The sequence below is a fragment of the Lissotriton vulgaris genome, chromosome 3_1 (genome assembly GCF_964263255.1).
Source record: "Lissotriton vulgaris chromosome 3_1, aLisVul1.2, whole genome shotgun sequence".
In the NCBI taxonomy this organism is placed as follows: Eukaryota; Metazoa; Chordata; class Amphibia; order Caudata; family Salamandridae; genus Lissotriton; species Lissotriton vulgaris.
Window position 1 is genome coordinate 1,309,294,883 of NC_141689.1, and position 144,179 is coordinate 1,309,439,061.

Sequence of the window (144,179 nt, forward strand, 5' to 3'; positions counted from 1 at the left end):
TCACCCGCCCCCTCCCCCTAACAGCAACCCCCCCGAACTCCCAAAACCCCCCCGTGTCTGCGCCTATAATGGATTACTAGGTAACGTAAATTCCGGTGTGTGCGAGGAGGAATGTAACATTCGCTAAGAGTGTGTGCCCGGTGTACTAGTGGGTTCATCCATGTCAGTGTCTGTTTGTTCGCCCTCCTCCTCCCCAGTACCATCTCGGAGTGCCTGCACTAGTGTCTCCCACGCTGTCGCCCTTTCTAATGCCTTCTCCTCTGCAGCCCGTCTAGCTAGTTGATATCGCAAGGTGCTTTCGCTCGCCGCCCACTTTAGGCATTCATTGTACCATCGCTTGTACATGGGCCATCTCTTGGATTTCCTATTCCTAGTGATTTCCCTCTTTGCTAATATCAGCCCCATTTCTATAAACTTACTGGTCGTCTTATTTTTGGGCGTGTGAGGAAACCAGTGCAGCACTCCTACCGCTTTGGTGTATTGCAACTCCCTGTCTGTAGCATTGTTCAGTGCCTCTCCGATCTCTCGACAGTAATCCCTCAGTTGGGGGCAATCCCATAACATGTGACCCAGGTCCGCCTCCATTGTGTTGCATCTAGGGCAAGCCGCCTGTTCTACTCCAAAGTATTTCTTCAGTTTCCCTGGGGTGAGGTATGCCCTATGGAGAATATAAAAGTGTATCAGTTGAAATCTGGCGTTTCTCGTGCTCTTCCTCGCCCTCCGCAGCAACTGTCCCCAGGTGGTGTCGGGGATCTCCATCTAGAGGTCCAGCTCCCATTTAGCTTTCAGGGCAGTGAGTGGCTGCAGGGCTTCCCGTAGCTTTCGGGAATACAGGCAGGTCACCACCTTAAAAGTTCCTGCTGCCATCATCGTATATTGGCAGGCCATAGAAGTGGCAGGTTCCTGTAGCCCCTCACCCCAATGCTTCTGCATGGCTCCGATTACAGCAGCGTGCATCAGATAATCCCCCCAGGGTAAATCGAACCGTTCTTGCAGAGTCCGGAACGGGAGCAATACCCCGTCCTCGTAGAGGTCACCTAACATCTGTAGCCCAGCATCCTCCCAGCCCTGCAGTCTCGACCAATCCCCACCGCGAGGTAGCGCCGTAATCATTCCCAGCGGGATCTCCAGTGCATACATTCGCCGAATTCCCGCTCTACGACGCCCACGGTTCCAGCAAAGTCTAAACGTCTGCTCCTCTACAGACAAGTCTCTGACGAGAAGTCTTTGGTGAAGGGTAATGTACGCGAGCACATGGCGTGGGGTACCCTCGTCTCTGCCCTGCTCTGGACCCCGGTATACCCTCCCTATCTCCTGAGTAAGGGATTGCAACTGTGCCGCCAAATAATAGCACTCAAAGTCAGGCACTACCATACCTCCCTCGTCCTTGGGCCGCAAGAAGGTGTCCAGCGCTATCCGTCGCCTGCCTGTGCCCCATAGAAATGCTATCACTAGTGATCTTAATGGACGGAAGATGGAACTCGGTATCCATACCGGTAACGTACGGAAGTAGTATAGCAGCCGTGGAAGCGCTATCATCTTCAGCAAGGAGACACGGCCCGTCATCGAGAGCGGTAGAGTGGCCCAAAAGTCCATGCTCCCCTTCAATGCATTAATGCAACGGATAACATTTCCATCCAACATATCCGCTGCCGTGTGATACACATAGACACCTAAATAATGTAGGCAGTTAGGCTAACATCTGAGCTCCTGGGTGTTGAGAGGTCGCGACTCGCGACTCCCCCTGTCGCAACGGGAATAAGCAGGATTTGGCCCAGTTAACCTTTAGACCCGATAATCTCCCGAAAATTCCGAGGAGTCGCTTCGCTCCCTCCAATTCCTCATTCGCGTTAGCTAAAAACAGCAGAAGGTCATCCGCGTATAGCGAGATGACCTGTGTTCTGGCTCTATAAACCAGTCCCTTATAGTAGCGCCCTGATCTGGCTTCAGCCGCAAATGGTTCCATCGCCAACGCGAACAGTAGGGGGGACAACGAACATCCCTGTCTGGTTCCGCGGCGCACCTGATACTGACTCAAGATAAGAGAGCCCACTCGGACTCTCGCCGTGGCCACCGTGTACAACACTTTGGTCCAGCTGATATAGCCATCTCCCAGCCCAAAATGCCGCATCACTCTATAGAGATAGTCCCATTCCAGGCTGTCGAACGCTTTCTCAATATCTATAGAGAACACCAGGGGCGCCGACGCCTCCGACAACTGGTCGCCGAGCAGTCGAGTCAGCCTACGAATGTTGTTCGTAGTATTCCGTGTGGGAATAAAACCCAATTGGTCTTTATGGATCAGGCCCGTCATATGGGCCAGCAACCTATTAGCTAATGTTTTACTCAGAATCTTGTAATCCGTTGTCAACATGGACAGTGGACGATACGAAGAGAGGTCACTGCTCACCCTACCAGGTTTCAACAGAGGGATCATAAGAGCCTCACACATAGATTGAGGTAGTCTCCCTCTCGACTTTGCTTCATTATAGACCAAGTGCAACTGCGGGGCTAGGGACTCCAGATATTTACTATAGAACTCTATTGGCAGACTGTCTAGTCCCGGGGTTTTATTCCGAGCCATCTGTTTCACCGCTCTCCCTATTTCCCCTATCGTGATGTTGCAGCCCAGTTCCTCTGCCTCAGCTTGTTCTAACTCTGGTAGCAGTAGCCCCCCAAGAAAGTCGTCAAGCTCAGCCTCTCCGCCTACCGGCCCGCTCTCATACAATCCTTCGTAGTACGTCCTAAACCTATCCAGGATCTCAGCTTGGGTGTGACAAATCACGCCCCCTTCCACCCCGACAGACAAGATTGGACAACTGCGCCTAGTCCGGTTGGCAAGCCAGGCCAGCATTGTCCCCGCCTTATCGCCTTCCGCATGCGCCTTAGTCAGATAAACCTTGTGATCAAAGCTCCGCAGTTGCTCCAATTCCACTGCCACTGCTTCCTTGGCTCTACCAACCCCGTCCTGAAGCTCGGGATGATTCGGGCGCTCATGTTCTAATTTCCGCAGCCTCCGTTCAGCACGTTCAAGAACATCTAATAGCGTCTTACGGGCGCCCGCAGTGGCCCCAATGCAGTGTCCTCGGACCACTACCTTAAAGGCATCCCACTACGTTGCCCTGGTGGACGCGGTGCCACTGTTCTCCTCAAAGTAACGAGTCAATCGCTTGCCCAGAGCCTCCCTAAATAATAAATCATCCAGGGTATCCGGTCATAGTCGCCAGGTTGGAACGCACGAGACATCAATCATTCAATTCAGGGATAACAATAGGGGGTTGTGGTCAGACAATGTTCGAGCCAGGTACTCCGCACTTCCCACTGCTGGGAGTATAAGGGAAGAGCACAAGAACACATCTAACTGGACATGTAGGTTGTGTATACTAGAATGAAATGAGTAATCCCTCGTAGTGGGGTGTAACGTTCTCCAAGCATCTCCCAGATCCCAACTCTCCTGCCATTCCAATCTACGCTTTGCTAGTCTATACACTGGTGATGTATGCAATGGTGGGTGAGACCTATCCAATGAGATGTCTGCTACTGAATTAAAATCCCCTCCCATGAGTATTGGGCCCGTCAAAAAGCTCGCCAACTTGCCTGAGAGCTTCGTCAGAAAGGCGGGTAAATCTAAGTTAGGAGCATACACGCTACACAATGACACAACCCGGCCCCTGAGCCTCCCTTCCACGGCTACGAATCTGCCCTCCGGATCTATCATCTGTTTGGTTACCTGAAAGGGAACCCCAGCTCGGATCCATATCATGGCGCCCCTTGCAAAGGCCAAATACGCTGTATTTAATAGCTGTCCCCTCCATCTTCTCTGTAGCGCCACGCCCTCCTGCTTTGTGAGGTGTGTTTCCTGGAGCAATGCTATGTGTACCCCTCTACGGATTAAGTAAGCATGTATATTGTGTCTACTCACCATGGTATGCAGGCCCCGCACGTTCCAGGTCACACATTTTAAAGCTCCCGTATTAGCCATTGCCCCCTGCATTCCCGAACCCAACAACAACAGTTTTCATCCATGCGCATATACTGACAAAATTCTGACCCCCCTCCCTCTCCCAACAACTAATCCCCAAACCCCACCAACCCCAACTTGAGTCTCCCAAACTACTCTCAGTTCCCATCCCCCCAGTGTGGTTAATTGGCGATGGCCGGGTTAGCGCTTAGCTTTGCTACACGTTATTCCCCTTAACTTGGCCATATTAGAAAACGCCATTTTGTATGTTACGGCGGCCATTTTAGGGAATGAGCGGCCTCGTGGTCAGCATGCCCTTTAGTCCGTTGTCCGTACCACTGACCACTCGAGTTTGCCCAGCAACAAGCTATTTTTAGTAACGGTCAAGCCTGTACATGCGCAGTCCCAACTGACCAGTCACCCCTCAGGAATGTTCCGCCAAACTGACCAACGGAGTTGTAACCCCTCCCATGAGTTGGCTGTGTTCCAAAAATGACCATATATGTACATAAAGCTCTGTAACCTTGTACCGCCTACCTTTTTATTACCTGTAAATTGTATAAAAGAACGAATCACACCAACGTTCGGTGTGATACTTCTTGCATTGCCGAAGGGTGCTGTAGGAATGTACCACCACCCCATGGGGTCTTAATAAACTTGTTCTTTGTACTTTTCAGTTTCCGTGCCAACAGTTCTTTTGGTGTAAGTGGGTTATCTATGGAGCATGTAGGCCTTGGGAACCCGATACCACAAATTGGCGACCACGAAGGGACTCATCGGCGACTCGGATGCCCAAAGGAGAGGTCGTGACGAAGGATTGGAAACTCGCCATGGACGCGTACGCTGCCACTGAGTGACCCGAGTCTTGGCACCCACGGTGTTTTCTTCCTTTCCTTCTGATCTGACCTTCCAGGTGGCGCCGGTCTCCGACTGAGTTCTTGATCGTCTGCGTTGCTGGATAAGTGCCGTTTGGCTGATTCGATTAAAGACCTTGGCAGTTGGAATCTGGACCTTTTGAGATTTGGGTAAGATTTGTGATTGGTAAGGTAGTCTACGGACGCTTACCGAAGTTCTGTGACTGTGACTTTGATTTGAGTTAGCTAACATTTTGACTTTGTGAACTTTGAACCTATATGTGTAGTGCACTTCACATAGGCAGGCATGTAGAGATGTTTCTCTAATCTTGTTTTCTACTTTGAGCGGCACATTTGTGTGAAGTACTGTAAGTGCCATTTTATATGGTATCGCGCTTTCGTGATACTTTTTGAACATGCCTGTTTTAAGCACACTCCATAGGGATGTGCTGTCTTGGAAATGGTACCACAATTAGGTTAGCGGAATCACAGCCGGCTCCCCCAGAAGGAACTCCAAACCGTGAAATGTACATAAAATTTGGCCTTCCCCCTATAATGTACAGTAAATTATGGCATAAATATACCAGAACCGATCCCGAATTGCAATGGCCACTACATGGGTCGTTTGATTTACGAAAGGTTCAGTTTGTGGAGCAATGTTTGTTTCAGCGCAGGTCTAGACAGAATATGTTTGATTGTGTACGAATGTGGGAGAAAGCGGTGCGTGAACGTATGAAACGTGAAGTTGCCTTGGCGGACAAAGAGCAGCGCAAGGCTGCTCGAGATAAGGCTTTACAGCTTGAGGAAAAGGAGGCGCAGGAAAAGAAAGAGAGGGAGGAACGGGAACGTAAATTGCAAACGACCGTTCAATTTCCTATTCGACGACCGCTTTATCCTGTCCTTAATAATGAAATTGATGATTTTTCGTTATTAGATCGATCGCCGCCTCCGTACATTCCACCTACGGCTCCGACTCAAGATTCCGACGATGAAGGGCAAGACAAAAAGGATACGTCGAGTGTCAGGTTATCTGCTCAGAGAGGAGCGGAGTTGCGTAGTTACGCTAGGAAGTTAAATTTGAATCAAGTATCTGTGTCAGATGTTATAGTTGAAAGGTGTAAATGGACAGATCGAGAATCGTTGTGTTTTTGAATACTTTCGCAACTGAAGTTGTTGCTCGATTTCGTAAATATTCAGATACTCCAGAACCTAAAGCTGTGTCGGTTTATTGTGAGAACTTGGATAAAGGTTTATTTGTCCTTTCAGATGTGGATGACCTTTTCAAACAACTGATCCAGCTACGGGATGAGACGTCCAGATTGCGGGAAGAAGGGAAACAGGATAAGGTGTCCGTGCCGGGGTCAACAGAGCACATTAAGGAGTGTTCTCTCCGGGGTTCAGATAAGAATTTTAAAGTGCATGTTATGTCGATGCGTGAAGCTGCACCTTTGTATGTTCCACCTAAAGGGGATGGTACGGATGAGGATAAAACATCGAAGGATGCGAAGGGGTATTTTATATATAATTGGGTGTATACGCCTTGGAATAGAGCGGATGTTATGGCGTTGAAAAATTCCTTACCCGATCTTCGTAAAAACCCAGCAGCATTCTATGAAGGGGTGGAGGGGGCCATTTCCTCCTGTGTTATGACTCTTGTCGATATAGATCTGTTTTTTGGGTTAATTCTTCCGCCTGATATGTGGAGATTCATTCGTAAAAATAATGATGAAACAATACTTGGGGGAACATGGAAAGAAATAAACCAAGCTGATTTAGACAGGGAACCTGCATGTAAGCCATGTGAGTTGATTCTAGGCCTCCCGGCGGCTATATTGACTAAACTAAAAACGCTCGTTCCTTCTAAAAAGATCGATTGGACCATGCTAGCTTTGTGCAAACAAAAGTTAGATGAAACGGTCTCAGATTTCTTTACACGCTTTGAAGAGGCGTTTCACGATTACAGTGGTCAATCGTTAACCGATGATACGGGTAGGAATTTGTTTGTAGATAAGTATGTGGCTAATCTCCTACCGGAGATTGCAAAACGATTAAAGTCGAGTGAAAGTTCCTGGGCCACGGCGACCCCTGCGTCTTTGTTAACCATGGCTCAGTATTATGAGCGGCAGGAATTGGAGGCTAAAGAAAGTGTTGATAAGAAAGCGAAGGAATTGAAAACGAAGGTGATGTTGGCACAGGTTCGCGGAACGCAATCTAGAGGGAATGATAGAGGCAGGCGAGGTGGGAGTAATGCGTCGTATGGTCGTACGGATATAGCGGAGGATCAATGTGCCTATTGTAAGGAGTTTGGGCATTGGGCTGAAGATTGTCCGGTACTTCGTGAACAACGTAGTCAGCGGGGTCGAGGAGGTGGAAGGTCGAGGAACAGTTATTCGGGGGTGAGAGGTGGTGGAGGCGATCGTGGAAGGGTTGAAGAGAGGGGCCGTGGCCAGGATGAACGTAATACTTTTGATCGACGGAACCAGTATCAGATTTCGGAGGGTGAAAATGTGGAGCATCAGGATTATGTGCATGCATAGGATTGCGTAGGATGGGGTACGGAATCAGTTGAAGTGCCAGTAGATCAGAGAGGTCCATATGTATCAGCGGGCATTTTGGGTTCTACTGATCAGTTTTTAGTCGACACAGGAGCTACTCGTAGCGCTTTGTCTAAAAACTTGGTTCCGAGGGCTCCCCTGTCTGGCGAAATGATAACACGTGTAGGGTTTGATGGCACACCCTCTCCTAGCCCATTATCAAAACCTCTTGCACTTTGTCTTGATAAATTTTTCAGTTTTGGCCAATTTTTGTTGTCGCCCCATACACCAGATAACATCTTGGGCATTGATTTGCTTAAATATTTTCGAGCAACGATACGTTGCGCTCCCGAGGGAGTGCGGGTTATTTTGAATGACAATTATCCCGAGTCGGACAGGTTTTGCACTATACAAGAAACTGCAGCATTAGCCTCTCTCCCGCACACGTTATGGGCGACCTCAGACACGGATGTGGGACAGATGCTTATTCCACCTATTCGAATCACTGTAAAGGAGGGAGTACTTTTGCCACGCGTACCACAGTATAAGATTTCCAGGGAAGGCGAAATTGCTCTGACGCGTATAGTGCAAGATTTGATCATTGCAGGAGTAGTGGAGGAGGTTCCTTACAATGTTTGCAACAGCCCTATTCTTCCGATCCTTAAGAAAGATACTGACGACAAGGTCTATCGATTTATTATTGATTTGAGAGAAATTAACAAAATTGTCATCCCCCAATACCCGGTGGTGTCTGACATCACGACATTGCTCACATTGGTTCCCCCAACAGCAAAGACCTTTAGTGTCATTGATCTTAAAAATGCGTTCTTTTCTATCCCCATCCACCCTGATAGCAGATATTTGTTTGGCTTCACGTTAAATAATAAATCGTATAGATTTTGTCGTGTTCCTCAAGGTTACACTGAGAGTCCTAATATCTACAGCTAGGCTTTAAAAAGACAGCTTGATTCCTTTGAATTGCAATCTGGAGTTGCCCTTATCCAGTATGTCGATGACCTTTTGTTAGCTGCAGACTCTTATGCACAATGTGAGGAGAGTACGCTTGCTTTGCTTTCCTTTTTGGCTCAGAATAACCACAAAGTTTCGAAGAAAAAGCTTCAATACTGTAGACCCAAGGTGACTTACCTCGGTCATCTTTTGTCTAAGGAGGGGCGTGCATTAACATCAGATCGAATTCAGGCGATTTTAGACACACCAATCCCCCGCACTCAGAGAGATGTACGTGCCTTTATAGGTTTAACGTCCTTTTGTAGACAGTGGATCATGGGGTTTTCGCACATTATAAAACCTTTGTTAGCGTTACTGTCCAAAACTACACCAATGCCCCTTGAATGGACAGATGAATGTCAAAATGCCTTTGACCAATTGAGACAAGCCCTTTGTTCTGCACCCGTGTTAGGTACACCAGACTATACAAAGATCTTTACATTGTACGTGCACGAGAAAGATGGGTGCGCGTTATCAGTGTTAGTGCAAGCACACGGGGACAAACAAAGGCCATGTGCATACTTTTCAGGGGTTCTTGACCCTGTAGCATGAGGGTTACCAGGGTGTTTTCGAGCAGTTGCAGCAACAGCGGTAGCTATACGGCAGAGTGAGGGAATAGTTTTATCGCACAAATTGTTGGTGTTAGTTCCTCACGCAGAGGATGCCCTGTTGAATCAAACGAAAACACAGTACCTCACGAGCGCACGTTTGACAGGATATGAACTCACACTTCTGGCGCCACATATCACACTGAAAAGGTGCGCTACCCTGAACCCTGCCACTTTATTGCCCTCTCCGGTCGAGGAGGGTCAGGAAGAAAAACATCATGATTGTGTTTTCCTGACCGAGGAACAGACAAAGGGTTGTGTCGACTTACAGGACATGCCACTTCCAGATGTGGATGGGGAACTGTGGGTTGATGGATCATGTTTGAGGCTGCCAGATGGTACGACTTCCACAGCATATGCGATCACGACACTTAAGACAGTGGTAGAAACAGCTAGAATACCACAGAAATCGGCTCAAGCAGCAGAGCTGATAGCCTTGACAAGAGCCTGCGAACTGAGTGCTGGCCTATGTGTGAACATATACACAGACAGCCGGTACGCCTTCGGAGTAGCGCATGATTTCGGGCTACTCTGGAGAGAACGTGGGTTTTTGACTTCTCATGGAGTACACATTATGCATGGAGAACTAGTGCGTGATCTCCTAAACGCGTTGCTTTGTCCAAAGAAAGTAGCGATAATTAAATGCAGTGCCCATAAAAAGATCACTGATAAAGTGGGTCAAGGAAATGCTTTTGCAGACAGCATAGCAAGACAAACAGCTATGTCCCGAACTGACTCTCCCATGTATGTAACAAAATCACAGGCTGAGCGATGGTATGATGCTAGAGCGGATATACTAGATATCCAAAAATCCGCGACCGAATCAGAACTTGCGGCATGGGCAGCAGAAGGAATACTAGATGATGAGGGTTGTTGGAGAAGTAAGGATATGGAGAGATGGAAATTGCCTGCAGCTTACTTGCAGGTGATGGTTCAGATGACACACGGATTAGCGCATGTGGGAGCTCTTGCAATTACTCGATTGTTAACACGAGTTTGGGAGCATCCCAAGATTGCTAATACTGCTAAGAGAGTAGTGCAGACCTGTCTGATATGTTTACAGCACAATCCTGCAAAGGGGACCCATACTCCGAAAGGAGGGTTCGTTCCACCTTCTGCACCATTCGAGGTACTCCAAATGGATTATATCCAGCTTGAGCGCTGCAATAACCTTAAGTATGTCTTAGTGGTGGTGTGTGCCTTTAGCAAATGGGTTGAGGCCTTCCCCACGAAGGATAATACAGCTTTGACAACAGCTAAGGTGTTGCTCAAGGAGTATTTCCCTCGATTTGGAGTTTGCAAATTTTTGTGGGGCGATAATGGGCCTCATTTCATGGGAAAATTGTGGAATATGTACTGAAGGGGTTGGAGATCCAGCAGAAGTTTCATGCTGTGTTCCACCTTCAGTCAGCAGGTCTTGTCGAGTGGTACAATGCTACGTTGAAGTTGAAACTGGCTAAGATTGTGGCGTCCACGTCATTGAAGTGGCCGGATGCCTTACCGCTAGCATTGCTCTCTCTTAGATCAGTGCCCCACTCTCGAACAGGCCTCACACCATATGAAGTGGTGTTTGGAAGGCCTATGAACATATGGGGAGTGCCTAAGCCGCGATTGATACATGATGTGCCTTGCATAATGATGAACGATTATTTGGCACGATTAACAAATGATTTGCTTTCTATTCATCAACAGGTTCGAGAAGCGCTCCCTGACAATTCCACTGGAGAGGCTCACAACCTTCGTCCTGGTGACTTTGTGATGGTGAAGTCGTTCGAGAGGGCGAATAGCTTGGAACCGAGGTGGCGTGGCCCCGAGCAAGTCCTCCTGGCAACTCGAACAGCTGTGCGAGTGACCAACAGAAAGCGGTGGGTGCACTCAACTCACTGCCGTCGTGTCTCTCCGGATCTGGTGAATCCTACTGTGCTAACCGACTACAAGGAGATTCTGGAAAAAGAAAAGAGCCCAGCTGTGACGTCGGCCGAAGTTGAGGGAGCCTTCCCGGACCACGATGTTTCTGGACGACAGCGCTACGATCTGCGGCCAAGATAGGAAGAAGATTTTTGTTTTTTCGAGACTGGTTGGTTACCGCTCTGGGGTTTGTGAAACGGAAGCCGGGAATCTCAAGGGGGGGGATCAGTTCTACCAAGAGTAGCGACACCCGTCTTGACCCCGGAGAAGAAAACAACGGCTACCTCGGAGCTCAGCACCGTATTTTTCTTTTTTAGGTATACATTTGAGACATTGTGAACTCTTTGAACTATGGCGTCCACTGCATCACGAGACAAAAGAATACTTGGTGCCATTTTGTTCGTCTTGACAATTGTGGTGATAGCAGTGATAGCCTGGGTAGTAGAACTCGTGGTGCCTGTACGTGAACATTTGCTGCCGACTACCCCGTCTCCATCTGAACATTTTCACTTCACTTTGCCCTACCACGAAGAACGGCACCGACAGACTTACTTGAACAATAGCTTCATTCAGATTCTGCATCATACTCATAACATGACAAACACTTCCAATTGTTGGGTGTGTGGAATGCTGCCTGGTCATCAGAAGAAAGGAGGCACCCCGCTCATCCCACTCCCATTTTCGCATAATGGTTCCTGCAATGCTTGGTACACTCTTCTATTCACTTTGCGATGGCCAACGAAAGGGGGGGTGCTTTTCCGTTTGAACAAGATTTGTTACCATGACCGGGATGGGTATCCACGAGCTGAGGGTACTCGATTTGAATGGGAAGAGTACCGCCCCGATAATATGTCTGCACCCCGTGTTTACAGTAATCAAAGGAATATTAATGTGTCCAGTTCACATGTTATTAATGTTATTGCTACTAAGGCTGATCTGTGCATACGTAATAAAGGTACAATCCCGGTTGGAAAAAGTGAATGCAACACTACACTTACATTTGACAGTCCGAATGGCATATCGTTTGTGGCATCCCGTAATACCTACTTTATTTGCGGAACTAAAGGTTATCATCAGCTCCCTTTAGGATGGTTAGGCACATGCTATGTATCTTTTGTATTGCCCCCTGTATTCATTGCCCCTCCAATGTACCATAATGATTATGTGCTTTACCATGATTTTGTACTAAATCGTGTTAAACGAACTGTGGTTCTGGATGACATCGACCAGACCGATACTGCCTTACAACAATATGTGGACTTTAATCTGGGACTGTTTTCCTTTGTGGGGGCTGCTTTGAATAGTCGGAAAATACGACGACTGACTCGTGTTGTTGAGGCTGTAGCCAATGATACTGCTATTGCATTAGGGAATATAACAGAAGAACTCCAGATTTCTAGAATTGTTATGCTTCAGAACCGCATGGTTCTAGATGTGGTTCTAGCTGACCGTGGGGGGGCATGTAGAATCATCGGAAGTAGCTGCTGTGTGTACGTGCCCGATAATTCGCCTTCTGTTTATGATGCCATCTCAAAGTTGCACAAAATAGCTGCTGAAATACACCCGGACAATGGAACTTGGACTCTTTCAGGGTGGTTCTGGTCAATGCTTACTGCTTGGGGTTGGAGGCTACTAACGATTTTATGTGTCATTGTTGGGATACTGTTCTTTGTATGTTTATGTATACAATGTGGTCCTGCCTTATGTTCCATGTGCTTATCAGCTTGCATTCCATCCAGACGCACTCTTGCTCGAAATGAAATGATGCTTCATAAAGAAGTTGCCCAAATAATGCTAATAGATATCGAAGACGAATATCCCGACTATGTCCACTATGAGGTAGCTTCAGCTAAACGCTAAAAGGGTCGTCTGTCGTAATTTGACGATGGCCGGGTTAGCGCTTAGCTTTGCTACACGTTATTCCCCTTAACTTGGCCATATTAGAAAACGCCATTTTGTATGTTACGGCGGCCATTTTAGGGAATGAGCGGCCTCGTGGTCAGCATGCCCTTTAGTTCGTTGTCCGTACCACTGACCACTTGAGTTTGCCCAGCAACAAGCTATTTTTAGTAACGGTCAAGCCTGTACATGCGCAGTCCCAACTGACCAGTCACCCCTCAGGAATGTTCCGCCAAACTGACCAACGGAGTTGTAACCCCTCCCATGAGTTGGCTGTGTTCCAAAAATGACCATATATGTACATAAAGCTCTGTAACCTTGTACCGCCTACCTTTTTATTACCTGTAAATTGTATAAAAGAATGAATCACACCAACGTTCGGTGTGATACTTCTTGCATTGCCGTAGGGTGCTGTAGGAATGTACCACCACCCCATGGGGTCTTAATAAACTTGTTCTTTGTACTTTTCAGTTTCCGTGCCAACAGTTCTTTTGGTGTAAGTGGGTTATCTACGGAGCATGTAGGCCTTGGGAACCCGATACCACACCAGGACAGGCCCTATCTCAGCCAGAGTAGTTCAGATCCAAACTGTAGCAACTGGGTGAACCCCCCCTCAGATATGCACACTATAATTCGCAGTCTCCACTGCGATGACCTTAAGGGCCAGTAGGGCGCGGTCTGATTCCGGGGGTGCTCGTTATGCTAGGATAGCCCCGCGTGTCCGCCCCTCAATCCCCCCATGATCACTCACGAGTCTCCATGTTTCTGCCTAACAACACACTGCATCTACGGGCATGGCCCCCTGTTTCCAGTCCACCACTCCATTCTCCAAGTTTCTTTCCTCAGGCTTCAACGATCTCTCCTGACGTTTGTGGCATCACAATTGGACCTCTGCCGCTACCAAGTTCCGAAAGGTCCGTTTCTGACCCCATAGCCTGTTCCTCGGAGTCTGAGCTCTTACCGGACTGGCTTTGTACCGTCCCTGATAAATCCACCACCGCTTGAAGAGCGGCCCTCCGTTCCTCCTCCGTCTGTGACATTCTTGGCTTCCCAGTCCTGTGTCGGCGTTTCCGAAGACGCTGCAATTTTCTGGTCGGCTGTTTCCGTTGTGCTTCCTCCGCCCTGAATCTGGCCCCATCCGTCCCGGCCTTATAAGTGTCCCACCATGCCCAAGCGTCCGCCGATGTGGTAAAGAAGAGAGTTTTATCATCCACCACTATTCTGAGTTTGGCTGGAAAAAGGAGGAAGTATTTAATGCCCTCCACACGCAGCTCTCGTTTATTCGAGAGGAAGCTGGCTCAGAGCTTCTGTGTCTCGAACGTATAATCCGGGAACAGGGTAACCTTGTTGTTGCCAACCTGGAAGGGGCCTACCTCCCTAGCTCTCTGCAGTAACCAGTCCCGGTCCTTGTAATGTAAAAGTTTGATCACCACAGGGCAAGGGGGTAGGCCAGGGGCCGGCGGCCGGGCCGGGACTCTGTGAGCTCGTTCCAGTGAAAAGAAGGGGGAGAGCCCCTCCGGTGCCACTTCAGTACGGAGCCATTGATTAAGATAGCCCACCATATCATCGCCCTCTGTTTTTTCCGTAAGGCCCACCAGGCGGACGTTGTTGCGCCTACTTTGGTTTTCAGCGTCCTCCGCTCGCGTCTCCAGCACCTTTATTCGGTCCAGAGCATCTTCCATCCGGCCTTCCATAGATTTGTGCGCCGAGGCTAGTTCCTGTAGGGTTATCTCCGTGCTCTTGACCCGATCTTTAAGTTTATCATGCTCGGCTTTCAGGAGCCCCAGGCCTGTCGCCACCTGGGCAATGTCCTGCTGCAGGGCGTCCTTCGTGGCTGAGATAGCATCTAGAATGCGGTCTTGCATACGTTGGAAGTCGGTGTGGCCTTGATCTGCTCCGTCCATCATTTCAGAGCCAGCTGCTCTGTCCCCCTTTCCCTTTGTCTTCCCCATCTTGGTTTGGTCGAGTCAAGGACAAGATAGATAACAACTATTGGCGCAAACAGCCATAGACCTCGACAGCCTGATCGTTCAAAATGTTCGGCCTGCTTCCAATCCCCGGTCAAACTTTCTGTATTTCAGGACCGGTTGTTCCGGATAGTTTCCCAGGGCGGCGTAGACTGTAAGTCCAGGTTGATCTTGGGGCACAGAGCTCTGCGAAGGCCCTCTTATGGGGTGAGTCAGCTCCCTCTAGTCGAAGCAGTGGCGATGGGGCCTCCGTCACCCCGACTTGTACACAAAGGCAACAGCTTTCGGTTCATGGGGCTGCCGCCATTTTAGGTCCGCTCTGAAGAAATTTCCCCACTCCACCGTCGTCATTTCACCAGGACGGGAAGGAGGATTGCTTGAGCTACCTCTCAGAACCGAGGCCGATCCTCCGCTCCAGCGAGCGCCACTGTTATAAGATCTTTGGAGGTGCAGATCAGCAGGCCTCCTTTGTTCGCTACATCACCGACTCAGGTCTTGGGCTGCCATCTTAGATCGAGGCTTTTCGTTCCGCCGGTACTTCCCAATTTCAATTTTCCCGGTGGTTACCGGCAGGTGACTGCGAACACAGGGTGCCGGTGCCTCCGTGACACCTTCAGCCAGTAGACTTTTGATTTCCGTCATCCGCTGCCTACCTCCTCGGCATCCAAGCCACGCCCCCTAAAGTCAACTTCCTCTTGACCTTGATCCTCCTCCTCTTGGGCATGAGTTGCAGCCGACATTGCTGCCTGGAGGATCAGGGGATTCTCCCCTCGGATTGCCCGTCGGCCAGCACTGGTTGTCGGTTTGTCAGCCTTTCCCTCAGCATCATCTGAAACACAGAGGTTACAACTGTATTGGTGATTGACCAGGTATTACATGTGCAGCAACACCAGGGTTGTATTTACTGCACTTTGCATAAGCAGATGAGGATCATGTGATCAGGTTAGGGTACCACCACAAAGGGCCGCTCACACCATAGCACTGAGGTGTTACTCGGAGATTTACATGATACTAGCACACTCACCAGCTCCAGCCACAACTCTCTGTCCCTTTGCATTACCTCCTGGTGTATCCTGCTGCACCTGTCTCATCATAGTTGTTGTAGACATAGCAGTAGAGGGTAGAAACAACATTCTCAACGATCTGCCTCACCAAATGACAGACATGCATATATGTCACTCCTGGTCTGTATTTCACTTTGTAATCAACAACTGTTGATTCCATGTAGAAGGGGATCTTGATCTCTGTCAAAGCTTTGTAATCTAAGCTGTTGACACTCCTCATGCCCGATTTACCTGAGGGACAGGTGCGTGACGGTTTCACAGCTGCAGCCGGGATGTCATGCATCCCCTGGGATGGTGTCCGCTGCAGTGGTCTCGTCCTGTCAGCACCTGTGATGAGAAATACATGTCCATATTTTAGTACAACAGATTGTAGCTATGAGATCAAATTACATTCTCATTAGCCATTTGTGGATAATCAAGGACGATGTGCAGCATGTGTAGCTCATTGACTTAATATGTGGGCACCTGCCCACAAGCAGCATTTGCAAGCTTACAGCCATGCAGCACTGACATCAATAAGATAACATATCAACTGACGAACTTGTATGAGAAGGTTACTGATTTCACCCTTACCATTGTGACTTTTTTCATGGGTGTAATGTTGTCTGTTGACAAGTCAGAAAGGAGTTCATGTGTGAGATGTGCAGTTGTCAGGGGCCTGATGTTGCTCATTTGTGCTTTCCTACCCATGAGGTCACACAGCTCATGTTTGTATGAGACAACACAGATTACTAATGTCCATCCTTTGAGTGTTCTCTGTTCTTATGTTCAATTTCCAACATCATGGTACTACTTACATGACAACAGATAGTGTCTTGTGCAGCAGACCTCCAAACCTTATATTTCATATACTCACCTATACATGTGAATAATGTAGAAGGGAGGCAAGCAGAAGACAACACTTGGTTTAGATCACACATTGCAGATAAGGTGAGAAGCTTTGAATCTTCCCACCTCCACTGGATTATCCTGTTGCTCTTCAGCCAAATCATTTTGTAGGTGTAACTGCATGAAGATTCACCTTAGCAGCCCCTACACCCATCTTGTCGTGTTCTAATCTAGGACCCCTATCAATATTGTGACCTTATGCCCCAATACGGCTATAATCCATCCATACCCCTATAATGGCATAAACGATCAGAGCCATATTTCAGAAACTCGTCTCTGGCATAAACGATCAGAGCCATATTTCAGAACCTCGCCTCTGCAGCTCATTACGGTAGATGACACAGCAGAAGCCACTATCTTAGATTCCTAGATTACACACCAAGTTCTTTCAACAGATAAAACCCCCAGCAACCTGGGAAAGGCCCGCTTGCTATGTTTTGATTAGTAATAGAACTCTAATGAGCACTGTAAGAACGACCAGTTCCGAGTGATATCTTTATTGACGTCTTATGTCCAAAAACTTACTTCAAACAAGGCACCTTTCAGGTATAAATATTACCAACGTTGCCTTAAGCAAATGCGATGGTGTGGTGAATACAGGAGCAGAACAGCTGTCCCTTGCAGAGCCCAGCAGATGCGAGAAGCCCACGGACGCTGCCCCTCCTCAACCTTGACGCGCTGAGAAAGACGCTGTCTTTTCTCCTGCCGAGAAATTCCAGCTCCGGCGTTTCCAGCCTACCCTTGCAGGTGACTGGAATATCGAGTCCTGAAAGGAGATACCAGCCCTCCAACATTCTATTCCAGAGGTATGGTGTTGACTAAACCCTTAGAGAGAATTCTTGAAGCAAACCCTTGGCAAAACCAACTTAACTAAATTGCTACTTACTTACTTCCTCCCAAGTATTAGGCTTAGGTCAGGTACACTGGGGTAGGCGTAGTTAGAAGCACCAGTTGAGTATGTTAGTCAAATGTATATATGAATGTATATATTTTATTCATTTTAACCATTGTATGGCTAAGAAACCATATCAATGCTTTTACAGTATTATTTCGCAATCCTCCTTTTACTGTACGCACTTTTTATCATAACAAGTCTTGCAATTGTGGCAATTCATTTCTCTTGCATGAGAAGAAAGACTGTTCAATAAATAATACCTTTTATTGAAAACGCCGGTCTCTCTATTCTCTGCATCTTGGTGAAAGTAATCTGCACAACTGACTGAGTGAAATAGCTGTCTATTGTTTCATACAACTCTAGAGATTGACTCTTATTCTAAGGAACAAAGTTGTCATGTTTATGCGGTAGTTGGAAAACTGAATCCTTTCTTGTCTGTGCCAGGGAAGCTGATCACTTCCTATTCAGTCAAGAAAGGTTCCAGTGACCTCTGAGCTAGTTGGTACAAACCCAATTAAGTCTAACATAGTCAGTAGAGACCTGGAAGACCGCACTTCTACGTCTACACTGCTGTTTATGTTATTCCAATGCGCAGGGCCTATAGGGAAAATAGGAACTACACTACATGGCGCCCAATATTTGGTAAGGCGATAAAACTAACGCAAGACGTTAGAGTAACTCAGTCGTGCTTTTTCACACAGACCCTTTCTACCGTAAATACTCCAATAGATGTCTGGAGTGGGTGAAAGGTTAAAATCCGCCCGAGCTTAGTAGGAAGAGATTCCTATGTAAAGCTCTGGTTTATTCAATGTTGAAGGATACAGTGTTCCAAAATATTGTGCACCTAATCTTTGTTTCCTTGAAACCTGATCTGCAACAAAAGACCTTCCTGACAGTAAAATGCCAGGAGAAGGCGGGAACAACGGAACCACTGATTCTGCAGTAAATGCGACTCAACAGGATTCCGATGGAACATGGATTTACCCACCGGGTGCGATAATCATCCCGGTCAACATAAGAAAAACTATAACGCTAAAACTTATAGAAAATGGACTGACCACACAAGGTGGCACAGTCGTCTTGGTGATAGAGGCACATGAATATCGGCAGACAGAGGTATTCTATTCATGGATAAAATTTCCAGCGGCAAACGCTGCAACAAACGAGTTCCACTATTACAAAATAGGGGAGACACCGGATGAGCACGCTCCTTTCGAGGAGATTGAAATCCTATTAAAATTCCAAGAGCATCTGCTCTGGTTTAAAGGTGCCCTAAAACATAATGATCATATTACCAGGCTCGGTCCACTAGGTAGACCAGGAGCAACGTGGCCGGTTCTAGCCAGCTACACACCACATCCGGACATTGCAAAAATGTCAAAAGAAGAACTTTTAGCACAGCTAAAAACATTAATACATAGACAATTAGTCCAATATGTAATGCGGACTGCAACAGTCCAAACAGCTGTTAATACCCCACAGCTGACCCCTCATCAGGGGAACACAAATAAAATTACACCACAGAACATACAATCATGTCTTGGTAAAACACCCATAAAACTGGTACAAATTCCTTTCTGGTTAGCACAGAAAATTACTCAAATAGAGGCAGTATTTCCGAATACTACCCCTATTGAGAAACACAGAATCCTGACCATCTGCCTTCCAATGGGGGTCGCACCACACGTGGAGGACTGTGACACTTGGGGTACAGTCTTTGCTTCCATTTACACAAAAACATATGGTGTTCCGTCAATGGCGGTAACACCAGATGTGCTAAAACAGATTCAGAATGAATACGGTCCAGAACCTGCTTTAACTCTTGGTATGAAATTACTGAAAGACTTCAAGCAGGTCTCGGCTATATTACTACCCAATATAAAAGGAGAAGCAGCATTTGTGCCGATCCGCCAGAAATTAAAGGAAACAGATATAACAGATCAACCAATTAGGCTTGCCAGAATTATAGAAAAATGTTATGAAGAATTAGGCAGAGACAGCTTGGGTGGGAAACCAGTGAAACGCCAACTACTCGAAAATCCTGAAAAATTATTTATTAAAAATAATTCAAACACTCCTAAAAAGAGCTGGGATGGAAATAAACAATCCACTCCCAAGGAAAAGGTTTTCCAGTCCAGAGGAAGGTCTCCTCGACAGAGGGAAAGAACTCCGACTCAAGAACACCAGTCTCCCCAGAGGGAGCCCTCTGAGAAAAGATATAACCTTAGAAATAGGGATAACTTGAAGAAGCCTGATAGATATCAAAGTATTGATACACGTCCCTCTCGATATTTTTTGCAGAAATTGGAAAGAAGAGGACGGTCAGACCCAGGAGAGCACACCAAGTCCAAAGACAAGGTACCTGCTCAAAGTAAAAAATCACAATTTCCAAAGAAGAAGGTAGCCAGTATTAGAGTAATCGAACATGTCAAGAATACTGAGGACACAGTTGAAAAACGGGGAGTGGGCACAGACAATGCTAGACAGTGCAGCAGAAATCACCATAGCTCACAAGATCCTGATGAGTCATCTGGAGACAGTGGACACGAATGAATACATTCAAGTAGAAACTGCCGACACCAGAGTTAGCGAACCTCATAAGATATACGAAATAACATTGCGTATAGAGGGAGATAAAACTAGGAAAATAAGGGGTCTATTCTGGGATAAACTCTCAAAAGGCTATGACATCCTGTTAGCTGAAAAAGATTGGCCCCCGGAGTTTGTCAGGGAGTGCCCTCATGGCGAAGAAATGATTATGCCTGCCTTCTCGAATCACATTCCGATTCACACTAAATATATATATGCAAGGAAATGGGCAGTAGCCCAGGCACCAGCATTATATAAAAATCATGTAGGATGGGATGAGGACTCTCCTCCTCACAAAATCCAGTTAAAAAGTCAACCCACTGCACAAAGGCAGTATCCAATTAAGCAAGAAGCTAAAAAACAAGTCAGGGAGATTTTAGATCAACTTGAATACCAGGGGGTGATTGAAACATGCACCTCTCAAATGAACAATCCTTTGTTTCCTGTCTCCAAACCGGACTATTCATATCGTCTAGTCTTGGACTACAGACACCTTAACTCATATTGCAAAACATTTGCAGTACAAAATTTGCATAGTGCTGCACTAATGAATAACATAGTTCGTAAAAAAAAGTAAAACGACATTAGACATATCTAATGGTTTCTTTTGTCAAAATATTGCACCAGAAAGCAGATACTTGACCGCTTTCTCGGTAATGGGGTCTCAGAAAAATTTCTGTAGGCTCCCACAGGGATTCAAGAACAGCCCAGGACTATTCTCAGCCAGAGTAACAGAGTTACTACAAATGTATGATGATGAGGCATTATCTTATGTAGATGATATCTATCTCACAGACGACTTGGAGACTCACTTGAAAAGGGTGAACACCATAATACTTGGGTTCGCAGCAGAGGGTTACAAATTCAACTTTAAAAAGTCTCGAATTGCCCATCTGACAGTATTATTTTTAGGATACGAATTATCAAGTGAAGGAAAAAGCCTAGCGGACAACTTCTTAGAGAAGTGCGCTGTACTACAAGCACCTAAAACTCTGAAGAACTTACAATCGATTCTAGGTTTCCTGAATTTCGGAAGAACTTACATTCTAAATAATGTGGAGAGGGTTAAACCTCTCTAAAATTAATTAAACCTGATTTTAAACCAATCAACTGGACTCAAAAACACACAGAAATTTTGAGATCATTGCAAACAGACATGTTAGCAAAAACAAAACTAGAAACACGTGACAATACACGCACCCTTGTAATCCAAATCATCCCAGGAAGATGCGGATTCACGTACCTGACCTCTAATGAGGGAGAAACGGTACCAATAGCTTACAAATCTCACTTGTACACACAAGAAGAAAAAACATTCAGTCTCACAGAAAATACTGTGAAAGTAGTACAAACTGCAATAGCAAATGAACGAGAACTAGCACACGGCAAAAGGATCAATGTCCTCACAGCGGAATCCGCCTTCAAGGCGCTATTCAGCCTAGTAAACCTGCCTACAGTGTCACTGGATCCAAAATGGATACAGTGGGAAAATTCTCTTGCGGCGGAAGACGTGAAATACTATTTCGCCCCGCACATGAAAAAACTGAATGATTTGACTTATGAACAAGAATATCCTCTGCCAATCGAAATTCTTCCTCTACAACAATACTCCTGTATAATCTACACAGACAGATTTGTGCAACATTACAACGTAGAAAACAAATCCTACGATGCAGCCTGTGCGATTGTTAAAGGTCGCTGGCTGTGCGGTAAATTCAGACCGAAAATAACAAAAACTGAATCAGTGAGAAACTGTTCGGCTCAGCGAGCTGAAATCAGATCTCTAAAGATGGCGCTTGAAAATGCAGAACGTGAATTCCCGACCCTAATCGTGTGCGATTCGCATTTTTGCGTCAACTCTTACAATAAAAAGTTGCAGAGCTGGATTCAAAATGATTACAAAGATGACACAGGTGCCACAATCAAGCATAAAATGCTTTGGAAACAGGTAGTTCTTTTACAGAAGTAACTACAAAAGACTCACGTGATACACACTCTGAGTCATCAACGTGATGGCGTTCACGTTGCAGGGAATTCATTGGCTAATACAGCCACAGCGGAAGCACCTAAACCGGCTTCTGTAGCCACAAAAAAGCGTTCAGAAAAATACATAGACGGGGAAACCATGCTGGCAGTGAAAACGTCCTTAAAAGGCGACTGTGCAGCACTACCCGTGAACTATCCACTCAATTATGCATACGTAATTGATGCAAACTCCGTTCCTTTTGCTCGAATCCCTGGAGTGGGGGATAGGGTAATTCCAAACACGAACCGGAGAAAGTTATTAATAGCAGACGCACACATGGGTGAAGGTCCAAGGCACATACAGATGAAGGAATCTCTGACTGAATTACAATCAGTTTACTGGTGGCCGGGGATGAGCGTGCAACATCAAATATATGTAAAGAACTGTCCCAACTGCGACAGAGATCGCAGTAATGAACCGGTCCAGCCTGTTGCCCAGTTACCGTTTAAAGACAGAGTAATGCTGTCTATATGCAAACCAGCATCCATATTAATTGTTTAAGACTACATTCACTTAGAAAATGTGGCCCCGGCGCTCGGCTGACGCCAAAACTGTAATAAAAGATCTGCGAGTCTTTATCGGCACATACGCAATTGCCATGTTCCATTCTGACCAGGGTCCCGCTTTCAGCTCTCGAGCTTACAAGGAGGCCATGGCCAGTATGGGTGTTGGGTTGCGATACTCTTGTCCATCACACCCTGAGGGGGAACAGTGTAGTGGAAAGAAAAAACCGAGACATAAAGCAATCTATAACAGCGAAGGTATTAGGTTCGGGTGATGGGTGGGTCAAACATTTAATAAGTGTCCAACTTAGTCTAAATAATTTGCCAAGAAATTCTCTAAAAGGTTTCAGCCCGTATGAACTATTGTTCGGAACTAGAATGCATGTTCAGGACCTCGATAGTCTGGCTTCAGTGGTAAAAGATAAGAATAAAGACTTTGACATCAAAGATCGTTTGGCTGTTTTACAGGACTTGAATAAAACAAGAAAATCCTTAAGCAACATAAAGTTAAAGCAACGGCCAACTACCACTGAAGACACACAACCTGTCCCAGCAAGACCTGTCTGGATTCCAAAGATTGGGGATCTAGTCATAGAGAAAATAGCGGTGAAGAAGGAATTTGGGCCTTTTACAGAAAAGCAGTACCTGTCTTGGCAATGAAACGGAACAAGATCAGTAGTACTACCGCCTCTTGCTGGTAAAAAGGAGAACCGAGTTGTATCAATCAACCTGGTAAAACCACAAGCATGTGGCCTATAATCAACAGTAGGCCAAGTGGACTCCCAAGAAACAACAGAATACCCAAATTTGCAACAACCCAAGAGGTTCAAACTGAAAGACTAATCACATTTGATAAACCTGCAGTGCACAGAGAGGGACTATGCAATAATGCCATGGAACTCGTGCCTCTTGAGACAGATAGAAACAGTTCGTCATGAAACACCAGTCTACAATGATGTGGCATCAGAATGTGCTACCGAAAGACAAATTGATAAAACAATTCCAACAATTGACAGAACTGCCTCTGGCTACTTCATCAACTTCGATACCTTTTCTGAAGATCAAAACGACCCTGAAGTGACGCCAGAAACAAAGACTTTTAAAGAAAAAGCAACAGAACTCTTTCATCAACTCAAGGAAACTTACCTTATTTCTCCATGGTTAGAGTTTTGATTTGGGCTAGGTGTATTTTTCATCCTGCTTTGGCTCATCGTGATACTTTGTTTGGGAAAATTCATTGAAGGGAAATATAGTTCAATGGACACAGCAAGTCAGAACATCAGCTTAGTTCTAAAACCACAAAAATCATCTCACGTGAAGAAAAGAGGACTATCATCAGTAAATGTCACAGCCATTCCAATACCCGGCGGGGTAGTATGGGACAAGGCTGACTATGAAGTATATGGCCCAGTCGAAATCCTGAAATATCCTCACCAGTTCAAGGTTTCGTTAAGTGACTTTGTAAAACCAAGTACATTCTCTGATGATTGGGATTTTGAAAGTATAAATAATATGATGTCTGATTTAGTGTTGTCAGCAAGATTTACAGATCATGATTATTTACAAGGTTTGTCTAATTATGAACAGATGTACTGCTTCTCACATTACGGAGATCATTACTTACATAAATCTGCACAACCCAGAAATGTTTTAAAGTATAACCAATGGGAACAATGTGCTACTCCACCTAAAAGTAGTTTGAAAACATTCTATGAGAGATTCTAATACTTCTCAGGGTTTAACACCAGTGATGCAGAAACGTTTTATTATAAACTGTTGGATAAAACAGGGACGAAAACAATGCTGACAAATACTAAATTGATATATTCAGAAGCATTTTATGAAAAAATGATGACATTTGGTTTTGATTTTTTGGAAAAGCAACATTGAAACAAACACCATCTGGGGTACAAAAGATTGGCAGGTAAAAGGCCTAGAAGCATTATTTCGAGCCTGCATGATCCCAGAACAAATAATGTTCTTAAATGACACAATTCACCAAACAACCTGTTTTGGCCTAGCTAAGATTAAAGACCTTAACAAACCGTCTATTCCAAAGCCAATACCTGATAATGTAACCACAGATATTGAAATAGACGAATCTCAAATTTTACATCTAAACAAAACACATCCTGATTGGAAAAAGTGGTTAGTCTGGCCTACTGACACGAATAACTGTCAAGATAGATTCCTGAACAAAACACAGGGGTTAAAACTGACGAGACCAGACCCTAGATACTCCCAGAGACAACATCCAGGGATAGTAAAAACATACAGTGTAGGGAAACTCTGCCTCGAATGGCTAGAATCATCCACACTGGCAGAAATTAATCAACACTTATCTTTACTTAAAGACGGTGCTGACTTGCGTGATTTCATTCTGGGACCACGCAAACAGCGTCAAAAATGTTTGATAGCGGAAAGTGTACATGCGGCTTACAACGAGGCATGGAAAGTAATGCAAATTGAAACAGCTGAAAAAATACGAGAAATTGATCGTATTAATTTGGAAAAATCACTTTCTGTTGTGGACAATGGGTTAATGACTGTGTCCTTCAGAATATATTCACTGGACAGTATTGTATCATCTGCCATCGATATAATAGACAAAGACTGGCTAATGTTACAACATGGCCAGTCGCAATTGTGTTCTATTGTACAGCTAGGCTGGAGGCTCCAAAATCTTCGTTCATGCTATGTGCCATGGCGTTTAATCAACACAACGTCATTGTTTTCCATCTTTAACCTTACTAATAAACAAATGAGCTTGGCACAGAAAGGAGCAGACTATACAATCCTGAGCATCGAAAAACTTGAGAGATTACCATTGACAATGTCAGAAAGACCTGTCATTGAATGGATAATACACGGGATTATCACAATTCCGATAACAACTTTCCGATTTAAAATTTGCCTTGAATATATACCGACTGGCCAGTATGAACGATTGGGTAAAGGGTACATTAAGCCAGCATGGAAATTGCCATATACACACACATATTATAGTGACAACAACAAAAATGTATTTCTTAGTGGGGAAAATTGCAAACATTCACTAAGCGGTATACTTTTGTGCCAGGGTATTAATGTACACGGGGCCTGTAAAGGAACTTCAAACATCCTTTCATGCCACCAACATGTCACACCTGCAACGCAGATAGAGCCTTTCTTTAAGCAACTCTCTAACGGGAGTTGCATTCTAATAACGGATCACAGCTGTTGTGGCCTGCTGCCAGGGAAAGCATATCTCGTAAGCGTAACTTCCATGGTCACTTGCTGTATGCAAGCATTGTTTCCAAACGGCCCTGGAGATTCCGAGACTCCCATTTGGCCTCGTTTGAATATCTCTTCTATACGAATTGATACTTTAAGCAGAATGAAGTCTGTGCTTTTACAGACAACAGTGCCCATCACGTCATCAAAAGAGACGTATGATTTCCAAGTTGCAAGGACAGCTTCAGACATACATGACCTTTTATCAACAAATTGCCCCGTGCATTTCACAGAAATGCTTAGCCAAATTCTAAATATGTCAGATGCTGTAGGTATCTCAGGCGTATTTAAGACGATTTTTTCGGGACTGTTGACACCATTCAAAGAAATCCTAGGAATTATTCCTAATTTTGTACATTCAGTCTTTGGCGGCATACCCCTGATTTTGGGACTTGTAGCAGGCATTTTATTTTTGACCCTCCTGCTCCGATATGGCAAGCCAAAACACAGACATGACTCCGGCAAGGATGGAAGAAACGATCCTAGCAATACGCTACCGGGACCGCATAACTAGAGTCCTTATATTGGCCAGGCTGAGAGTTCTGAACATGACCTGGTTTCTTTCATTCAGACCTATATGGCAGACCTGCATCTTACCTGTGCTTCGATATATGCTATGCGGAGAAGAATGCGTGTTGGACACCTGTCTTGCACTTCCATCAGCAGTATCAATGGATATCAATGCTTTGCTAAGTCCTGTAACGGCTCATGCATTGTGTTGTCCCCAGAGGCTACCAATCCTGATGACGGCATTTGTTGAGACTCCAGTGCTACGACTAGGTGGCGACAGTGGAGCGAGAAATAAAAGCAACATCACCCAGGTACGACCTTCTGTGAGCATTGCTAATCCTGACATTGATGAAAGCAATCATTCACACACCTGCCAGGTTACAGCATTATCGAACTTGGTCGAACTGTCATCTGATTTTGTAGACCAATTCTTTGAGAGCCTGTCTGATATGATGTTCTCCCCTGGACAGAAACAATGAATTTTGGAATTACATTCCGGCGCACAGCCTTCCCATGAACTCTGAATTCGGCCTTCAGTTTTGATCAACAAAAACTACTGAAAAGCATTGGAACTCTATTTCCCCGTTCACCATGAATTTTTTTTTTTTTTTTAATTGAACACTTTAAAAAAATATTTACCTTTTTTTCTGGCACGAATACCTTTGCTTAAAGTAGAACTATTCATAAAGAACAGAACTTCTATTTTTAGTACATCTAGAGACAAAATAACTTTCACTCAGCCTCTAGCACATTTTACAGCAAATGCATTTTATGTGATGAAATAATTTTGCCCTTCTTTTCTGTATAAAGAGATATTTCATGTGTAATTCTTTTTTCGCAAAATCGTTCAACTGATTACAGATGCTATAATTTTTGAATGATTTCTATGCTTAAAGACGTACAGTACCTATATTTTCATGTATTTCAAATACACCATTTCAAATGCAATATGTATTTTGGGGTGGGTAATGTTACATGCGCATCTTATTGCTTTAGTTTTTAGTAATTTGATGGACATAAATTTGTGGAGTGGGTGTCGTGTTCTAATCTAGGACCCCGATCAATATTGTGACCTTATGCCCCAATACGGCAATAATCCATCCATACCTCCATAATGGCATAAACGATCGGAGCCATATTTCAGAAACTCGTCTCTGGCATAAACGATCAGAGCCATATTTCAGAACCTCGCCTCTGCAGCTCATTACAGTAGATGACACAGCAGAAGCCACTATCTTAGATTCCTAGATTACACACCGAGTTCTTTCAACAGATAAAACCCCCAGCAACCTGGGAAAGCCCCGCTTGCTATGTTTTGATTAGTAATAGAACTCTAATGAGCACTGTAAGAACGACCAGTTCCGAGTGACATCTTTATTGACGTCTTATGTCCAAAAACTTACGTCAAACAAGGCACCTTTCAGGTATAAATATTACCAACATTGCCTTAAGCAAATGCGATGGTGTGGTGAATACAGGAGCAGAACAGCTGTCCCTTGCAGAGCCCAGCAGATGCGAAAATGCCCACGGACGCTGCCCCTAATTCTCCTTGACGCGCTGAGAAAGACGCTGTCTTTTCTCCTGACGAGAAAATCCAGTTCCGGCGTTTCCAGCCTACCCTTGCGGGTGACTGGAATATCGAGTCCTGAAAGGAGATACCAGCCCTCCAACATTCTATTCCAGAGGTATGGTGTTGACTAAACCCTTAGAGAGAATTCTTGAAGCAAACCCTTGGCAAAACCAACTTAACTAAATTGCTACTTACTTGCTCCCTCCGAAGTATTAGGCTTAGGTCAGGTACACTGGGGTAGGCGTAGTTAGAAGCACCAGTTGAGTACGTTAGTCAAATGCATATATGAATGTATATATTTTATTCATGAGCAAAGTTGTCATGTTTATGCGGTTGTTGGAAAACTGAATCCCTTCTTGTCTGTGCCAGGGAAGCAGATCACTTCCTATTCAGTCAAGAAAGTTTCCAGTGACCTCTGAGCTAGTTGGTACAAACCCAATTAAGTCTAACATAGTCAGTAGAGACCTGGAAGACCGCACTTCTACGTCTACACTGCTGTTTATGTTATTCCAATGCGCAGGGCCTATAAGGAAAATAGGAACTACACTACAATCTCACAGGTACACAACTGGCACCAGTGTGTGCCTCAGCCATACCAATTTCATATTGATTTGACCATGTTAATTTTGCTAGGGATTTAGCATATCATTGAATTGCAAGCCTGTTGTGTTGTGGACGTTTCTTATGACACATTGTTCTATTGTATGTTCATTGTGCACACACTTGGCATACATTTAGTGTCAGCATCTCATTTGCCACCAGGGTCTGATCGGCCATGTGTTCAAATGCCCTATGTGAACATATTGTGATGCAGGATAACAGTGTTGTACAACACATACGGTGGAGGTGAAAAGCTTGACTTACCGTGGCCCAGCACCGGAGCAGTATGTGGTCCCTGGACAGATGTCAAGTCCAACCTAGTAGCAGAAGTCAGTGGGCGTCTTGGTTCTGGGAGGACCGCATTGTACCTACAATGATAAGTTTGTTTAGCAACTTTATATTCCTGCTGCCACATGTGATGCATTCAATTTCTGGCACAGGACGGGCACAAGCAGTCATGGTCACCACCGTTGCAGAAGTGTGTCATACATTATGTAATGAGTGATCCCACATATAACTTAGATTGGGCCCACTACCTTGATGCTACCCATATCACAATGACACGCCTATGAATCCAGAGTTAAAGTCCACTATCGTGTTTTGTTGATGTCGGGAAATTATCCATCCAATGTACGCAGTACATGATCAGCTGTATGGACTGTGCTGAATAAAGTATTTGTGAAAAATTAGAAGTTGGACAGTGTATGCATTGTCAATACTACAGAGACTGGTAACTCACTGTTTGGTCTTCATTTTTGTATCAGTGCAAATGCTATTTCTTGATTAGGTCTACAAACACTATTACAATATGGTATGTACACCCTTTTGACTTGTTGTGGCCCTCGATTACAGGATTGCTTAACCCGTTCTGGGTCTGTTGGTGTAATACATGTTGTGTACCACATTTACAAACATATGATGAGCCAAGACATTTTATAATTTGTCTTTCGCTGTTCACAAATGTCATATGTTAAAGGTGAATGTCCATTGACAACTCCAATTGTAATTAACCCTGGGCGTAGTTCGCGGAGTCGGACTCCGCGGAGCTACGCGAAGACGTAGTTGCACTCCGCGAACTACGCGTAGCTCCGCAAGCATGCGGAGTTGCTTGCTGGGCCCGTTCGCGCGCCGTTTTTCGTCTTCGGGAGCGCGGTGCGCGTGTTCGGGGCGTTGCCTGCATGCTCGGGATGGCTAGCGCGCTAAATTACCACAGAGGTTTGTCCCGCCTGCTTGCGTTCCCTTATTTCCTGTTCCGGGTCACAATTAACGTGGTCGCGTTGTGCAAGACATGTTCGGGAACTCATCTTCTCGTTCGCACTACAAAAGTGCGTGATCGCGCTAAATATCGCGCGAACCTACCCATGCGGTCGCGATGGGCGCAGCCATCTTGTGGATCACACACTCTGGCTATGGTTTTGGGCCTACTTTTGCATCCTGTTAAAATCTCTTTAATCCTTGTCTTTTTACCCACTTTTTCTAACTTTCTTTAGTTATTACCTATTTCTCTCTGTGCCTAGGTTTATATTTTTCATTTTATTTCTACTTTTACAACTTTTCTATTGCTTTTTACTTCCTTCTTGTTCTTTTACCTTGCTTCTTCTTTCCCCTACCTTTTTGTCTTGAACTTTTAGTTTTCTTCTACCCTCCACCCAGAACCATGGTCAAGGGCGCCAGCAGCAGCGGCGGCTCAAAGGGCAAGGCGCCAGTGCCCCAAAAAACTAGGCTGCCTTGCGGCAGAATGCGCCCCCAAGGGGTGAGGCCCCGCCAACTTTTTGGGGAGGAGGAGGTGGCTGCCCTTGTTTTTTTTATCCAGCGCTACCTCCCCTTGATGTTGGCAGCAGGTGGCAGGCCCGGCTCCGGCTACCAGCATATTGAGGAGCGTCTCCGGCGGTGGGTGAAGGTGCGCCGGGCAGTCTTCCGCTGCTCCGGTATCCGGCGTACCCACCACCAGCTGACCCACCGTTGGGCAGACATTTTGGACCGGGAGCAGGACCTGTTGGACCTGCTTGGCGTCGAGGTCGTGGGTCTTGGTGAGTGGCTACCCAAAAAAAAAGTGTGTGTAATATATCTCTATAGTAGTATAAGTATTGTTGTTGTATCTTTGTAAATCTTGGCTGAATAAGTAACGCAATGACTGGTGCTCCTAGTTACATTTCCGATGTATTCCGTTATTATATCTACTGTAATTGTATGACACTGGTCTATGCTGCGCTTCTTCATCTTCACTGACTCTTGCGTGTTCAATTTGGCGCTAGCTTTTGCTGTTTATTGGTGTGAGATTTTCTTTATTGTAGAGAACTGAAGTTAGTTAATGCTATTAATAGAGTCTTGTCCTTCCTTTGTCCGTCAGTGAAATAGCCGTTGATGGATAATTGTACGTGTTTGCAATGCATATTGTATCTTTTTTTCACGGCCTTCTCTTCTGCATGAATAATACTCCTCTGGCAATGAATGCAAAAGTTACTTTGTTCTTCTTACCTCAGCCAGGGCCGGATTTAGGCATGTTCAAGCTGTGCAACTGCACAGGGCCACCAAACGCCAGGGGCCACCCCACCAATATATATCCTTAATTTAATAATCCTCAGAGGATGGATACATATTTGCGTGGCGGCCCCTGGCAGGGATTTGGTGCCTCCGGCTCTGTTCCACTTCCAAACACCCTGACTCCCCCCTCTTCACTGGCCTCCGTGCTCCGCCCCGACCTCCTCTTCCGGGCCCCCCACCTACGCTCCCTGGCCAGGAGTCCAGGACCACCATGAGCCTATAGCTGCCCCTGCCTCAGCCCTCCATAGAACTGATGTAGTTTGTTTATTGAGTGGGTAGGGCAGCAGTAGCATTCAGTCAGTAGCAAAACAAAATATGATGCCATGAACGTACAATTTCGTGTTAGTTAGTATGCACAAAGTTAAGCTTGTCTCCTCCTTGCGATCTATGTATTTTGCTGGCAAAAAATGAAAAAGAAATGGCTACTTACATTCTTGAATCTGTGGTGTTGTTCAGGTCTTACTGCCTCTGTGTTACTTAGTAATCTGCAATCAGAATGTTTATGGAACATTTGATTTGTTTTCACCAAGTACACTAGTCAGTGAATCATGCAAGGCAGTAGTCATTTGGTAGACCAATGTTTGTTTCTTTTAATGTTGTAGCAGTGGTTTTTGAAATGCTTGCTGTCTATGTTTCACAGCACTCAATGTTTTCTCTTTCTTTATTATTTCTTACATGAACCACAGAACCCAGGGGCAAGCAGAAGGCTGGGACCGAGTCGGCGGGTGAACGTGATTGTGAACCACAGGCACAGAGCTCCTCTACTGAGGATCCTGCTGCTGTCCCTAGTAAGTCCAACAGTGTTTTCTTTTGGAACAATGATATTTCCCTAACTTTCTAACGGAGCTTTTTTTCCAACCGATTAATGACATTTCACCTAACTGTTTAGTTAAGGTATCAATCTTTTCAAAAAATCTGTGATCGAATAGCGGAAGGCACAGGGTCCACTCCTGTCTTATGCTTTTTCCTCTATAATGTCTCTTCTTTGGCAATTGACACCAACCAAGTATGCATGCAGATAATGGTCTACTATTTTGTAAGCGTTAGTAAGAATACCACTACTACTCTTGCGGGTATTCTTCTATGCAGTGACATACATAACTATGTATGCACCCCAAAATTGGATGTTGTTGTTGATAGGCAGGTTGGACCTTACTTACTTACAGTCTTACACCTCAGTCACAGAACTCAGAGGAACCCACAATTCAATGAACGACAACCTATATGGGCTCAGTCATTGGTCAATTATTCAATTACCCCTTTCCTGAACCCCAATATGAAGATGCCAAATGCTTTTTTTATTACACAATCCATAACCTAAGTAACCCCCTTTTTCTCACTCTCTCGTGTAAGTCTACAAGACAACAGACACTGAAAATATACTCCCGAGTCAATGTGGTACTTCAAAACCTTTATTTTGTTAGAAGTAACTAAGTAAGTAACATCAATGTTTTTAAGTTGTTCTGTCAAATACGTCAAGGGCAGGGCCACCAGAAGAAATCCAGAGTTAAAAAAGGCTCAATAAAAAGTATCCTACATTTGTACAGCTACCAGTGCACGATAGGGAAATGTGGGAAATGTCCGAGACCCCTCACCATTGAACGTATACTGGTTGCATATGCCTCTTGTTGGTAAGCTCTGCAAATCTTTGCTTCGTAGAAGTAAATCTTCTCATCTGCCGAAAGATAATGACAAAAGTGGTGCACGTTAGACAGTATGAAAACATTACATACATTTATTCAACTTTTTAGCTGTCATGCAAAAAAGAAGGTGTAACCTGAGGCTGTAAGGAAACTGGACTCCACAATCCACATTCAAAAAGTAAATACGGGCCTCTATTTTCCAAACTCTTCAGGTGTATGCTTTGAACTATCATGTGGCCTCAAAGGCGTCTCCTCGTACTGCGCAACAAGCTGTGAGGTAGCATGCGCAAAACTGTAGACATGTCATTGATGTACAAAGTAAACTGGTTAGGTTACATGGTTCAGTCTAACTTTCCAAGGACTAGAGTACCAGTATAGAATAGATGAGATGAGCTTGGGTACCATACCATACCAAATAAATGCTGATATGTGTAGTGTGTTACTTACTCTGCTGTACTAGGCAATGTGGACTACTAGTGATTACGTTGTACTTAACTGTTTTGCAGAACTCCGTTCTTGGTGAACAAGTACAATGGGGGCTGTGCATCCATCTAAAAAGGTGTACTTAATTACTTATTTTTATTTTTGCAGAACCGGTACCATCCACCAGTGCCGACGGGGGCAGCGGCGCTGCAACGCCGTCAGCAGAGGCGATCCCGGAGGGGAATGGAGGACCACCACAGGCACCTACAGCAGCACCGGCAGCAGCGGGGGAGGAGACAACAACGGTGGGCGATGGTAAGTTACATTCAATAGTGATCCGCATTACTTGGTGGGTGGGGAAAACTTCCTCACTGTACTCTGATATTTATAGTGAACTTGAAGTTCTACTGGACAATATATGACGCCACTGTTCTCATTACCAAGCTTAGCAAAAGCATTACCACCGGCCAGAATTGATAAAATTAGTTATACATGCCTCTTCTATGTGACTACAACTCAGCTGTGAAAGGTTGGTGGCAGACTAAAAAAGTCTTATCCACAACATTACATGACCGCGATGGATTAACATGAGATTGATTTTAACTAAAGTATGATGAAAGTTGCAAGGAAAAAGCTCTAATCATATAATATAGAAGGATACTTTGGAATCAGCAATGCAGGTGTTTGAGAGCAGTTGGATGCGTGGGTTGTTGTGGAAGCATAGAAAGTGGAAAACACAGCTGCCTGCGTGGGTGGGAGACACATCCAATATTGGTGGTTAGTGGATAGTGGATACTAGTGTTGGCAGCGGTGTTTTGGTTAAACACAAAGGCAAGGGAAGGAGGGGACCACTGGATGCATTCTGGGTCGTTGCTGGCGAAACACAAACCACCTAACGTTTGTTGGCGATATAAAGAATGATAGTCTCTAGAGTAGACATTTATTAGTACTAGCTGGCCACTGTTAATTTAATGTTAGTTTGAGACTGTCACTTTTCCCGGAAGCACAGAGTATATGATATAAAAGAACGAGATATGAAAAAGACAGGTGTTCGTATGTGACCGTTCAAGTACACCCATACTATGTTACTAGGGCAGGCATAATGCCGTGCCAAAAAGGCAGACAAATGAAGTATATAAGGCGTAGAATAGAATGTTCAAGATAGATAAAACAACATTTTAGGTACTCAACTTGCTTGCTATTGCTACTGTACTGTGCCGCCCACTATGTGTTGGATCCATTTTGCGTTCTTTATTTGCTGGGATTTTTGATTACAACAATTCTGTCTCTTTCTTTATAGTTACTCCTTCTAAACCAACCAGGAAGGAGCTGGCAGTCCGGGCCCGTCAGCGGAAACTGCAGGCCATCGTTGAGGCCTACCGCCGGCTGGTGGCTCAGGCCGAGGAGGAGGAGGAGGAGGCGGCGGCAGCAGCTGCTGCCTCTTCCAATGCCCCGGCCCCCAAGCCTGCAGGAGTACGTCGGCGTGCTCAGGCAGCCGCCCGCCGCCAGATTTTCCCTGCATCGTCCACCCCCCCACAACAACATGGCTGCCAATGTAGGTGCCGCCAGTTCCAGCGAAAAATTCTCCTCCGGGTAGCCAGGCTGGAGGCTCAAAGCAGTCAGACTAAAAAACAGATAGAGGAGCGTGTCAAGATCCTGGTGGATCAACACTTAAAAGCCCGCCGGCTATGAGATGGACCCTGTTTGCCCCTTTTTCAATCCTTTTGTTGGTGGGTGGGAATTGGGTGTTGGGTTTTTACTTTTTTTTTACATGACATTGAGCGTGGGAATTTGGTTGGGGTTAGGGGAGGCGGGTAGGGGGACAGCTTGGTGTAGGATTTATATATATTTTATTTTTGTATCATCTTTAGTTATATATATATTACATTATGTTAAAATAAACGAGACAAAGTTATTGTAAAAAGAAAACATTTGAAGTTCATTTGCGTTTCTTGTGGGGTTGGAGGGGGGAGTGTTTCACCAAATAATGTACGTTGTGCAACCTCGCAAGGTTTAATTTGGCCATGCAGGTCGGCGGACAGTGCTTTTTAATAATAAAATATATTGCCCACATCTTTAACATGCAAACAGATAGATGCAGTAAACCCTCACCGAGTTATATTGGTAGTATTAGAAGAACGACCAGTCTGTCTTGCGTTATACCTCACTGCAAACTTATCTTACCTGTGATTGCTGATGAGATGATGATGATTTATCATGAAGTGTGGCACTGCAAGGGCTGCATTTGATTTCCAAGACAATGGCGAAGAATCTGTGGTTCAGAATCAGAACTTCTGTGATAGTAGACAGACCCTGCCAGTAGCGACAAAAAGAAAGAGACAGTCATTCGCGTGACAGACAATGTGGGGGTAGTATAAGTAAGTACAGTACATTGCATGGGTGACCCAATATTGCAACTGCTAAACTGAAACAAAACAATGGTTTTGGGGACTGGAAACGAAGTGCAAGAGAAGATAAGAAGTTCAACGTTACTTGTAGTACTCACGTCAACGTCAAACTTTTCTAAATCATAAATGCTTTACACTTTAAACCCAAAAAATAAATTACGCCAATTCATTAGATGCATTCGTTGTTTGATGTTAAATGGTAAATTATTTGGCGTTATACACAGAGCTTGAGTTGGGAAGCCGCAGAAGATCCTGGCCATGCCTTGTTGACATTTCACTATTGTTGCTTTGACCACATCTGCCCCAGCAAGCGCGTGATCAAATTGTTGGTGTATATTTAATGTAAGAAACATCACACCTCAATGTAACCACGCAGCCCGGGGGAAGAGGGTTAGGGATTGTTTAATGGATGGGTACAGGGGTTTTGGGAAAGGTTTGAGAAAGAAAAACAGTACGCATGGAGATTGGAGACAACAAAAGCAAAACAATGAAGACGATGATTTATGATGTTGATCAGCTAGCTAATGATTGTAAGCAATGGACGTAAGAAAAGGACACGCTGAATATGATTCTTGGTTTCCCGCAATCCAATTGCTTGATGATGAGGATCTGTGGTAAGGATGAGAGTTGATGCTCATACTATAAAGCAGTGGGTGAACCGTGAAAGATGTCCAGCCTGAAAAAGAAAAGGCAAATACAAAAGAATGTGAATGACCTAAACAAATTGTAATACAGTGAAGATAAAAAAACAATACAAAACAAGAGGAGTAGTCGTATGAGAGGACTTTCAGACTGAGGCGGCTTGGATACAATTTGTATAAGTCTACTAGTTGCATATCATTTTTAATGTAGAAGTACAAAAAAAGACAGGAGCAAGCACACAACAACAGGCCCACGACGACACAGGTTTGGCCGTTATATACAAACTGCATTTCCCTAAAAATTTCAGACCCACAGAAAGGTGAATGAAATTGAAAAAGCAACCTAGCATTTACAAAATTAATCAACAAAATCAATGCGTCATTCTCAGTCATCAATCATACCACTATTGTACTCTACCACAGCACTGTGCACAAACATGTAGTAGCCTGGGTCTACTGTGCTGTGACTCTTATTTGTATTTTATTTATTACCTTGTATTCCACTCCAAGAAACATCGTGCATCAATCAGCTCAGATCCAACCGCCGGACAGCAAAGATAAATTAAGTCCTGACTGCATCTGTAGTAGTAGGAACACAAGTGCGTAAATAATTTCTATTATTAGTAAATAACATGGAAGAATTGGCTATCACGTGAGTCTGAACTGAAGTTACTAATATACTTCAACTCCATGCACATTAGCTCAGAGTCAGCCAAAAAATACATCCCATGCAATGCATGGCATTCATTTTTATACCTGTTTTGCTCTTCTTCTCTTTCACTGTCAGAAGATTGATCACAGATGCTGCCGAGCCTTTGTAATGCGAGTCATCATCACAACAAGTTGACTTCAGTTGTGGATGCCTGCTCAAGTTTCTTTTGACACAGAAGAGTCGTCTCTGAATGCCTGCAGACAGAGGTGGTAGCCTTAACAGTAAGACTCAGCAAGGCAGTTATTATGAGTTGCAGATTTCAAATGAAATAGAGGATGGCTGTAGTCATGTACGGTTCACTTATTATGGAGGGACTGTTAGAGGCTACATTATTGTTATTGTACTATACTCCATCTACAACATCAAATGTATGGCTGCCAAGATGGAATTGTATTGACTTGAGTGGGAGTCAAGAAGATGCAGCAAGACTCTGAGGAGTGCAGTCAACATGGAACATAAATGCACAGGCGTGCAACTCCAGGAGGTAACTAAAAAAGATACAGCGAAAATAAAATGCACAGGTGTGCAACTCCAGTAGGTACATTAAAAGAATGAGTGGTGGGGATGGATTTGGTTGAGCTTTTTATTTTAAGATTAGCAGTTATGCACCAGAAAGTCATTTTTAATAAGAAAATAAATAACACAAATAAAAGAAGGGAAAAAGTCACAATTTAACAGCCTATTGGTCAGGGAAGAGGTGCTCGTCCTCAAACTCTGCGGGTCCGGACAGCAGTAGGTCATGTAACCCAGCAGTGATAAATTCTTCGGGCTCGCTTTCTTCATCCTGCTCTGATTCACGTACAGTATAGTCTGGTGGTATGAAGTGTTGATTCATTTTTATCATTGTCAGCCTCTCGACGCTTTTGGGGGAGAGACTGGTCCTTTTCGATGTCACAATGGCACCAGCAGCACTGAAAACCCGCTCAGAGGCGACACTGGCTACAGGACAAGCCAAATACTTTATCGCCAGCCTGCTCAGCACTGGCCACTGTCTCCTTCTTTCATACCAATAGACCAATGGGCTTTGCTCCATGAACACCTCTGTTGTGTCATCCAGATAGGCCTGAACCATCCGCTCAGTGTTCAATGGTGCTCGGCTTTGCTGCTCCTCTTTCCCCTTTGCAACAGCAACGGACTTACCCATTCCCTTCTGTAGAAAAAAAGCAGTTATGCTTTTGGTTGTGTCTGCTGAATCAGATCGTGCAGGTGCTGCTTTTGGTACTGTTGGTGCCTGCTGGGAAGCGGACGCACCGCTCTCATGCTGTGATGAACTTGCCAGAGTTGCCTCAGGAGGATGGCCTGGAGTACTTTGACTGTCCTGGGCTGGCACTGTCAGGCCTTTAAGTAACAGCCGTTCAGTTTCGAAATCATTAGCTTCCACAGCTATGGAACTTTTGTAATTGGCAACATCCCCATCTGAAAAAGGAATGACTGCGCTACTGCTGACAAACAATTTGTACCGTGGATCCAAGATTGTTGCAGTTATGTAATTTGGATCTGACACAATCATTTTAAGCCTTGCATTTACAGATAAGCGGTTGCGTAAGGCCTTGGCCAAGGTACATGCATCAACTTTTTCTTCGTCACCTTCGTATGCTTCACAGACCTCCTTCAGCTGTTGCTCGAGCATGTACAACAATGGGATGGCTTGGCCCATAGTACAGTCCTCCCTGCTAACTGCACGTGTGAACACCTCAAAAGGTTGTAGCATCTCTGTCAAGCATTTAATGATGTCCCACTGCCACATCTCAACGGTCAGGCTTTTAAGATTAACAGTAGGATCCACTAATCTTCTTGACATTACATAAGCATTCAGTGGTATGTACTGCTCAAAGAGACGCTCAAGCATGAAATAAGTCGAGTTCCAACGTGTTGGGACCTCCTGGATCAGTGCTTTGACTGGCAAATTATGCTCCCGCTGAATGACGCGTAGCAGCTTCCGCGCTTTGAAAGAATGGTTAAAATGCGTGCATATTCTTCTGCAGATGGTCAGTATGTTGCTGACTTGTTGTTCATGTTTCAGAAAGTCTTGCACGACTAAGTTAATGCAGTGTGCCAAACAGGGTACCCTGAAATACTGTCCATCTTTCATTGCCCTCACTACATTACTGCCATTGTCGGTGGCAACAAAACCAATCTTAAGGCCTCTTGGTTTCAGCCATTCAAAGACCTTGCTGTTAAAGTCAGACAAAATGTTGTCAGCAGTATGAGTTTTCTCCATACCAAACATGGCTACAGTTGCATGTTTGCGAGTGTCATTGAAAATCCCAGCAACATCAAGAAGGCCTGATGTTAACTTGTCTTTCACACCTGCAAAAGAGATCCAGTGTGCGGTGATGCACATGTAATCTGCTGTGGCTTCGCGACTGCTCCACATGTCGGTTGTCAGGTGGATACAATGGACAACACTCTGTTGTAAGGCTTTCCCAATCAATCCCAGCACGTCGTGGTGTAGTGCTGGAATAGCAACTCTTGCAAAATAGTAGCGACTGGGAACGTCCCATTTTGGGGCGAGTGTTGCCACTAATTGCCGAAATCCCACTGCCTCAACAAATGAAAATGGGAGAAGGTCCAGTGCCAACATTTTTGCAAGTTTCGCATTGTACAAACGTGCTGTTGGGTGGTTCCGCTCGTACTTTCCCTCCTGCCTAAACATGCCAGTAATGGTAAGCTGCTTGGTAATTCTGTCTGTTCTGTTAGACGGACCACCTTTCAACGCAGACTTTTCACTCCTTGCCCTTGGTGTCTCCGGCTGACTCTGGTGCCACTGAGAAGTTGCTGATGCTGAGGATTTGGACTGCACCACTCCAGTGCTGGCGACAGGGCTCATTGGTGTACCACTCCCAGATAGAAGGTCATCGTCTCCCTCTTCTTCCATGAGTGGACCTTGTAGTACTGTATCCTCCCCACCAACACCAGTGCTTACATCTTTTTGTAAGCTTGCAAGGTGGTTCTCCCATACAATTGTGTGTGTTTTTTTCATATGGGTCGTTGGGCCTCCAGTACCATAGTTTGTACCAATCTTACCACGACTAACGTGGGTGTGACAAATGGAGCATATAGCAATGTTCTCCTGATGTGGGTGAACCGTAAAAAAATCCCAGACTGGGGAGCTAAACTTTTGTCTCCTGCCATAGGAAGAGGAGGACCCACTTCCAATCCCGGATGAACTGGAGCCTTTTGGTTGCATTTCCCTATGTGACAGTTCAGTACTAGTACTGCCACTACCTCCTTCTGTTGAGGTGGCGCTTGCGCTGGATGTCGCACGCTGCCGGGCCTTCGCTGATGCAAAAATGGGAGCTGGTGTTACTTTGGGCGCTGAGTGTGTAGGAGTTACACGTGCTACCTGCTCATCACTAATCGCAGCCCTTCTAGATAGGGTGAAAATGCTGGTCTCTACATCCTCTGCACCAGGAATAACGCTTGTGATGATGACATTGTCAGTGTCAGACCCGTCTTTATCACCATCAGTATCCTGTTCACCTACATCGAACTTCGGAAGTTCAAGCCTTGACGGATCCTTCCTTTTTCCCAGCCTGGTCTTTTGATGCCTCTCCTTTGAATGCTCAGTTCTTCGTCGTGGATGATAATCCTTATCAAGGTCATCTGAAGGGATGCTATGCGAAGAACTCGATGCACTGCCACTAACCCTCCTTTCCTTTCGTAAATTTAAAGACAGTAGATCACCTCCAGAAGTGGCTTCCTCTTCTTCTTGCTCGGAATGAGGCTCTACTTCCTGAACTGCCCCGACATCACGAGGAAAAACTTCCACTATTGCGTGTGGAGACGGTGGTTGTTGTTCTTGAGGAAGTACTATAGCGTGCTGTGGTTCTTCAACAACTACTACTGTGGGATTTGGTTGTTGTTGTTGAACAACTATTGCGGGCGGTGGTTGTGGTTTTTCAACAACTATTGCGGGAAGTGGTTGTTGAACATCTACTGCTGGCGGCGGTTGGTCAGCACTTTCAGCTTGCATAGATTGTGTGCTACTTTGAGACAGCGATAAGTTAAGTTCAGGCTCAGTATCACTGCTTTGTAACACTAGGTCGGCTACCTCTTCGACCCTCATGTGCTTGGCCCTGGGTTGGTGGCTTGCCCCCGCTAATGCCGATGTGCTGGCTCCAGCTTGCACCATGGACACCGCTGCTGCAGGCGTACGTTTTGGGGGCCCAAAAAAGGTTTGGGGGTCCATACCAGCCTTAAGTGACACTTCCTTTTTCTGTACCTTCTTCTCAGCAACTTTCTTGGTGGTGGAGGACCTGGTAACTGCTCTCTTAGGACCCATCTTCTTCTGATGTCAGCAGCACACAGCAGCACTCAGTAGCACAAATTGCAGAGATGTGTGGTCAGATGAGTCACACCCCACACGTGGCGTACAATTGAAGGACGTCCGTCTGGCAGTTGAACGGGCGATGGATGAAAACAGCCAGCACCTCCTCAGTCTTTTTCTGTGCACCTACAAGCAAAGAAGACAGAAAACGTCAGTCAAACAAGCAGTAAGCCAACAACACATGAACAATTGAAAGACACACAGGGCAATGTATAAAACACAAAAAAGAAGACTAATAGTACGAGCACCACAGCTCCCAGCTAGAAATAACCAATAATAAAGTCAAGCAGGCCTATCATATACCAACATGGACAGAAAAAGGAGGTTGCCTGCTACACATGAGTCATGACAGGTTAATGCAAGGAAAATCAAAATACACCATGGCTAAGAGTTTGTAAAACTTCACGGCAAAAACACATACAAGTCATAAAATTATTCCACACACAAAAAAGTTACCTACCCCCCTGCCCAGACAACCAACTTGGAAATGCAATGGCATACACACATGCCGTAATGATGGTAATTAAATAGACCAAATAGAAACAGCTACATAAAGCAGCCCCGCTCACTAGTAACTAACTACCACCTCTGGGAGTCTGTCCTACTATCAGATCAGACCAAAAGCAGGGAGGCCAATGATAAATGCACAAAGGAAGTACCTACAAAATGGCCGCCACCACATGGCCTGTCCAGGAAGACAAAGCTACAACCAAAGAAGTAAATAACACAAAAAATGAGGACTTTTTGGTAGCACAGGGGACACATTAAACATTTTCGAGGAACTTTTATGCAACTCGGGACATATTGTTCGCGAGAATGCAAAATCGGCGTGTTCGGCAACGCGAATCGAGTAAAAAGTCGTTATCGCGTTCCCGAGCCAGTACATTGAGCGCGCGAAAAAGACAAAAAAGGTAAGGTCGCGTTCCCACACGGCGCGACGTTACCAAAACTACCCGAGCTGTATTCCTAGGGTTACCTAATGGCAGGGAGTGCCATAATAGCTACACACAAGCAAACCAAAAAACTAAAAGTACCACCATTACAAAAAAATGTGAAGCAATCCAAAGCCATACACGGTGTAATTAAAGTTACACCACAAAAATAGTTGATTAACTTGAATGCACCTATGGCTTTGAGTGGTAGTACCTACAAAAGCCTTGGATGGCTATGGCAAAAGAAGAGGACCAGGGAAGGACACAGAAAATGGCCGCCTCCATAGGGCCAGGAGGACAGGGACACCCAAAGACAACATGGAAAGGGGATGCACCCAAAATGGCCTCCACCACATGGCAAAATCAGTCACAAAGGAAGCATACACAAAATGGCCGCCACCACATAGCCTGCCCACCAACAACAACATAGCAGAATCATCACAAAGGAAGTACACACAAAATGGCCCTCACCACTACATGAAAAGAAAGAGAGGACAGACAATAAATGCCTATGCCAAAGGGACAATGCTTTGCTTCACAAAATGAACACACCAGACACCACCCCCCAAATTGGTCACCCCAACCATAAACAAGAAATCATTACATAGAGGACAGAAAGGAACTGGGAGTGGCCCATGCTCCAGGAAGACAAAACTACAACCAAAGAAGTAAATAACACAAAAAATGAGGACTTTTTGGTAGCACAGGGGACACATTAAACATTTTCGAGGAACTTTTATGCAACTCGGGACATATTGTTCGCGAGAATGCAAAATCGGCGTGTTCGGCAACGCGAATCGAGTAAAAAGTCGTTATCGCGTTCCCGAGCCAGTACATTGAGCGCGCGAAAAAGACAAAAAAGGTAAGGTCGCGTTCCCACACGGCGCGACGTTACCAAAACTACCCGAGCTGTATTCCTAGGGTTACCTAATGGCAGGGAGTGCCATAATAGCTACACACAAGCAACCAAAAAACTAAAAGTACCACCATTACAAAAAAATGTGAAGCAATCCAAAGCCATACACGGTGTAATTAAAGTTACACCACAAAAATAGTTGATTAACTTGAATGCACCTATGGCTTTGAGTGGTAGTACCTACAAAAGCCTTGGATGGCTATGGCAAAAGAAGAGGACCAGGGAAGGACACAGAAAATGGCCGCCTCCATAGGGCCAGGAGGACAGGGACACCCAAAGACAACATGGAAAGGGGATGCACCCAAAATGGCCTCCACCACATGGCAAAATCAGTCACAAAGGAAGCATACACAAAATGGCCGCCACCACATAGCCTGCCCACCAACAACAACATAGCAGAATCATCACAAAGGAAGTACACACAAAATGGCCCTCACCACTACATGAAAAGAAAGAGAGGACAGACAATAAATGCCTATGCCAAAGGGACAATGCTTTGCTTCACAAAATGAACACACCAGACACCACCCCCCAAATTGGTCACCCCAACCATAAACAAGAAATCATTACATAGAGGACAGAAAGGAACTGGGAGTGGCCCATGCTCCAGGAAGACAAAACTACAACCAAAGAAGTAAATAACACAAAAAATGAGGACTTTTTGGTAGCACAGGGGACACATTAAACATTTTCGAGGAACTTTTATGCAACTCGGGACATATTGTTCGCGAGAATGCAAAATCGGCGTGTTCGGCAACGCGAATCGAGTAAAAAGTCGTTATCGCGTTCCCGAGCCAGTACATTGAGCGCGCGAAAAAGACAAAAAAGGTAAGGTCGCGTTCCCACACGGCGCGACGTTACCAAAACTACCCGAGCTGTATTCCTAGGGTTACCTAATGGCAGAAATTGACAGACACCCGAAACCTGACATACCCCACACATAAACATAAGATTTTCTAAATCAATCCAGTCCATCCATGATTTCCTAATTAGAGGTACACCAGAAAAACAGTTGATTACCTTTCATGACCCTATGACTAGTACCTCTGGCCTACTGGAAGAGTAGGCCACAAGTTTGGAGGCCTATGGCAAGACCAAAGTGGCTGGGAAACATAAAATGGCCGCCAACAACACATGGCCAGGCCAACCACAGAAAGTTATTACAATGAACTCAAACATGCCTACACACTAACTACATGGAGTACTAGGGTCAGCTATTGGCTTAAAAAAATAAAAAAACTTTTTCATTACACAAACAGAAATTCCACAGCAGACATTGCTATTGCATAATGATGACCATAATCCAATGCCAGCCATGATGTTTGTTTATAAAAATTTAAACACAGAATTATGATTTTACCCATGGGTACCTCTCTATGTAGCCTGGATGAAATTTAAAAAGAAATACAAGTTGGGACCTCATAAAAGTAGGCACCCATCAATAATTTAAATCAAGGAATGAATAATGTAGTTAAAACATTTTAAATCAAACAAACACAAGTCTACAACATCATACTCACTCATACATTACTGAACTTACTTGAAAAAGAGAATTCAAAATCCAAAAGTCCTCAGTAAGATTCAAAAAAAGCAGTAATGCAGCCAACACACACAGAAAGTGATCCTGCCAGCTCAAAATCCAAATGAAAGTGACCACCTCATGGACAAAGCACTGGGAGGAGCCTGGTGGACAGGAACAGGAAGTTGTAAACTCCAGAGCCCTTCCTCCTTAATATTCAAAAATACAGTAGAAACAGAAAGAGGACTCCTTCCCCCCAAAAAATACATCCAAAGGTACAACTTTGAGGGGTTTCTCACTTGTTTGCTAACCAAAATGGTAATTTATTATTATGGTTTAACTTTTAACATGCTCGCGAGTTATTCTGTGCAAGATTGCAGGTTCTGCGTGTTCGGCAACTCGATCTTACCAACAAACATACTCGCGCGTCCTTATGGCTTTATCGCGCTTCCAATGACGTTATCGCGTTCGCACAGCTGCACGGAAGGGTTTACAAACATGGTGGCCGACGCGACCGGGAAAAAGCGAACGCAGAACCAAGGTAAGCCATTGCCGCGCACGCGATAATGTTATTTAGCGCGCGACAATGTTATTTAGCGCGCGACAACTACGCTCCGCACCGGATAGCGGAGTTATCGGCAGCTACGCGAACTTCGCGGAACGCGGAGTTGCCAAAACTCCGCAAACTCCGCAAACGGAGCGTAGTGCTTCGCCCAGGGTTAATTGTAATGCAGCAAATGTAGCATAAATGGTTGACTTACATAGCTGGGCACTATTTGTCCCTCTGTCGTCTTCTGAGGATGTATGCATTTTGACCATCTCCTGTCCACTTTGACTTACCAGTTAGAGTGGTTGACATGCCTTCCTCGGTACGTTGCCGATTCCTCATATGCGATGCTGTGACCTCTGCTACTGCAGTTGTCTGTGCTCCGGCTGGATGTGTCAATGGGTGAGAAGAGAGAAGAGTAGACAAATGGTAAATGTGCTTGTGTAACATTTCGGGGATTTGCCCAGATCTTCTGTGTGATAACAGTATTGCGCGGAACTGCCGCAGATGGGGCAGGTAGGAGCAGTGGTGTGTTGGGGATGTAATGGCGTGGCAGAGTGGAAATTGACAACAGGATATGTGTTGGACATATTCACATCAGAGGATACTCTCACCATCTGCTTTGTGATTTAGGCTGGCACAGGGTGATGTACTTTTTTGAGATTATATGGCAGGTTTACAACCCCCTAGAAAATGAATTTACACTGTTGTTGCATCACTTCTGTGACACAATGGTGGTGTACAACAGACAACATATTTAGGATTACTCGCAATGTGACGCTACTATGGTGAATCGTCATGTTGTGAGGCCCTGCGCAACGTCAGCTTGGAGGTAGGCAGGGTGTGCACTCCTTTGGGATATGCCGCATCCAAGTGAGTCAGTGTAATCTAGATGATTTCACAATATCACTTATCAGAGACCGCTGCGACGCAACCTTACGCCTGCTTGAAGCAGACGTAAGGAGTGGCGCAGCACGTTAGGTATGGGCAGTGCATGGACATTGTTGGAGTTGCAACGCTCTTGCGACACAACTTCATCAAAGCCCCCCTAGACACCATCAGATTCAACACACATCTGTCTATCCCTGCACCACAGTGCACCACCATATGTACACGACACATCCGTGTTTGCGCAAGGGTTGAATTCCATGTCACATTGGTACTGGCGCTTCCCTGCTAATGTTTGTCTTTACCCAATTTATTTTGATTAACTTAATTTTAAATTTCCATTTGTCATTGCACATTTTCAGTCAATATGTACGTTATTGAATTAGCTGGGTTGTGTATGTATGGCATCAGTACTATGCACATGTTTTTAATAGGTGGGGGGTATTAGCCTTTTCTGATGCAAAGGATTCTGGGACTTGTGGTGCTACGTAGTGGGTGACACATGAGTCTCTGACATGAGTCTCTGACTAACCATATATTTATATACACTTTTTATATCACTTTGACAGTGTAACACAGACAATCTCTTCAAGCACTTTTTCTTTTCATTCCACTTACCTGGTACCACGTGTGAATCCCGAAAGTAGTAAGTGCATTCTGTAAATCCCGAAAGTAGTAAGTTCATTCTGTGAATCCCAAAAGTAGTAAGTGCATTCTGTGAATACCAACTAGTAGTAAGTGCATTCTGTGAATACCAAATAGTAGTAAGTTTAGGATTTAGTCTTAAGTTCATTCTGTGAATCGGGCCCAATATCCCAACAGGTTTCAATTCAAAGACAGTTATGTATGTATGCAAAAAGCATTACAGAAAGAAGACAAAAGGAGACCCAATTGGATTTGGTTTGGGGTGTTATTCGGAATATAACTGTTAAAGGAGGGTCTGGGGGACTATATTTACCGACCTGTCAAGCTCATACCCCTCATGAACTGTACTACAACAACAAGAAGTTGACCTGTATATATTGCTTTGCACCAAGTGCCTTCGGGTTGTCACATGATTTCTCATATACAGTGCTGCTTTAACTGTATACCCTGATGAATGTCTGTTCGAAATATATGGTGAATAACACCCCAACTACAACAACAAGAAAACTTGGAGGTCTAGAAAGTTGAGAAAAAGAAGTGGCCACAAGGAAAAATCACACACCACTATCACGACTAACGGTGAAGGACCATCAGTTGTAAAGAAGTCCTATCAGCCCACCCATATGGCGGAACATCGTCATCTAGGACGTTATCAGCAGGTTCTTATATGGCCAAGCCCATAGGTCATTGCTTGGTGCCAGTAGATCCTGATCTGAAAGAAGATGTGTCCTCACTGAGAGTGGTAATGATAGGGTGCAGTGCTTTAAACAAATAAGTGAGTGATTAAAATGACGGTCAGGGTAGAAAAATATGTTTATTAGTATCTCCCTGGATGTCAGATAAAAGAAGTGTGATGACAGTGTAAAAATATCACTGTACAGTAAGCATCTACGATCTAGGCCAACATGTTTCTGCCGTATGGTATTAGTTTACCGGCATTCTTCAGGGCTAGGCTGGAATATCAGCTACTGTAACATCCACTATTATTAGTGTGAAAACAAAATCAAATGAAATTGTATACCACAGACATGCAAAACCCTGACAATAGACATAAGGACCGACAGACAGTGGTGATTAAATAACCACACCAACTGCAATTCAGACAAGTTGATCTATGTGAGCACATGCCCGTGCAAGCTGATGTACATCGGACATACTACCAGGAAGATCAAGCTCCGTATAAGTGAGCACAAAAGCACCATCCGGTGCAATAAACAATTCACTCGCTTAACCAATCACTTTTTGGAGCTCAACCATAAAGCAGATGAAATTAAATGGGTAGTGTTGGAACAACCGTTTATTCCCCCACACGTAACTGATGTCTCACGTTTTTTGTTCATCAGGGAACAGCGTTGGATTTTTAAACTTAGGACGGATGTCCAGGGGCTGAATGATAATATACCTTGGGTGTCTCTCTGAAAGTTGATAAATTCAGTTACAGCACCAGATACAGTTCATCCACTTTTTGTCAATCGTAGATGTGTGCTATACCACTTGACACGCACATTCTCTCATACCCTGGTAAACTGATCACGTCACTTTAAGACGCATTCTACATTTTGTAAGAACAAGGTCTTGCGTCCTATGAATACACACATCTTTGAGGACCAGACAAATAGTATTGAAATCAACATATGATAGGTTTTCCTGTTGATTTCATTCTATAGTTTTTTATAATTAATTTGTAGTTATTTTATATGCACATAAGCTATGTTATTCCACCATGGCAATAAGTTAGTGGCAAGATCAAACTTTATCTTCCAGCATATGAGCAGATCTTTAACACAATATACGATTATATATGCCAACTTATCTCCATGACAACACTATTCTACCAACATATATGTTAGAATACATATCCCTCAAAATCTAGTAAAACAGGGCTCATTTCCATCATATTCGTCACACACCTAGCCGTGTCAGCAGCACAAACATCGTATTTTACGAATCAGAGCATGCGCTAAGCTGAGACCTCGGTTCTCGGCCCAACGCAGCGTCTGCTCCGCGCGCATGCCCAGAATTGAACTGGCCTGTGCCGCATGAGGATTGGATGTCCCGTAGCTAACTCCATACTCCGCCTTGCAGGATTTAGTATACTGCGCATGCACGAGGCAAAGACAGCGGCCTTGCGTCATGCGCGCTAAATCGAACAAAATGAGCCGCACCTCCAATCTGCAGGTGTTGTGAATTTACGAGCATCATTCCCAATTAGCGGGCATATAAAAACGTGCTTCCTCCTGTCCGTCGGTACCTGCCCTTTGGTTCAGGCACACTCCTGGGGGCACCGACGGACAGGTAAGGACATGAGGACACCAGGGACCTGTGTGTTGTTTTAGACTCTTGAATCGCCCTAGTTTCTTCTGGCAGCTCCACCCAGGCTAGTTTTCATGACCTATGGTTCAGCTTGGGAGGCTTCTAAGTTGACATTTGATTTTAACAATTAAATCATTTTCTGCCGTCTATATTTAGACTCTAGAGATGTTTTTCATATATTCTCTAATTCTAATTTTCTGAACCCTTAAACTTAAACATGACATGAATTAGGAATATGATTTTACAACATTATCCCTCGTTGAATGCAGTCCTCTGAGTGCAGCATATCGCTTGTTTGGGACCTTTGGGCTATATCTGAACAACCAAGTTTTTTTAGTTTTTCTTTATATCTAACAAATACATATTGAGATAGTGACAGCTATCATGTTCTGAAATTGTCCTTCTCCATATGTCCAATAGAGCGGGGTCTCTTTATCCGAGCCGTTGCCAGGTGAAGTGAGGCTTGCTTCCCACACAAAGCTGGGTAAGTGTATGTCTGATTTATCACTTTTTTGTACACAGATTATCTGGATGTGACTTTATACTATGCACAGGTTTTCACTTGGCCGAAAACTGTGGCATTCAGAATTGTACTGAGGCCGCGCCCTACTGACGGAAGGTGCGGCTGTTACCCGTACGTGCCGACGGGCAGGTGTGGTGAGTGTGAGGTGGGCGGAGACTGGCTGAGGCCGTGCAGCTGGGCTGCTGTGAGCTGTGCGGTCAGGGAGCCGGGAGCCGGGAGCCGGGAGCCGATTGAGGTCCGGATCGGGGGCTCCAGCAGAGCGGCGGTGGTGTGCCGGTAAGTCGGCTAATTGCGTGTGGGAGGGAGTAAGGGTGTGGAGAGGCGCCCCGCCACTGTTAGCTGTGGTAGGGCTGGGCTGGATAACCGGCAGTAGGAGCTGCTAACAAACGCGATACAAGCCCTCCCCCTCTGCCCTGAACCGCACGCACGTCGCATAGAGCCACTGCTGCCTGCTGCTGAGAGATCCCCAACCCTGTACATCCTGTACAGCCACCCAGGTACCTCCCAGGTCTCTCTTGTGTTGCTCCTGATTTACTCCAGAAGGCCGCCCAGCGAGCAAGCTTCCCCTGCGGCGCCCTGTGTCGGTTTTCCCGCGCAACCTCGCCTACTGGCCTGGCTGTCGGCCGTGTGAGGTATCTGGCCGCCCTTTTCAGCTCTGGGGCTGCTCCCCACGCCGTCCTTCCTCCCCCGAGCCTGCCCAGTGACAGCCAGCCAAGCTGCGAGCCCAGCAAGCTCAGGACACTAACAAGCTGAGTCGGTCTGACACACACCAACTTTCCATCTGCGTTCAGACTCCGAGCCCAGTCTTGAGCCCAGTCTTGAGGTGTGCGGCTTGGCGGGCGGCCGTGGGTTAGGCGGAAGGGGCTGGTTAGGGAGCAAAGGGCGTGGGGGTGCCACATCCAAAGGTACCTTAAGCGCAGACAAAGCACCTGAGCGCGCCCAGTGAAGGGCCACAGTGCCACTTAAATAGCTACCCATCATCTAGCTGGGCAGCCACCGAAGATCAGATCAATCAAAACGGAAGATAGTGGAGAACAGATGCGGAGAACATAAAGGAACAAAAAGGAAGGGAGCAAAAAGGAAAGGAATACTGCACTACCAAGTATAGCGGACCCAGACGGAGAGATCTGTACCGGTTGAACTGGCAGTACCCTCAGACTGAACACATTGACCAGACCCGCCAGAGCTCCAAGGCTATTAAATCCCTTCCAACTCCTCAACAGCAGAGCCATTGCATAGCTATCGGAGACTTAAGGCTATAGCAACCCCCTTTTTTGGACTATTTTGGACTACTTTTAGGCTCTTATCAGCCTTGGTAGCTTACCCTACCTCCATTTAATTGAGGCAATGAGATCGGGGAAGGTAAGAAGGACCACAGCGGCACCCAAACGGAGGATTACAAAACAACCAGCACCCAAAGAGAAACCCCATCCGGGTAACCATTCAACCCTCCTGGGTCCCGAGGAAATAGTGACAGCGGTAAAAGCTTCTCCAACCAGCTGCTGCCACTCAAGTCAGAAAGGCAAGAGTTCGGACACGCCAAAAAACCATGAAGCACTCAAACCTGTTGTCCTACTTTAAGAAAACACCACCCACGTTGGATACGCATCCACAGTTCCAGCCCCAGGACGCAGCAAGGCTTGATGCTCCGGACCAACCGGCCGAAATAAGCGTGCCTCCTCCACAACTGTTATCCCCATTACAGTGGTCAATGAAATCCAAAAAGTCTGTCCAACCCCCGGGAGTGTATATCTTTGGATCAACTTTCAACGATTCTATCTCGGCTTGGCCAGGGGATGTAAGCCCTAAACAAAACCCCGCAGTCATTTTTCAACCACAGTTGCAATTAGGACAGCAACTTTTATCCGATGGAACAGACAAGCAAGGAGTATGCCCGCTCCAGTCCTCCCCGGTGGACCTGCAACCTAACCCAAGTTCCTTTTCAGATCACAAACCGAGATCAGAGTCCCCTGCACTTACCTCTCAACAAGAGCACGCCCCGTCAAATGAACCTAATATGGTCCCCCACTGCCAATCAACTCTTGCACAAATTCATGTGCAAAATCCCCATGTGCGCAATATCACTCTCCAAACGTCCCATTCACCCCAAGTCATAAACGCATTAAATCAGCTCCCGGTCACGCTAAGTCCCCAGCGCATAGACAACGTCGTGTCAAGTCCTCAGCACTCTGTATTCTCACCACCAGCAGCAAAAATATCATCCCCTCGAGAAACAGCCAAGAAAACCGATCCGAACAACCAGCTCTTAGCGGATCTGTCATTCTTTTTCAAAAACACCCAAAACTCCCCCAATCATACGCCAAATATTAACTCTAACAAAGAAGACCTAACAGTAACCGGAGTCTGGCCACAACTCCTCCTAACGTTTCAACAAACAGTTAACGCACTAAATTATCATTCGGACAAACTGGACGTGCAGGTCGACCTTTTGAATACTCTAGCCCTGTTCACGGCAGGGATAGATAACAAACTCGACAAATTGAACAACTTAATATTAGGAGCACAAGCCTCGACCAAGCTCGTACAGTCTGTCTGCTGTTGCTCCCCAATCATTGACTCACTTTCTTCGCTTCCAGACTTTCTATCCAGTGTCATAAAGGAAGTTAAGTCGCTGAAGGGGGGTAACTCATCCACAAATTCTGGTCTGCAACAGCAAAGACCATCGGTAACGGACCAAGCCTTTACTAACCCATGGTCCATTACTAATAAAGGCTTTAAGCCAAGTGGTGGCACAGAACCAAGCACAAACCAGCTAAATGATCAGCCAAAAAGCGGACACCTCCAACCAGCAACAACGGGTTCTGACCGAACTGAAGTGACGAGTGAAAACGCCGGGGCTTCCACCGGACACACAACCTGCTTGGATAACCCTGTGACCAGGTTAATGGCCAGCCCAGTGGCCTTGGTACCCTCCAAATCAGAAGCGTTGTCAGCCCCCCCCGCCACCATGCAGCAAGAGAGAGCGCAAACGACAGCGCAAACATAGAAACAAAACAAGAGCCAAAGCAAATGCCGCACACCAGGACTTCTTTCCCCTCTTTGCGAAGGCAATTGATAAGAAAGCCATAAGTGAGACGGATGTCCCACCAACTTTAACAAGTCCCAGTGCCCCCAAATTAAAAGGGGATTCACCAGCAAGCGCCACCCAGCCATCCTTGGGGGGTATCCAAGATCTTACCGAACCAGCTACGGGAGCAGCAACCGAAGAATCAAGCATAGCTGTGGAAAATCTAATGACCAAAACTGTTGAGCCAAGCCCAATAGGGCCCACAGTTACTTTAACAAAATCTAACCCAATGTCGGTCACAACCCCTCCACGCTTGGACACTGTAAAAACAAGAATGAATTTCACAAAAACAATTTACATCCAAAAAACAACTGTGCACAAAACCAGTCATCCTTCATTGAAGGTTCCTAATTGTCCAATGCAACAGGTGCAGAAAACAGACGCAGGCCTGTCTACTAATAAAATCAACAAGTCGGCCCCAAGCATACCCAAAGAAGAGAATAAAAATGATTCCTCACTCTTTCACATCCTACTGGCACCAGAATATAAATCAAGGGGTCGACAAGATATCCTCAACAGATCTAACATAATAAAACTCGTGGAAGGCATCCCAGGGTTCGCAGGCCTGGCATCGGAGGACATAGAATCTATCGAATTTCTCCCACCAAGAGGCACTCAACCGTCCGAGGTAACGCTAGTGTCACTCAAGTCGGCCAGCTGGGCAGGAGTCTTTTTGAACCACAAGACCACCCTTCGGGACTGGGGCATCAGAGTGTATCCATATTCCACTCCAGGTTACCCCACCTCCCTACTAATCCAGCCGACACCTACTCGAAATGCTGGTACTACCAGACCAGCGCCCTATCTCAGACCGTATTCGATCTTAAAAAACGCGGCAGGATCCGAGGAACTATATAATATTCCCCCAACGGTGGTCTCCAACGTCAACACAAGTCTAGGCTGGGAATGGCTTCCAGCAACCTTGTCAACCAAAAGCTCAGATTGACCCTCTGAAGTAGAGCTTTCTGCCGATAACTACAAACTCCAAGCAATGCCAATTCCACCAGTAGTTCCATCTACAACCGCTCCAATTCCAAAAGCTGATCCAATTTTTCTTATATGTTCTTGGAACATTAGCGGCCTCCATCAGAAAATTACGCACCCTGACACTTTTTCTTTCCTATGCGAACATGCCGTAATAGCCCTACAGGAAACCTGGGCTACAGAAGGATTTCCTGTCATTGGCTATATTGAATTATGGAAACCCGCACTCAGGAACAGCCGCTACGGCCATGCCAAAGGTGGCCTTTCAATATACATATCAAATAACCTAAAAGGCCCAATCTCACGATTAAGTATCAAGGAAGACTGGCTACTCGGGGTTAAAATTAACTTGTGGCGAAAACAGCGCCCACTTCTTCTTTTTAATGTATATATCAACCCCAATACACGTACAAAAAAAGATCACCTGGCACGCCTAACGGAAATAATGAGCGACATATCTGCGGAACACCCCGACTCAGACTGCATTGTCACGGGGGATTTTAACACCAACTTATTCCAGGGGGACTTAGCAGACACCGACGGGCCCTTCTTATTCCCCATTACTGAGGCCTTGACACAAATCAAACCAACCAATCAAGCCTATTGCGGTCTGGGTGAGATCTGTGTGATGAAACTCTACAGCGCCGGCTACCTGGTAATGAATGGCAGGTCTTCGGGGGATATCCCCCCAAATTGGTCCTGGTCTAACGGTAGCAAACACTCTTATCTGGATTACACCATCTGTAACGCGGACCTGCTTCATTGTCTGACCAGCTTCTGTATCCTTCCACGTTCTGAAAGTGACCACAGACCCCAGGTCATATCCCTTAACACAAACACAGTGAAGCATAAACCCGCACCCTCAGCGTGTCTGGGAACATATACGGAAAATCTTAAGCGCCTTAAGTGGAGCGATGATATCAGCCCAATTATCCTACAGGTATGCATGGAACGTATAAAAGGTGGAAACGATCAAGATATCTCCCCTATCGTAATATGGACAACGCTGTGCTCCCATCTGACCAACTGTTTTCCAGTAATACAGCAGGCCCGAAGGACAACTCAGCCTCACAATTTCAAACTTTCATTACAGTCAAAGTTACTTAAGAAAGCCAGGAATAAGGCCCTGCGGTCACTTGCAAAAAATCCTGGGAACAGCGAATGTTTAAATCTCTATCAAGCTGCCCAAAAGTCATTTAGGTTGGCGACCTTCAAAGACAAACAGAACCACGAAAATCAATTTTGGTGCAAACTGGTGTGGGAGAGTAAGAGCAAAAACCCAAGAAAGTTCTGGGCCCTAATAAACCACACCAATCCGAGCACCACCAGCTTTGGATCAGCAAATATCCAAGAGTCTGAATGGGCATCATTCCTCACAGACCATTTCAGTTAACCAGAACATCTAGGACCCATAGGATGTGGTCCGTTGAGAGAGACCGTGATCGGGGCCAGCACCCAGCGGAACACACCCATTGAGCCATCGAGCTCACTCAATATGGATCTTCAGGTGTCCCAAGACAGAGTAGCGACGGCTGTGACTAAAGCAAGATCAGATGGAGCACCGGGCCCAAATGGCCTGCCACAGAACCTTTTCAAATCTGATGTAGCTTTTTGGTCAGGAACTCTAACAAACCTTTTCAACTACGCCCTGAGAACCGCAACCATCCCAGACTCATGGCGGGGTGCAATAATACATCCAATTTATAAATCAGGATCTCGCGCTACCCCTAACAACTACAGACTCATAGCTCTTTTGGACATTGAGGCTAAGCACTATGCAGGCCTCCTCTTGGAGGACCTGAAGCATTGGGCAACGGAACACAACCGGATTCCGATGAATCAAACGGGGTTCGTTGCCAACTCAGGGACTATGACCAATCTCCTAACAGTGTCAACCATCGTCGACAAAGCACTCTTAACATCCAGGACAGTGCTATGCTGCTTTGTCGATTTCAAAGCAGCATTTGATAGGGTTCCTAGGGCGGCTCTATGGGAAAAGCTAAGGAAGTGGGGGATCCCTGACAAACTACTGGAGGCCATGATTCAACTTCACTCTCGTACCTGGGTACGAGTGAAGTTAGGGTCCGGCACGCATCTCTCCCGGAAAATTATGACAACGAGAGGTGTAAAACAGGGATGCGTGCTGGCCCCCCTTCTCTTTAATCTGTTTATAGCAGATCTGTCACAGACCCTGGATGAAACTAATAGTCATCCTCCAAAGGTGGGCGGCACGGCACTCAGTAATCTGTTATATGCCGATGACCTAGTTCTTTTCAGCCTTACCAAGGTCGGGCTGCAAAGGCTCCTTGACACACTGCTTCGCTACACAATAGCGAATCAACTAGAAGTCAATCTAAAGAAAACCCAAGTAGTCCCCTTTGGGAAGAAACGACATGTCTGCGGTGGGTGGACTTTCAACAACATAAGCCTTGCGATTGGTCAATCGTATAAATATCTTGGTGTCCACCTGGATTCAAGGGGCAACCTTTTAAAACAGCGCCATGAGATTGCAGTTAAAGCCACGACTCTTGCAGTATCTTTAACCAAGCTTTCGAAAAACCTCTCAGGTCCAACCCTTTCGCCCCTCCTGGAAGTCCTGAGAGCGAAAATCGGCCCCACCCTATCATACGGGATAGAGTCATTCAAGGGTAAATTGAACACGGCCCTAAACCAACATACCACCAAAATCTATAAAAAGGTCCTCCAGTTGCCAACTTCTGCATCTGCTGCACAGATAAGACTGGAGATGGGGCTACCAAACTATGAGGTTTTCAATATTGGTGCATACCTAAACTTGTGTCACAAGCTGAGGCAGGCTAACCCAGGCTCACTAGAATCTCTAGTCTGGCTGGAAATCTCCCAGAAAAATCCAGGTGGAACGTTTGGTCGCCTTTTTAAGGACTACATTCAACAAATGTCAGCAGGTGACCTATGGGCTCTTAACCCCAGTCAGACAGCGTTTAAAATCGCCATCAAAAAATGTGTAAGAATGAGATCACTCATCACAGACAAAGCACTCTTCTCAAAACGCAGCCATTCTTGGGCCCTTGTAAATTCTTACAGTCGGCTACTCCCCGCCGCTTACTTTTCCTGCACATATCCACTGTATCTAAAACGCACCCTTATAGCCATTAGAATGGGTGATTGGCGTTTTCTGCAAGATTTGCCTCCTTGGAGACGGACAGTGGAAGATCTAACCTGCAGAGGGTGCGGTAAAACAGCCGAAACATTGCTACACGTGGTTTGCCTATGCCCAGCCTTTAACCTCCAACTCAGGTGCAAACTAAAAGCCGAATGGAATAGGTTGGGCGCCCGAACCTGCAGGCAAGCCATCATTGTGGCTCTGAACCCTGAAAACACTGACTTGAATATCAGACTTACAAAGTTCATCCAGCATGCATATCGTAATTTTAACTTAAAGAGGTCCTGCTAAATCCTCCCTCTTATTTCCTTTTTCCTTTTTATTACTTAATGATCCTTACGATACATCCCAAATTTCTAGGGGGATGAAACGAAAAGAATATGAGTAGTACCCCTAGGAGAATTGGGTCGTTTTTTAGTTGGTTGATATCCAATTCAGTGAGAGTAAAGAAAATGGGGTGAAGTTCCCTGTATATTAGATTTTAACTTTTGTATTATTTTTTCTTCTGGTTTTTATCCTTTATAAAAAAAAAAAAAAAAAAAAAAAAAGTTTTTTTATGGACCCAGGAGGCTGAGGATGCGGAAGACCCCTATTTTTATCATGCCTGGCTAATTGACTGTCTTGTTGTTTTTATTTTTAATAAGTTGTATACAACGTGAACTATGTAATCCTCTTTTAAAGATATCTGTGTTATATCTAAATAAAGAATTTCTATCTCTCACTTGGCCGTTATAAAATTAACTGGCCTACTGAGTAAATGAATGCCACAATTTTTGTTCACACATCTGTTTAAAAAAATTTTTTTGTTCCATTGTTGTTACAAAATTGTTCCTTTTTCTTGATGTTTGCAGGAAAGGATTGCTCGTTACATGGTTATTAACGAGGATACGGTAGGGTGGTTCATGTGGCCACACAATTCTACTTGCTTCAACCATGTTATACAATTTCATTTGATTATGTTTTCACACTAATAATAGTGGATGTTGCAGTAGCTGATATTCCAGCCTGGCCCTGAAGAATGCCGGTAAACTAATACCATATTGCAGAAACATGTTGGCCTAGATCGTAGATGCTTACTGTACAGTGATATTTTATACACTGTCATCACACTTCTTTTATCTGACGTCCGGGGAGATACTAATAAACATATTTTTCTACCCTGACCGTCATTTTAATCACTCACCTATTTGTTTAAAGCACTGCACCCTATCAGTACCACTCTCAGTGAGGACACATCTTCTTTCAGATCAGGATCTACTGGCACCAAGCAATGACCTATGGGCTTGGCCATATAAGAACCTGCTGATAACATCCTAGATGAAGATGTTCCGCCATATGGGTGGGCTGATAGGACTTCTTTACAACTGATGGTCCTTCACCGTTAGTCGTGATAGTGGTGTGTGATTTTTCCTTGTGGCCACTTCTTTTTCTCAACTTTCTAGACCTCCAAGTTTTCTTGTTGTTGTAGTTGGGGTGTTATTCACCATATATTTCGAACAGACATTCATCAGGGTATACAGTTAAAGCAGCACTGTATATGAGAAATCATGTGACAACCCGAAGGCACTTGGTGCAAAGCAATATATACAGGTGAATATAGGTGGCGACGCAAGTGCTTTTTGCACACGTACATAACTGTCTTTGAATTGAAACCTGTTGGGATATTGTCTTTTTTTTCTCTACATTGCACCCAATCCCGACGTGGTCTATGGGTCCCACTCCTGTTATGTTTCACTAGAACCAGTATCTTGTCACTGCTCTCTATTGCACTCTCAGAAAAACATAATGTCTATTGAAAGGTGGTATAAACCATGTGATTTAAATCATCCGAGTGATTCAGCCAATTGATAATGGCAAGTTGCTACGTAAGGAATGCGTATGAACAAACCTACAAAAATGCGTATAGTGTAAAATTGGGCGGACTTGGATAGGAAGACATAAGGCTTATTGGAAGGCCAAATATAAACAATAAAGAGTCACTTATGTATAAACATTTAATTTTGACAGACAGCCGGGACGGTGCCCCATAATATTTGCAGAAAAGGTATACTGCAGGCAGGAAAATGTAATGTAAAAAAATAGTGCTCATAGATTGTAAATAAAGCATAACGAGTAACAACACATGTAAAAGAGCCAGTTCTCATGGGAGGTAACACTAGAAGAGAGGGAAGTACTAAGGAGGGACTAATAAGCCTATTACCAAACCAAAAGCCAAAATCTACAAAGGACAGTGACAGCACCCAATTAAAAGATTGGTGGAGAGTGAGCGGAGCTTAAAGTCCATACCTGAATACAGCATGGATCGAAGAGACTGCGCAAGCGCTGCCTAGGTGAGACCCAAAAATGGTCAGTTCACCCCTACTGATCACTACATTATATGATGCCACTTCTGCGTTCATGCTGCTTAACATCTCGTGAAGGCAGTAGTCTTCTACCACTATGAGGGTAGCACTTTGGGCACTACTACTGGTGCAAAAAGACCGCAGTCTGTGAGACAGGTATTTTCATAGCACACACACCTGATTTGTGTTTGCCTAATGCAGAGCTTTCCAAACTGTGTGTCCCGACACAGTACTGTGTCGCCTGCAAATGGTGGGTGTGTCGCGGGATGACACCAGTATTAAGGGCACATAGCACATAACTGCTGCTAATTGAGAGGCATTCCTTTGAAAAAGTGTCTAGGAGTGTGTCGCAGCAGCGCGGACTCTGAAACACTCTGCTCCATGGGGGCTTGGCGATTCACAACAAAGCCTCATTAACAAGTAAATGGTCTTTTAAAGACCTGCAGAAGTACTCGGGTGCAGCTGTGTGTGTGCCCGGGAAGCTGGGGTGAGGTGACAGAGGGTGACAGGCAGAGGGTGACAGGCAGAGGGAGGGAGATAGAGGGAGAGGGAGACAGAGAGAGGGAGAGAGAGAGGGAGACAAAGGGATGGGGACAAAGGGATGGCGGTAGAGGGACAGAGGCAGAGGGACGGAGGCAGAGGGAAGGAGACAGAGGGAAGGAGTCAGAGGGAGACAGAGAGGGAGAGAGAGGGAGACAGGCAGAGGGAGGGAGACATACAGAGGGAGACAGACAGAGGGAGACAGACAGAGGGAGGGAGACTGAGAGAGAGAGAAACCGTGGGAGACAGAGAGAGAGGGAAACAGAGGGAGACAGAGGGACGGAGTCTGGGGTAGACAGAGTGAGGGAGAGGAAGACAGATAGAGGGAGAAGGAGGGAGACAGTCTGGTGGAGACAGAGGGAAGGAGAGGGAGAGAGACAGAGGGAGACAGAGAGGGAGCAAGAGGGAGGGAGACAGACAGAGGGAGAAAGAGAGAGAGGGAGAAATGGAAGAGGGAGGGATACAGAGGAACAGAGACAGAGGGAGGGAGACAGAGGGAGGGAAACAGAGGGAGACAGAGAGCGGGAGACAGAGGGGGACAGACAAAGGGAGACAGACAGAGGGAGGGAGACAAACAGAGGGAGGAGGGTGACAGAGGGAGGGAGACAGAGGGAGTGAAATAGACAGAGAGAGACAGAGGGAGGTAGACATACAGAGGGAGACAGACAGAGACAGACAGAGGGAGACAGAGGGCGAGAGAGGGAGGGAGACAAATGGAGAGAGATGGAGGGAGACAGTGAGAGGGAGATAGACAGAGTGAGTGAGAACCCCCGAACTCCCCATAGGTGGTTCGGGCTTGCTCCCTAGCTACACTGCCTTACTGTGTCCCAAAATGATTCATCTCCAAAACGTGTGTCACCAACATGAAAAGTTTGGAAAGCTGTGGCCTAAGGCAACACAAATCAGCATGTGACAAGACATTTCCAGGAGCTTGGAAACTTTAGTTTCTTGTAACAATGTTGTGTCTGGTTTGTGGGTTCACATCCAACTCAAAAACTATTAGTAAAAACAAAATAAGTTAATTCCGAGGATTAGTCTCCAGAGACATTACCAACATAAGGGTAATACTCATACCAGTCTGTGAAATACTCCCATGCTAACACTACAAGAACAGTGTGCGAAGGGGAGCAGGAGAGAACATACCTTAATCTACTGCAACCCAAACCTAGCTCAATTCTTCCATTTACAATGTCTGTATGCTGAGTTGTGAGCAAACAACAGTGTACAAGTTCAGGCCTTGAGATTCTCAGGAGCTGCAGCAACACCCCTGATCAACTTCTTGAAAGAACACTAACCAGTCGAAGGTGGTTGTGATGAAAATAAGCTTGTGTACATGTCCTGGAGGTGAATGTCTAATACAGACAAGACCGCAGTGTACCTGTGTCCTTGAATAAGCATCATATGGCATCAGGGATGCAACTACATAATACATCTCTACCGAAAACGTGAAGATATGGTTCAGATAATTAATGGTTCAAAATTTCACATCCATTGACAACCTATTCAGGGGTGGTGACACAAGTAAGAACATTTTTAGCAATATTCTCCATCTGAAAGATTTTTACTGAGATCCATCAGACGACCCAGACACCCAGCCACAGCTCGGGAAAGAACCTTCACAATGCAGTCATCACATCGCACTACATTTACAACGCAGTCATTACATCACAACATCCTTTACAACGCATGTCACTAGAACGCAGCCATTACATTGCACGTCACTACAACGCATGTCACTACAACGCATGTTACTACAACGCAGGCATTACATCGCATGTCATTACAACGCATACCATTACAACGCATACTATTACAACGCATTGTACCACTACACTATCCAACACTTACCCTACTGTTGTACCCCCTGGAATTGGAACAGTAATGTTTACCCCTACACTATCCAAGCAGCTTTGAAATGTCTATTGCCCAATTATTGTACTGTCTTCAATTGCATCTCCTTTAGGCTCAAATGTCCCTGAGACACCAATATCCTTCCACTGCAGTCTGACCAACTAGTCAGAGATAGGGAGTATGGTATAATATGTTATGTTATGTTATGTAAAAGCACTTATAGAGCGCACATACACCCAACGGTTTCTTGGCACTAATCAGCAAATAAGGAGCAAAAACGATAAAGGATAGAGGGGCAGCGGGGAGGAAAAAGTAATGAAAACCAAAGGGGACCCTAGTTATAACCCTTACGGAACAGGTGAGTCTTCAGGAGGGACTTGAATTGAATATAGGAGGAAGTGAGCCTAAATTCCAGCGGGAGCGCATTCCAAAAAGAGGGGGCGAGAAATGAAAATCGGAGCCCGACATGTTTCTTACGTTTGAAGGTGGGAGTTTTAAGCAAATCCAGATAGGAAGATCGAAGATTGCGTGAGGGATTATAATGACACAGGGAAGAGAAAATAAACGGGGGCCAAGACCAGCCAGGGCCTTAAAGATAATGCATCCCTGTTTAAATTTGTAGCGTCCAGCCACAGGAAGCCAATGTAAAGACTTTAGCAAGGGGTGAACGTGTTGGTGCCTGGGCTGATGGAAGATTAGTCGTGCGGCCTGGTTCTGAACCAGCTGTAATCGGTTCAGCTAATAGGCAGGAATGCCCACATACAGCGAGTTGTCATAGTCAATTCTAGACATGACCAAAGCCAGAAGAACCAAAGTGAGGGCCTCAGTGGTGAAAAAATGAGAGATCTTCCGGATTTGTCATAAATAAAAAAAACTAGAAGACACCACGGTGGAAATCTGGGGTTTCATAGATAGATCATTGTCAGTCAGTCAAATTAACTTTATTCGATTTGATAAAATCATAAAAAGTACATTAAAACAGTACTATTTACAATTAAAAAGGAATTAAACAGTTTCTTTGTAAACAAGTTAATTTGGCATAATGTATGCATTAAAATATTTAAAAACAGGTTATATACATCAGTTTTCCAAGTTCATACTCCTTCTGGCCTCTGGTTGCTGCCACAAGGAAATTGGCCATGGCGAAAGTAATACAAATATTACCTAATGATTTTAAATATAGCATGGCTGGTCTCACCTGGGAGAAGCCAGCTTCTCTTTAGACTGGTAGCAGGTATTTTTTCCTTTGTGCAGAGAAGAAATCACAAAACATAACAAAGTGTAAAGTGTCCTGAACTGAAAAATTGTCACAAGAGCAAGGGGGTGCTAACTCAGGTTTCATCCAGGTACTAAAATTGCCCAAATAAAAATGAATAAGGTTAAATCTAAATCTTGTTAACAAAAATCTATGAAAGGGATTTGTGACAAAACATAAATAAGGCTCAATTGCGAGTGACTGAAGTGACAAATAATGCATTCGAACAGACGGCTTTGATAATTCTAATTCCACTCGCAACAGGCATGCCCTAGACATAAACTGTTTTTTTGTGGTGATCACATCCTGCTTTGTAATACCCGAGGGGGAGGTGAATAAGTCTGGGCGTCCAAGGTCATTAAAAGATTTGTACAAGTACGCCAGCCATGGTATCATGTGACTGTATTCCAAGCTCATCACATCCCTCATGATCATATGATTTACCGTTAATTCGGGATTTAGCCAAGTCTTAAGCCAATATGTTAGTGGTGCCAGTCTCAGTTTATCCTGAATATGATCCAAGCCAAGTTCCGTGTGAATAGAAAAGACCGGGGAGGATTGGGGGAGGGACAGGACGGAACGTAAAAATCTGTTCTCAGCTACCTGGATTTTATCTAGGCGCACATAACCCCATATAGAAGCGCAACACAAAGCCACGGGGAGGGATTTACTATTATAAACCTGGATAATGGCCTTCATAGGTCTATGACCCAACCTTTTAGCGAAACCTAGGATGGCCATGGATGTTCTTGTGACCGCTAGGCTTTTGGCACGTGTCTGTGGGCCCCAGGCACCCCTACTATCAAAAAGAACTCCCAGATAAGGGAACACAGGGACTCCTGAGACTACCTCCCCTTTGCAAAAAAAGGTTTTTGTTCTTCTCTTAACCCTTTTCCCTTGTGCATCGACGACCAAGGTTTGCGATTTAGAGGCATTAACCCTCAGATCAAGCCAGTCCATGAAAGTCCCAAATGCATCTAGCAATAGATCATTGAATATGGTCACTCCAAGGCTTTTGGCAGAGTTGGCAGGGCAAGGGGGGGAGCCCAGGTCAGAGGGCCAGAAGTTGGAATTCCACGGATTGGAGAGGCCCCTGATAAGAACCAGCTCGGTCTTGTCGGCGTTAAGTTTTAAGTGATTAGCCCCCATCCAATCACTAATGTATCGCAAAGTGGACTGGAATGTGCCAAGTGATTGGTCCGAGGAGTCAATGTTAAAAATTAGCTGAATGTCATCTGCATAATTAAAGGCAGTGACATTACTTCCTCGTAAGGACCGGATCAAGGGAGTGAGGTAAAGATTAAAAAGAAGAGGGGAAAGGGAAGAGCCCTGTGGGACGCCACACGTTAACCTGACCTTGTCCGCGGTGAACTGGGAGAGGCAGACAGCCTGGTGACGGTTACTCAAAAATGAGCGGACCCAATTAAGGGCCGCTCCCTGGATACCGGCCACCTCAACTTGCAAGTTGTTTCTGAAGTTTTTGTGGTATATGGAATTCATACCATAGTCTGTCTGGAAAGCAGAAACAACATGGAGGCAGGAGATGATAAAGAGATGTTAAATACACATTGGAGATAATATAGTGGAAGAAAGGAAGTAACTATGAGCAAATTTACTATGTAGCACAAAAAAGTTGCACAGTATATTTAAAGTCTGACTTTACAATATAATGAATTTGCTACTAGTTTACAAAATACATATAAAAATGAATAATGTCTCAAACAATTTTTGAATTATTAAATAAAAATTTATTTTTCTGATTCTTTTTCAAAATTAAAAAGAAATTCTAATATTTCATTATCAGTTTTTTTTTCATTTTCAAGTAGGAAATCTACTGCTTCCACACTTTGCAGAAGTTCAAAGTCCCATGAATCATCATAGAATTCAGAGTCAATTTCTGTATCTGTTTTGCTCTCTGCAACAATTTCCAAGTTATTTTTCTGTTGTCCTTCCATTTTGTATGCTGTAAAATGAATTTAAAAAAAATATATCCGTACAGATAGGGCACTGTTGGGTTTAAGTACAGACAGGTAGTTTGTTTTTTTAAACAGTGATTTTTTCGTTGGGCAGTGTATGGTATCAAACTGGAAGTAGAAATATGAAAAAAATTATGAAATAAACTCTAAGTCAATTCTTAATTATACAAGACAAGTCTAACTCCATCCATAACTAAAACAGAGAAGTCTATTTTATTCTATAAGTATTACAGAGTGATAGAATATAACTATCAGAAAATGTTTTCCTAATTAGCTTACAGTACAGAACATACTTCAGTTTTTTAAATATTATCTTACCTTTCAAATAGAACTTGAAGTTATCAGTTGAAATGTAGTTGATATGTACTTCAAGAAGTAGTAGTCAAAATGGCCATGTTTCTCTCTCTTTCTTTATATATATTCAGGTACATAACCAATCAAATGTCATGATATAATAGTAGAAATTGAAAGTAACATTTTAATTGGTTGCCAATTCCAACACTTCCGATGTGTTTTGTGAAGTAATTTACCTCAGGGAATTTAGAGAGTTCTACATGCTAAATGGCTAAATGGAATTCCAACCAAATTTGTGAAAATGGTAGGGATTGGTATGTAGTATGAGGTAATGTTTAATTGGTGAAAGTGTCTCCAGTGGTTTTTCTGTAAATTACTTTCCCACCTTTTTTGAGCGAGTGCTTGTCAGTGCGTGTCCCGGTACACGAACCTGAAGCGTTACGGGAGTCCTCCATTTTGTGTTTCGGTAGAATTGAGATACAAGATGGAGGGTAAATAATGTTCAGAATGGGTAGAAGGGGGTACTTTAGACGTATCCTGACCCCCTAGGTTTTCTGAGGGTGGCTGAGGAGGCTCATATATGTCGGGGAAAAAAATTGAATTTTTCGCGCGGTTAGCTGCCGGTACGCGAACCGGGTAGCGAACAGGGAAGCGAACATAAGTGAAAATTAGTGAAAAAAGGTACAGTCGAAATTTCAAAAGAGTAAATAAAGTTAAGGTAGCTCTGAAAAGAGCTTTTGTGTTCTGTGTAAGTTCTAGGTACTTATAAGTAGGAACCAATACACATTTTTAAATTTAGTATGAAAACTCTGTTCCCCTCATCTGAGAAGTGCACGCCATCTCCTCTGTAGATATCTTGCATATAGTAACGCAAGTTATTGTTGTAGATAGCACCCATTCCATGGTCTCTCATGTAAGCTGAAATAGACTTATTTACATGCTTCCTCGATTTCTCAATTTGTGGACAAAATTGATTGGACCACCTCCATTTTTGTCTTTGGCATATATTGGAATATACCAAGGCAGTTTGAGGAAAAAGTGTCATCAATTGCTCAAAGGTGTCTTTTAAGAGCATTTCCAGACCTACCCCAGTCAAAGTGCCCAAATCATTTCCTCCACAGTGCACTATTATGAGGTCAGGGTTTGGCAAATGTAAAAAGGTTTTCACCAATGGTATCAATTGGTGACATTTCAATCCTCTTCGGCCAATCCATTTGATTTCCACATTTTGTAAATTGAGGTTGTGTAATTTTCTGTTATCAGCATACCTGTGAGCCCAGTGGATGTAGCTATGTCCAAGAATCCAGACTGAAAACATGGCTAGAGAAGTTTTTGCTGCAGTCAGATGAAGTGTGGGAATGAAATGGCAGTTGAAATAGTGAAGTTTGTAATGAAAAAAAACTGTGGGGTTTGAGTGCAAATGATTCATAAGTAGTTATTGGTGGATTTCCATTGCTGAAAACAGAAAGTTAGGGTGCATGGATGTGTTCTTTGAAAGATGTAATTTGAATGGTTATTTAAAAATGATGTTATGAAAGATTGCAGTGGATTAGCAGGTGTACTGAGAGTTCAGAGTTCATTTGAAACATTGTTGTGTGAACTTGTAAACATGAGAGGTCTGGCAGGCGGTAGTTGCTATGGAAAAAGGGCAGAAAGGGCAGAGGGGGGAAGGGTGTTGATTTGAAAATAGTGAGGGAAGAGTTTTGATTGGCTGACATGAGAGATATGTGTGATGAATATCAGCATTTCAGTGCCTTTGTTGGTTGCAGCCTCCGGAGTGCATACCTTTAATTCTGCTAAAGAAAAATTGGTGTGTTTCTGAGACTGTTTTGAAATTCAAAAATAATTTGTAAAGGTGAGTTATCGTTTCTATATTTTAGATAAAGACTAGTATGCTTTTTTGCGTAAATAAGAAAGCCAGCTGTGTATTTAAAATGATGTTTTGAGTCAAGTGTTTGCATTATGTTTTCAAAGAAGATTTTGCATTCTTTTACCAATTGTAATTGCAGATAATGTAAAGTATTAGTACTGACAAGGTGTGGTTGTACATAGCAGCTGTGCTGTGTTTTCAAATTATGATCAGAAAATCATTTTTAAGGAAAAGGAATGCTTTAAAAAATTATAAGAATTTATTTACTTGTGATGTGACTTCTGCAATGCGTCGTTTTTGCGGAACAGATGCATGATGCATCTGTGTTGTTATTGCCCCATGCTGCTCTACAGTGTACATGTAAAAAATGATGCATAAGTGTTGCACGGGCATTGTAAATATTCTCCTATGTGTGCTTAGCCATTTCAAGTCACTTCCCCCTGGTTCAAGGGCCTTGTAAATACGTCCCCATGTGTGTCTGGTCATTTGTAGTCACTTTCCTCGTGGTGCAAGGCCTTTGTAAATACGCCCCCATGTGTGCTTGAAAAATGTTGATTTTGATTGTTTGAGTTACATAGCCATGTTAAAAGTTATTGAAAAAAAGGTGCAAGTACCTTAAAAAAACGTTTTCATGTGTATTAGGGCATTTTAAGTCAGTTCCCCATGAATGTAGGTATATAATTGTTTTACATAAAAGGTTTAAAAACGTTTTTTGAAATCAATTAGGTTTCTTGATATGTACTGCTAGTGTTTCATAGGTTGTTTGGGGCATATTTACAAGGCCTTTGAGTCCCTTTGATGTAATTTTTCCAATTTTAATTTAAGACATTTCCCCTGGAGCAAGGTCCTTGTAAATACGCTTCCATGTGTGCTTGGGTAATTTAAGTATTGATAGGGTGTGCTTCTACATAGGACGTAGACTACATCTGCATAATGAGATAAGTAAGCTGAAGAAATACAGGTGATGTGATTGTTAAATGTGCAAAAATATTTTCACGTTTTTCAATTATATCACTTGTGTTTCCTAATATTATGAATCACATTGTGCAGATGATATTTAGTCATGTTCAGGGAGATAGAGGAGGTCTGGCCTTTGTTCAAGAGTGCAGTGGACATGATTCACTTCTTTGGTAGGCCTGTACATGTCTTATCACCTCTTTACTCTTCAACAAGTCTAAATTTCATCTGCAACCCTGAGTAGGCCTCACCTCCAACAAACTTCTAGATAGTCCACACCTTATCGTCATCCTGAATCAATCATTTAAAGTCTTAGGGGCAGATTTATGATGGTTGTGCGCCTATTTTGTGCTGCTGTTGCGTCACTTTTATAATGCAGTAGTGATTTACAAGATGCACCATGTTGCAAGATAGCAGCCGCGGGTCGTGGAGGGAGTTACGGTGGGGCAGGGTGGAGGGTGGAGGTACCTAAACACTGGTATATGTATTATTGCAGGTAAGTACACAATTTAATGCGCGCAAAGTTTCATGTGGGCTTTTTGTTGCAGGGTGATTCAGAAAAGGGGGTGGTGATGAACAGAGTGTCTGAATTAAGCAGACCACTCTTACCCAGTCCGAAGATCAGGGCTTGATCCATCACCGTTTTTTAGCTCACTGCACCATCCCAGCTCAGAACTTGGCTATATGCAAATTAGTCTGACCCTGGCCCAGTGCATCATGGGAACAGGGCAGACCAAACTACCAAGCCAATTCTTATACTGGGAAGGAAACAAGCTACCGGGGACCGGTTTCTGGCATTTCAGCCGTCTTCGGCCCGGCTTGCTTGAATCCTGATGGTGCAATGAGCTAGGGACTCACATCTGAGTATACCCTTCCACGCTTAGGGTGGGCAGTCATTTGCATGAAAGCCCTGTAATACTATCACTATCACAGTAAAATTAAGAACATTTTACTGAATCATCTTTATAGCATTGCTGAATCAAATTCTTACTGTTATTGATTTACTGTTTGGTAATAGTGGTTAATAACATTTTTTATTATATTTTACCACAGATTCAACTGCAGATTATTTAGAAATTAGACAATGCCGTCTAAGGATAGAATCGGAAAGGCTACGAAACGTCAAAGACATCAGATTACTAAATGCTTGCAGCAGTCCTCTACATTAAAATCACCTCAACGCAAGAAAGCTCCGGGTAAGAGAACGAAATCATTCCTTAGAAACATTTGTAGAAACAAAAGTATAACTACAGAACAAGTTTTAGTCCAGAAAAAGAGAGCCAATTTAAATGGAAAGGAAAGGCCCGTCAAAAAAGTTTCTGCTAGAGCAGGAGATAACTCTGTGCATGGCAGTAGAAGGTAAAATACATTCAGGGACATTCGTAGGCGAATGTTCCGCAACAGGGTAATTGTCAATTTGCTAAAACAATTTAAGAAAGGTCAACAGAAAGTGGCATTTTATAAGAAAAAGAAAAATGTAGAGAAAATTATTGATCAGGCTTTCGAAATTAAGCGAAAGTTATTTATTTTGGTAATTAATAGAATTAGGAAACTAAACAAGGTAATCTATGTTTTCAAATCAAATAGTAGATGGAAAAGAGAAGTTAATCGAAATAATTTTTGTGAAGTTTTCTTAGGAGAATGGATGCATAGTTCAAATAGTGAGGCATTTTTTAATGAGGAGAGTTATTTTCCGGACAATGATTTGGTGCATGCAGTTGACAGCAGTGGTCGAGCATATGAGGTAAAAGATGGTCGTCCGGTTGAAAAAGAAATACTTGTGTCTGCAGATGCAGAAGAGGTGTTAAGTGATGAGGTTTTAGGGAGACGTCCTAAGGGACCAGTGTACACCTGGAAGTGTAGTTCTAATTGCAGTGTGCGACAGGATTCCATCAATTTGCTTTGTGATTTTATACGGATATTTAAGAAGAAAAGTTTAAAACAAAAAATAAAGTTGTTGCAAGAATTAGATCCTTGCAGAGTGAGACAAGTGACAGGTTTGCATGGTCATTCACTGGCTTGTCTTTCTAGGAGAGTATGCCAGAGTGTTTTTTATCATTTCATGATGCTAGCAGTGCATCATAATAAAGTGAGGAAATTAGTTAGAATGTTGTATTATGCTAAGAGTCCAGCAATTATGCTTAAAAAATTAAGCAGAGCTCTTTTGCATGGTTCTGAAGTAGATGTGAAGAATATTTGTCAAGAAATTGAGTTCTGTTACTTTGCTGGTAAAGAGAACAATGTTGATATTGAACCACTAGAAGAAGGTAATGTGGAAGACAGTGTACAGATTTTCAGTACATATAAGTTTCACAAGGAAATTTCCACGTTTATGATGAAAACATGTGAGAGGGCTAATTTCACTTGTGTGTGTTGTCGACGGACTTATTATAAGAATCAGACTAAGTTAGTGGATTTATATGCAAAAAGTGATATGGAAAACAATAGTGAATGGAAGGATTTTGTCACATACTTGATGGTAGAAAATTGTTTTGATTTGGGAGCGGACCAACGTATGTGCACTTATTGCTACAACAAATTAAACCAAAACCAGATGCCTGCTAGAGCGGTTTATAATAATCTGGAATTAGTTGACATTCCTTCTGAATTGAAGGATTTAAATACTTATGAATCTATTTTGATTCAAAGTGTCCATCCCTTTCAGGCTATTGTACGAATGGAGCCAAAGACAGGGAAGTTGCCTCCATCAGATTTACAGAGAGGATTAAAGGGAAGGGTTGTTTATTTGCCTTTGGATTTGAAGAAAATTTTAATACAATTGGAGTAGAGAAAGTGGAAGAGGAACCTCTGGTTATCATAGTTAATGGTGTTCCGACAAAGAGTAAGAAAATCTGGCAAGATTTAGTGGATGTTTGGAAAGTCAAAAAGGCAACATTGTATTTAATAAAAAATAATGAGTACTACAAGAATGTATGTGTTGCAGAAAAGGAAGTAAGTGAAGAAGAGGACAGCGATTTGTGTCCTGGACAAATTGAGAAAGTAGAAGCCTCTAAAAAGGAAGAAATATATGAACATTATAGTGTTCATCTTTTGCATTCCAAGGAAGTCATGGGGAATGCTATTGAGTTGTTTCAAATGAAACAAGCCAAAGGGAGTCCCATTAGTGTTTGGGAGGAAAGTTTGGAAGCTCGATGTTTCCCACAGTTATTTCCCACAGGTCGAGGAGGACGATATGATGAGCGACCTGTTCAAATTCCTGCTTCAGAATACCGGACTTTACAATTGTATGCAGAAGATCCTAGGTTTCGTCAATGCATTCCCTATTTATTTCATCTACTGTTTGAAAGTGATCTCTCTGGATTGTCTTATGCAGTGAACCACATCTTGAAAAGTGGTGTACAACTGCGAAATATCTCGGCAAGGGACTTTATGGATAAAGTCAATGTGCAAGACAGTATTTTGGATTCTCACCTGATTAATCTGATGGCATGTCAGCGTAGTACTAATGAGTATTGGTACCGTCGTCATGGTGACTTAAAATGTATGCTGAGGAACTTAGGAACTCCCACATGGTTCCTCACTCTCAGCTGTGCTGAGTATGGCTGGGAAGACTTACTTGAATTTCTACGAGAGGCAATTGGAAACATTGAAAATATCGAATTCAAGACACCCGGAGAACTGTGCTCTTTGGATTCAGTGAATGTATGCAGGTACTTCAATCATAGATTTGAAGCTATGATGTCTTTCATCATGAACAAGAAAAATCTACCTCTTGGAGAGGTGTTGGATTTCTTCTGGAGAAAGGAGTATCAAGCAAGAGGAGCTCCTCGTGTACATATGCTGCTATGGATCAAAGATGCACCCAAATTTGGAACAGATCCGGATGACTTAGTGATGAGTTTCTTAGAACAGTATGCTACATGTGCTGTTCCAAAGACAAACGAAGACAAAAGTCTAAGAGAACAAGTTTTACGGTTTCAAAGCCATCGTTGTGGAAAGTACTGTCGTAGTAAATTCAGAAACAAGGACAAGTACTACACCAAATGTCGTTTTGCATTTCCATGGTCGGTGATATCAAAAGGAAGAGTTAACAATTTGATGTCTTCGCTGCGACATAATGTGACGAGGAAATCACCCAAAAACACATACAATTTGAAAAGAAACGAAGAGTCCAAGTACATTAACGACTACAACCCAGTGATTTTGTCCATGTGGAATGCTAACATGGATATACAGTTTGTGGCTGACAACTGTATGGCTGTGGGTCGGTATGTGACGTCTTACATCACCAAAAAAGAAAAGACAGAATTGAAGGATATGTGGGAGGATATTTCCCATGAAAAGAGCCTCAGTAAGAAGTTGTACAGTTTCAGTCTGAAGATGTTGTCGCATCGAGAAATTGGAGCTTACGAATGTTCTGACCGGTTATCTTCAGCAAGTCTCTATGCCAAATCTAGGAGTATCATTTGGGCGAGTCTTGGTCTTGCTGCAACGCGTAATCGAGTTCTGAAACCTGTACGGGAAATTGAGTATTTGGCGGAGAAGGAGCCAAACAGTACAGATATTTGAAGACCAACATGTTGGATACATATTATTCAAATAGAAGCAGTCACCTGGAGAATGTTTGTCTGTATGATGTTGTACAAAATTACGTTTTCAAGAGGAACATCAAAGAAGATATTGATAAAGGAGTGTATGCTGTAATTGAAAGTGAGGGATGTCTGGTCAAGCAAAAAAAATGTCAATTGATAAATCATCGAAAATTGGATTGCGAATTTCCAGAAAGAAAAGAGTTTTTCTATTTAGCTCTTTTACAACTTTTCAAGCCTTGGCGTGCAGAAGAGGAACTGCTTGGGGATTTCCTCTGTTACGAAGACTCTTTCAATGCAGCCAAGGAGTCCATAGAATGTCCTGTTTTTCCAAAATATCTAGAAATGTTGAATGCAGAAATCGAGCAGGAAGCAACAATTGCAGTTGAGATTGCTAGAGACAGTTCTCAGGACAGTCAGAGTTCTGTTTCATTGAGTCCGGATCCACCAGGAGAACCACTTATCGAAAATGAAGCTGCCACTGCTATGATTGAAGTGGAAAGAGCCATGGCACATGCTCAGGAGGATGTGGTTAACTTAGAAGATTTGGAAAGACAACTCAACGTTGAGCAGAGGAAAATATATGATGAAGTTACCAACCAAATTGAGCATGGATTAAGTCATGAGAAGAAAGAGTGCTTATGTACGTCGTTGAAGCCTGTCCGACTATACGTGAGTGGAGAAGCAGGAACTGGAAAAAATTTCCTCATTAAAGCAATTTCATGTTATCTGCAGAAAAGGACTGAGTCATCGCTGTCTTGTGTTGTGACCGCTCCAACTGGACTGGCAGCTCATAACATTAAAGGGATTACTTTGCATTGGTTACTGATGCTGCCAGTAGAGCATGATAACAAATTACAATACCACAAGTTATCTGGGGATGCTTGTTGTGAAGTATCTAGAGTGTTGAAGAAGATGAAACTTCTTATCATTGACGAAGTAAGCGTGGTTTCCAATGTCATGCTTGCCTTTGTGCATTTGAGAATGCAGGAAGTTCTTAAAACAGAGTATGATGTGTTATTCGGTGGCAAACACATCATTGTTTTTGGTGATCTTCTGCAGCTGACACCAGTGAAAGGACAACCGGTGTTTAAACTGCTTACACATGAAGATACCAAGAAGTGCCTAGGGAGCATTGGCAACGTTAACATATGGTTAAACTTCAGTTATGCTGAGCTGCGTGAAAATATGCGTCAGGCGAAGGACGAAGATTACAAGAATATTCTACAAGATGTTAGAATCGGGAAAGTGACTGAGCGTGGGAAAGAAGCTTTACATGCACGATTACTGTCAAATTTATATCCAGAAGAAGACGTTTTGCCAGAGGATATTTTTCAGAAAATTACTGTGAAGAAATCTGGAATATGTTTGATGCCAACTCTTGCAGAATGTTCCATCTTCAACAACAAAATGTTGAATTTAGAAAAACAAGAGATTGTGAAACTGGAAGCTATTGACAAAATAGAGCATATGGGAGCAACAATTATTTTGTCTGAGAATTTGAAATCTAAATTGGTTTCATTAGAGAAGACTATATCTAAAACTGCGGGTTTTGAAAAGACTCTGAATGTGTGTTTAAATTGCCGTATTATTTTGAGAAGGAATTTACATGTTGAAAGAGGTCTGGTAAATGGATCAATGGGTAATGTTGTTGATTTTGAGAAATACAGAAGTAGAGATGGAATTGAATTTTTAAAAATTAAATTTGATGGCATTGAGGAAGTACAGCTAATTGGTCGTTGCACAGCAAGGTTTTTGCTTGTAAAAGACTTATATGTTCGCCGTAAGCAGTTTCCTGTTTGCTTGGCATATGCGGTGACAATTCATAAATCGCAAGGTTTAAGTGTAGACACTGCTTTAGTGAATATTGGCAGTTCTGTGTTCAAAGAGGGTATGGCTTATGTAGCATTGTCATGAGTCAGAACTTTATCGGGATTGTACTTGATTGACTGTGATGTCACAAACGTTTGTGCGGATCTAGATTGTGTTAAGGAATACAATAGGTTAAGAAGAGAGTATGAGCCACATTTGCCTCAATATCCTTTGTTTGAAAAACGTGTGGTAGGCCGGAAGCGAAGAAATATCAGTAATAGTAGGGAGGTTGAAGCAAAAAGACCAAAAGTCGATGGACCAAAAATTGTAAGCAGGAATAAAATGAATTCTGTTGAAAATGTTGTTGGTTTTGAATTTGAAAATAGTTCTGGTGTCAACTGCTATGCTAATGTAGTTGTTAATGTTCTCTTTTCACTAGAGACTTTAAAAGAACAGATTGTGATCAATTCGGAACAAAGTTTATGCTGTTTGTTGAATTCTGTGTTAGAGAAATGTAGCGCTGATAGAACAAGAGTAGAAAGTGTGTCTGAAATTTGTTTTCTGTTAGACGAATGTTCAGGTCAAACACAATTCTCTGAAAATATTCAGCAGGATTGTCAGGAGTTTTTAATGTATATGCTTGATGTATTGCAAGATGAAGGTGTAGATGTAGATTATCTGTTTGGCCTTTCTTATCTATGGCAGCATGATTGCGAGAACTGTAGGCTATCAGGTACTACTAGTGTAGACTCAGAAAGACTTATATATTTAACTTTACCTGACAGTAAATCAGTATCCTTCAATAAGCTAGTAAAGGCAGCCGATCAAAACATGGAGTGTAGCCAATGTAAGTCTGCAATGCTGTCCACGTTAATTTTACAAAGTTATGGCCAGTATGTCATTTTAATGTTCCAACGATGTAGGCCTGATGGAACTAAATTGACAACTTTAATTGATAATTTTGTGGCTTCGCAGTTGTCAATATCAGGAAGGACTTTTATAACTACAGCAATTATATATCATGACGGTCCTTCAACTACTTAAGGACATTATACAGCTTATTTAAAATCTGGAAACGGCTGGTCATTCTGCAATGATTCTGTTTTAACTTTCAAAAAAGATTGCCTTTCCACCTTCAAAATTCTTACCTGGTGTTCTTACAACCAAAATTTTAGGAAAGGAATCTTGGGATTTGTTTAGAGGAATTTCCAGAGGTTCTAATGGCTCCTACTCTATATGGCCTTGTGGATAATTGTAGTACAGACAAAAACTGTTTGTGTTTATAAGCTAATTCAAGCAGCAGATCAAAATAAAGAGTAGAGGAAATGTAAGTCTGCAATGCTGTCCATATTATTTATGGAAAAAAAAATTGGAAACTTATGGGTGAAATGTCATTTTACAATTTCAACTACATAAACTGGAGGAAAAAAAGTTGTTACGTCTAATTAAAAATGTTTTGGCTACACAGTCATCGATTTCAGGAAGAACATTTGCAACTGCAGCTAATATATATTATGATGGTCCTTTGACAGCATCAGGATATTAAACAGCTTATTTGAAATATAAAAAAGGCTAGTCTTTCAGCAAACATTACCAATTGAGTATGAAGCAATGTTGCCTTTTGACTTGTTTACTGAAGTGAGAATTTAGTGTAGGTAACTGGACTATAATGATTCTAGGTGTTGCTGTAATTTAGTGTGCTGTTTTAAATTGCTTTGTATGTCTCATTTTTCTTAAAACGATAGAGTTTATCTTTCAGAAAGTGGCGGGCAGAAAATAGTAACAGCACAACAGAGTATAAGCTGTTCATAGGACATCCTTTGACGTCATAGAAAGTAAGTTACTTTTGAGGAGTTCTGATTTCTGATTAGTTATATTATTTGGGTTTTTTAAACACAATCATTTTGATTGTGGTTTTTTTCTCCCCGCTGTTATATGATGAATACCTTCAACTCACTGTTTTCAGTGAAATTTGATCTTTTCTGATAACAGCAAAAATAAACCATTAAATGTCATTTGAGATGTCATCAGTGATGTCATCAGTGATGTCACTGACCATGTCATGAATGATGTAATATGTGACATCATCAGCAGTGGATTGCGGGTGCGTGATAGTGCAACTAACTATATATGCGAATTTCAATGGTTTTGTGCGAGTAAAATAAGGTTTTGTAAATGCTAATCCCTAACTATATATGGTCTATAACCTATGGTTTTTCCAGTGAATTTTCAAGGTTTCGTAAATGCTAATCCCTAACTATATATGGTCTATAACCTATGGTTTTTTCAGTGATATATATATATATATATATATTCACTGAAAAAACCATAGGTTTCACACATGTTATAGTTAGCTGGACATTTCACTCATACAAAACCATTGAAATTCCCCCGTAATAGTTAATTCAGCTAACTATAACTCACGCGCCCGCAATGCACTGCTGATGACGTCACATATTACATCACTCATGACACGGTCAGTGACTTCACTCATGACATCACTGATTACATCACCCAGTGAATGTGTGTCTTTCTGAAAAATAAATATGTTTTATATATGTATATCTAAAGGTCGATGGAAGAAAAAATTTATAAATAAGTGTCTAAATGGAGTTTTTTTTTGTAAAAATGATTGTATAACTGACTTATTACGTGTATCTTAGTGAATACATGTATTAGCGAGTAACGTTTAAATATGAAAATATCTGTATCAGTGTCTCACTTTGTGTATAAGTGGCTGCATGGGTTGGTGACTAGCCACATGAGTGTTGATATGGGTTATTAGTTGTTTTTTAAGAGTATCAGTATGAGTGTCTGTATGGTTTGGTGGGGGGTATTACTTACCGCATAGATGCATGAATGGGTGACTCACTGTATGTGTTTTGAAGACAGCATGTGTGCAGGACTGTATGGGTGGATGAGTGTGTGTATGGGTGTGTTAGTGAGGGAATCACTGTCTCAATAGTGTCTTTATGAGTAACTACATATGTGTTGAACTAGTATATGTGAGTATTGATGTATATAAGTGAGTATATGTGAGAGCGAGAGATTGTAAGAGTTCCTGTATAAATAAGTATGCGTTTCTATAAGTGATTGTTTAAGAGAGTAAGTATGTGTACTATTCTGTAGAAGTAAGTGTATAGCTGTATATGCAAGTAAATGGATGTTTGATTTGCATGTGTGAGTTTGTCTGTGAGAAACTCTATAGATGAGTGTCTGTGTGTAATAAGATGTATAGGTGTATGAGTACATATGATGAGTGAGTACATGTATAAGTGCTTATATAGAACTGTTAGTGAATGACTGGATGTGTATGTAGATTTTGGAATTACTGAATAGGTTGTTCCTACTGGAATTGGCATCTCCATTTTTTTGAAAATTTTAGTTTCTATTTTTGAATGTGTGTATCAAGGGTTATATTACGCTAAGAGGAGGTCTGTCACTCTTTCACAAGGATGATGTCATCCGTGATGTCATGAGTGATGTCATTTGAGATGTCATCAGTGATGTCATTAGTGATGTCACTGACCATGTCATGAGTGATGTAATTTGTGACGTCATCAGCAGTGCGTTGCGGGCGCGCAAGTTATAATTAGCTGAATTAACTGTAATGGGGAATTTCAATGGTTTTGTATGGGTGAAATGTCCAGCTAACTATAACATGCGTGAAACCTTTCTTCTAACGGTACAGAGGAACAATACCAAACAGTAGCATGTAAGGGGGTCAGTTTCAAAGCTGTAGATAAAAAAGAGCTGGACAACATTATCAAAAATCAAGGCTATGCAAAAGCAGAAGGATATATCGGTTCCTTTCCTCGATATACATCCTACAGAAAAATATAAAATAGAAATCACATTGGGTGGATTGTACATCACATGGACAAACAGGGATGGCATCAATAGTGGAGATTCCTACGGCCCCGGTTATATAATTGTATTTAGGGATGTTCAGTAGGGTTTGGGCTGCGGAGTTCTGCAGAGATTGTAGTTTGGTTAACTGCCGTTTATCAACCCCAGGTAAAGTGCGTTGCAGTAGTCAATCTGGGATCACACGAGTGCCACCACAATAGTTTTCCTCAGTTCAAATGGAAGAAATAGTAGAAGCTTCCGCAGTATCTTTAACATGAAGTAGCAGGCCGAGGTAACCTGGTTGATCTGTCTTGAGAAACTGACCTGTGTGCCCCAGACAACACCCAGGGTTCTCATTTTGGCCACTGGTGGTGGACAGATTCCTCCCACTGCCACCCACCAAGCAGAGTTCCAAATGGGAAAACCAGTGCCGAACTCTATAGCCTCCTTCTTCTGAGTATTTAATTTCAGATAGTTACGGTACATCTATTGTATGATGTGGGCGAGACAGCTGTGGAACCTAGCCGATGGCGCTTCTTCCATGGAAGATATGTAAATTATAATTTGGTTATCGTCGGCGTACAACACAAGCGAGAAGCCGTGGTCTTCGACTAGTTTGGCCAATGGAGTATATGTTGAACAGTGTGCGTGAAAGCGCCGACCCCTGTGGGACTCCACAAAGGAGGTCAAATGTGTCCAACTTAACGTTATCCCAGCAGACCTAGTGTTCTCTGCCTGTCAGGAATGAGGAGAGGAGGGCCAGCGCACCGTCTGGAATCTCACTTGCCTTTAGCCGTTGCATTCGAACTGAGTGATTAACCGTGTTGAATGCGGCAGATAGGTCAAGTAGGATCAGGACAGCCTGCTACCCCTATCAATTTGCCAGCAGACTTCCTCCGTGGCCATTACTAATGCAGACCCAGTGGAATGGTCAGAGCAGAAGCCATGTTGAGAGCTGTCAAGAAAATTATTGGAGTTCAGGAAAAGGTTTAGTTTGTAGTTTATAGCTTTTTCCAGGACCTTAGCCACCAGAGGCAGGCAAGAGAAAGGTTGGTAGCTTGTAATGTCACATGGGTCCAAGGAGGACTTCTTTAGAATAGGTCTAACTCAATCATTCTTCCATGCTGATGGGAAATCCCCTAACCTTATGGTAGTGTTTAGAAGGGGGCGAGTAGCAAGCTGATTTAGTTGAAGACACCATGAATGATGTTTAGCGGGCATAGATCATTCAGAGAGCCAGACATAATGGTTAGTAGGAGATCATTCATAGAGTCCGGTGCCACCATCGAAAAGCTGGTCAGGTGATTAGTGGATGCTAACCCCTCCTCCATTTCATGCCAGAGTAGGTTTTTGGGGACAAAGCCTGACCCTTCCAGTTCCCTGTAAATTGTTTGGACTTTCGATTGGAAGAACAAGGTCATTTTATCATATAGGGTTTGATTAGGGGAGAACATATTTCCTTGTTGGAGCTTGGAGAGCGCAGAGACAGTCTTAAAAAGCTCTCTAGTAGAGTTCTTTGCCTCCTCTATCTTACTAGTGTAGAATTCCTTTTTGGCTCTAATGATGGCAATTTTATACTCTGTTAGTGTCTGATTGTAGTTATTTTTGAGTGCCTGCATTTGAATTTAAAGTTTTTAGCTCAGCAGAGTTCCAAGGCGCAGTGAGTTTATGCCTACATTGGAGGACCGATCTTAAAGGAGCCAGTTGGTCTATTGCTGATCTGACCCATTTATCATAACTGTCCACATCAGTGTTGGAGTGAGATGCTAGCGTCAGTACATGTTTGGCCAACAGGTTGGTATAGGCACCAGGGCGCATATTGCACCAGGACTGTGTGAAGTTTGGGGGTAGACTCATTGCTGAAGAGGTTGGGGTAAGCTCAACAGGGAGATAAAAAAAAGTTCGCCCTTTGGTCTATCCATGTTAGTGGCAGTATTTTATTCATCTCAATTGTGGTATACTTAGTAAAGATTCCAGCCAATGTGTGAAGCACGTTATGTGTAGAACCTACAGCTATCGGTGATAGAACAAGGCCCTCCAGGTTGTCTAGTAGTGTCATGGTCAAGGAGTCCGTGAGGAGCTCTAATTGAAAGTTAAAATCACCTAGCATAGTGAATGCAGAAATGTCCAGACAGGACTCCATGAAAGCGAGTAAGCCCAGTTTGAATGGTGACTTGGGCCCCGGTTGTCTGTAAAGGAGCAGATCTGGAAAGGATACGGATACCTTGTTATTGATTTTGATTTTAAATGTCATGGTTTCGGCCCTGGGGAGGGGTACTGGCTCAAATTTGAGCTTATATTCTGCTCTATAGATGATTGCTATCCCTCCTCCCATTAGTCCATTCTAGGCACCGAAGCTAGCGAGTAGCCTGGAGGCAGAGCCTCCACCAAGTCCAATTCGGAGGTGGGAGTAGCCCAAGTTTCCGTAAGGAAAATTAGATTGTGATCAGTTAGTTGCAGCAAACATTCTATCTTTAGCTTGTATTTAATAACCGATCTTGCATTGAGCAAGATGGCCATAAAGGTGCCTGTTTTTGTTGATGGAAGGTTATTGTCTAGTGTGAGGGTGGAAGATGGTGAACCTTCCACTGCAACTTTATTCTGGTACATGCATCAACGTAGGCTTTTGCGATTCCTTAATTTCGAATATTAAGGAATCGCAATTAAGGAGTCGCAAAAGCCTATGCATGTAGGAATCACTATAAAAATAGCGATTCCTACACATTCCTTAATTTCTACTGGCAAAATGCTAGTCGCAATAAAGGAATGCTGTCATATTCATTCCTATGGGCCTCCAGGCCCATAGAAATGAATTGGAGATTGCAGGAGCAATTTCAAGGGTGTAAAGGTGTCAAAGTGACACCCTGTTGCACCCCCTGAAATTGATCTGTGCACATATGTTGCACACACACCTGCCCTAGGGGCAGGTGTGTGCGCAACATGAAACTTTGAAAAATGCACAAAAGTGCATTTGTGAAAGTTTTTGCAAATTACCATGAAGTTTAACTTCATGGGAATTTGCGACTTTTTTTTGCAAAATCGCTAATTGTTTAACTTTAATGCATTGCATTTAAGGAATCTCAATTTGAGATTCCTTAAATGCAATCGCAATTTAAGGAATCACAATTTAGAGATTCCTTAAATAGCGATTTTTGTATTTGGCATGATGCATCTCAAATGCAAAACAAGCATTTGCAATGCAATAGGTGTCGTATTAGTAAAGTGTGAGCTATTGGTATTGTAAATGACACATTTTTAGGTCTCGTGACCTACAATGCACGCAAGCGCATTGAGGGAGCGAGAATTCAAGTGCTCAAAATCCTCGTGAAACCACGGGCTTTTTGCTGCGGTTTTCTTCGAGTTCACGTGAATCACGTGAGCAAACAAGCACGCGCATTCACTGCCGCACAGCACATCAAAGGGCTTCTCCTCCCCTAATTATTCATGGCTGGCCGCAGGCCGGCCGTACTTTCAGTTTCCCAAAGGGCTTCTCCTCCCCTAATTATTCATGGCCGGCCGTACTTTCAGTGTGAATTAAGTATTTTGCTTGGGCTTTATTGTACTTTCAGTGTGAATTAAGCATTTTGCTTGGGCTTTATTGTACGATTTTTTTAGATACTTTACAAGTTAACTGTATTGATTGATTTTTTGGAACCGGGTAAATAATTTAACAAGCCATCTTAACCCACAGATCGACCGTGGCAGACTATAATTACCAATAACCCAGCTATAACCATAGTTGTTCTAAATCACTACATTGCCAAATTATATTGTCTGATTTGTTATGGCTTGACTGCCGAGTTAATTTTTGTCTCATAATTCTATCCACTCTAACCAAGCCCTTCATACAAAAGCCACGTGGCTGATAAAAGCTGCTTATCTGATAGTGTTGCAAGATATATTTGACTTTTAACCCGATGCATTTCCCACATAAATTCACGTAGCATTGTGCGGAAACCAATCTAGTAGCCTTTTAATCAGGTACAAACTGTAGCCCACTGGGTGTGCAACGCATACACCTTTTGTTTTTTAAAATTTTTATTTTTTAATATTGCTCGAATCACTAAAAGACGTTCTGTGGCTTGTTTCCTTAGTCCCTGTTAAAGCAGCCTCATATGTTACACTGTTTTCCATAAGCAAAATGGCTGCCCTTTCAGCACTGCTGCAGACAGCTCATTGGGCTCCTCTGGCTTTAGGTAGCCATGGCAACAGCCAACAGACAGTCCAAAACAGCAAGCATGGCAGACCATGTGCAGGTCACCAGCCCGGAATGTTCATTTATTTTACTACAGCTGTGCATTAATTACTCCGGCTGAAGTTTTGTTTTGGAAATGTTTTACACAGAGTAGGCAGGGGCTTTTGTTTTGAAGAATATTGTTACCCCTTCTTTCTCGCGCACGTTGGGGCAGTGTAAACATGGGAGGGCTGGGTGTAGAGAGCGTCTCTGGTGACTAATGGCATTCGCACTCTCCTTTAATGTAATGTCATTGATTTACGGGAGAGCGTTGCAACGCAGCAGTCAGCTCTTTTACATGCTTGCTCTGGGTATTTGAAATGCGGTCGCTTGATAATGTGTTAACGTTAGGTTGACTTTTACATAATAATGCCTCAGAGGTAAAACTCCACCAGTGTTGGCATGTCATTCCTGGGATGATGCACGGTCCTGGTGCCAGTTTGTACGATTGATGTGACAATCGACAAAGAACTACTGTCCTTTCCAGCTGGTACGAGAAGCTTTGGCTGGATAAGGTTTCCACTATGAGAGTGTCCAATATTGGTGCAACGACCCAGTGGTGAGCCCTGATGAATCTGCCAATAAGTGTGTAGGGCAGTGAAACATGTTGGCTGTGGGTATTGGTATGCGAGGCTAAGCTACCAACCTTTTTAATTCACCTTACACACCACAACTAATAATAAAATTGTAACTTTGGTGTGTTGGTTGATTTTAGATTCTTTTTCTTGTTTTCACACCAAGGAGTGTATTCTTGGGTGGTGTTTGTCTTGCATCTGTTTATATGCACATAACACATTTGGTTTTGCGTTGGGACACGTTTTCTTTGAGGAGGTGTGGCAACCGATGATGAGAAAGGGGCAAGAATTTGGCACTTACATGCCTAAAGGCCCAGTAGGTGTTCTCCCGTGAGGTGCCTACCTCCTCATCACACATTTTTTCTATGTTTATTTCACTATAAGTGTGGATGATGCACTGTTTCAGTTGAGCAGTTGCCAGCGGACTCTGTTGAGTTGAAAAATACCTTCGGATGATCTCCCTTAGTTTTTATGTTTAAAGAAACAATGCTTTGTTTTTGGACAAATTGGCTTATTTGAGGTCACACGCCTAGACTGACAGTTTCAGGGGGTGTCTGCTGAGGAATTTAATTAAATTACATAGATTCCAGCAATGTAACATGCCTGATTAGATGAACACTAATCCTAGTCCAGGGTTCAGGGACTTTTTTGTATTGATACTTAGTGAGTGGAGGGCTGTCCCTAAACATACCTTTATCCCCCTCTTGGCTCCTTTTTGTATTGCATGTCATTTTTATGGTCATTTTCTTGACAGTGTTTTGGTCGAAGCTGTCATTTATTTACTCGAGGGTTGCAGAGGGTTTCTTATACTCATTAGGCGTCATTCCACATAAAGCACAGAGCTCCATATAGTGAGCAAGCCCCCATTTATTAGAACAGGTCTGCAGTTAATTCAACAGTCATATTCAATTTATAAGCAAGCCTCACTTATACAGAGTGAAGAACCTGACCATCTCATCTCCCTTAAAGCTCACACATAATGCCAAAGCTTTTAAAAGAAATCACTCACAAGCCAAGCTTACATTTTCCGCCAACCATCTATCTCATAGGTTAGGGCTATTTAAATTAGTGATCCTAGGGTCAGATATATATAGCCAGTTGCATCCTACCCCTAAATGATCTCCATTGTTCACCAATGGGCACCTGCCCAAAACATGGTGTAAGTGGTTTCACCGTCCACAACCAGAACATTCATGCTGGTAAAAGCAGAGCTGGCAGAAAAATGTCTCTTAAATCCCCAATATGCCTCCCCTGGTTCCCCAGGCTGTTCTTTTCCATAGATTTCCCGTCCTACTCAGTATGAGATGTTCCAGGAAGGGCCGTCACTGGATTGGTATACCATTAGCTGTCTGAGCAGCTGGTGCCAGTCAGGTGGTGCCTTCTACTGCAATCACAGCCCTGAATCAACCCACCGCCCCATGGCTTCTCTGGAATGATGCTCAAATGAGCTCTAAATTCCTCATCATAAATGTACCATACAAAACCCCCCAAATCCATCTGCTCTTTTCAAATAACATCAGTATGTTTAACAAGCACTGGCGTTGCCAATAGGTCTCGCAGTAGGAAAGTTGGAGCTATTACAATTGCAAATAACAATGCTTTTTATTTTTGTTTTCATTTTAAAAACATAAAGGGCTTTGTCATTTACAAAACCAATAGCTCCAACTTTCCTACTGCGAGACCTATTGGCAACGCCAGTGCTTGTTTAATTTGTGTTGGCTTTAAAAATATATAAATGAATAGCATTGTTATTCACAAAGCATATAGCTTACACTTTCCTAATGCGAGTCCTATTGGCTATGGCAATGCTAGTTGGTAGCAAGCAAGGACAGTGCTGTTGTGGTGCTGAGTGATGATGTGGGTGGGCTGAGTGATGTGGTGGTGTATTAGACTGATGTGGTGGTGTATTAGAGTGATGTGTTGGTGTCCCGGAGTGATGTGGTGGTGTCCCAGGGTGATGTGGTGGTGTTCCTAGAGTGATGTGGTGGTGTTCATAGAGTGATGTGGTGGTGTCCCAGAGTGATGTGGTGGTGCCCCTGAGTGATGTGGTGGTGTCCCTGAGTGATGTGGTGGTGTCCCTGAGTGATGTGGTGGTGCTCCTGAGTGGTGCCCCTGAGTGATGTGATGGTGCCCCTGTGTGATGTGGTGGTGTCCCTGAGGAATGTGGCGGTGTCCCTCAGTGATGTGGTGGTGCCCCTGAGTGATGTGGCGGTGTCCTCGAGTGATGTGGTGGTGTCCCCGAGTAATGTGGTGATGTTCCTGAATGATGGAGGATGGATTTGGAGGGTGGATTTGGAGGGTGGAGTTGGAGGGTGGAGGGTGGAGTTGGAGGGTGGAGGGTGGAATTGGAGGGTGGAGTTGGAGTATGAGGGTGGAGTTGGAGTATGAGGGTGGAGTTGGAGTATGAGGGTGGAGTTGGAGGGTGGAGTTGGAGGGTGAAGTCAGAGGGTGGAGTCGGAGGGTGGAGTCGGAGGGTGGAGTTGGAGGGTGGAGTTGGAGGGTGGAGTGGGAGGACGGAGTTGGAGGGTGGAGTTGGACTTGGAGGGTGGACTTGGAGGGTGGACTTGGAGGGAGAGCAAGGAGTAACAGACAGAGCATGGGTGCGAGAGCAAGAAAGAGACGTATAGAGAGGGGTAGGAGGAGAAAAAAAAATAACACACAAGTGGTGCGCATGTCAAAAGTGAAAAAAATTGAGTTAAAAACACCTGGCGACTGCTTGTATTTTTCAATATTCAGCATTGAAAGGGAAAGTAGGTTAGCGAGAGGAATGTTTGGGGAGAGTGAGGGAGAGCGCAAGAATGAGAGAGAACTACAGGGGAGGAATGGAGATAAAGAGAGCAAGGAGTAGCAGAAAGTGCGTGGGTGTGAGAAGGAGACGTGAGGCGAGGAGCTTTTAGTGAGGGGCAAAAGGCCCACTGGTGAGCTTTAGCTAATGCATGGCGAGTGTAGGGCTAAAAGAACAAGATAGTGGAGAGTGCATTCCTTTCAAGTCTGATGGGGGGGAGCGGCAGCCTTTGAAGTCTAATGGGGGCGGGGGAGCAAATGGTGAGGCACATGCACTGGCCATGATCAGCATTCCAAAGCCCTCTGGCATCAAAGGAAGGGTGGGAGGGAACGAGTATGGGGTGTGAGCGATAATGAAAGTAAGAGGGGGAGCAGGAAGTGAGGCCGAGTGCGCGCTGGCGAAAGCAGTCCAGATGCCAGCTTCGTGCTTCGTTTTGGTTAGAGTGCTGTGGCCTTTGGGAAGTTATGTGTTTAGCGATGCCAGGAGGCTGTGTGGGGGGGCTACTGTTGTGCCAGTTATTTACAGAACTCTGCCTGGTGAGGAGTGAGGAGACCCCCCTGTTTACTGTCTTCAGCTTGTGGACGGAGAAGGGCAGACGTATGTGAAAGGAAGCTGGGGAGATTGCATGAAGAGAGAGTTAGGCGGGGTGATTGGGCATAGAGAGGGTTAGGGGGTAAAGAAAGGGTGGCTGAGGAGATGGTAGAACGAAAAAAGGAGAACACGGAATGAGCAGAAAGGTGGGACACGGATACAACCATTGTGGTGAGAAAAAAAAAACGAGAAAACACACAAACCCAAGGAGGGCCACAAGAGGCACGAGGAATAGAGAGAGAAGAGACTGAAATGGAGAAGAGAAGACAATTGAGCAGAAAATGGGAGGAAGAGGGTGACTGAGTGACATCATGTGCACTCGCCCAGGTGCCTCGATGCCAGCAGTGCTTGGTGACTAGCGGTTTCCTTGATGGCTGCAGTGCATTTGTAAAGTAGTAGTGCACTGCATACTGTGACCGAGTAGGTATATATAGAGTGGTCCCAGACAAAACACAACCGATTTAAGAGAATCACAATGTTTAAGTTAAATTAATTCAGAAGAATAAATCCTTTAAAGTGCAAGGTGTTTTTATTTTCACCGCACCAAAGTCAATCAATGATCAAAAAAACTCAATGAGAAATATATACACAATATACACAATTTCAATACGCCCACAGGGAAAAGGGGGAAGGTACTAGGGAAGGGGTAAAATCAATGACCGGTGTAGTTGGTGATAGTAAATTGTTAGCTGGATCTAACAGAAGTTGTTTGATGTAATCCTCAGTATAAGAGAGGACCTCCTTGTCAACCATAATGGTTGAATGGAAAACAAATTGGAATACAAAGATTTTTTACAAAGGAAAATTAAATGGGTTTGAGAGAGGGAACCTCACAGACCAGCGTCTGCTCGAAGTATATTATAGAAATTAGGGTTGGACCCATATAGTCAGTGGGACCTGGGTAATTGATAGGTATATATAGAGTGGTCCCAGACAAAACACAACCGATTTAAGAGAATCACAATGTTTAAGTTAAATTAATTCAGAAGAATAAATCCTTTAAAGTGCAAGGTGTTTTTATTTTCACCGCACCAAAGTCAATCAATGATCAAAAAAACTAAATGAGAAATATATACACAATATACACAATTTCAATACGCCCACAGGGAAAAGGGGGAAGGTACTAGGGAAGGGGTACACATTTTATGATAGTTTAACATCACTAATCAAAGTTTTTCATGTGCATGAATCTACAGATCACTATCACAGAAGTTAATAGATCCCCATACGTGGGGTCAGAAAACAATGTGCAAACATCAAAACAACATTTCAAATAGAAGCTCCTATTCAGCTGTATACATCTGGCTATCCTTAGGAGTTCTAGATTGTAGAAAAAAGTCTACGTTTCGACCCTGGGATTGTAGGACATTAGATCCTTACTACGCGGGTCTTCGTCAGGACGTGAAGGGAGGAAGGGGAGGTAGGGTGGGGCTGTTTCCTAGACAAAATAGAAGTATATTAAAACCGGTCTCAAGAAGAGTCCCAAGATAGTAATTCACGGGAAGACCTGTTACGTTCAAGGTATCTACATTTAAATTAAATTAAACTAAACTACAAAAGGAGGAAGAGTTTTTATACTGAGGATCGGATCATGAATTACATAGAATTACCTGGTGAGCAATCAAAAGGTGGCCTGAAAAAATGTCCCTTGTCGTTGTCGTGACGTAATTATGCCAGTATTTGTCCGTATCTAAAGACCATGATAGAAATGATGACAGGGGCGCCAATTAATTATTATTATCGCCACAGAATTAACACTCAACAGTAGTCATCAACGTTGCTTGGTATAGAACCTACCCTTGCATTAAGGCATGGTTTGATGAAAGGAATCAATCGTATTTATTCTGGACTGCACCTCCATCGTTATGGGGTAGAGTATTGGAACTCAGACTGTTACTTAATACATCTGAAAATGCAAGCGTTAAAAACGGAGTCAGGAAAAATAAATTCGGGACTGCATCAGATAGTAGTAAAGGAGCGCTGGCAAAACGCCCACAGGTACCGCCTTTAGGCCACTCACCCTGAAGGGATGATCGAAAAGGATCGATCGTTATATTCTTGGATTTTACCTCCGTCGTGCCGGGGTGAAAATGTAGAAGTCTGACTTTCACTTTTAGAACTTCGGCACGTCTATGAAGATGGCGGGTTCAACTTTTACCTGTAAGCCCACAGGAATGATGTTGGATTGTAAGCACTGTGCTAGGAAATGACCATGGAGTTTTGTTCTGATCAATTTCTTCTCTAGACGCTCCACATTATTAATTTTATCATTAAGAGAAAAATCAATGACCGGTGTAGTTGGTGATAGAAAATTGTTAGCTGGATCTAACAGAAAATGTTTGATGTAATCCTCAGTATAAGAGAGGACCTCCTTGTCAACCATAATGGTTGAATGGAAAACAAATTGGAATACAAAGATTTTTTACAAAGGAAAATTAAATGGGTTTGAGAGAGGGAACCTCGCAGACCAGCGTCTGCTCGAAGTATAATATAGAAATTAGGGTTGGACCCATATAGTCAGTGGGACCTGGGTAATTGATAGGTATATATAGAGTGGTCCCAGACAAAACACAACCGATTTAAGAGAATCACAATGTTTAAGTTAAATTAATTCAGAAGAATAAATCCTTTAAAGTGCAAGGTGTTTTTATTTTCACCGCACCAAAGTCAATCAATGATCAAAAAAACTCAATGAGAAATATATACACAATATACACAATTTCAATACGCCCACAGGGAAAAGGGGGAAGGTACTAGGGAAGGGGTACACATTTTATGATAGTTTAACATCACTAATCAAAGTTTTTCATGTGCATGAATCTACAGATCACTATCACAGAAGTTAATAGATCCCCATACGTGGGGTCAGAAAACAATGTGCAAACATAAAAACAACATTTCAAATAGAAGCTCCTATTCAGCTGTATACATCTGGCTATCCTTAGGAGTTCTAGATTGTAGAAAAAAGTCTACGTTTCGACCCTGGGATTGTAGGACATTAGATCCTTACTACGCGGGTCTTCGTCAGGACGTGAAGGGAGGAAGGGGAGGTAGGGTGGGGCTGTTTCCTAGACAAAATAGAAGTATATTAAAACCGGTCTCAAGAAGAGTCCCAAGATAGTAATTCATAGGAAGACCTGTTACGTTCAAGGTATCTACATTTAAATTAAATTAAACTAAACTACAAAAGGAGGAAGAGTTTTTATACTGAGGATCGGATCATGAATTACATAGAATTACCTGGTGAGCAATCAAAAGGTGGCCTGAAAAAATGTCCCTTGTCGTTGTCGTGACGTAATTATGCCAGTATTTGTCCGTATCTAAAGACCATGATAGAAATGATGACAGGGGCGCCAATTAATTATTATTATCGCCACAGAATTAACACTCAACAGTAGTCATCAACGTTGCTTGGTATAGAACCTACCCTTGCATTAAGGCATGGTTTGATGAAAGGAATCAATCATATTTATTCTGGACTGCACCTCCATCGTTATGGGGTAGAGTATTGGAACTCAGACTGTTACTTAATACATCTGAAAATGCAAGCGTTAAAAACGGAGTCAGGAAAAATACATTAGGGACTGCATCAGATAGTAGTAAAGGAGCGCTGGCAAAACGCCCACAGGTACCGCCTTTAGGCCACTCACCCTGAAGGGATGATCGAAAAGGATCGATCGTTATATTCTTGGATTTCACCTCCGTCGTGCCGGGGTGAAAATGTAGAAGTTCGACTTTCACTTTTAGAACTTCGGCACGTCTATGAAGATGGCGAGTTCAACTTTTACCTGTAAGCCCACAGGAATGATGTTGGATTGTAATCACTGTGCTAGGAAATGACCATGGAGTTTTGTTCTGATCAATTTCTTCTCTAGACGCTCCAAATTATTAATTTTATCATTAAGAGAAAAATCAATGACCGGTGTAGTTGGTGATAGTAAATTGTTAGCTGGATCTAACAGAAGTTGTTTGATGTAATCCTCAGTATAAGAGAGGACCTCCTTGTCAACCATAATGGTTGAATGGAAAACAAATTGGAATACAAAGATTTTTTACAAAGGAAAATTAAATGGGTTTGAGAGAGGGAACCTCGCAGACCAGCGTCTGCTCGAAGTATATTATAGAAATTAGGGTTGGACCCATATAGTCAGTGGGACCTGGGTAATTGATAGGTATATATAGAGTGGTCCCAGACAAAACACAACCGATTTAAGAGAATCACAATGTTTAAGTTAAATTAATTCAGAAGAATAAATCCTTTAAAGTGCAAGGTGTTTTTATTTTCACCGCACCAAAGTCAATCAATGATCAAAAAAACCCAATGAGAAATATATACACAATATACACAATTTCAATACGCCCACAGGGAAAAGGGGGAAGGTACTAGGGAAGGGGTACACATTTTATGATTGTTTAACATCACTAATCAAAGTTTTTCATGTGCATGAATCTACAGATCACTATCACAGAAGTTAATAGATCCCCATACATGGGGTCAGAAAACAATGTGCAAACATCAAAACAACATTTCAAATAGAAGCTCCTATTCAGCTGTTACATCTGGCTATCCTTAGGAGTTCTAGATTGTAGAAAAAAGTCTACGTTTCGACCCTGGGATTGTAGGACATTAGATCCTTACTACGCGGGTCTTCGTCAGGACGTGAAGGGAGGAAGGGGAGGTAGGGTGGGGCTGTTTCCTAGACAAAATAGAAGTATATTAAAACCTGTCTCAAGAAGAGTCCCAAGATAGTAATTCACAGGAAGACCTGTTACGTTCAAGGTATCTACATTTAAATTAAATTAAACTAAACTACAAAAGGAGGAAGAGTTTTTATACTGAGGATCGGATCATGAATTACATAGAATTACCTGGTGAGCAATCAAAAGGTGGCCTGAAAAAATGTCCCTTGTCGTTGTCGTGACGTAATTATGCCAGTATTTGTCCGTATCTAAAGACCATGATAGAAATGATGACAGGGGCGCCAATTAATTATTATTATCGCCACAGAATTAACACTCAACAGTAGTCATCAACGTTGCTTGGTATAGAACCTACCCTTGCATTAAGGCATGGTTTGATGAAAGGAATCAAATGTATTTATTCTGGACTGCACCTCCATCGTTATGGGGTAGAGTATTGGAACTCAGACTGTTACTTAATACATCTGAAAATGCAAGCATTAAAAACAGAGTCAGGAAAAATACATTAGGGACTGCATCAGATAGTAGTAAAGGAGCGCTGGAAAAACACCCACAGGTACCGCCTTTAGGCCACTCACCCTGAAGGGATGATCGAAAAGGATCGATCGTTATATTCTTGGATTTCACCTCCGTCGTGCCGGGGTGAAAATGTAGAAGTCTGACTTTCACTTTTAGAACTTCGGCACGTCTATGAAGATGGCGGGTTCAACTTTTACCTGTAAGCCCACAGGAATGATGTTGGATTGTAAGCACTGTGCTAGGAAATGACCATGGAGTTTTGTTCTGATCAATTTCTTCTCTAGACGCTCCAAATTATTAATTTTATCATTAAGAGAAAAATCAATGACCGGTGTAGTTGGTGATAGAAAATTGTTAGCTGGATCTAACAGAAGTTGTTTGATGTAATCCTCAGTATAAGAGAGGACCTCCTTGTCAACCATAATGGTTGAATGGAAAACAAATTGGAATACAAAGATTTTTTACAAAGGAAAATTAAATGGGTTTGAGAGAGGGAACCTCGCAGACCAGCGTCTGCTCAAAGTATATTATAGAAATTAGGGTTGGACCCATATAGTCAGTGAGACCTGGGTAATTGATAGGTATATATAGAGTGGTCCCAGACAAAACACAACCGATTTAGGAGAATCACAATGTTTAAGGTAAATTAATTCAGAAGAATAAATCCTTTAAAGTGCAAGGTGTTTTTATTTTCACCGCACCAAAGTCAATCAATGATCAAAAAAACTCAATGAGAAATATATACACAATATACACAATTTCAATACGCCCACAGGGAAAAGGGGTAAGGTACTAGGGAAGGGGTACACATTTTATGATAGTTTAACATCACTAATCAAAGTTTTTCATGTGCATGAATCTACAGATCACTATCACAGAAGTTAATAGATCCCCATACGTGGGGTCAGAAAACAATGTGCAAACATCAAAACAACATTTCAAATAGAAGCTCCTATTCAGCTGTATACATCTGGCTATCCTTAGGAGTTCTAGATTGTAGAAAAAAGTCTACGTTTCGACCCTGGGATTGTAGGACATTAGATCCTTACTACGCGGGTCTTCGTCAGGACGTGAAGGGAGGAAGGGGAGGTAGGGTGGGGCTGTTTCCTAGACAAAATAGAAGTATATTAAAACGGTCTCAAGAAGAGTCCCAAGATAGTAATTCACAGGAAGACCTGTTACGTTCAAGGTATCTACATTTAAATTAAATTAAACTAAACTACAAAAGGAGGAAGAGTTTTTATACTGAGGATCGGATCATGAATTACATAGAATTACCTGGTGAGCAATCAAAAGGTGGCTTGAAAAAATGTCCCTTGTCGTTGTCGTGACGTAATTATGCCAGTATTTGTCCGTATCTAATGATCATGATAGAAATGATGACAGGGGTGCCAATTAATTATTATTATCGCCACAGAATTAACACTCAACAGTAGTCATCAACGTTGCTTGGTATAGAACCTACCCTTGCATTAAGGCATGGTTTGATGAAAGGAATCAATCGTATTTATTCTGGACTGCACCTCCATCGTTATGGGGTAGAGTATTGGAACTCAGACTGTTACTTAATACATCTGAAAATGCAAGCGTTAAAAACAGAGTCAGGAAAAATACATTAGGGACTGCATCAGACAGTAGTAAAGGAGCGCTGGCAAAACGCCCACAGGTACCGCCTTTAGGCCACTCACCCTGAAGGGATGATCGAAAAGGATCGATCGTTATATTCTTGGATTTCACCTCCGTCGTGCCGGGGTGAAAATGTAGAAGTCTGACTTTCACTTTTAGAACTTCGGCACGTCTATGAAGATGGCGGGTTCAACTTTTACCTGTAAGCCCACAGGAATGATGTTGGATTGTAAGCACTGTGCTAGGAAATGACCATGGAGTTTTGTTCTGATCAATTTATTCTCTAGACGCTCCAAATTATTAATTTTATCATTAAGAGAAAAATCAATGACCGGTGTAGTTGGTGATAGAAAATTGTTAGCTGGATCTAACAGAAGTTGTTTGATGTAATCCTCAGTATAAGAGAGGACATCCTTGTCAACTATAATGGTTGAATGGAAAACAAATTGGAATACAAAGATTTTTTACAAAGGAAAATTAAATGGGTTTGAGAGAGGGAACCTCGCAGACCAGCGTCTGCTCGAAGTATATTATAGAAATTAGGGTTGGACCCATATAGTCAGTGAGACCTGGGTAATTGATAGGTATATATAGAGTGGTCCCAGACAAAACACAACCGATTTAAGAGAATCACAATGTTTAAGTTAAATTAATTCAGAAGAATAAATCCTTTAAAGTGCAAGGTGTTTTTATTTTCACCGCACCAAAGTCAATCAATGATCAAAAAAACTCAATGAGAAATATATACACAACATACACAATTTAAATACGCCCACAGGGAAAAGGGGTAAGGTACTAGGGAAGGGGTACACATTTTATGATAGTTTAACATCACTAATCAAAGTTTTTCATGTGCATGAATCTACAGATCACTATCACAGAAGTTAATAGATCCCCATACGTGGGGTCAGAAAACAATGTGCAAACATCAAAACAACATTTCAAATAGAAGCTCCTATTCAGCTGTATACATCTGGCTATCCTTAGGAGTTCTAGATTGTAGAAAAAAGTCTACGTTTCGACCCTGGGATTGTAAGACATTAGATCCTTACTACGCGGGTCTTCGTCAGGACGTGAAGGGAGGAAGGGGAGGTAGGGTGGGGCTGTTTCCTAGACAAAATAGAAGTATATTAAAACCGGTCTCAAGAAGAGTCCCAAGATAGTAATTCACAGGAAGACCTGTTACGTTCAAGGTATCTACATTTAAATTAAATTAAACTAAACTACAAAAGGAGGAAGAGTTTTTATACTGAGGATCGGATCATGAATTACATAGAATTACCTGGTGAGCAATCAAAAGGTGGCTTGAAAAAATGTCCCTTGTCGTTGTCGTGACGTAATTATGCCAGTATTTGTCCGTATCTAATGATCATGCTAGAAATGATGACAGGGGCGCCAATTAATTATTATTATCGCCACAGAATTAACACTCAACAGTAGTCATCAACGTTGCTTGGTATAGAACCTACCCTTGCATTAAGGCATGGTTTGATGAAAGGAATCAATCGTATTTATTCTGGACTGCACCTCCATCGTTATGGGGTAGAGTATTGGAACTCAGACTGTTACTTAATACATCTGAAAATGCAAGCGTTAAAAACAGAGTCAGGAAAAATACATTAGGGACTGCATCAGATAGTAGTAAAGGAGCGCTGGCAAAACGCCCACAGGTACCGCCTTTAGGCCACTCACCCTGAAGGGATGATCGAAAAGGATCGATCGTTATATTCTTGGATTTCACCTCCGTCGTGCCGGGGTGAAAATGTAGAAGTCTGACTTTCACTTTTAGAACTTCGGCACGTCTATGAAGATGGCGGGTTCAACTTTTACCTGTAAGCCCACAGGAATGATGTTGGATTGTAAGCACTGTGCTAGGAAATGACCATGGAGTTTTGTTCTGATCAATTTCTTCTCTAGACGCTCCAAATTATTAATTTTATCATTAAGAGAAAAATCAATGACCGGTGTAGTTGGTGATAGAAAATTGTTAGCTGGATCTAACAGAAGTTGTTTGATGTAATCCTCAGTATAAGAGAGGACCTCCTTGTCAACTATAATGGTTGAATGGAAAACAAATTGGAATACAAAGATTTTTTACAAAGGAAAATTAAATGGGTTTGAGAGAGGGAACCTCGCAGACCAGCGTCTGCTCGAAGTATATTATAGAAATTAGGGTTGGACCCATATAGTCAGTGAGACCTGGGTAATTGATAGGTATATATAGAGTGGTCCCAGACAAAACACAACCGATTTAAGAGAATCACAATGTTTAAGTTAAATTAATTCAGAAGAATAAATCCTTTAAAGTGCAAGGTGTTTTTATTTTCACCGCACCAAAGTCAATCAATGATCAAAAAAACTCAATGAGAAATATATACACAACATACACAATTTCAATACGCCCACAGGGAAAAGGGGTAAGGTACTAGGGAAGGGGTACACATTTTATGATAGTTTAACATCACTAATCAAAGTTTTTCATGTGCATGAATCTACAGATCACTATCACAGAAGTTAATAGATCCCCATACGTGGGATCAGAAAACAATGTGCAAACATCAAAACAACATTTCAAATAGAAGCTCCTATTCAGCTGTATACATCTGGCTATCCTTAGGAGTTCTAGATTGTAGAAAAAAGTCTACGTTTCGACCCTGGGATTGTAGGACATTAGATCCTTACTACGCGGGTCTTCGTCAGGACGTGAAGGGAGGAAGGGGAGGTAGGGTGGGGCTGTTTCCTAGACAAAATAGAAGTATATTAAAACCGGTCTCAAGAAGAGTCCCAAGATAGTAATTCACAGGAAGACCTGTTACGTTCAAGGTATCTACATTTAAATTAAATTAAACTAAACTACAAAAGGAGGAAGAGTTTTTATACTGAGGATCGGATCATGAATTACATAGAATTACCTGGTGAGCAATCAAATGGTGGCTTGAAAAAATGTCCCTTGTCGTTGTCGTGACGTAATTATGCCAGTATTTGTCCGTATCTAATGATCATGATAGAAATGATGACAGGGGCGCCAATTAATTATTATTATCGCCACAGAATTAACACTCAACAGTAGTCATCAACGTTGCTTGGTATAGAACCTACCCTTGCATTAAGGCATGGTTTGATGAAAGGAATCAATCGTATTTATTCTGGACTGCACCTCCATCGTTATGGGGTAGAGTACTGGAACTCAGACTGTTACTTAATACATCTGAAAATGCAAGCGTTAAAAACAGAGTCAGGAAAAATACATTAGGGACTGCATCGAATAGTAGTAAAGGAGCGCTGGCAAAACGCCCACAGGTACCGCCTTTAGGCCACTCACCCTGAAGGGATGATCGAAAAGGATCGATCGTTATATTCTTGGATTTCACCTCCGTCGTGCCGGGGTGAAAATGTAGAAGTCTGACTTTCACTTTTAGAACTTCGGCACGTCTATGAAGATGGCGGGTTCAACTTTTACCTGTAAGCCCACAGGAATGATGTTGGATTGTAAGCACTGTGCTAGGAAATGACCATGGAGTTTTGTTCTGATCAATTTCTTCTCTAGACGCTCCAAATTATTAATTTTATCATTAAGAGAAAAATCAATGACCGGTGTAGTTGGTGATAGAAAATTGTTAGCTGGATCTAACAGAAGTTGTTTGATGTAATCCTCAGTATAAGAGAGGACCTCCTTGTCAACCATAATGGTTGAATGGAAAACAAATTGGAATACAAAGATTTTTTACAAAGGAAAATTAAATGGGTTTGAGAGAGGGAACCTCGCAGACCAGCGTCTGCTCGAAGTATATTATAGAAATTAGGGTTGGACCCATATAGTCAGTGAGACCTGGGTAATTGATAGGTATATATAGAGTGGTCCCAGACAAAACACAACCGATTTAAGAGAATCACAATGTTTAAGTTAAATTATTCAGAAGAAAAAATCCTTTAAAGTGCAAGGTGTTTTTATTTTCACTGCACCAAAGTCAATCAATGATCAAAAAAACTCAATGAGAAATATATACACAATATACACAATTTCAATACGCCCACAGGGAAAAGGGGGAAGGTACTAGGGAAGGGGTACACATTTTATGATAGTTTAACATCACTAATCAAAGTTTTTCATGTGCATGAATCTACAGATCACTATCACAGAAGTTAATAGATCCCCATACGTGGGGTCAGAAAACAATGTGCAAACATCAAAACAACATTTCAAATAGAAGCTCCTATTCAGCTGTATACATCTGGCTATCCTTAGGAGTTCTAGATTGTAGAAAAAAGTCTACGTTTCGACCCTGGGATTGTAGGACATTAGATCCTTACTACGCGGGTCTTCGTCAGGACGTGAAGGGAGGAAGGGGAGGTAGGGTGTCGCTGTTTCCTAGACAAAATAGAAGTATATTAAAACCGGTCTCAAGAAGAGTCCCAAGATAGTAATTCACAGGAAGACCTGTTACGTTCAAGGTATCTACATTTAAATTAAATTAAACTAAACTACAAAAGGAGGAAGAGTTTTTATACTGAGGATCGGATCATGAATTACATAGAATTACCTGGTGAGCAATCAAAAGGTGGCCTGAAAAAATGTCCCTTGTCGTTGTCGTGACGTAATTATGCCAGTATTTGTCCGTATCTAAAGACCATGATAGAAATGATGACAGGGGCGCCAATTAATTATTATTATCGCCACAGAATTAACACTCAACAGTAGTCATCAACGTTGCTTGGTATAGAACCTACCCTTGCATTAAGGCATGGTTTGATGAAAGGAATCAATCGTATTTATTCTGGACTGCACCTCCATCGTTATGGGGTAGAGTATTGGAACTCAGACTGTTACTTAATACATCTGAAAATGCAAGCGTTAAAAACAGAGTCAGGAAAAATACATTAGGGACTGCATCAGATAGTAGTAAAGGAGCGCTGGCAAAACGCCCACAGGTACCGCCTTTAGGCCACTCACCCTGAAGGGATGATCGAAAGGGATCGATCGTTATATTCTTGGATTTCACCTCCGTCGTGCCGGGGTGAAAATGTAGAAGTCTGACTTTCACTTTTAGAACTTCGGCCCGTCTATGAAGATGGCGGGTTCAACTTTTACCTGTAAGCCCACAGGAATGATGTTGGATTGTAAGCACTGTGCTAGGAAATGACCATGGAGTTTTGTTCTGATCAATTTCTTCTCTAGACGCTCCAAATTATTAATTTTATCATTAAGAGAAAAATCAATGACCGGTGTAGTTGGTGATAGAAAATTGTTAACTGGATCAAACAGAAGTTGTTTGATGTAATCCTCAGTATAAGAGAGGACCTCCTTGTCAACCATAATGGTTGAATGGAAAACAAATTGGAATACAAAGATTTTTTACAAAGGAAAATTAAATGGGTTTGAGAGAGGGAACCTCGCAGACCAGCGTCTGCTCGAAGTATAATATAGAAATTAGGGTTGGACCCATATAGTCAGTGGGACCTGGGTAATTGATAGGTATATATAGAGTGGTCCCAGACAAAACACAACCGATTTAAGAGAATCACAATGTTTAAGTTAAATTAATTCAGAAGAATAAATCCTTTAAAGTGCAAGGTGTTTTTATTTTCACCGCACCAAAGTCACAGTGTACTTGGTTACTGCCTCTAGGCACGGTCTAGTGAGTGTTGTGGCTTCCACTGCACACTGTGGTGGTGATACTTTGTGCAGCGCCGAGAGTCTTCAGCCTGGCTTGCTTGAATCCAGTGGCAATGTGAGCAAGGGACTCACGTCTGAGCATACCCTGCCAACTTATGGCATACAAAGTGTTACAAAAGTGGGTGGTGATGCACGGAGCATCTGAACCAATCAAACACTCACGCCCAGTCAACAGATCTGGGTTTAATCCATCACCATTCTTTAGCCCACTTTGCCACCCCAGTTCAGACATGGCCATATGTACCGCTTTGTTCGCCATAAGTGAGCAGGGTATGCTCAGACGTGAGTCCCTTGCTCACTTTGCCACTGGATTCAAGCAAGCCTGGCTGAAGATGGCTGTAATGCCAGAAAGCGGTCCTAGGAAGCTTGTTTCCAGTCCAGGGGAGGCATGGCTTGGCAGTTCAGGCTGGACTGTTCCCATGAGGCATAGGGTCACACTGATTTGCATATGGTCATGTCTGAACTGGGGTGGCAGAGTGGGCTAAAGAACGGTGATGGATTAAACCCAGATCTGTTGACTGGGTGTGAGTGTCTGATTGGTTCAAATGCTCCATCCATCACCACCCCCTTTTGTACCGCTTAACATATTTACGGGCTGTCTGGCTATCGAGAGAATCTTGACTTGATCAATTGTCTCACTTTCTCCTTCTTGTAATATGTAACTGTATTTTACTGGTCTTTTATTGTCTTTTATGATCCTGTTTTTGTACTCTTTTATGGTGATTTTTTTTACAGAATAAAGACAATAGAAAGAAGAAAGTCCAGTTAGGCATACAATTTGTGTACCCCTCTATCAGCCTCTACAGCGCATTGCCAGTCCGTGCCAGCACACTGCATCGTCTGCATAGAGAAGTATCAGGACAGGAAATAACTAGAGGAGACATTGCGGTAGACCCTAGTAGGGTCAATTCTACAGCATTGGTGTATAATGCAAATAGAAAAGGGGCAAGTACACAGCCCTGTCTAACACCTCTGGTAATTCCAAAATATCTTGTGCGTCCTCCATCTCTCCCATAACAAACACAGGCCTGTTGCATGGGAATACATCTCACATATAAAGTTAATTATTGTTCTCTCATGTCTTCCATTATAGCCAACAGCTATGAGTGGGCAACACAATCAAAAGCGGCCGATAAGTCCATAAAGGCCATATAGAGATGGCCATTTACCTGCAGTATACTTTGCAACTAACAGATTTAGATTGAAGCACTTGTCGGTTGTGCCTTTCCATTTTCTAAAACCATATTTGGAAGAGATTCATATAGTTCTTTATAAGGCCCATATCTGTAGCCTATTTAGGAGTAATCAGCCCATTGGTTTGGCAGTGCCATCTAGTAATATTATCGGCCTATAATTTTTTGGAAGGGCTTTATCCCCCTTTTTATAAATTGTGATTATTACCCTCTTTTTCCAAAAGGTGGGATCCTTATTTGTATTATAGCATTAAAAACATTTGTTAGTAGAGGGGCCCACAACTCCTTGTTATCTAGGAAAATGGTGATCGGGACCCTATTGGGTCCAGGAGCTTTCAATTTGCTGGACTGATTTAAGGCAAATGTAATTTCTTCCAAGCCAAAAGGGGTAATATTTTCGGGGGCGGTTATTGGAAGACCTGTTGTTAAATACTTTTCCTTACCTGATTTCCCAAAGACCTGTTCAAAATGCTTCACCCAGGCATCCTCAGTCACATGTGTTTCTAAGGTACTCTCGATGTCGTCTTTTAGGACGAGATTATTTTTCCCAGATTAGCTTGCCTCTCATGGAGTTGCCCCAAAGCAATGGAAAAAGGGGAGGGTGGTGTGTGATAGTGTGAGGAAGTAGTGAAAGAAGGAAGGAAGATTCTTAGGTGATAGTGTAATCAACAAATATAACTCATTTGTCTATGTTACAAATTATGTACAAAGAACAGGACCGTCAGGTTCATACAAATGTTTCAAGCAAAAATCATCCTCCACAAGGTTCAATAAATGAAAACAATGGGGCGCGGAGTTGATATTCAAGGGCAGATGGCTGTCGACGTTTCGACCCTCATATGTGCAGATAGTAGTACTAATCTTGCTGCGGGGTCTTCATCAGGACTGGAAGATTGGGGCACATAACCTATTCAATATAGAAATATATATTTTAGAGATGGGAAAGTGTATCCCTAGATCTATCAAGGACAAGAAAGCACATCAGCCCATAGTGGGATCAGTTGGGGTTATGAATTAACAGCGTCCCGCCCAAATTACTGGGACATTTGATGGGATAGCTTACGTTGCGCTGAGACGTCACAACTATTTAATACATATTTAAGACCGTGAAGTCACGAGCAGTTGAGGATAAGCCAGCCGACATAGGTGGACAAGGTTCAAGAATTATTGAAGACGAATGCTGATTGGGATACGGAATTACATATTAATTCCGTAAATTTAGAACCAAAGTGCAATTTCGAAATCACATATTTAACGCGTCAAGGCTAGTTAATGCTAGACATAAAATCATCGACTGTTGAACTTACCACAGACGTGGTATAGATAGGACCCGATGTTGTGTATATTAAAGGTCAATATTGAGGATCTATGGGGTTAAAATGTACAATTAGACGGTACAATATTCAGTAGAAAAGGAGGGTGGGAAGGTCGTGGGTCTTGGCGGCAAGTGGTGGATGACTCACCGTGATTTAAAACATACGTTGAGTATAGTTGCTCGAAAGCCAGTCGTGGTCCTGGATACCAACGATAATGTAAAATCTGTCAAATATAATGGGAGTTGACATTTAGGGAATCTTAAAAAACCTCAAGGCATCGGACTTATTGATGCAATAGAGGAGGGAACACTCACCCAATCGCCGTATATGAGACACGTCCGACGGGAATCGTGTTGGGTTGCAGTCTAGTTGAGAGACTATTCTTGACGAGTCTGGAAAAAAGGGTCAAGGTGAAGTTAGGGACAGAGCCAGCACGGAAATTAAATCGGCAGTGGCTAATAGGTAAGCGTCTAGGGAATTGGGATAATGCTTACCAGGCACGGAATGAATCACGTCCTGATCACTGCTCCAAATCGCAATGGCGAGGTTGAGTTCCGGGTTTGGTGAATGGGAATGCGGTCACGTGGTACAAACTACCCGTGTCGGCATAATAGAAAGACTATTTGCGTTGCTAGGTTGCAGCGTATAGACAGTGAGCATAGTGGAAAGACTATTTGCGTTACCAGGTAACACTGGACTCAGTAATTCAAAAAGGACAAGCCGCATCATTCCATGGACAGCATGTGTATTGAAAGCATGATCTAATCCTAAGTACAGCGTAAATAGCGTGGCATGGACAAGCATTGTTGTAGGTAATTAATAAAATTCAGATAGCGAAGAGCGCGTGACACATTTAACAATAGCAATTGAGCAATTATCACGTGGATAGGTGAGTAAAACATTCAAAATGCGGGCTTTCCCTTGGATAATACATTCAGAACCGGGAGTGGCGTACCTCTCACAAGAGGGTAAAGACCACATCGCAAGGCCAACAGATCATTATTGTACTGAGCGTATAGTTAACAAAAAGGGTCATACATTGGGAAAATGCTGCAGTTGCTATACATTTTTATAATATCACATCATAAGAATTATGGCGTACCACTCACATGAGGGTAAAGGCCACATAGATTGTAAATGAGACAGTATTCAGGACAGGGTGGCTAATTGAGAGAAGGAGCTATCTTGTTCATTAAGCCCGGACTCTATCGAATCAAATGTGTACATCCATTTTAGCTCACGGGTATTGAGGATGTTGGCGATGTTCCCACCCCGGGGTCCCAGTGTGGCTTTTTCAATGATTACCCATTTTAGACATTCTGGTGAGTGCCCAGCTGTAGAGAAATGATCAACCATTGGTGCGCCCTGCACTTGACATCGGATTCTACTCATATGTTGGAGTATCCTCACTTTGGCTTTTTGCTGTGTCTGGCCAATGTATATCAGTAGACACGGACATAGGATGGCATAAATGATGTTTGCGGAATTGCAATTGGTGTGTGTCTTGATGGGAATTTTATGATGACGATATGTAAATTCTTTAGTCTGAATTGTGCTGTCACATGCTTTGCAGCTGCCACATCTGAAGTGACCAACTACCGGAGGTAGGTTCCACAGAGTGGTGACGGTAGGATCCATTGGTGTCCTGAGGAAGGAGCGGACCACATGGTCTTTTACACTTCTTGCTTTTTTAAAAGCATGTAGAGGCGGGTCAGTTTGCTTGATGCCATCTGATATAAGTTCCCAGTGGTGGTTGATTATACGTTTTATTTTGTTACTTTTCGTGTTGAAAGTAGTGACGCATACTATTCTTTGTTCTGGTTGGTCTTTATCAGTCTTTGGGGTCAATAACTCTTCTCGAGGGTAGAACCAAGCCCTCTTCTTTGCTCGCTTGATCAATTGTTTTGGATAGCCTCTGCTTAAAAGTCTCTGTTTCAGTTCTTCTGATTCCGTGAAATAGTGATCTTTGTTCGAGCAATTCCGACGGATGCGTAGGAATTGCCCGAAGGGCAAATTGTCCCGTAGGGCTCTCTGGTGGTGGCTGTCGTAGTGTAGCAGCGAATTCCTTTCAGCGGGTTTGCGGTACAGCGTGGTTAGTAGGTGTCCTGAGTTCTCATAGATGGTGAGGTCCAAAAAGTTTATTTGGTGGTTGTCAGATTGGATAGTAAACTTTAAGAACTGAGACTGCTTATTCAACCAACTAAAAAACACCGTTAGTTCTTCCAGACTGCCGTTCCAAATCAGTAAAATGTCGTCTATATATCTCATCCAGAGACCCAGGTGGTCTCTGAATGGATTAACCTAGTTAAGCACCGTGTCTTGCTCAAAGGCTGCCATGTATAGGATGGCTACATCCGGAGCAAAAGGGGCCCCCATTGCTACTCCAGATGTTTGGATGTAGAATTTATCCTTGAAAATAAAGAAGTTCCTAGTCATGGCTATACGGAGTAAGGCCACAAGGAATTCAGTCGGTACTTGAACCGGTGCTGGTCGCTGATGCAGGCAACGTGTGATAAGCATTAATGCTTCATGTTGAGAATGCACGTATATAGCGATACAACGTCGCAGGTGGCCAATCGTTGCTGGTGTGTATCAAAGGTTAAATTTTCCATGATGTTTATGGTGTGCATGGTGTCACGCAAGTAGGCAGGAGTGGCCTCTGCAATCGGTTTTAGAAAGAAATCAATATATTTTCCAGTGGGCTCAAGGATAGAGCCGCACCCTGAAACAATTGGACGACCCGGAGGATGGATTTGTGAATCTTGGGTATAGTGTAGATTGTTGCCAATCGTGGATGCTGTTTATTCAAAAAATTGAACTCCAATTCCGATAGGAAACCTTGATCACGACCAGCTTGGGTTATCTCCAGAATTTCTAGAGCAATTGCTTTCGAAGGGTCCGATCGTAGTTGTTGATAGCTGGTTCCATCGTTTAGTTGACGGAGGATTTCCGATTCATAAGAGGTAACATCCTGCACCGCAATGGCACCGCCCTTGTCTGCGGGTTTGATAACAAGTTGCTCGTTATGAGCCAGTAATTGTAGGGCCAATTTTTCTTTTTTACTGGTGTTATATCTGGTAAAGCATTTGGTTCCCAGGAGCTGTAGTACATCTCTCAAAACAACCGATTCATAGGCCAAAATCTTGTGTGACATGACACTATTGAACGGGACAAATGTGGATGGGGGTCTCAACCCAGTCACAGATGATTGGATAATTGGTGCAGAGTTACGAAAGAAGTATTTTAACGTTATTTTTCGGAAAAATTTAAACAGTTCAGCGCGGATGATGAAAGCATCAGGGTGGTTAGTGGGTACGTATGATAATCCTTTACCCAGTATTTTGATTTCATCATCATTCAGGGCTTGTTTAGATATGTTCACAACAGGGCTGTCAGCCACCGGGGGGGCACCTCCCAGTAGTCTTAATCGGGGGTAATTATCAGAGTTGGTTACCATCTGTAAGTTTTGTTTCGGGTAACACGTTCCCCGTGTTGTGGTTCTGTCTGGAAAGGTACCTGTTTCTGTGGTTGGCCACGACCTCCATTCCATGCGTTTGTGCTTTGTTGAGATCCACGCTGTTGGCCGCGTTGCAAGTTGTTGCTTCTGCCACGAGGGGGACGCCATGTCCCCTGGCGTTGCCCTAAAAAAGGGTTGTATTGATACTGTTGGTGGTACCCGGAATCCGGATAGTTCTGCTGGAAGCTGGGACCCGGTTGTTCTTGCTCGCCCTCCGAAGCTGTAAGAGGAGTCAGAAAAAGTATAATAGTTTTGTCTGCCTCTAGGTGTTCCCCGGCCTCGGTTGGTAAATCTGCCTTGGTTGTCTTGTCGGAAATAATCCTCTTGTAGATAAGGATAGGTTTTCTTCTTATCATACAGCCTAATGTCGCGTGCCAATTTCTCAAGTTTTCGATTTTGGGTTGTTAGATCGAAGTCCTTGAGTGTGGCTTCTAAATTGGTTAGGGTTTCCTTTGCACTTGCGAAATTGGCATCAGCCGATATTTCTGCTTTTAAGGTTTTAATTTCAGCCGTGATTAGTTGGATTTGTTCAGCGGCAGTTTCCACGCCAAGGACCATCCAATGACGGGAGCAGTTATTCGCGACGTGACTAAATCCCTCTCTGAATTTTGGTACCTCCACAAAGATAGCTGGTTCGATCTTTATTTGCAACCCAATGGGAATGATGTTTTCCTTGAGGTACTTCGTGAGGAGATGGCCGTGCCACCGAGTGCGGACCAGCTTTTTCTCCAACCGCTCGAGACGGGAAATTTTATCCTTTAACGTGAAGTCAATGGTTGGAATATCAGAGGAAATGAACACGTTGTTTGGATCTTCTAGTAATTTGTCTATATAATCCTCAGAGTAGGATAGAAGTTCTGCCATGATGTGCACTGATCAAATGAATTGAACATAAAATGAAACCTCGCAGACCATTTTCTGCTTGAAGTAGGATATTGATAGGGGGTTTACCCAGTTAGAGTCACGGGGACCTGGGTTGACAATTTAGTAATAGAAAGGGGTCCCAGTAGCATAGGAACAATAACCACAAAAATAAAATTGAATCAACCAAACATAAATTTAGTCCACATTGTTTTATTCACAATGGCAGAGCATATTGAATATACAGTGTTTCAGAGCAATCAATTAGTGGTTTTCACAGTGCCCCAAAGCAATGGAAAAAGGGGAGGGTGGTGTGTGATAGTGTGAGGAAGTAGTGAAAGAAGGAAGGAAGATTCTTAGGTGATAGTGTAATCAACAAATATAACTCATTTGTCTATGTTACAAATTATGTACAAAGAACAGGACCGTCAGGTTCATACAAATGTTTCAAGCAAAAATCATCCTCCACAAGGTTCAATAAATGAAAACAATGGGGCGTGGAGTTGATATTCAAGGGCAGATGGTTGTCGACGTTTCGACCCTCATATGTGCAGATAGTAGTACTAATCTTGCTGCGGGGTCTTCATCAGGACTGGAAGATTGGGACACATAACCTATTCGATATAGAAATATATATTTTAGAGACGGGAAAGTGTATCCCTAGATCTATCAAGGACAAGAAAGCACATCAGCCCATAGTGGGATCAGTTGGGGTTTATTTGCAACCCAATGGGAATGATGTTTTCCTTGAGGTATTTCGTTAGGAGATGGCCGTGCCACCGAGTGCGGACCAGCTTTTTCTCCAATGTTAAAATGTACAATTAGACGGTACAATATTCAGTAGAAAAGGAGGGTGGGAAGGTCGTGGGTCCGTATTGTACCGTCTAATTGTACATTTTAACCCCATAGATCCTCAATATCGACCTTTAATATATACAACATCGGGTCCTATCTATACCACGTCGGTGGTAAGTTCAACAGTCAATGATTTTATGTCTAGCATTAACTAGCCTTGACGCGTTAAATATGTGATTTCGAAATTGCACTTTGGTTCTAAATTTACGGATTTAATATGTAATTCCGTGTCCCAATCAGCATTCGTCTTCAATAATTCTTGAACCTTGTCCACCTATGTCGGCTGGCTTATCCTCAACTGCTCATGACTTCACGGTCTTAAATATGTATTAAATAGTTGTGACGTCTCAGCGCAACGTAAGCTATCCCATCAAATGTCCCAGTAATTTGGGCGGGACGCTGTTAATTCATAACCCCAACTGATCCCACTATGGGCTGATGTGCTTTCTTGTCCTTGATAGATCTAGGGATACACTTTCCCGTCTCTAAAATATATATTTCTATATCGAATAGGTTATGTGTCCCAATCTTCCAGTCCTGATGAAGACCCCGCAGCAAGATTAGTACTACTATCTGCACATATGAGGGTCGAAACGTCGACAACCATCTGCCCTTGAATATCAACTCCACGCCCCATTGTTTTCATTTATTGAACCTTGTGGAGGATGATTTTTGCTTGAAACATTTGTATGAACCTGACGGTCCTGTTCTTTGTACATAATTTGTAACATAGACAAATGAGTTATATTTGTTGATTACACTATCACCTAAGAATCTTCCTTCCTTCTTTCACTACTTCCTCACACTATCACACACCACCCTCCCCTTTTTCCATTGCTTTGGGGCACTGTGAAAACCACTAATTGATTGCTCTGAAACACTGTATATTCAATATGCTCTCCCATTGTGAATAAAACAATGTGGACTAAATTTATGTTTGGTTGATTCAATTTTATTTTTGTGGTTATTGTTCCTATGCTACTGGGACCCCTTCCTATTACTAAATTGTCAACCCAGGTCCCCGTGACTCTAACTGGGTAAACCCCCCTATCAATATCCTCTCATGGAGTTGGCCATATACCATATTTCTGGTGCCTGTGACTATGAATTCACTGCTACAAACTCGTTCTAGTAACATCCCATCTGATGTACCACAGTGCCCTTCCTCCAATCTGCTGTGCCTCTCGCTAAGCGTCTGCCCGAGGACACCTGATTGGGGGCCCCACATCAGCTGCTTCTTATCTGTCTTGGTAGCTCTAATATACCGGTTCTCGGTATTCTGCCCGCAATTTTTTGGTTCTCCTATCTGGAGTCTTGGTTTGACGACAGATTAACGCTCTATTCCTTGAAATCACCTGAACCCCTCGTGTCCCAACATGTCACCATTTTTCATTACAAGCAGGCAAAATTTACCAAAATTTTGATTTTCTCAGGTTACCCATCCCTTTAGTCTTGCAGATGATTCCATTATTTTCTGTGGGATCAAACCGCCGTCGACTTTAGCACCCTGACACAAAATTGTTGCATAATAATTATTCCATATTGGTGCAATGGTGCTTCTAATATGCTGTCTGGCCTAACTATTTGATTATGTTTTGGCCATGCTATTTTGTTTTGTTTATGCCTGAGTTTTTTCCTTTTCCTAATATTGTAGACACTACCCCACTTTCCTTGTGTTTTTAATGATGTTAAATTAAATATTATGTTTTCTTATAAAAGTACATGAAACAGTCATTATTATATTTCTGTGCTGATTTGCTCCATGTATAAATTGTTGAAAGGGACCACTGTTTCCTTACAGTGCTTTATTTGGAAGGGGGCATTAATTACATTGCAGAAATCCCTACTCTTCTTTAGTATTGCAGCCTGTTGTAATTTATCCCAGACCTCTTCCTTCAGAGTTCTCATCCTCAATGCTCTTGCTTCTTTATATAAGAGGCGTAGAAATATTACCAGATCAGTGTCTCTCAGTTTTAACCTTAAGGCTCCATCAAGATTCCTTAGAGCCTGTGCACAGGCACCACCCAACCAACATGCCTACCCAGAGATCTTTTGCGAATTTGGATGTAAAAGATTGTGTTGAATTTCATCCAGAATTTGATCAAATACTTTTGATATTTCTTTGTTGAGAGGGCTTTGGTCTAAGCATATTAAGATTTTTACTTTATTCATTTTAATGACGATTCCCCCCGTAAAGTTTGGAGTATCAATTTTTTTCCATTTTCAGTGTGATTACATTATTTCTGTCAATAGAGGGCTTTGTCAATAATTCCTTAAAAGAAGCTCTTTTTTGCCCCACAGCATCTGATAGGTTTTAGCTGTGTGGTCGCTAAAGGCATTGAAGTCAGACCTAACGTGGGAGAAATTACCTCTAATAGCTTCCGAAACCAAGATGTACTCAATGGTCAAGTAATGAGACCTAGAAAAAAAGTATAATCTCGTTGACCTGCTTTAGGGTCAAGTGAATTAATAATCTCAAGGCTATTGGTGATTAATAATCTGTTAGGAATATTACCATATTTATTGTGCCTAAAATGAGGGAGAGAATCCCCATAAAGGTCATTCAATCCACGCACCACAGAATCTGCCCTATTACAATCGTGAGAGTTACAATCGCCCATCCATACTATATCTATGGATTTGTGATGTAACCTCGTAAGGGGACTAATATCCCTCTCCAATGGTTCTAACACAATTGCCATACTGCCTTTGAAGTTGTTGTTGTAAAAATTGATCAGAAACCAATCCCATCCTTTATGGCCTTTGCACAGAAAATCATGATAACTCGATAAGGTGTTCAAAAAAGTAATTATCTTAACCCTGAAGCGCCCAGCTGTGAAAGGGACTGCATCCGTCTGGAAGGAGCAAAACCCATCTATAAAAATCTGGTCAATTTCCTGGGTTTCTTGGAGACATAAGACATCATAATGCGTCACCAAATGTAGCCAATCGGGGTTAATTTCTTTCTAATTATAGCACGCTATATTCCAGGAGATTATTTTCAAGAATTTTACATTGTTTCTCCCGGAAGCCATTACCTTCTGTGGGGAGACCATATTAGAATTTCCTTGAAAACTATTTCAGCGTTCAGGAAGTCAATCACATGATTCAAGGTCTCCCGGCAGGCAAATCTGTTACTGATAGGAATAGTTAGGGTCATTAGATCTGGATAAGGATTAGGAGGATAAAAATGATTGACAGACTTCGCCCATATCTCTGTAATCAAAGGAGGCCTTAGGGGTTTGTAGAAAAAACGCAGCGGGAGGGCGATAATCAGAGTGTCTGGAAGTGGGGTACCAGGCAGTACTCTGAGCAGGTGGACTACTAATGGCTAAAATGGATTACTATGCAGTTCCCTCCAATGGTTTTGGGGCCCCGCTCCACCCAGGTCACTCTTCTGGCCATAAATAAATAATTATACAGCTTAATTCTGCCCAAATAAAATGTAAGCCCTTGTCCATTAGTTGCTCTGTTGATTCCTGCTGGTTAAGTATAGGGGCCAGATGTAGGTAAAATAGATTTACCGATTTTTAATTACCAAATTTTACCGATTCGGTAATTAAAAACCAGTAAATCTAAGGGGTGGATATGTTGGTATTCCAGATGTGCTGGAATACCGATTCGGAAGAATTCGGTATTTACCGATTCGGTAAATACCGAATCGGTAATGCCCATTCATTCCTATGGGCTTTAAAGCCCATAGGAATGAATGGGCATTACCGAATCAGTAAATACCGATTTTCACAAGGGTGCAGGGGGTGTCACTTTGACACCCTCTGGCACCCCCAAAACAGGCTCGGGTGCCATGTGGCAGGCATACATGCCCTAAGGGCAGGTCTGCCTGTCACATGGCATAGGTGTGCATGTACACATGTGCATGCACCCCGGAATCGGTATTTTACCATCAAATTGGATTTGATGGTAAAATACCGATTCGGTAAGGCCTCTGGGACTCTGAAGAGTCCCACCTACATCTGGGTGCCTCAGAATCGGTAAAATTACCGATTTTTTATTTTACCGAATCGGCAAAATTACTGAATCGGTAATTTTACCGATTCAGTAAAATAATGCCCCCTACATACCTGTCACCCATTTACCGATCAGTAACGGCCAAAATCGGCCGTTACCGCTCGGTAAATGGCCTCAAACGGCCACCTACATCTGGCCCTAGGTTCGGGGATGTTAGCTAAAATGCTAACAAGGCTTACGGTTAGAACGGTCGACTTTGAAGCTGGGGAACCGGGTTTGAGTCTCGGCAATGACGCTCAACATCCTGTGATTCTGTGCAAATCACTTAATCTCCCAGTGCCTAACAAAATTAATGTGTCCTTCTGTAACAAAACTGGTGCTCATGTAAATCGCTCTGATACCCGGGTCTAGTTTGCACTATATAAATCTCTCTTGAGAAAAAAATAAGTGGCAGCTGGATGTAGATCCAATCTCCCAAGTTGTTTATGTATCTGGGCCCTCTGAGAGTCTCTAGGCCCTTGATCGTACTCAGCGGTGGTCCTGCCGCCTTCACAATGGCTGTTTCCCTTAGGACCGAAACAGAAAAAGATTCCCTTGACCCAACTGTTCTAAGTCACTAATTGCCAATGTGAAAAATGTAATGTTAAATCAAATACTTTGTCGTGATTTTTATTAAAATAATTTTTTGTTCACATTCCATTATACAAAATATAAAAACACATGGAAACATACCAATGAGACATAATAAAATCAATTCTTTCTAAATATTAAAAAACAAGTATCACATATACTTCACAAAAAAGTGATAGGACAGTTTGTAATTATGACCAGCATAATCGAGACAGACAAAATGTAAGACCCAACCCTTCTCAGTTACAGTTTGCACATTCAATTGGACTCAAGGACACACAGTTAATACATTGACCCAATCAATATTATGCCTGTTCGTGTCAGTCCTTAAATTGTGCTTAATTAACATCCTTAATGCGTTTCGATGCTCCAGTGGTTTCACACCATCTTTATCAAGACACAATAATTTTCTGTCTCTGTAGTTATGTCACTTGCATTTCTTTCGCCCCTCGTTTCTATATGGCTTTCAAGACGTCTCCTTGACTGAAATTGTTTAATAAACCTGCGCCTCCGTCGGCCACAGGGCCGTTTCTACCATAAGGCAAAACATGGTGGCCGCCTAGGGCGGCAAAAGGGGGAGGGCGGCAAAAATCATGATTGCGCGCCGCTATAAATATGCATCTTCCGATTTCACTCCAGTGTTCACTAGCTTGTACTAGTGATTGGACACGAAGCGCTTTAGTGCGCTGTAGTTCTACTAATCGGGACAATATGTGGATCCGGGCTCATGCATGTTTTGCCTGTAAATTTTTGGGAAAGAACTCTATAAATCGAGCCGTGTCCTGGAAAGGCCTCCGCCCTGCAAACCTGGATTCTGTGTTAGTTGATCCAGCCCTGCAAATCACCTGTGCGGCAGCAGAACGGATCTGCATACCGCATACCCCTACAACAAACAGGAGAGAAAACCTCTGTGAAAAGAGTCCCTATGGTCGTGCCCCCCCCACTTTCCCCCCCCCTTGCCCGTCACACAATCTGCAACGCTTTTAATTCTGGTGTTCTGCTTGCCCCACGCCATTATGCAATACATTAGGGGGCACGTCCCACACATTGTGTTTTCTAGTAGTGGTAGCCTCACAAAACAACCCGGCCCTAGTTATGATCTACAAACCGTGACAGTTGTGAAAAGGCCCTTACAACGCCTTGCTAAAGAACCTGGACACCCAGCAGCATCTGGGGTTGTCCGTCTAGTCAAATCCTTGTCTTTTGACCTTGCACATTAAGGGTTTGCATATCGGCGAAAACCCAGTACCATTCTGGGGTGCCCTATGGATGTCCGCAAAAACTCCTGCCTGCCAGGCTTAGACCCTGTGACAACGTGGGGCTTTAGGTGAATGTCACTGCTGAGGAATGAATAATCCTCTCTGGAGACACTGAAAAGGGTACATAGAACATAGGGGTCATGTTCACGCATGGGCGTAGGAGACACTAAATTTCTGGGGGGGACAGGGACAATCTTGTGGACTTTCCAGTGACCCTATACAAATCGCCCATTGTGAGAGACCGTACGTGCGTTAAATGTACACAATCGCATAGTTATGAAAGGCAGGAAAGTAGTGGACTTGGAAGATGTACTGGCTACTCAAATGTGGTACTAAGATCATCCTTCTCAGATGCTAAATGGTGACAAGTACAAAGAAATGAAACTGAGGGACTTGAGACAAAAACTTCACTAGCAGTATCCTGAGCCGAGATACCATCAGGTGTAAAACTCCACATAGTTTTAAGAGCAATAGAGAATTGTGAAACACAGAACTAGGAGAGAGTGTGAGTGTGTGTGAGCTGCACGAAGGCTCAAACATGGTGCAGGTAACCTCTAGCATATAGTCCACCAGTACTCTGCCATAGCCTGCCCTTGCACCCAAATATGTAAGGGAGTGAGTAAAAATGTAAAGTCACTTAGCTGAAAATCTAATTTGTACAGTGTTCAAAAGCATAATTTTTCCTGAAATCCCACTTGAGTGTCCCTAATTCAAGATGACCCACAGCTGTCAAATACAAACACAAACAGAAAGCTTGGAGGGCATGTGGCACTTGGCACATGTTTTATCAAGAAGATGCCCTAGCAGGGCTGACACTTTTAAAGGTGGACAGGCACCGACTGGTGCAGTAAGGTCATAAGGGCTACACACATTTTAAATGCTGGTTCAAGAGTGTGAGTAAATCTCTTGCACTTTTTGTGAATCACAAACACAAGCCGCTTAAGTAGGAAAATCAATTTTTAATTTGGGAACACTGTCAGGCCATTAATGGTAAAAGATTTGAAAATGGACAGTGCTTTAAATGGGCCGGTACTAACCGGTACTGAGTACCGGCACTTCCGAATTTTCTGTTCGCCAGTACCGGCACTTTTCTTAGTTGAGGGAAGAGTACCGGTACCCTCATTGAGAGCACAGCAGGCTCAGGTTCAGTGACTCCTCCAGCTCAGGGCAGACGCCGCTTTGCTTACGAGGAGCTTGCAAGTCACAGAGCGCATGAAAGGCCGTTTGCAGAGTCGCTGCCGGAGATTCCAGCAGTGCTCAATTGAATGGCCCCACTGCAGAGGTCTGAGAGGGCTTGCCCTGTGTCATGCTGTGATCAACAGTACAGGGTCTAAACCGACCCTGCACTGTTGATCAGGTGTGCAACGGCTATCAGCTTAAAGTGTTCCTCCATCAGGCATGTGAAATGGGCTTCGGCTGCCAGTCATTAAACCTGTCCGATTTAGGGAAGTGCACGAGCAGCAGCGCCAAACAATCCTCTACCATCCCAAAGATGTTTTTTTCACCTTTTAGTCCAGCACAAAGGCTGCTTTCCTTTGTGTGCCCCTCTGTTGAAGCAGGAAACGAAGATGTAAAGTGGATAAATTATGTTTATTCAAGTAGTAACATCATAAGGGCCCAAACGCAGGTGGAAATAGTAACGTGTGAAGAACAGCTCTCAAACAATCCAATCAGCAGAACATTCTATAACGTTATTTATATAAGATAAATGAACGTCCCAACAGATGCCATAATCAACACTAGTCTACCAATGAAATAAAGATGTGTTTTTTTCAACATAAACGCATTCCTTATGCGTTTTGATATGTGCTGTAACTGATATAGAGGTCATTATGTATCATCATATCTTACCCTTAGCCCCACCGCTAGCCCCGCCCCTTTCCCACACCTCTAACTAATTTTAATGAGTACCTGCACTTATTTTTCCCATTTAAAGCACTGATAATGGGGCAACTCAGTTTACACTTGCCGCGCCTGCAAAAAGGGCCCTCATATTTTTCTCCGGGTTCAGAGTGGTTCTGCCTGAATAAATGTAGCTTACCATTAATGTTATCAGCGTACTCTATAATATCATTAGATACACAGTGGTCAAGGCATGGGTCTTCCATTTCCCTTGTTGTGGAATGTCATTGCTGGCCAGCGCACTGGAGCTGAGTCTGCGTTACACAAGAGGAGGGTATGGGTTTTAGGCAGAGCCACTGGAATCCTAAAACTGGGGAGCACAACATTTCACTGTCATGTCACACCTGGCTGATCACATGTCAATGTCAGGTAAAATCAAAGTTCAGCAAATAGCAAACTAAAATTGGAGTCAAAGAACAGAAGAGAGGGAGAGGCGCAACGAGAAAGCAAGAAGGAGGGAGGGGGAAAAACGAGTACAACAGACCGACAGATGAATGCAGTGTAACAGCCCTTGGCTTTACTTACAAGTTAACCGAACCAAAAGTCAGTCACTTCAATGGGATAGGTACTCACGCAGGAGGGACCTCACACTTAGTGGGAGTGTGCTGCTGCAGCCCTTTCGTCTTCAAGCCGGCAACAGACACGGGGGCGAGGAGTCTGAGGTCAGCAAATCAATCAGTGCACTGCCACTGGCTAGGTTGTATGACGATCCATTGGCCTCAACGTCATCACGGGCGTTCGCATTGTGGCAATTACATCGTAAAGGCAGTTACACCAGCCATTTTCACATCGCACGTAGTTGCGACGCAAATGTGGCCATGTAATAGGATCGCGTGTCACATCGGCGACTATACTTAGCACGTCTTGACAACGTTTTTGCGTGCCCTTCTGCCTTATGTTGCCCTCGTTTTTTGTGGCCTTCTGCCCTCTGTTTGCCTCGTTTTTGCGTGCCCTTCTGCCTTATGTTGCCCTCGTTTTTTGTGGCCTTATGCCCTCAGTTGCCCTCTTTTTTCGTGCCCTTCTGCCTTATGTTGCCCTCGTTTTTTGTGGCCTTCTGCCCTCTGTTGCCCTTGTCATTCACCCATCCATCCCATCCATCTGGGCACCATACACCCATCCATCCATTTTGCATCTTCTGCCCTCTGTTTGCCTCGTTTCTCGTACCCTTCTGCCCTATGTTTCCCTCGTTTTTTGTGGCCTTCTGCCCTCTGTTTGCCTCGTTTTTGCGTGCCCTTCTGCCTTATGTTGCCCTGGTTTTTTTATGGCCTCCTGCCCTCTGTTGCCCTCTTTTTTCGTGGCCTTCTGCCCTATGTTTCCCTCTTTTTTTTGTGGCCTTCTGCCCTCTGTTTGCCTCGTTTTTCGTGCCCCTTTGCCCTCTGTTCCACTCGTTTTTCGTGCCCTTCTGCCCTATGTTTCCCTCGTTTTTTTTGTGGCCTTATGCCCTCTGTTTGCCTCGTTTCTGCGTGCCCTTCTGCCTTATGTTGCCCTCGTTTTTTGTGGCCTTCTGCCCTCTGTTGCCCTCGTCATTCACTCATACACCCATCCATCCCAGTAATCCGGGCACCATACACCCATCCATCCATTATGCATCCATCCATTAATCCACCCGCCCACTCCACCCACCCAGCACCCATCCATGCACCCATGCATCCATTCACCCACACACCCATTCATCCCAGCCATCCAGCCACCATCCACCCATCCACCCATCATGCATCCATCCATTAATCATTCATGCATCCATCCATGCACCCATGTATCCATTCACCCATACACCCATTCATCCCAGCCATCCAGCCACCATCCACCCATCATGCATCCATCCATTAATCATTTATGCATCCATCCATGCACCGATGCATCCATTCACCCATTCATCCCAGCCATCCAGCCACCATCCACGCATCATGCATCCAGCCATTAATCATTCATGCATCCATCCATGCACCCATGCATCCATTCACCCATACACCCATTCATCCCAGCCATCCAGCCACCATCCACCCATCCACCCATCATGCATCCATCCATTAATCATTCATGCATCCATCCATGCACCCATGCATCCATACACCCATTCATTCCAGCCATCCAGCCACCATCCACCCATCCACCCATCATGCATCCATCCATGCACCCATGCATCCATTCACCCATACACCCATTCATCCCACCCATCCAGCCACCATCCACCCATCTGTGACTATCGGATCATTGGCGGCTCACAGACAGGCAACTGGAGAGGCGCCAGGTCAAGTGCAGGGCCATTCGGTCACGCAGCTCCGCTCGCACTTTTTTTCATGAGCTATAGGCCTACTAATCTCCCACCCTTGTCCCCTGCGTCCCCCCCACTCCAAAATCTGGGGGGATATGTCCCCCGCGTCCCCCACAGTTCCTACGCCCATGTGTTCACGCTGAAAACTATCATGGTCCAGGCGCCCAGACCCTGACAAGCCCACCTCAGAAAGTCATACTGGGCTGGCATCCTGCACAGGGTCCATGTCCCTGCAAGCCCTGGGAAATGCTGACAGACTTTCCGCCTCGGTGCCTATTCTAATCATGGGTCCCACGCTGCAACTCTGGGCAATAGCTTGCTTAACCTCCACACCGGCCCCAACAGCGCTAGGATGCCTGGCTTCACCCTGGGGGTGCCCAGGAGTGGACACTTCACAGGGAAAGCCAGGAGGGGTTCCACAGCAGTATGAGTAATAGCGCCAGGAAACCGCTTGGTGACAGTGCGCTCTACAAATACCTTGACATTTACATTTACACAACATGGCAGTGTCCGCGCTGTTTGGGTCTAATATGTGCCCCATGAAACCCGTCAAAATGTGCCAAAAAATGTCATACGTTAGTGACCCGCACATGAAAACGTGCAGACTGAACAAAAACTGTCTCTGCAAAAGATGAGGGGAAGCATTCTTTAGACGCTGCCACACAACAGAGAAACGTCCTCCCCCAAATGCAGCATATTGCATAAAAATGTTGCATGTTGTGTCGAATCATACATGTTATTAAAAATAATGCAGTAGATTTGAAAAACTCGTCAATATATGACATTTATGGTGTGAGCTTCCTGGAAAACCATTGAAGTAACCGAGAAAGTCCCCATCAAATTCTCACAGCTATTTGGAAAGACTCTCGACAGAGGTTCCCGGCATTTAAAGCCACAACGTCTTAGAGTATATTTCTGGCCCAAGTGTTTAATATAACATGGGAAAACTCGAAATGGACCAGTTATGTTAAAGGGTAAAGCTAGCACAAATATATATATATATATATATGGATAATGTCTTATGTTGATAATGCCTGATTTTAACGGCGACGTATACAGTCATGTGCACACGTAAGCAGAATTTTGTCTCCTCACAAAAGTCTGAAATGAGGAACAGTCACTTCAAGGCAGGTCCTGTCAGGGGAGGATTTGACTTTTGGTAGGTGTAGAGCCAGGTCTATGAGGTTTGGGGAAATGGTTGCTTATCCCGCGTGCCTGTCCATCAGAGACCACCAGAGTGGGTCTGTAGTCTGCGAGGTATGGAACTTAGTTTTACTAAGTAGGGTTTGTCGTAAACATTCTGAAGAGTAGTAATAGATATACAAGTGTAGCAACTCAGATAGTCACTAGATGGAGTGCTGAGATTCTGTACCAAGAATTTATTCAAAAATGCGTTTAACAATAAAAATGAATATATTTAAAAAGTGGACTAATGCTGACATTTTATTTAATGTTGTATTAATTATTTTTTTTAAAAAGTCAGAAAACTAGGCTAGCGCTTTAGCAGTAAACAATGGCACCCATAATGCGCTCCAATTACTGCTTTTGATGTCGAGACCGTCAAGTTTGTGACAACAGCAGCTTCTTTAGACACTATTTTTGCAGGAAATGTTTACAATGTGAATGAGAGCATAAGCCTGGAGTAAATGTTTCCTAAAAAGCTAACTTAACTGTTTAAAACCTGTATAAATAAGTATTTCAAGTAAGTATATAAAGTGAGTTTTCTGGAAAGCAGAGAGCACATTTTTTCTGAAAAGAAATTTGGCAAACTTATATTGAACAAACACAAATAAAAATAGCAAGAGTACCTTTTTCATCACATAAGTAAATAAACATGTTTGTATCAAATATTAATAATTTTGAAAGGAGTTTAAGGAAAGGACATTGAGCCAACAATCCTAAACTATGAACATTTATCCCTCGAGGCGAAAGCCTAAATGCTGAGATGGTGCAACCTTAAACAGCGCTTGAATACAAGTTCTTTTATATCGAATGCATCAATTCTTCTAGCCTGGATTACAGGCGGAGAGAGTGATGGTAGTTAAAGGGAGGGGGCGCCATTTCTCAATCCTCGCCTAGGGCGGCAAAACACCTAGAAACGGCCCTGGTCGGCCAATGTTGGAAAGCTGCTTGTCCCTCTGTGTAAGTCTTTTTATCCTGTGTGTTTGTCTCCTACGTATCTGAATGTAGGGCTCTGGCTGTCAGTTTTGCTCGGTTGCTACGATGTCGCATAACATTTTTGAAACGCGACACTTGCAGCCTGATTCATGAAGTAAAATTGCGCCCGCAATCGCTGCGAAAATGCAAATGCGGGCGCAATTTCCGTAATCGGCATTCAACATCAAAATAGTGAATTCGCAAACACATATTTGCGAATTCGCTAATATATTCGCAGAATCCCGGCAGGTGAGCATTAGCGAATCGGAAATAGCGACACACCACGGATTATGCGAAAATAATAGCGAAATCGCAATATAATCGCAATCGGTATTCAAGAAAAATCGCTATTAGCGAAAAACCCAAAAATAGCTATTTGCACCGCGCAAAATAAGGACAACTCAAAGCAGGTGGTAACCATGAAAGCCATGCAAAAAAAACATTCAAAAAACCGTTGTCCTATCACCAACAGGTACTGGCCTGACCAATCACACATAAGGACCATCATCATCAGCAGCATTAGGAGTCCCACAATGCCAGGAATGTACATGGTGGTGAGGCGTCGCAGGCTAGAGCGATTAGATCGGAGGAGACGCAGGATCCAGGACAGGATATTCCGCCAGCGGGTCACCTTGCTGGGCCAAACCAGAGAGCAGATATATGCTAAATACAGGCTGAATGGGGAAATGATAATGCAGCTAATACAGGACCTTGACCCCCTGATGCAGCACCCAACAAGCCGTACCAATGCTGTGCCTACACATGTGCAGGTATTGTGTAGCCTGCACCTCCTGGCCTCCGGGAGTTTCCAGGGGATAGTAGCGGCTGCTGGGGGGATATCCCAGCCCACCATGTCACACTGCCTCCACACTTTTGTTGACGCCATGCTCACCCAGCTACACCGTCACATCAAATTCCCCGCCAGCCAACAGGAATTGGACATGACCAAGCTACAATTCTACAATGTAGCCCATTTTCCACATGTGCTCGGATGCATAGACTGTACCCACGTCGCCATCTGCCCACCAGCTGGCATGGAGTATATGTTCCGCAATAGAAAGTCCTACCACTCCCTCAACATCCAGATGGTCTGCAATGCTAAGACATACATCGCTGACATTGTCGCACAGTACCCAGGGAGTACCCATGACTCCTTCATTTTCCGGCACAGCGGCCTCCACACACGACTGGTCAGGGGAGAGTTTGGGGAAGGACACCTACTTGGTAAGTACACTTTGTTGGAAATGTCACATTGCTAAGATGTAACAGCGCAGCACAGGCAATCACCATCTGCTCCTCTCATTCAGGTGACAGTGGCTACGCCCTCCGTGAATACCTCCTGACCCCATACCTCAACCCTGCTACACCCCAGCAACTGCGCTACAATATTGCACACATACGGACAAGGAATTGCATAGAAAGGACATTTGGCATGCTCAAGAACAGGTTCCGCATACTGCACAAGACAGGTGGGGCCATGTATTACAGTCCTGAAAAGTGCTGCCGCATTGTGGCTGTCTGCGCAATACTACATAACATTGCAACCAAGCGCCGGATACCTGTTGACATCTCTGGCAGTGAATCTGAGGGGGACAACCGGCCACCTGCACATGCGCGCCATGCACATGGGGAGAACCCAGCAGAAGGGCACAGACTTCGCAACCACATCACAGTGAACAGTTTCTAGTACAACCACTTCCATCACCCCACTAATCAACAATGCATGCAAAATGTAATGATGACACAACGCTAATGTGTGTAGCAAAATAAATGTATTTGTTCAATTCACAAAAATAAAAATAAGGTTCCAGTCCAAATAACTACAACAAACAGTATTACGCCATACTGCTGTGCATCACTACATCGATTTACAAAAGGGGGTGGTGATGAACAGAGTGTCTGAATTGAGCAGACCACTCTTACCCAGTCCAAAGATCAGGGCTTGATCCATCACCGTTATTTATCTCACTGCCCCATCCCAGCTCAGAACCTGGCTATATGCAAATCAGTCTGTCCCTGGCCCAGTGCATCATGGGAACAGGGCAGACTAAACTACCAAGCCAATTCTTTACCAGAAAGGAGACAAGCTACCGGGGACCGGTTTCTGGCATTTCAGCCGTCTTCGGCCCGGCTTGCTTGAATCCTGATGGAGCAGTGAGAAAGGGACTCATGTCTGAGTATACCCTGCCACACCTATAGTGGTCAAAATCGATTTACAAAAGGGGGTGGTGATGAACAGAGTGTCTGAATTGAGCAGACCACTCTTACCCAGTCCAAAGATCAGGGCTTGATCCATCACCGTTATTTATCTCACTGCCCCATCCCAGCTCAGAACCTGGCTATATGCAAATCAGTCTGTCCCTGGCCCAGTGCATCATGGGAACAGGGCAGACTAAACTACCAAGCCAATTCTTTACCAGAAAGGAGACAAGCTACCGGGGACCGGTTTCTGGCATTTCAGCCGTCTTCGGCCCGGCTTGCTTGAATCCTGATGGAGCAGTGAGAAAGGGACTCATGTCTGAGTATACCCTGCCACACCTATAGTGGCCAAAATCGATTTACAAAAGGGGGTGGTGATGAACAGAGTGTCTGAATTGAGCAGACCACTCTTACCCAGTCCAAAGATCAGGGCTTGATCCATCACCGTTATTTATCTCACTGCCCCATCCCAGCTCAGAACCTGGCTATATGCAAATCAGTCTTTCCCTGGCCCAGTGCATCATGGGAACAGGGCAGACTAAACTACCAAGCCAATTCTTTACCAGAAAGGAGACAAGCTACCGGGGACCGGTTTCTGGCATTTCAGCCGTCTTCGGCCCGGCTTGCTTGAATCCTGATGGAGCAGTAAGAAAGGGACTCATGTCTGAGTATACCCTGCCACACCTATAGTGGCCAAAATCGATTTACAAAAGGGGGTGGTGATGAACAGAGTGTCTGAATTGAGCAGACCACTCTTACCCAGTCCAAAGATCAGGGCTTGATCCATCACCGTTATTTATCTCACTGCCCCATCCCAGCTCAGAACCTGGCTATATGCAAATCAGTCTGTCCCTGGCCCAGTGCATCCTGGGAACAGGGCAGACTAAACTACCAAGCCAATTCTTTACCAGAAAGGAGACAAGCTACCGGGGACCGGTTTCTGGCATTTCAGCCGTCTTCGGCCCGGCTTGCTTGAATCCTGATGGAGCAGTGAGAAAGGGACTCATGTCTGAGTATACCCTGCCACACCTATAGTGGCCAAAATCGATTTACAAAAGGGGGTGGTGATGAACAGAGTGTCTGAATTGAGCAGACCACTCTTACCCAGTCCAAAGATCAGGGCTTGATCCATCACCGTTATTTATCTCACTGCCCCATCCCAGCTCAGAACCTAGCTATATGCAAATCAGTCTGTCCCTGGCCCAGTGCATCATGGGAACAGGGCAGACTAAACTACCAAGCCAATTCTTTACCAGAAAGGAGACAAGCTACCGGGGACCGGTTTCTGGCATTTCAGCCGTCTTCGGCCCGGCTTGCTTGAATCCTGATGGAGCAGTGAGAAAGGGACTCATGTCTGAGTATACCCTGCTACACCTATAGTGGCCAAAATCGATTTACAAAAGGGGGTGGTGATGAACAGAGTGTCTGAATTGAGCAGACCACTCTTCCCAGTGTAAGAATTGGCTTGGTAGTTTGGTTTGCCCTGTTCCCATCATGCACTGGGACAGGAACAGACTAATTTGCATATAGCCAGGTTCTGAGCTGGGATGGTGCAGTGAACTAAAAAACGGTGTTGGATCTAGCCCTGATCTCTTGACTGGGTTAGAGTATTCTCCTTAATTCAGAGACTCTGTCCATCACCACCCCTTGTTGTTAAATATTTTGTCCACCCTAAGCGTGGAAGGGTATACTCAGATGTGAGTCCCTTGCTCATTGCACCATCAGGATTCAAGCAAGCCGGGCCGACGACGGCTGAAATGCCAGAAACCGGTCCCCGGAAGCTTGTTTCCTTCCCAGTGTAAGAATTGGCTTGGTAGTTTGGTTTGCCCTGTTCCCATCATGCACTGGGACAGGAACAGACTAATTTGCATATAGCCAGGTTCTGAGCTGGGATGGTGCAGTGAACTAAAAAACGGTGTTGGATCTAGCCCTGATCTCTTGACTGGGTGAGAGTATTCTCCTTAATTCAGAGACTCTGTCCATCACCACCCCTTGTTGTTAAATATTTTGTCCACCCTAAGCGTGGAAGGGTATACTCAGATGTGAGTCCCTTGCTCATTGCACCATCAGGATTCAAGCAAGCCGGGCCGACGACGGCTGAAATGCCAGAAACCGGTCCCCGGAAGCTTGTTCCCTTCCCAGTGTAAGAATTGGCTTGGTAGTTTGGTTTGCCCTGTTCCCATCATGCACTGGGACAGGAACAGACTAATTTGCATATAGCCAGGTTCTGAGCTGGGATGGTGCAGTGAACTAAAAAACGGTGTTGGATCTAGCCCTGATCTCTTGACTGGGTGAGAGTATTCTCCTTAATTCAGAGACTCTGTCCATCACCACCCCTTGTTGTTAAATATTTTGTCCACCCTAAGCGTGGAAGGGTATACTCAGATGTGAGTCCCTTGCTCATTGCACCATCAGGATTCAAGCAAGCCGGGCCGACGACGGCTGAAATGCCAGAAACCGGTCCCCGGAAGCTTGTTTCCTTCCCAGTGTAAGAATTGGCTTGGTAGTTTGGTTTGCCCTGTTCCCATCATGCACTGGGACAGGAACAGACTAATTTGCATATAGCCAGGTTCTGAGCTGGGATGGTGCAGTGAACTAGAAAACGGTGTTGGATCTAGCCCTGATCTCTTGACTGGGTGAGAGTATTCTCCTTAATTCAGAGACTCTGTCCATCACCACCCCTTGTTGTTAAATATTTTGTCCACCCTAAGCGTGGAAGGGTATACTCAGAAGTGAGTCCCTTGCTCATTGCACCATCAGGATTCAAGCAAGCCGGGCCGACGACGGCTGAAATGCCAGAAACCGGTCCCCGGAAGCTTGTTTCCTTCCCAGTGTAAGAATTGGCTTGGTAGTTTGGTTTGCCCTGTTCCCATCATGCACTGGGACAGGAACAGACTAATTTGCATATAGCCAGGTTCTGAGCTGGGATGGTGCAGTGAACTAAAAAACGGTGTTGGATCTAGCCCTGATCTCTTGACTGGGTGAGAGTATTCTCCTTAATTCAGAGACTCTGTCCATCACCACCCCTTGTTGTTAAATATTTTGTCCACCCTAAGCGTGGAAGGGTATACTCAGATGTGAGTCCCTTGCTCATTGCACCATCAGGATTCAAGCAAGCCGGGCCGACGACGGCTGAAATGCCAGAAACCGGTCCCCGGAAGCTTGTTTCCTTCCCAGTGTAAGAATTGGCTTGGTAGTTTGGTTTGCCCTGTTCCCATCATGCACTGGGACAGGAACAGACTAATTTGCATATAGCCAGGTTCTGAGCTGGGATGGTGCAGTGAACTAAAAAACGGTGTTGGATCTAGCCCTGATCTCTTGACTGGGTGAGAGTATTCTCCTTAATTCAGAGACTCTGTCCATCACCACCCCTTGTTGTTAAATATTTTGTCCACCCTAAGCGTGGAAGGGTATACTCAGATGTGAGTCCCTTGCTCATTGCACCATCAGGATTCAAGCAAGCCGGGCCGACGACGGCTGAAATGCCAGAAACCGGTCCCCGGAAGCTTGTTTCCTTCCCAGTGTAAGAATTGGCTTGGTAGTTTGGTTTGCCCTGTTCCCATCATGCACTGGGACAGGAACAGACTAATTTGCATTTAGCCAGGTTCTGAGCTGGGATGGTGCAGTGAACTAAAAAACGGTGTTGGATCTAGCCCTGATCTCTTGACTGGGTGAGAGTATTCTCCTTAATTCAGAGACTCTGTCCATCACCACCCCTTGTTGTTAAATATTTTGTCCACCCTAAGCGTGGAAGGGTATACTCAGATGTGAGTCCCTTGCTCATTGCACCATCAGGATTCAAGCAAGCCGGGCTGACGACGGCTGAAATGCCAGAAACCGGTCCCCGGAAGCTTGTTTCCTTCCCAGTGTAAGAATTGGCTTGGTAGTTTGGTTTGCCCTGTTCCCATCATGCACTGGGACAGGAACAGACTAATTTGCATATAGCCAGGTTCTGAGCTGGGATGGTGCAGTGAACTAAAAAACGGTGTTGGATCTAGCCCTGATCTCTTGACTGGGTGAGAGTATTCTCCTTAATTCAGAGACTCTGTCCATCACCACCCCTTGTTGTTAAATATTTTGTCCACCCTAAGCGTGGAAGGGTATACTCAGATGTGAGTCCCTTGCTCATTGCACCATCAGGATTCAAGCAAGCCGGGCCGACGACGGCTGAAATGCCAGAAACCGGTCCCCGGAAGCTTGTTTCCTTCCCAGTGTAAGAATTGGCTTGGTAGTTTGGTTTGCCCTGTTCCCATCATGCACTGGGACAGGAACAGACTAATTTGCATATAGCCAGGTTCTGAGCTGGGATGGTGCAGTGAACTAAAAAACGGTGTTGGATCTAGCCCTGATCTCTTGACTGGGTGAGAGTATTCTCCTTAATTCAGAGACTCTGTCCATCACCACCCCTTGTTGTTAAATATTTTGTCCACCCTAAGCGTGGAAGGGTATACTCAGATGTGAGTCCCTTGCTCATTGCACCATCAGGATTCAAGCAAGCCGGGCCGACGACGGCTGAAATGCCAGAAACCGGTCCCCGGAAGCTTGTTTCCTTCCCAGTGTAAGAATTGGCTTGGTAGTTTGGTTTGCCCTGTTCCCATCATGCACTGGGACAGGAACAGACTAATTTGCATATAGCCAGGTTCTGAGCTGGGATGGTGCAGTGAACTAAAAAACGGTGTTGGATCTAGCCCTGATCTCTTGACTGGGTGAGAGTATTCTCCTTAATACAGAGACTCTGTCCATCACCACCCCTTGTTGTTAAATATTTTGTCCACCCTAAGCGTGGAAGGGTATACTCAGATGTGAGTCCCTTGCTCATTGCACCATCAGGATTCAAGCAAGCCGGGCCGACGATGGCTGAAATGCCAGAAACCGGTCCCCGGAAGCTTGTTTCCTTCCCAGTGTAAGAATTGGCTTGGTAGTTTGGTTTGCCCTGTTCCCATCATGCACTGGGACAGGAACAGACTAATTTGCATATAGCCAGGTTCTGAGCTGGGATGGTGCAGTGAACTAAAAAACGGTGTTGGATCTAGCCCTGATCTCTTGACTGGGTGAGAGTATTCTCCTTAATTCAGAGACTCTGTCCATCACCACCCCTTGTTGTTAAATATTTTGTCCACCCTAAGCGTGGAAGGGTATACTCAGATGTGAGTCCCTTGCTCATTGCACCATCAGGATTCAAGCAAGCCGGGCCGACGACGGCTGAAATGGCAGAAACCGGTCCCCGGAAGCTTGTTTCCTTCCCAGTGTAAGAATTGGCTTGGTAGTTTGGTTTGCCCTGTTCCCATCATGCACTGGGACAGGAACAGACTAATTTGCATATAGCCAGGTTCTGAGCTGGGATGGTGCAGTGAACTAAAAAACGGTGTTGGATCTAGCCCTGATCTCTTGACTGGGTGAGAGTATTCTCCTTAATTCAGAGACTCTGTCCATCACCACCCCTTGTTGTTAAATAGTGCATCACTACATGGCAGGCTTAACCTCAGCCTGTGCCATTGATTTTCTGCAGTTCTCAGGAGCGCCTAGTGCGCGTTGCGCCATAGCGCCTCTGAGGGGCATCCTCCTCCGGGGCTTCAGGCAATGGGGTGGGCCTGGTGCTGCGGGTGTGTGGTGGGACCTGTGAGGCAGATTGAGAGCTGACGCTGGACGCCCCCTCACTCGCATCATCACCCCCCACAACAGATGGAATAGCTGGAGGGTGAAGTGCAATGACGGCCGTGGTGAGGTGCTCCAGCACCCTAGTCATGTCCTCGCTGCACTATATTATTTGGTGCTGCTGGGTCAGGGAGCGCCGCGCCAACAGAGAAGTAGCATTTGCTGCTACATAACTTGCCCTGCTGTAAGTGGCCAGCCGGGTCATAAGTTGGCGGTGGCGCCGGCGTGCTCCACTGCGCTGTCTCGACATGGCAGCAGTGTTGGCCTCCATGGCTGCAGCCATGCGGGCCATTCCCTCACCCACACCGGCCATGACTGCAGTCATGTTGTCCAATCGTTCTCCCACACCTGCCATGGCTGCCCTCATGCCGTCCATGTGGCCTGCAACAGTGGCCACATTGCGCCCTATCATATGCAGCTGCAGCTGTATAGCTCCTTGCTGCTGTGCCTGGCGCTGGTGAATCCGAAGCATGCGTCTCTCGACGCTGAGCCGCGCCAGTCCCTGATCATTGGCCCGCCTGCTAGCTGGAGTGGAATGCTGGCGTGACCTGCCACGCCTTCCCTGCTGGCCTGAGTGTGTGGCTGGCCGCTGTGTGGATACTGGCGCAGCCCCGGATGTAGAGGCGACAGCTGCTGGGGGTATGACCACAGGTGTTGCAGGTGCGCCAGATGCAGGGGGTGTGACTGCTGGTGTGGCTGGTGTAGAAGATGCAGGGGGCACAGTGGTGACTGCCCTGGCTGCGGCTCTAGGAGGAGCAGCGGTAGCAGGTGGCACGATGGTGGCTGGCCTGGCAGCGGCTGTGGGTGCTGCACCAGTCGCAGGGGGGACACTGCAGGTGGTTCTTGCTGCTGGTGTTGATGCAGCGGCAGGGGCTGGTGCCTGGGTTGGTGGTGGCACCTCCTCCTCCTGGACCCCCTCATCGATTTTCAGCCTTTCGCTGTCGCTGCTATCGCCACCTGTGGGGGTAAGTGGTGGATCATTAGTTGCATGTATCTGGCAGACGTGCAGTTGCTACATGCATGCTGGGTGACATTCCCTGAATGGCAGTGGCTTTGTGTGCTTTGGGACCTGTCTGGCTGCATTGTGGTACTACAACATTGTGGCCAGACTACATCTCCCACAATGCTTCAGGACATTCCTTGATGTGCAACTATGGCATGCCTATGGGACATTGGGGGAGCCTATTTGGTCATGGACATCCATAGGGGGCAGGGTCGCAGTCGCATGCCACTTAACTTGGGTGTCTTGGGTGGTGCGGGATGAGTCCAGTCTTGTAAATCCGACACAGGCCTCCTTCTCCAGGGTGTCCTCCACCTGGTCCTCCATGGCAGTATTGGGTGGTACAGTTGGTCCTCCTCCTCCAGTGCCCGAGGACTCCCCAAGGCGCGCCGCCACCCTCTCCTTGGCATGGCCTCGGAGGTCGTACCAGCGCTTCTTTAATTCCTCGAGGGACCTGTCCGCCACTCCCACGGAGTTCACTGTCGAGGCTATCCCCTGCCATATCCGGCGCTTCTCCTGTTCAGGGACCCTCCTAGAATCTGTGCCAAACAGTCTGTCATGGTTTGCCACCACCCCCTCTATGAGGTGTTCAAGCTCCTGCTCCCAGAATTTTAATTTTCTTTTGCCCCCAGACGAGCTGCTGGTGCCAGGTGCAGGTTCCTCAGCCATTGTACCAGGGTTGTGGTTCTGTGGTATTTTTCCTGAATAGCTGCAGCTCTCCAAAATGCTCCCTCTCTCTCAGCCTCACTGTGGAGAATGGTGGTGGGAACCGGCAGCTTCCTGGTTGTGATGTCATCACTGGGCTCGAAATGCGACTTCCCGTTTTCCCGATCTCGCGAGTTTGCGATCTCGCAAATAGCGATATCGCAAATAGCGATATCGCTATTTGCGAGCTCGCAGTCCAGGCGCGGGTAGCCGGAAATAGCGATTATTCTGCGATTATCGGTCATCGCTAACGGAATTTGCGATCGCGTGCGAATCGCTTTTTTTTATCGCAATTCTTCATGAATTCGGATTTGCGATTTCTGAATAGCGATTCGCTTTTTTCGCTATTACAGAATCGCAAATGCCGATTTTCATGAATATGGCGGTTGGTAGCAAGCACAAGGAGATTCTGCTTGATATAAGCCAACAAGCTGAAAGACAAGAAAATTAAACCTATGCCAGGCAGCGGAGTTGCTTCCACGTTTAAAGCCCACTAAATTAAACACGTGGGGAGCGATTTTTAAAGAACGGTTTGAAAGTCAAAATATATGCGACATCGTAGCAACCGAGCAAAACTGACAGCCAGAGCCCAAAATTCAGATACGTGGGAGACAAACGCACATATCATAAGTACCTTATTTCCCTTGATAGCTGTAAGGGGTCCCTCTCTTCTTTTTACCGTTACTGTTTCCCTTAGGGACATTATAAACTCCTATAGTCCTCATTTGGCGACCCTCTTCAAGTGATGCAAGACAAGGCTGAAGGTTCCTTTGTGTGCCCTCAACCACAGAAGTTTGGCTTTGGGTGATAGGGGATCAGCAGCGATCTAAGCCACGATACCAGTCGAAATTGTTTGGATGTTTGTATTGATGCTTTCCCTTATAATCAGGACAGAAGCATAGGCCAGATTACTAGGTTGCGGATGAGTTTGGGTGATGTTATCCTCATTTACCCTGCCTTGCACGTCTCTGAGTACTCTAATGGAGAGTAACATAAATGTTTCCTCTATTTTGGCCAGTCTACTGAAAACTGGTTTTAAAAGTGGTGTAAATGATTGTTCCAGTTTCTGGCATAGATAGTCATGAGACAGTGGATGTATTCTAAAGTCTGAAGCCTTATGTATGTTTGAATGAGCCTCTGAGTGAAAGGATTTAGTAGTTTTCATCGGCTTTTCTATGGGCGCTTTTTTTTTTTTTGCCCTTCCCTTTATCCTTTTAGCCGGGGTTTCCATTATGGGGCTACCATCATTCACGGGGGCCTTAGACCCATTATCAGGGGCAGCGATACTGGAGACAGTGACATGATAAATCATATCTGCTAAGGTGATCACACTATTTGAATCTGAAATAGGTCTTAGTCTTACCTCTTCTAGCGAAAGGTGTCTCTCAGTTAGCTCAATCCTTTTGAGAGCACGTCCTCTGCTCTCAACAAGAAGGAATCCAGTCTCTTAATTATTTCCCCACCCAGTTAGGTAGTTTTGAGTTTCTGCTTATCCATATCGTAAGTGGGAATGCACTGGAAGCAGAACTCCAGATGTTAGGGAGGCAGCCCAACTCAGCCTCTTTCAATGAAGACAGACGTGGGCTGACATTGCACTTTTATACACTTTCATGTGTTTGATAGATGGCGATCTTTTTAAATGTAAATTGATACTTGTATAGCGCACTACTCACCTGCAAGGGTCTCAAGGCGCTTGTACGAATACCGCTGTGGAACACATCCTGGCTTTCCCTGTGAGGCGTCCACTCCTGGGCACCCCCAAGGTGGAGGCCAGGCATCCTTAGCGTTGTGGGGGCCGTTGTGGAGATTAAGCAAGCTATTGCCCAGAGTTGCAGAGTGGGACTCCATGATTGGAAAATGCACCGAGGTGAGAATTATCAGGTCCGTGGAATTTTGAGCCCAAGACCCGCCGAGGCAGGGAATTGAACCCTGGTCCTGGGCTAGACCTCTGCATCAGGGTCTGCCACTCTAATCATTGAGCCACACTTCTCCACAGAGAAGTCCCTGGCAGTGCAGCAGGAAGGGAAAACACAGCTTTGCTCCCTTTCAGGGAGCAATAGGAGCATTGATGGCTGCCCAAAATAGCTTCAGACAGAGCAGACGCCTGGCAGGTACTTAAATGCAGAATTTCTTCATTTCTGTACTCCAATTTCAGGGATCTTGGACACAGTCTGTGTGCTTCCTCAGGGGACCTTTCTGAAATGGCTGTTGGCTACTATGTACCTTCGTGGCCAACTGGTAAGAAGGAAAATGTCTAGAGACAGGGGAGGGGCAGCTCAGACTCCTCCGGTCTCTGACGGGCGCAGCTAGGTCTGCCCGCGGTGCGGCCCGCACGCATCCCACACTGCAGGAGGTCACCAGCACTTTTCAGCAAGCGGTGCCTGGGAAACTCCTACTCCCACTTGGTTTCAGGAATTCTAAGACTCCTAGTTCCTCAGTGCCAAAAAACTCCTTTTCTGATTGAAAAAGCCCTCCACAGCTAGACAAGCAATCTTTCACTCAAAAGTTCATTAAATTTGACTTTGGCATCAAGTTGAGTTTCATGTAACAAACCTTTTGATACCTTGAAGTACCAACTTTAATAGTTCTATTCAGAAGTTAGCACACCTGAGTTCTCAGCATGTACTTGCCAAGGATGTTACTAACCTTTTCACAGTAAAAATGACAATTTGTGATTTTTACTGTGAGGACATATTAAAACACATGTCCTACTTTTTATTGTACAGCACCCTGCCTTAGGGTTCGACAGGCCTAGCTTAGGGGTGATTTATATATAATAAAAGGAAGGTATTGATATGTTATTAGTTGAAATGGCAAAGTAGAGTTATCAGTTTTAAACTTCTCTACCAATCTGCAGTGGCAAGCTGGGAGACATGTTTACCTTGTCACCCTCAAGGTGGCATATTAAGTGCTGCAGCCCATGAGGGACATTCGAGCTTACAAACCTGGGGTACCCTGGTACCATATAGTAGGGACTTATAAGGAAGTTAACTTTGTAATAGGGTTTAAACCAATTAAGCATACACGTTTAAGGGCCAGAGCCCTGGCAATGAGGCCTGATGAACAGGCCTGGATCAGTGCAGTCTCAGAGCCGAAAGACCAGCAGCATCTGCCCAAAAACTTGGGGGGGGGGGACTTAGGGGGTAAATATGCAAAAAGAAAAATTTCCTTACCACCATGCATAACAGGAATTTCTACAAAAGACTCATTTTACCTGGCATTGTTCATAATCTTGGTGCCATGCAGCAAGAAATATACATCAGAAGACTCTTTCTTGGGGGGGGGGGGGGGGGGGGGGGGGCATGGCTAGCACCCAAAGAAGATGGCGGCTGGTCCGGGACTCTCCCGGGACAGCAGCGGCAGTGGCGGACCTGACGCGGCAACCAATGCGCACACAGATGCCAGAATGGAGGTCTGAACGTCGGAAACTGAAAGGCATCAAATTAGGCAATTCCTCCCATTTGCAGTGACCCGTAAGCAGCACTTCTCGCTTACCACGATACTGTCAAACCAGGCTACGTCGTCCCTTACCTTATCTTGATTGTGTAGCGGATGACGTAGATGATTTTCGCAGAGACGCAATGGACCAACTTCCCAAATGACTAACTATACTCTTACTGATATTAGTTCACAGTAAAATTAAAACTAGCTATATGGGAGGAGGGCCGGTACTGGACGTGGAGGGCGTAGATAGGTGGGATGATTCTTGCTGTCGACCTGCGAGGCAACACATATCTAAATTGTAAATACAATTCCCTTTGATTCTCTAGTTCCTAAGGTTCTTAAGCTAAGTCTTGACCCATATACCCTCTTAGGAGCATCTTGGCTAAAGGACTACCTGCGATCAGTCTTGTCTTGGCCAACGTCTAGTATGTCTTTGTCTTGTCTTGGTATTCTAGTCATCAGATGATCTCTCTGGTGAGTAGTCCTTGAAGATTGTAGATGTGGAGTTTCTATAAATATCAAACAAGTACAATTAAACACAATCCCTACTTTTCCCTTTTTCTAACATGCAGCTTCCTATCATTAACTTACTTGTATTCTTTTCTTTGAACTCAAAAATAAGGGGTTCTGTTAGTTCTTGTGTCTTGGCCTGCTTTTCTTAAACGAAATAAAAGTACACTGAAAAATATACAGTATTCACTTATAAAATTTCTAACATCATACCATTTCTGTCTAGAAAATATTGCACAAAAATCCCTTCTTTACAATAACGTCTTGTAAAGCCAGAATCTAAAATGTCTCTGATTTCTTCTTTCCTGAATTGTTAAAGGAGAAATAGTTTCAAAAAGAGTTCAAGTCTTTCTTGCGTTGTGCGCCTAAAATTAAGATTGCACTTAACTTGGTAACTTCTTTTAATTGCAGGATGCTGGACCGATGAAACTCCACAGAATGCCTTTTAGCTGCTCTGAGTCTGCAGAGATGACTTCCAGCTCCCCCTAGTCTTCAGAATAGGTAATTGCAAAGAGAGTCTCCTGACGCGATCCTTCTTCGAATCAAAGTGGAAGGCAAAGCGTTTTCTGGAACATTGGGTGCGGTTTAAATAGTCGACCGCACCCAAACGGGACTTGCACTCTTTTACGCTTGCCGACACTAGCAGAAAACAAAGCGCGGCAAGCGTGACAAATGTTCAATGCGTTTGGGCATTGCTGCTGTTAAGAATCAGATCGGTACCAGGCATTGCTAAACCAGATTAAAACAATCAGAATCAAGACTTTTTGGCACCACAAGTCAATAACAACAACTCAAAAGTTCAGCGCATAAACAGTTCTATGATCGCAGTTCTTTAAACACAAAACACATACTGATAATCAGGGCGTGCGATCGCAGTTCTTTAAACACAAAACACATACTGACAATCAGGACGTGCAGGTGCATGGGAAAGGGGTGGGTTTTCTACAGGCTATAAAGCCATAAGATTGGCGGGACCAGTGGGGTTGAACCTGACCAGAGGTGACTGAATTGGAGATTCATGACAGTACTCCCTCCTCAAGATCCCCCCTAAAACCGGTGAGATGGGTTTAGGTTTACCTGGATGTTGTAAATGAAAGGTTTTAACCTTCCGTGGAGCATGCTTTAGGTTTTCCAAAGGTTCCCATGATCTTTCCTCTGGACCGTACCCTTTCTAATCTACCAAATAGAGGAGTCTCCCCCGCATTCTTTTAGAGTCTAATATTGACTTAACCTCATATTCAGGATGACCTTCAATCACGATGGAAGGAGGATGGTGACTCAACCTGGTAAGAGGGTTAAACGGTTTTATTAACGAGACATGGAATACAGGATGGATCTGGTACTTTGGGGGCAGAGATAATTTTACACTAACTGGATTGATAACTTTTTCTATGGGAAAAGGACCAATAAATCTGGGGTTGAATTTGCGGTTTCATTTTATTTTTAAATTTTTGATGCTTAACCAGACCTTATCTCCAGGAGCGTATTTAAGTTGCTCAGATCTATGTCTATCTGCAAAAGTCTTTTGATACTCCTTTGCACATGCTAGATTATAAGAGGCTTGCTCCTGGATAGACGACAATTTTGACACATATTCTGTGAATGCCGACACAGGAGTGGAATCTTTGAGATCTTGTGGGATACACTTGGGATGGAAACCATAATTACAAAAGAAAGGGGACATTTCTAAAGAAGCATGGTTTACATTGTTATAAGCAAATTCCAAAGGGCTTAAAAGACTTGACCAATCTTCGGTTGATTTTGCTAACATACAGCGAAGAAACTGTTCAATAGTCTGATTGGTGCATTCTGTTAAACCTGATGATAATCGTACCTCCATATTCAAGAGGGAACCTAAATGTCGCCAAACACGAGATACGAATTGGGACCCCCTGTCTGAAATTACTACAGACGGGATGCCGTGTAATCGTATAATGTTTTCCATTAGAAGACGAGTCAGTTCCATGGCTGTAGGTAACCCCTTTAAAGGAATGAAATGGGCCATTCGTGAAAACTGGTCCACTATGGTCAAGATGGTTGTATATCCTTTCCGAGTCTTGGGAAGCTCCATTATAAAATCCAAGGAAATTGTATGCCATGGATGAGGTGGTATGGGAAGAGGAGTTAATAAACCACTAGTAGCCTGATGTGAGACCTTGTTCTGAACACATATACTACAAGTTTCTACAAATAGTTGAACATCTTTTAACATGGATGGCCACCAGAAGGTTCGTTTAATCAATTTGTAGGTATTTATTACACTAGAATGAGCCGTTAAAGGAGTGTCATGATGTAAGTGAATTATGGCCTCTTGAAGTAATTTGGTAGGAACCATAATGAGATCATGTACCAGGAGTAGTTTATCTTTTTCCTGAAGATAAGGGAATTCTTTCTTCCATTCATCTAACCCCTTCTTTTGCACCTCTTCCTTTATATCTACAATGATGTCACAAACTGATAAACTGGCTTGAAAACATGATATAAGAATCACAGGATGAACTTCAGCAGGTTGGTCGACATTGATTTCGCCTAATCTATTCAAAGCATCAGCTTTAAGATTTTCTTTACCAGGACGATATGTTATGACAAAATTATAGTCGTTAAAAAACATCGACCACCTTAATTGTCGAGCTGACAAAGCTTTCACAGATCGTAAAGCCTGGAGATTTATGTGATCTGTATAGCTCGTTACAGGGTGACAGGCTCCTAGCAAGTAGTGGCGCCATTCTTCAAAAACCGCTTTAATAGCTAAAAGTTCTTTGTCAGCGATTGCATAATTTAGTTCTTCTTGGGAAAACTTCCTAGAATAGAAAGCAATGGGGTGCATCTGTCCAGTGTTTATATTTCTTTGAGACAAGATGCCTCCTAAGGAAAATTGTGAAGCGTCCGCTTCAACTATAAAAGGTTGGCTAGGATCGGGATGACATAAGATTGGAGCAGATGTAAACTTCCTTTTAAGTTCTTGGAAAGCTTTTTCTGCTAAGTCTGACCACACAAATTTCTCTCCTTTTCGCAATAATCTTGTGATGGGAGTTATTGTTTGAGAAAAGTCTTGAATAAAACGACGGTAGAAGTTTGCGAAGCCCAAGAAACTTTGAACATGTTTTACAGATGATGGGCTTGGCCAAGAGGTAACTGCGTCGACTTTCTTTGGGTCCATCTCAATTCCCTTGGGACTGATAACATAACCAAGGAAATCTACCCTGGACACATGAAATAAACTTTTCTCCAGTTTTACATATAAAGAATTTGAAAGCAACTTTTGAAGAATGGCACGAACTTGCTGTACATGTTCCTTCTCCAAGTTGGAAAAAATAAGTATATCATCAATATTTACCACACAGCATACATCAATGAACTCATGCATACTTCATTTATAAAAAAAATTGGAAAGCAGCAGGTGCATTGCAAAGTCCGAAAGGCATAACTTGGTATTCAAAAAGGTCAAATTTTGTACGAAACGCAGTCTTCCATTCGTCGCCTTTTCGGACTCTTACCAGATGGTATACACTGCGCAAATCCAATTTAGTAAAAATGGTTGCTTTCTTAACTTGATCCAATAGAGTAGGAATATGTGGCAGAGGATATCTGTTCTTAATGGTTACGTTATTCAAGGCTCTGTAATCGATACACGAGCGCAACTCCCCTCCTTTTTTCGGAATGAAAAAAAGAGAAGATGACACAGGGGATTTGGAATGTCGAATGAAGCCATTTGCCTGGTATTTGTCTAGATATTCTATAAAATGTACATTTTCGTTTTCAGTAAGGGCATAAATCCTACTACAGGGCAAGGTGGCACCAGGTACTAAATCAATTCTACAGTCAAAGTCCCTGTGAGGAGGAAGAGTGTTTGCCTTCTTTTTATCAAAGACATCCAGAAGACCTGAGTAAACGGATGGGACACCATCTAAAGCTAGAATACTGGTAGAGTCGGTCGTAAAGTCAAAACCTTGTATTACATCCACTTCTTTCTTTAAAAGGAAACAATGATTAGAACAATGAGTAGAATTAAAAGTCAGTTCCTTAGAGACCCAGTCTATGTTCGGGTTGTGTTGAATTAACCAAGGAATCCCCAAGATTAATTTAAATTGAGGGGCATCAATGATGTCAAACCGGATTTTCTCTCTATGAATTGGCGAACAGTCCATTTCAAGCAGTTCAGTTTGTCTGTCAATTGGACCCGAAGTCAGTTCTTTTCCGTCTACAGCCCTTACAGTTTCTGGACAACTCTTAAGGACCCAGGTGAAACCTAATTGAGTGAAAAGGTGCGAATCAATAAAATTTCCAGTTGCACCAGAGTCTATTATAGCTTTGACTTTCTTTGAATGTGATGTCGGAAGTAAGCTACTTAAGATCACTACAATACATAAATGTTTACAACCAACAGGTGGACCTGAGGAGGCCAGACTAGAAATCTTACTCGATAAACTGACCTTTTTTTTTCATCGAGTTTACTCGTTTTCCGACGCTTCCTGTGTAATGGCTATTTCTAAGTGCTTTGCCTTAGTCTTGTTTGAACGAATAGGGCACTCTTTCACGAAATGACCTGTCTTTCCACAATACAGGCATTGATTTAATTTTCTTCTCTTTTCCTTTTCGTCTTTAGATAGGGGACCTCTTATGGAGCCTATCTGCATAGGTTCTACTGGATCTACCTTGGGGTTGGTCTCTCTTGAGGAAGAAAAGGTTTTTTCTTTAAAGAAAACCAGTTTGTGGTCAGATCTCTCTTTTTCTCCTCTTCTTTCCAGAAGCCTATGGTTTAACTTAACCACTAAATCAATGAACTCATTTATGTCTTCCGGGGCTCTAGGATTTGGGTGACCATGTCCTTTAAATCATCCCTTAACCCCCTGTAGAAAACTGAGACTCTTTTCTCATATGGCCAATCAGCCTCTAGAACCAGGCGATTAAACTGAGAGATATAATGAAGCAGATCTGAAGATCCTTGTTTTAAACCTAAAAGTTCATTGTCTGCAGACTGTACGAATACATGTTTAGCAAAAATCTTTTTTAAAGCTCTCTCGAAATTTCTAAAGTTATATAAGAGAGGGTCATCTTTCTCCACTAACGGAACAGACCAAAGAGCCACATCACCTCCTAAATAGGATAACATAAAAGCTACCTTAGATGAATTGTCAGCAAAAGCGGTAACTTTAGCTAAAAAATGTAAATGGCATTGCTGGAGAAATATGGAGAATTTGTTACTATCTCCATAAAACCTCTCTGGCTGAGCTAAAGGAGTGGGAACTGGAGTTCCCACTTGGATCTGAGTCTGGGGTGTAGAGTCAGAGGAAGATCTATGGAAGGTTGCAGGTTTCAGGATAGGCTAGTGTTGTATGGCCTCCTGTAAAGAAGACATATCCCTACGTAAAGAAGCATTTCTTCTCTTAAGTCATTTAAGATAGCAGCAATATCCTGCAAAGTAACTTGGTCCATTGTGCCTGGGCGAAAAATAATCCGTGGGCTTTGCCTTCTGTCAAACCAGGCTACGTCGTCCCTTACCTTATCTTGATTGTGTAGCGGATGACGTAGATGATTTTCGCAGAGATGCAATGGACCAACTTCCCAAATGACTAACTATACTCTTACTGATATTAGTTCACAGTAAAATTAAAACTAGCTATATCGGAGGAGGGCCGGTACTGGACGTGGAGGGAGTAGATAGATGGGATGATTCTTGCTGTCTACCTGCGAGGCAACAAATATCTAAATTGTAAATACAATTCCCTTTGATTCTCTAGTTCCTAAGGTTCTTAAGCTAAGTTTTGACCCATATACCCTCTTAGGAGCGTCTTGGCTAAAGGCCTACCTGCGATCAGTCTTGTCTTGGTCAACGTCCAGTATGTCTTTGTCTTGTCTTGGTATTCTAGTCATCAGATGATCTCTCTGGTGAGTAGTCCTTGAAGATTGTAGATGTGGAGTTTCTATAAATATCAAACAAGTACAATTAAACACAATCCCTACTTTTCCCTTTTTCTAACATGCAGCTTCCTATCATTAACTTACTTGTATTCTTTTCTTTGAACTCAAAAATAAGGGGTTCTGTTAGTTCTTGTGTCTTGGCCTGCTTTTCTTAAACGAAATAAAAGTACACAGAAAAATATATAGTATTCACTTATAACCTTTCTAACATCATACCATTTCTGTCTACAAAATATTGCACAAAAATTCCTTCTTTACAATAACGTCTTGTAAAGCCAGAATCTAAAATGTGTCTGATTTCTTCTTTCCTGAATTGTTAAAGGAGAAATAGTTTCAAAAAGAGTTCAAGTCTTTCTTGCTTTGGGTGCCTAAAATAAAGATGGCACTTAACTTGGTAACTTCTTTTAATTGCAGGATGCTGGACCGATGAAACTCCACAGAAGGCCTTTTAGCTGCTCTGAGTCTGCAGAGATGACTTCCAGCTCCCCCGAGTCTTTAGAATAGGTAAGTGCACAGAGAGTCTCCTGACGCGATCCTTCTTCGAATCAAAGTGGAAGGCAAAGCATTTTCTGGAACATTGGGTGCGGTGTAAATAGTCGACCGCACCCAAACGGGACTTGCACTCTTTTACGCTTGCCGACGCTAGCAGAAACCAAAGCGCGGCAAGCGTGACAAATGTTCAATGCGTTTGGACATTGCTGCTGTTAAGAATCAGATCGGTACCAGGCATTGCTAAACCAGATTAAAACAATCAGAATCAAGAACCTTTGGCACCACAAGTCAATAACAACTCAAAAGTTCAGCGCATAAACAGTTCTATGATCGCAGTTCTTTAAACACAAAACACATACTGATAATCAGGACGTTGGATCGCAGTTCTTTAAACACAAAACACATACTGATAATCAGGACGTGCGGGTGCACGGGAAAGGGGTGGGTTTTCTACAGGCTATAAAGCCATAAGATTGGCGGGACCAGTGGGGTTGAACCTGACCAGAGGTGACTGAATTGGAGATTCATGACAGATACGGAGCAGCTCTGTTTGTTGAGCGGCCGCAATTTTGTTTTCGAGCTGGGGAGAATTTCATGCACAATGGCTTAGAAGACGCAAATTTGCCAGTATTCATCACAGCTTTGATCCACCTGAGCTTGAACTGCATTGCTGATGCGGGTTTCACAGCCATGTTCTTCCTTTGGTCAGCAGTATCATACTTGGTGCCTTCAACATTAAAACCTCGTTGTCATTTTGATTTCTAAGAGGGAAAGGTCATTCCACATGCTCTATTTTGACCTTCTTTTGATTGGCAGAGCATGCTTCGCAAAGCCTATACCAGCTTTCCTCATATGCCTGCACAAAGACTATAATCCTTTGCCCTACTTCCTTCCTAGCTTGTGATGTATTATGAAGGATTATGAGAGATTACTCCTGTAAGAGATTGTCGGCCATGGAGTGAAATGTTTTCAGCCTTCAAATATACTAATTTACATTGTGTTGAGGTGGTATTTTTGCATTGGTGAAGAACACGCCAAACAAAGAACTTTATATATGCTGGTGTTGCTATACTTGTAGTTGCAACTTTGCTAAGGTGAATGGGCAAATAAACCAAGGGTTGTTCTCAATCAATAACCCTGGCTCGCAAGTTTTCAGCCCGCTCCAACTTTCGTTCTAATTGTTTCTCAATGTTAGACTCAACTAATGTTTCGCCTTAGGGCGCCTCAACATCTGTCATCACGATATCCTCTGGTGTTAAGAAAGTGTTGAGCAGACGTTTGAATAAAGAGCCTTCTTCTCCCCATAAACAACCTTCTTCAGTCTCATTAGACTTATTATTAGAAGAGACTAGGGCTCTGCGCCCATTTGTTGAGGAAACTTATTCTAAATTGCAACTCCTAACCGAAAGATGGTCAAGCTTGGAAGACAGAGTCATCAGAATGGAACAAATGATAAAATCTTTAAGTTCCTCAACTACCAAAGTGGAATCTCTACACTCTCAAGTGTCAGCCCTACAAAAGCAGGTTGTAAATCTTGAAAATAGGAATAGAAGAAACAAGTAACACCAGAATAAATTAAGGCATCTGCTGACCATGAATGTGTATCAGAATGTGTTGGTTGTATAGTGACTTTTATACAGAGGTGACAAAAGAAGGCATAAGGAGCGTTGGAGGCCAAACTAGAAAGGTTACTCGACAAACTGACCTTGTCTTTCGTCGAGTTAAGTAGTTTTCCCAATGTTGGATCGTTACCACTTCTGTCACCTTATTTTTTTATTTTTTTTGGACAGGTAGGGCATTCTTTTACAAAATGTCCAGACTTTCCACAATACAGAGATTGATTTAATTTACAATGATTTTCTTTTTTTTCTTGAGATGGGTCCTCTAATAGTACTGATTTGCATAGGTTCATCCATGTAAACTTTACTAGTGGGTACAATTCTAGTAATACTTCTGTCTTTAAACATCAGTACCTTATGATCAGTTCTTCCTTGTTCACCCTTGCGTTCATGGAGACGATGGTTTAACTTAACCACTAGATCGATGAATTCACAGCAGCTCTCTGGTGGATCTAAGATTTGTGTCACCATATCTTTAAGCTCATCCTTCAATCCTCTATAAAAGAGGGATACTCTTTTTTCTTCTGGCCATTCTAATTCAATTACTAAATCTATTGAACACGGAAATGGAATGGAGTAAATCTGAAGAGCCTTGTTTTAGATTGAGTAAGTCATTGTCTGCTGATTGTGCAAACACATGTTTGGCAAACAGTTTTTTCATAGTATCCATAAACCGTCAACGATCATAGAGCAATGGGTCATCTCGCTCAACTAAAGGAACTGACCATAATGCAGCGTCACCTCCTAAGTTAAACAAAATAAACGCTATTTTGCAAGAATCGTCAAGAAAAGTTGTGGGCTTAGCTATAAAATGTAAACAGCATTGATTTAAAAAGATGGTGAACTTATTACTATCCCCATGAAACCTTTCTGGGGGTGCTTAATGAACTGAAACTGGAGTAACCACCTGAATCTGTGTAGGTGCAGTGACAGTTGAGCTACTGAGAATAACAAGGACCCCCTTTTTTGGTAAGAATCCCGCTATGGTGCACATTTGGAGCACGCTCAGACGCCAATAGATTTATTGTTGTGTTGCAATTTTGCAACATTATGAATATAACTATACTTGACTAATTTGGTATCCTGACTCTATTTTTCAGAGTTTATCTTTTAATTCACCATTACAAGGCGCTATCCCGAGTTGATCTACCTGAAGTGTGTTTAACACAAGCGCTACTTCATTTCACATTAAGAGCCCATTTTTTATCCACACAATAAGGCGCCATCAATAGTTACCTTGCTTCCAGCGTTAAGCCTATCAACTGCCATAGCATTTCAAACAAAGTGTATATTTTCTTCACCCATTGATATGGGACATCCACATCACGGTCATCAATGCCTGTATAAAGAATAAACTCCATCAACAGTATTCACACATCTTGTGTGGAAATATCAGGATTCCCTTCATCCAAAAATTATTCTGTCACGCATAACTACTGCATGAAGAGTTCACCTTGAGTGTCTTTGCTGCATGGATAGAGTTCCATTGTTGAATTAAACTGTGTCTCCTGAAGAAGGCGGTCCCCTGCCGAAACGCGTGTCGAGTTTTTATGCTTGTTCTATTAATTTTGTGATTATCTTCATGTTTTTGTCAATATATTCTTTTACTTTGTGGAATATGAATTTTATGTTAATTTTTTATTATTACTGTATGTAATTTTGACAAGATATTTTAATACCCATCATATTGTTTGACCTTCTGGTCATTTCTAATATGATTTTTAAATATACTGAATAAAAATATACTTTTTATATAACTTTGACAATCTTTTTCTACTGTTCCTTCTTGATAACTGGCCTGACCTATTTGTTCACTCATACACCTAGACGTCCTAGGAATTTTTCTCGCATCTGTGACAGTTGAGCTATGCACTGTTTGAGAGGGTGGTTGGAAACTTGGTGGTTTAAGGAGAGGTTTTTGCGTAGATGGGAAACTCCAAGCTGATCGATCTTGCATATTACTTTGCAACGCAGAAATATCTCTGCGCAAGGGGGCATTTTCAGATTTAATATCAGCGAGGATGGTGGCTATGTCCTGCAGAGATATTTCCTGAGCCTGGTCCATTGCGCCTGTGTGAAAAGTTGCACGTGGACTTTGCCTTCTGTCAACCAACCATGCACTCTTACCTTCACTGTGCTTGGTGAGATTTAACAGAGACGCCATGGACCAACTTCCCAGTACCCTACCATATAACCAGCATATATAAATATGTTCTCTAAGGCTACTTAATAGGATTCAGGGAGGAGGGCCGGATACTGGATGCTGTTGAAGGCTCTTGTTGTCGATCTGCGAGGCAACAAGATCCAGATTACTTTGGTATAACAGTTGTGTTTTACTATAACTCATAGTGTCCTTTTTATTTAGTCGGATGATATTATTAGTCTTCCCTACCTGCAATCTTGAGCTAGTAAGTGTCGCGTCATAGTAGGCTTGTGATGTTCCTTCTCTGGGGAACCTTCTTATCTTGGGCGTGTATATGAAGAATATTGTTCCTCAAGTGTCTTTTTCTGAAGAAATAAACAATAGAAATTATTTCTCTGCACACTTATTAATATTAAGCATTTGACTTTACATCATCAGTTTACCACTCTTTTGTTTAACACTCGCTTTTCTCTTTCAGGTTCTCCTCGAAGTGTTCATCACTACAAAATAAAAACTTACAAGGCAAAACTACAAACATCCACAAGGAACCACAGAAGGATTACATCATAAAGGTAAGTGTCCGTTTTCTTTTTTAGTAATGTTTAATGTCCAGAGTCTTCAAGTTTTCTTCTTTTCTTCATTAGGTAATTGTCTTTTCTTGTAGTAGAAAAAACTTTCCAAAAATTGTACTTAATTAAGTCTGTAATTGCACTTAATACAACTGTCTTGCAATGGGTGCCCTAATTAAAGATTTACTTAGGTTTCTCATGTTCTTTCTTCCCTTTAAGTTCCATCTTGATTGCGAGTTGGGGGGCACTCTGCATCGCCATGTTCCAGAACAAGAAACAGGATCCAGTTTCGGTAAGCGTCCTTGGAAACCGGTCCTTCCCTGGAAAGTGGCGGAAGGCAAAGTGCTGTCCAGAAGTTGGGTGTGGCTTTAATAGTGAAGCCACACCAAAGATGGCCGTCACGCTACGCAGGCTCTGCTTAATGAGGCATGTAATTTTCTTGAACACTGTCAGTTCTATTGAGAACTGCAATGGAGACAACAAGCAGAGTAAGTCTCTTCTTTGAACTCTGCCAATCTTCTTCAGCGGCCACAATAGCGTGAATAGGAGACCGACCTGGTCTGCGTTCACAATTATCAGCTTTTACAAACAACGCTCGTGTTCCTATACCTAATCACAAAAGGCAACAACAATACCTTTTAAATCATTACAGTAAAGTAGAATCGGATGTCATTACAGTAAACATAATGGAAAAACACAATGAAATATTATACCCATGACTTCACCATGCTCTACACTACGGTTGTGATTGGTTGCACAGGACAGGGATGGATTTTTAATACTTAAAACTCTGTGCTTTAGCAGAGAAATCATGACAGTACTCCCCCCTCAAGATCCCCCCTAAAACCTGAGGAATTGGTTTAGGTTTGTCTGGGTATCATGAATGAAACGTTCTCTCACTACTTTTGAGCATTTTTTTAAATGAGCGAGAGGTTCCCAAGATTGCTCTTCTGGACTGTAATCTTTCCAATCCACTAAATATTACGACTTTCCTCACACTCTTTTTGTATCACGCACAGATTTTATCTCGAATTCGGGGACCCCTTCTATATCAATTGGAGAAGGACGTTTCTTTGTGCGAGTCATTGGATGGAAAGGTTTTAACAGAGCGACATGGAAAACAGGATGAAA